This window comes from Eulemur rufifrons, chromosome 20 (assembly GCF_041146395.1).
Source record: "Eulemur rufifrons isolate Redbay chromosome 20, OSU_ERuf_1, whole genome shotgun sequence".
Taxonomy (NCBI): domain Eukaryota; kingdom Metazoa; phylum Chordata; class Mammalia; order Primates; family Lemuridae; genus Eulemur; species Eulemur rufifrons.
In genome coordinates, this window is record NC_091002.1 from 21219241 (window position 1) to 21361250 (window position 142010).

At 54.5% G+C, this 142010-nt stretch overlaps 2 protein-coding genes across 4 annotated transcripts; both read right to left on the bottom strand.

Annotated features, from left to right (window-relative positions):
* Positions 1 to 35246: 35246 nt before the first annotated feature.
* Positions 35247 to 88464, bottom strand: SRC (SRC proto-oncogene, non-receptor tyrosine kinase). 2 transcript variants are annotated; one of them, XM_069496348.1, is made up of 15 exons: positions 88326 to 88464; positions 68691 to 68763; positions 66122 to 66212; positions 55572 to 55738; positions 54374 to 54631; positions 52674 to 52773; positions 45771 to 45869; positions 45526 to 45629; positions 43488 to 43637; positions 42031 to 42186; positions 39898 to 40077; positions 38903 to 38979; positions 38055 to 38208; positions 37761 to 37892; positions 35247 to 37482 (listed from the first exon to the last, which is right to left on the bottom strand). In XM_069496348.1, exons 5-15 carry the CDS (start codon positions 54621 to 54623, stop codon positions 37274 to 37276), a joined length of 1611 nt encoding a protein of 536 aa, XP_069352449.1. In that variant the 5' UTR covers positions 54624 to 54631; positions 55572 to 55738; positions 66122 to 66212; positions 68691 to 68763; positions 88326 to 88464; the 3' UTR covers positions 35247 to 37273. The 2 variants fall into 2 exon arrangements, with proteins under 2 accessions (XP_069352449.1, XP_069352450.1); XM_069496349.1 differs by lacking the exon at positions 66122 to 66212.
* An 18764-nt stretch (positions 88465 to 107228) lies between these two features.
* MANBAL (mannosidase beta like) lies at positions 107229 to 130411 on the bottom strand. 2 transcript variants are annotated; one of them, XM_069495980.1, is made up of 3 exons: positions 130371 to 130411; positions 120103 to 120307; positions 107229 to 108163 (listed from the first exon to the last, which is right to left on the bottom strand). In XM_069495980.1, the coding sequence occupies exons 2-3, from the start codon at positions 120250 to 120252 to the stop codon at positions 108056 to 108058; spliced, it is 258 nt and encodes an 85-aa protein (XP_069352081.1). In that variant the 5' UTR covers positions 120253 to 120307; positions 130371 to 130411; the 3' UTR covers positions 107229 to 108055. The 2 variants fall into 2 exon arrangements, with proteins under 2 accessions (XP_069352081.1, XP_069352082.1); XM_069495981.1 differs by lacking the exon at positions 130371 to 130411 and adding an exon at positions 128948 to 129037.
* Between the last annotated feature and the right edge of the window lie 11599 nt (positions 130412 to 142010).

Consider the following 142010-nt stretch of genomic DNA (forward strand, 5'->3'; position numbering starts at 1 on the left):
CCAGAGGGCTCCGTGCCCAAAGCGAGTTTGTGTAGGGAGCAGGTGCAGTGGGAGAGGACGGGGATCAGGGATGGGAGAAGCGAGGACAAACAGACAGACGTGGGTCTGGAGCTCGCTGGGCACTCTGTTCAGATGTGGAGTCCATGTGCGTGTCAGAGAGGGTGGGACCCAGCCCTGACCGTTCCTGGGAGAGTCGTGACTCACACACACGCACACACAGAGAAAGAGCAAAACTCCACAAGCTCCAGGAAGAGAGAGGGAGCCGAGCGCACGCACACGCGCTCACACACACACAGCAGCAGTGACGCACGCACTCGGAGCAAAATTCAATAAAGCTCCTCTGGAGAGCGGGAGGGAGCGTAGCTGAGCGAGACGAAGGCGGAGGCAGAGTGGGAGCTACATCAATAATAAAGTTAAAAAATAAATTGAAGAGGGGGAGGTGGGACCCTCGGGGAGATGAGAGGCAGGCGGAGGCGGAGATGTGGGCACAGGCGTGCACACCCGGAAACGGGGGAGGGGGGAGGGAGGACAAAACCCGCTGAAGAGCCTAAAAAGAGAGGGGCACGGCTGCAACCCACGGATCCACATGGAAGCAGACCCAAACTATGACCCGCAGGGCAGGGGCCAAACCTGGAGAGGAGAAGAAATGAGAGAGAAATGAGGAAGAAAGAAGGAGGGAGGGAGAGCGGGAGTGTGTGCCTGCTCAGACAGGCGGACAGGAGAGAACCCACATACCGGGCATAAATTCTGGGGGCCACCTCCAAACCCAGAAGACAATGACATGGCAGAACGGAAGTCCTCAGCACGCCTGTTTGTGGCGACCCTATCTGCCATGGTGAAAAAGAGAAAACGACCTACAGGTCCACCCACAGGAGAGCTGAGCGCCCAAGACGCAGCTCCACCCTGAAACCAACCCGGGGCAGGTCTGTGAACCAGGGTGCCTGCTGGTGGCCGGCACACTGGCTCTCGGGGGGAAATTCCCAATGCGATCTCATGCCCATTCCTGTGGTGTAAATGCTACCCCTGTGCCAGCTGCAAGTTGCCAGCGTGCCACTGCTGAACAGAGCCGGGAAGAGATGCCCCAGGTCAGCTCCTGCCCTCGGCACAAGCCGGCTCCAGCGCTCCAGTGGCCGCGCAGCCTCGTGTTCAGGGAAAGGGCTGGGCCAAAACCCACTGGCAGACCCTGCACACAGCAAATACCATTTATATTTTAAATCCCCCCAAAAGCAGCTCTAGCAGGACGAGAAGCTAGATATGGACAGTGTGTCTGGGTCACACAGAACCAGCCATGGTGGCATTTCTTGGTGGGGGTGAGGCTGGCATCAGGAGGGGGCAAAGAGACCTCATTCTTCTCTGTCATGCTTTAATTTTGTGCAGAGAGAAGTTCTTTGTGTATACATGCACAATAAAAAACTAATATTTTAAAGCAGAAGAGGGAGAAAATGGAGAGGACAAAAGGGACCGTGAGAGGGAGGAAGAGGAGGAGGAGGAAGAGCTCTCCAGATCCCCAGGCTGTCCATCTACCCATCCTCCCCTCCAGCCACAGACGTTCCTGCTCCCCGCTCTGTGCTGATGCAGATCCTGCCCACAAGGAGCCCAAACGCACCTGTAGCTGGGTGCTCAGGGCATGGGAGCCCTCGCCCGATAGGATGGGCCCCGGGAAAAGGCTGCAGAGACTTCTTTAAGGATCACATGGGGCCTCCCCTGACCCTGCTCAGCAGAGCTGCAGGGGTGAGATCTGCAGAAGTGGGAGGGGGAGTACTAGGCATGGTTGGCATGAGGGTGGTCACCCAGGTCCAGAAGGAGACCACTTGGTGGGGGGACAGCGGGGAGAGGGAGGATGGGGACCTGGGAGCAGGGACACAGAGGGGCGGGTGGAAGCAGCAGAGGCTGCAAAGGAAACCGGAGGGGCTGACCCGAGAGATGGGAGTCCAGGAAGGAAGGGGGGTCTGGAAACCAGGATAGACCCCCAGCGTCAGATGCCCCCCATGGAGAGAAGAGGGGCCATGGGGTTTGGAAGCCTGTCCAAGCCCCTGGGGGGTGCAGAGCCACCCCTGTAGTGAGCAGGGAGGGAGGGACATGGCCAGATTGAAAGGGCTGTGATGGAGAGAAAGGACAGCAGGGTGATGAGAACCAAGGTCAAGGGAGATTGGACCCCTCAGGTGGGTGGGAGGTGAGCATGCTCACCTCTGAGGGAGCCCAGGGGAGGGAGGATGGATGGGCAGCCATTGCCGGGGCAACCGCACTGACTGGGAGCACAGAGGGAATCAAAGGAAATGGAGAGGGAGGTCGCAGGAAGAGCCAGCCCTGGGAGGAGGTGGGAGGCAGGCGGAGGGCAGGAGCCTTATCTGTGTTTCACCTAGTAGGTGTTCAGGGTAGGCTTGTTGGATAGATGGATGGATGGGTGGGTGGGTGGATCAGTGGATGGATGGATGGAGGATGGATGGACAGATGGATGGATCAATGGATGGACAGATAGATGGAGAAGGATGGGTGATTGATCATGGGTGGATGGATGAACAGACGGATGGATGGATGGATGGACAAATGGATGGAGGATGGATGGATGAAGGATGGATGGGTGGACAGGTAGATGGATGATGGCTGGCTGGAGGAATGGATGGATGAACTCAAGGAGTAAGAATAAAATCAGGTAAAGGAACCAGAAAGAGAAAGCTGCCTGTGCGATTACTGTGTGGTCATCGTGGTGATAACTGAGATTACCTCCGGGGAAGGGGGTGGGAACCTGGATCAGGGAAATCAATGAGACTTTCAGGGCTTTAGAGCAAAACTCCACAAGCCCCCAGAAAAGAGAGCGCTGCAGGGGAAAGGCAGCCAGCACACGTTCCACGCACTCTCACACACACACACTGCAGGAATGACGCACAGCCTCAGAGCAAAATTCAATAATTCTTCTCTGGAGAGAGGGAAGACGCAGGGATGAGCAAGGCCAAGTCAGACACAGGAAGAGAAGGGGGCGTAGCAATAAGAAAGCTGAAACAAGAGGGGGCAGCGGACGCGCAGGCAGGTGGGGGGCAGCGGACGCGCAGGCAGGTGGGGGGCGGCGGACGCGCAGGCAGGTGGGGGGCGGCGGACGCGCAGGCAGGTGGGGGGCGGCGGACGCGCAGGCAGGTGGGGGGCGGCGGACGCGCAGGCAGGTGGGGGGCGGCGGACGCGCAGGCAGGTGGGGGGCGGCGGACGCGCAGACAGGTGGGGGGCGGCGGAGACCCGGCACCGATGCCTCCAACAGGTGCCCCCCACCCAGGGTGCCGGTGCACATCGGTTGGCGGGATGGGTGTGTGGATGGGGTGCATGGATGGAGTAACCCAGAGACTGGAAATAAAACCTGATAACAGGCCCAGACAGAGAACATTCTAGATGTCTTCTGCCTGCTGCTCCTGCTGCCCTCTGCACCCCTCCCCTCTGCTGCAGGGAGCTGACCACACCAGCCACCCTCAGGGCCTCCCCTGCCCTCTGGCTTCCTCTTGGGTTTGGTCCATGGGACGCCCTGGCAGGAGGCGGGTGCGGGAGGAGAGTGAGATGAGGATGTTCATTCCCCTGGGTCACTGAAGGCCGGTGGCCCCTCCACTGAAGGCCCCAGCGCCTCTCACGGCAGCCCCTCTCTGTGGCTATCTGTCCCCAGGGCCTGCTCGTTCCTCCCACCCGCACCCCTTAGGGAGTGTAGTGGCCACAACCTCCCCACTGTTAGCTCCGGGTTTCTGCAAAATCTGTCAGCCTTTCTCTACTCCCACGACTTGCAATATAGCACCTTTGTAAATAAACTGCTCAGATTTTCCTAAATTTGAGTGTTCTCTCTCTTTCCTGTTGGGACCCTGACTAACACATACACCCACAGTGAGAAAAAAACAGACAACACACACACACACACACACACACACACACACACAGAATGACGGCACAGCCACATCTAGAAAGAACAGGGACAGATGACAAGCTGGGAGGGAGTGAGGAAGGCAGGAGGGACAGAGAGTGACCCGGAGCCCGGGAGGCGGAAGGGGGCACCCACAGACGAGGAAGAGGAAGCAGAGGCACAGATGTTTGTGGCCGCCTCGTGTTAGTGGCAAAAAAGCAGAAACCATCTAAATGCCCATCACTAGAAGAAAGACTAAATAAACCACGACGGTTCTGTGCTCTGCAATGCCACACAGCTGACAAAAGGCCAGTGCACATGTGTGTGCATCGAGAGGGGGAGAGCTCCCCAGATCCTGCAGGGCCCCCCGCTGCGGGGCCACACACGTAGCTGAGCGCAATTCCTGCAGGAAAAAACACCCTAAGCCAAAACCTACTAAAGAGCACTTTAGATTTCTATAGGGGAAAACATATATTTTGATGTTTAAAAATAAGTATATAATGTAGAGTGGGACCTGCTAAAGCAGCAGTCCCCAACCTTTTTGGCACCAGAAACAAGTTTCAAGGACGACAGTTTTTCCACAGGCGAGCGATGCGGAGCGGCTGTAAATACAGATGAAGCTCCACTCACTCACCGCCGCTCCCCTCCTGCGTGTGGCCCTGGTTCTAGCAGGCCACAGACTAGCGGGGCTGGGGACCACAGGGCTACAGTAAAAGCTGGTTCCCCCGAAGGAAGTGGCTGGAGAACAGGATGGGAGGAGGGTCAAAGCCGACCCTGCAGTCTTATCTGTAATACTTTACTTTTTAGGCAAAGATGATGTGCTCATGTGTCACTTAAGTGATTAAACATTAATTTTTAAAAGAGAGGAGGCAGCAAAGGGAGAAAGAGAACAAGAGGGTTGAAGGAAGAGAAGAGACCGCCCCAGACAGACACAACTTCTATCTGTCTGTCCATCCCCCCTCCAGCTGCAAATGTTGGCCACATCAGACACGCAGACAGACCCTGTCCCAAGAAGCGCAAAGAGAGACGTCCAAACCTAGCAGTGACTGAAGGCCCCAGGCACCCTGGGATCTTCTCTAGGGGAAGGGCCAGCAGAGCTGTGGGCGGGGAGGACACAGGAAAGGAGGCCCATGGATGGGGGGGTCCTGGCTCAGCAGGAAGGGTCCGGGCCACAGACACACGAGGTGGCCGAGAGGAATGGACTCCATGCCCCGGGAGGGGTGGGACTGGCCCGGAGAAAGCAGGCAGGGTGTGGTCGTGGCGCACTGAGACACTGCAGGGCATGGGGCCAGGGAACGCACCGAGGGACACAGAGAGACCAGACGGTCCAAGAGGTGGGGGCAAGACAGGACCCTCACTGTCCCCAGAGCCGAGGGAGAAGCAGGGGTCCAGATGCCATCCCCGGGGTCCCTAAGGAATGAGGGGTGGGGAAGGGAGAAGAGAGCTGATTCTGTTTGGCAAACAGGTCAGTAGAGGACCCGGGTGAGCCCCAGGTGGGCTCAGGGTCTGCAGCAGGGGGTCTCAGAGGGGTGGGGCGGGGGAAGGAGAAGCTCAGAGCCTAAAGTACCCCCAGGCCCTTCCATGGACTGAAGGAGGGAGATGGGGACACAAGGTCAGTGGAGGGAGTGAGTTCACCTCCGAAAACCCAGGAGAGGGGACACGGTGTTGCCAGGGCAGCTCACTGATGGGTGCTGGAGAGGAGTCGGGAGGGGGTGGGTGCGGTCTGGAGGAGGAATCAGCAAAACTGACAGGCGGGGGCGGGCGCAGGAAGGGCGCCTGGACTTCTGCGTGGAGATGGAGATGGGAGGGCAGAGTCGGGATGGGGAAGTCACAGGTTTCCTGCCAGACTTACAGAGTTTGCGACGCTGTGGGACGTCCTGGGGTGATGAGAAGACATACAGATACGTGGGCCCCAGGTGCCTAGGAGGGCCTGCTGGACACAGGTGAGTGAAGGGCATCCTAGAGGCCCACATGTGGGTGGCGTGGCCCAGGGAGAGTCTGTGGGTGCAGAGGAGCAGGGCAGGGGGACACTTCCCAGGACGGTTCATCCTGGAGGGATGAGGAGGGAGCAGGTGTGGAGGGGTGGGTGGCACAGGAAGACATCACACACACACACACACACACACACACACAGACACCCTGAGTGTGATGCTCAGAGACCACCCCCCTCTCCTCACGAGATGGTAACTGCTCTGTCTTCCGCTGGACTTGCTTCAGGACACAGCCCGGGTCTTTGGGCTCCCTCTTCAGCAGGATACACAGTAGGTGTTCGACTTGTGTTTGCCGAGTAGCTACTGGCTGGATGGGTGGATAGGTGGGTGGGCAGGCGGGTGGGTGAGTTGGTGGGTGGGTGGGTAGGTAGATGAGCTGGTAGGCAGATGGGTGGGTGGGTGGGTAGAAAGAAGGACAGATGGACAGACAGGCAGGCAGATGAAGCAGGACAGTAAAGGTGGGCACCGACCCTGATCATGTATGTACATACACACACAGACACGTGCACCCATACATACACACACACACACACGGCAAAACAGAGAGAAAGAGAAAAACTCCACAAGCCTCGGGAACGAGAGAGAAAGCTGGGGGGCGGCTGCAGCTACACACACGCACGCACACTCACACAAACAGCAGCAATGACGCACAAATGGAGCAAAATTCAATCAGGCTGCTCTGGAGAGCAGGAGGCACGTGGCTGGGGAGCGGAAGACAGGCAGCGAGGTGGGGGCGGTGGTCAAAGGAAAGTTTAGAAAGTCAAGGAAGGGGAGTGAAGCCCTGGGGGTGAGGACAGGGGTGTACAGACAGGTGGAGGCACAGCCCACAGCCCAGCCCCGGCTCAGGGGCCACTCACCGTGTTGGCGGATGGGCGGTGAGGGGGACAGTGGAGGGAGGACAGAGATTGAGAAAGGCCCAGAGAGATGAGACCCCAGGGTGACCCAGGGCTCGATGACTCCCCTCGGCCCTTCTGGCTCCACCGGACACCCCCCAACTCCCACCCAGAGGCTGAGCTGTGTGGTTGAAGCAATGGCCCCCCATGTTCCCTGCTCCCCGCTGGCCTTGGCCAGGGGTCCCCCTGGCAGGAGATGGGAGGGAGCAGGGAGGAGGCTCCCAGGAGATCAGACTGCTGTATCCCTCTGCTCTCAGCAGCCCTCTCTCCACGATTCTGGAAACTTCTCCACCCTCATTCCTGGGGACCACTGGTGAGGACAAGGTTGCTGCTCCCCTGGGTGCCTGCACCCACACCTCGTGCCTTTGTCAACAGACCCTCCCGGGCTTCCTGCGTCTGGGGGAGACATCTGTTTCCTGTTGGGACCTGACTGAGGCGCAGGCAGGAGCAGGGGTCAAAGGGGACCCGAGGCACAGACGGAAGGCCTCCGTGCTTTCACAAATGCAGTAGGTCCTTCCAGCACGGTGCTTCCAGAGAGGAAAGCGGCAGCGACAAGGGGAGACAGAGCAACAGAGCAAGATCCACAGGCACCTTCCGTCCGTCCCGCCTCCCGTCTCCCACCCTAGCAGCCCAGTGGGGACAAAGACAGCCACATCTTGGTGCTTGGTGCTCCCAGAGGAGTGCTCACTGGGTCTCGCAAGGCCCCAAGGGAGGGGTCAGTTGGGGATTCTCTGGGGAGGACAGGACGCCAGCAGAGAGGCCGGAGCCAGGGCCAGAGAGGAGGTGGCCCGGGGGGCCGTGAAGCGGAGGAAGGGGCCTGGGAGTGGGCAGGGCAGGGAGAGGCAGTCCTGGGAGCGCCCAGATCCCACGCAGGCTGGTGGCAGAAACCCCCCAAAGGAAACAGAGGAGGCCCAGCCTGAGAGGTGGAGGAGACTCAGAGCTGTAAGTATCTGGAGCGAGGGAGGAGCTGGTGTCCCCAGGCCACACGGCCCCAGCGTCCCAGGGGGCCAGAGGAGAGCAGGGCTGCAGGCTGTCCAAGGGCAGGTGGGGCAGCCTCGTGGGTGCTCAGGGGCTTGGGGCAGGGGCTCCGTTGCAGAAGGGAAGGGAGAGAGACAGCCAGTGCCCAGTGTTCCCTGGAGAGGACAGCGCCAGGGTGGGAAGAGCAAGGGGGAGGTGGGAGTGACACTGTGGGGATGGTGTGGGGACCTGGGGGGAGCCGAGGAGGGAACGGTGGTCCTGTGGGGTCTGGGGCTTGAGCCCAAGGGGGGAGGCGGAGGGGACACCGAGGCGAAGCCGCACCTTGTGGCAGACCTTTGGACTCCCGGGGGTGGACGAGGAGGCGGAAGGGGGAGGCACGGCTGCAGGAGGCGTCTGTGCTGGAGAGCAGGAGGGCGAAGGGGCCAGAGAAGTGGCTGGGAGTGGCCCCACACACAGGCACACGTGCACACGCACACCCATGCACACGAGCTCCGATGCAGAGTGACACCCGGCTCAGTGCCGGCTTGCGAATGGATGCGTGATGGTGATGGATGGAAGGACGGATGGTCCAGGCATCAGAAGGCTGGTGCCTGGCCGGGGGTGCAGTATGGGATGGGAGTGGGGAGGGGGGCTGCTCACAGCCCCTCAGGGGGGGACTTGACAGGAAAGGGGGACAGATGGGTGGTGGGCGGCAGGAATGAGTAGAGTCAGAGATGACTCGGGCTCCTGGCTGCAAAGCCCCAGGTGGCTGGCGGTGATGCTTAGCGCTAATGAGAACTGGGCGAGGAACACGTTTGGGGGATTGGGACAGAATGCGACAGGCTTGAGTCAGGAGCCAAGTCTACGTGAGCTACAGTCAGCGGACGGAGCAGGAGAGGAGGAGGAGGGTCCGGGCTGCAGGGATGCTGGGCATCAGAGTGAAGAAGGACTCCGTGAAATGGTCCAGGGAGCCAGCGAAAAGTGGGAGCGGGGAAGGTCCAGGACAGGGACCAGGGACCCCAAGGAGTGAGGGCAAGTGAAGCAGGAGGAGTCGGGCAGTGAGAGGGAGACAGGACAGACAGACAGACCCTGGGACCCAGCCCAGCAGGGTGGTGTTCTGGATGGACGGACAGGCAGATGGATGAGGGGTCACTGAGAACGACAGAGGGTGGAACCCAGTGGTGACGCGTGTGTACACGCGTGCACACACATGTACACAGCAGGAAGCACGCACAGTCTCAGAGCGAAAGTGAATAGTGCTTCTCGGGAGAGTGGGAAAGAGCACAGCCGCACAGAGACATCGAGGCAGGAGAGGAGCGAGATGACGTGTGAATGCAAAAGTTACAACATAAGAAAGAGAAGGACGTGGGGCCTTCGGGGAGTCCTCCGGGCCGGCAGGGGAGACCCCAGCAGGTGTGCGCACACACACACTCTGACACACACACGCCCCTCTTCAGCCCTGGCTCCTGGAACAGGCCCGGTGGGTTTCTGTGGGTGGCTGGGAGGGCGGGTGGATGCTGAGAGCAGGGGGGACCCCAAGAGGGGTGAGAACAAAACCTGAGGAAGGCCCCACAGAGAGGAAGTCTCCTGAAATCACCCGAGTTTGGTTGTGACATCGATTTCCTGATGGGACCCTGTCACACACACAGAGTGGGGACTAGGCAGCACACACACACACACACACACACACTCTCTCTCTCTCTCTCTCTCTCAAGAACTAGGGCCAAGTGCAGAGAGAACTGGGAAAGATGAGGGAAGAAAAAGAGAGAATGAGGCCAGGAAGGAGAGCGACAGAGCACTGAGAGACCCCAAGAGACAAATGAATGCACGAAGTCTGGGGAGCTCTAGAACCTACAAACGAGGAGGCCAACAGGAGACACACACGTGTTCACTGCAGCCCTGTCTGTAACGGTGAAAAAGTAGAAACAACCAGAACGTCCATCCCTGGGGAAAGGCCTACATAAACTCGGGTGCACCCCTTCTCTGGAATCCTACGCAGCACAGGAGAAGAACTGAGTACAAATGGATGTCCTAATAGGAGAGAGGGCCCCGAGGGAGCTATTATGGGTAAACGCCCCCTGGGGAATAATACACAGAGTACAAGGCAATTTCTCTTAAAAACAAGAGCAGCAGTATTCTGACGACAAGACTGCCAAACCTATTCTGCATTTTCTGGAGGAATATATAGGCTTCCATTTCCAATTGTTCATTGATCTTTTGACATTGACCTTTTCTTTTGCAACCTTGCTGAACTCACTTAATAGTTCTAGGAGCTTTTTTGTAGATTCTTTAGAAGTTTCTATGTAGACAATAATGTCTTCTCCTAAGAGAGACAGTTTTATTTCTTCCTTTCCAGGCTGTATGTTCTTTTATTTCTTTTTCTTGCCTTATTGCGCTGGCGAGGACCACCAATATGCTGTTGGACAGGGAAGGAGAAAGCAGATGCCCACGCCCTGTTCCTGATCTTAGCAGGAAAGTAGTCTTTCACCATCGGCTGTGATTTTAGCTGCTTTGTGAGAGTGTGTGTGTGTGATGAATTTTTTCCCCACTAACTTGGTAACTCTAGTTTCCTCTTGGGAAAGGGAGGATTGGGGACCAAGATATAGGTTGCAGGTGCAGTGGAAGAGACTTTAGTCTCATATGTAATATTTTAATCTTTTAAGGAGACAATGTATTTGTATAGCACTGGTGAGAGTGAAAAGTAATTTTTGTAAAAAAAAAAAAAAAAGAAAGAAAGAAAGAAAGAGAGACGGCAGCAAAGGGAGAAGGAGGAAACCCACAGGCAGACACACCGTCCCTCCTCCCCACCCCAGTCGCACACGTGTTCCCTGGCCTTCCTCTGTGCTGACACCAAGGGTCACCGTCTGGCAGGGGAGAAAGGCACCCAAACCAAGGATGCCTGGCCGTGCGTGGGGGGGCTTCAGGGAGATGAGGGGGTCCCCAAGGGGAGAGCAGCCAGTAGGGGCTTCGTCAAAGGGGACGTGGTGCCTTATTCTTGGATGATGGGAGGGGAGGAAAAGAGGTCACGGTGGCCGACAGTGAGGAGCCCGTGGGAGGTGCACAGGGGCCTCCACATCAGGCAGATGGGGGCGCACAGGAAAAGTGGCTGTGGATCTGGAGGCGGGCGAGGGCTCTGCCTGAGTACCACGGCAGGCACGGAGGGAACAAGTGGCCACGCCGAGGCCGAGGGGGTGGGAGGAGAGGACAGGAGTGGGGCAGGTCAAGATGCATGCTCTGGAGTGGGGCAGGTCAAGATGCACGCTCTCCACGGTAGAGAGGAGCCAGGAGAGAAGGGAGAACGGCCGTTGCCAGGGCAACGACACTGGCTATGAGGCCGGGGAGGAACTGGAAGATGGGAGAGAGATGCTGGAGGAGGAATTGCAAGAAGTTAGGGCCGCAGAGATGGGGATGGGAACACAGGGGGCACCAAAGAGTTCGATGCTGTCTTGGCAAGTCTGTGACGTTGCTGGGCATCCAAGTGGGGCTGAGGAAGGGAGAGGGGACGCACAGGAGGGTCCACTGCAGCAGCCCTGGGCGTGGACAGCACGGCACAGGTGTTCCTCGTGGAAAGGTGAGGGCCAAAGCAGGGGATGCAGCCCTTGGAGGGCTGGATGGAGGAAGAAGGTATGAAAACGTGGTCAAGTAACGCAGGTGCTACTCCTGCAAACACACACTGTGTCATGGCCAAAGGGAAAAAAAGTCTTGGAAAGCCCCTGTCACCGGTCTTGTAGTGCAGTGACAACTGGTCTGTCTTCCCCCTGGACTCTGGGCTTCTGCAGGACATGGCCTGGGGCCTGGGGCCTGGGGCCTCAGCAGAGACCCAGTGGGTGCTCGATCAATTCTGTCAATGGGTGGATGGATGGATGGATGGATGGGTGCAGTGGGCCAGGCTTCCATTGTCTGGGCCTGGGCTGAGGTGGGGGCTGATAAGATGGTGGGGGGTAGGGAGAGTGCTGAGCAGTTTTTGGAGGAAGATTCTATAGGAAGAAGAACAGATGGGCCGTGGGCAGCAGGAGAGTGAGGACTCAGAGATGACTCGGGCCTCCTGGCTGTGGACCCAGGCAGGCAATGACACTCAGCGCTAATGAGAACAGGGAGAGAGACACATGAGGGGTGTGGAAATGATGTGGCGAGTTTGTCATATGCTATGTTTTCAGTACCCAAGCCAGCGGGGGATGGGCTTTGGGTTCTCAACTTGTGCACGTGAAGGCAGTCTGGGCTGTGGGCTGGCGGCACCAAGAGTAGGGCGAGCAGGTACAGAGGAGGAGGGTGGAGCCCCAAGGTGTGAAGGCAGGTGGAGGAAGAGGAGGAGAAGGAGACAGAGGAAGGGACAGAAGACAGCATGCCCTCACACACGCACACACATCCACAACAGACCATCTCCGGCCCTGACATGAAGCAGGTGTTTAATCAACCTCTCGTGGAAGAATCAACAAATAGATGGACAAAGTGTGAATGACAGTGACCCAGAGACCGGGAACTGCACAGCCCAAGCCCCAGGGGGAAGGATGTGAGAGACTGACGGATGTGTACACAGGCACACGCACAGAGCCAAAGTCCAACAGGGCTCCTCTGTAGAGAGAAGGGGAATGTGGCTTTGGAATGAGATAGAAACACAGGCAGTGAAAGGGAATGGGACGTTCAGACAGACAGCAGGGACACGGATTCAGGCTCACTGTGCACTCTACACACACACACTCACCTTCTCTCTGACTCCCACAGAACCTGGTACTTGTTAAATGACGGGCAGATGGATAGATGGATGGATGAGTGGATAGATGGATATGAGGATGGGTGGATGGATAGCTAGGTGGGGGTAGAGGGATGGATGGATGGACGGGAGGATGGATGGGTGGATGGATTGATAGATTGATGTGAGGATAGATGGATGGATAGATAGGTGGGGGTGGAGGGATGGATGGATGGACGGGAGGATGGATGGATAGGTGGGGGGTGAAGGGAGGGGTGGATGGGAGGATGGGTGGATGGAAGGATGGATGGATGGATGGGAGGATGGGTGGATGGATGGATGGATGGGAGGATGGATGGATGGATGGATGGATGAAAGGATGGGAGGATGGGTGGATGGATGGATGGGAGGATGGGTGGATGGACGGATGGATGGATGGATAGATAGGTGGGGGGTGAAGGGAGGGATGGATGGACGGGAGGATGGATGGGTGGATGGATTGATAGCTTGATGTGAGGATAGATGGATGGATAGATAGGTGGGGGTGGAGGGAGGGATGGATGGGTGGATGGAGTCATCCAGAGAGGAGAACAAAACCTAATAAGGGTCCAGACTGTGAGAGATTCACAGATGTGCCCCCCCCACACACACACACGCCACACATCTGCATTGTCTAGCCTAGCATCTGCCACAAGATATTTAAAGATGAAAAAACTGAATAAACTGGTAAATTAACAAATGAATGAATCAATGAGGCAAATCAGAGTTATATCTGAGCCCAACAAGTGGAAGAAACAGAAATACGACCCACAGTGAGACAGACAGGCACAGACACCCATACTCAGGCATGGGTGTGTGTTCGCGCACACTCACACGCACTCACACACACACAGCAGCCCCACTCACAAACAGAGGCCCAGACCTGCAAGGGCTCCCGGGGAGAACCCAGGGACCAGGAGAGACTGCAGAAGGGAGCAGAGGAGGGCGGGGCAGGGAGTAAGGCGAGAGCTATGGACCAGATTTGACGGGACTCGTGCACCAGTCAGAGTCATGAGTGTTGCCCACAGGAATTTATGGAGCACCTACTGTGTGCCAGGCACTGTTGAAGAACCAAATTACAGCAGGAAGCAGAGCAGACCCAGCCCCTGCTCTCCCGGAACTGTCTCTTCCAGGACAGAGAAGAGAGAAAAAAGAACAAGTGAGTTAGTGTGGTCATTTTGGATACTGGTAAGAGCTAAAAAGAGGGTCAAGCAGGGTGAGGCAGAGCCCAGGGGACGGGAGGGCCACTTTGGAAGGGATGGTCAGGAAAGGGCTTCCTGGAGGAGGTGGCATCTGAGCTGGGCCCTGAGGGACAAGAAGGAAGAAGGTGGCCTTGTGAATTTCTGGGAGTAGAGTCTGAAGGAACAGCAAGGGCGAAAGCCCTAAGACAGGAGTCAACGTGACATTTGGGGGACACCAAGCAGGCCAGTGGGCTGGACCCAAGCACATGAGAGGGAGAAAATGCAGGAGATGAAGCTGGAGACAGCATCAGGGTCACATCATGTCGGATTTTGTAGGGTAGGGCAGAAAATTTGGATCTTATGATCAGGAGGTGGCACGATCTAATGTACAAGATCCCTCTGGCTCTGGATGGAGCATGAACTGGAAACAGGAGGAGAAGTGGGGAGCAGGCTGGGGGCTGGGCAGATGTCCCAGAGAAATGATGGCAGCTGGCGTTAGGATGGGGCAGCTGGGTGAGGAAAATGGGATGGATCCCGGAAACTTTGGAAGTGCAGTCAGTGGGACTTACTCGTGGACATGACCGGCGAAAGCACAAGGGCTCCAGGTGGAGTCACTTACGGACAAGGGGAAGACTGGAGAAGGCGCAGGTTTGCAGGGGACAGGGAGTGAGTTCAGCTTAGGACACAGCCTGAGACGCCTGCTGGACATCCAAGCAGAGACGCTGATGGGCTGTAGGGTCTGGAGTGCAGGGAGAGGTAGAGGGAGGGAGTCGTCAGCAAATAAACCCTGCGTCAGACCAAGGGACTGGCTGAGGTCACCTAAGGAGAGTGTGCAGATAAAAAAGAGAAGGGGAGGCTGTTTAGAGATAAGAGGAAGCAGCAGGATCCAGCAAGAGACTGAGAAAGAAAACCGGAAGGCCAAGAAAATCGAATGTTTTGGGACAAAAGAAGTAATCGACCACATCCAACACTGCTGATGGGACAAGGAAGACGAGGGCTCAAGGCTGACAGTCCACTGGACGAGACGGAAGTCACTGGGCATCTTGCCAAGAGCAGCGTCCGTCACAAAGCGGGGATGGAAGGCTAGTCAGAGGGGTAAAGACTTCCAAGGTCATGTTGAGATCAGAGCCGAGCTCAAGTAAAGGAGATGGGATGGCAGCCACGATCGTGGGGAGTGGGGTGGCTCGAGATTGAGCTTTCAGAGCTGGCGCTGTCCTTGTGCAGCAAGGTCAAAGACAGGGTCACGCCTGAGGTCAGCACAGGACAGGATTGTCGGCACCTGGGAGGTCCAGCCCTCGGTGTTGGCTCTGCCCTCTACGGGGGTGTCGAAGGCACCAAGGGTGGCCACGGGACTAGGACGGAGAAGACCAGAACCAGGAAATGCAAACCTCAGTGGGCACAGTGGGAGGTCAGCAGGTGGCCACCCAGTGAGAAGTACCACGAATCAAGAATCAAGCGTGCTGTGGACACCGCCCCCCAGGGTAGGGTGTGTGGCGTCTTTTCTAACACAAGGACCCCCGCAGGAGGAGCATGTGTGGGGGAGATGCTGAGTCCACTCTGGGACAAGCGGAGTAGCAGGTGCCAGAGGGACCTCCAGGCGGAAGCATCCAGGGAACGGCTGATCGTGCAGCTCAGGGGCTCAGGACGAAGATTAGGCAGGAGGTGGAGACCTCAGAGTCATCCGAAGCTGAGGGGCGACAGAAACAGGGAGAGAGGGTGGAGGGAGGGTGGCGTGTGCAGAGCGAGGCCCGTTTTAGGTGCGGGTGGTGGGTGTGCCGACGACAGAAGTGCAGGAGGCCAGGCAGGGGCGAGGCTGGGAGGATGGAAGTCAAGGGCGCATGTGGAGCATGTCAAGATTGAGTGACCCATAGACCTACACAGGGACACGGCCACGGGCAGCTGGACATCCAAGCCTGGGCTTCCGGCCCTGGCAGGGCGTCATCAATGTGAGGCTTGCTGGGTTTTCAAGTCATAGGACCGGATGAGTCAAGCTTCCCAAAGAAGCGAGGAGAGACAGAGACAGAGACAGAGACGGAGACAGAGACAGAGACGGAGAGGATGTGCAGGGGCTGAGCCACGGGCCGCCGACATTCCGACTGCAGCTAGCAGGGGTTCCCCAGCCCTTCCCCATCACCGAGGGACGCGGGGAGAGACGGGAGGGCTAACTGGAAACCGAGAACAGCATTGAAATGCTGCTCAGAGTCCAAGTGAGATGAAGACGACAATTTTAAATGTCCGTGGAATGTGGCAGCGTGGAGGCCGCTGCTGACCTTGAGGGGGCAGGGCGAGGGAGGAGGGGCTGGTGCAAGTGGGGGAGGAAATGGGGTGGCGGGGGCGGGAGAGGGGGGCACCTCTTGCCCAGAGCTTCCCTGGGCAGGCAGGGAAGACTCGGGGCTGTGGCCGGGAGAGAGACGGAATGGAGGGAGAGACCTTTTTCTAAGACGGGACAGGCTTGCACGCTGGCTGCAGAGATCCAAGGAATTTCAAAGGGTAGCCATCCTTCCAAAACGTTCAAACTTCCTGCCCTGGAGACAAGGAATGTGGGTGGGAATCTGGGAGGAGCACCAGGATGAAGAACACTGCCCCGGGGTCAGTCACTCATTCATTCAGAAAATCTTTAATAACGGCTCCCCGTTTAATCTTAAGAGCAGCTACGGATGGCGAGAGTCTGGCCCTGCCGTAACAGCTTCTCCAGATTTGTCTAATCCTCGAGGCACCCCATGAGGAACGAACGGGTCACCGGCTTCGTTTACAGACATGGGGACTTGGGAACGCAACAGGTGTCTGAGCCAGAAGTGTCGGGGTGCGGGTGGAGGTGGGGGCTGTGCTGCAGGAGGGGGGTCCCCAGAGCGAGAGGCAGCAGGAAGTGGGGACAGATGGGTTGTGGGCGGCGGGAGCCCGAGAAGTTAGAGATGCCTCCGGCTGCAGCCCCGGTGGGTGGTAATGCCCAGCGCTAATGAGAACAGGAGAAAAACATGTCTGGGGGCTGCGGAGACAGGTGCTGGGTTTGAGGCCTCTGCGGAGGGCCCGGCAGGTGCTGGCTTTGTGTCTTCATCCACGTGGCCCGCAGGGAGGGATGCTGGGGGGTCGGCACAGCGGGTAGGGAATGAGCTGCCCAGGGAGAAGGCACAGGATGAGGGGACAAGGATCCCAGGACGGGACAGGGGAGACAGACTCCAGGGACCTTTAACTGTGAGAGAGAAATGCTTAATACACACCATCTTACATCACCTTACATGGTGATTCTGGAGCCAGACAGCCTGGGTTCAAATCCCACCTCCACTACTGACTTGCTGTGTGACCTGGGATAAATCATTTAACCTCTCTGAGCCTTGGTTTCGCCATCTGTAAAATGGAGCTAATAATAGTTTCTACAATCGCATTGACTATGTGAATGAACATGATCATAGAAGATTAAGTGAGAAACGCACGTAAGGCTCTCAGAACGGTTTCTGGCAGGTAGTAAGCGCCACTGAGAATCGGCTGCCGTTGCTGCCGTTACGTTCTGTCTTGCTCTGCTCCCGAGCCCCCACAGCCTTTAGACAGCGGACGTATACAGAGAGGACAATGCTGTGACCTGAGATGTGCTGTAACAACCACACTAATGAGGGAGCCCAGGGAAGGAGCCGCTTACGAAAGGGGATCAGCAAAGGCGGTAGCAAGGAAGGGCCATTTGAGCTGGGCCTTGAAGGATGCATCCAGGCTAACCAGGTGGAGAAAGGAGGTTTATTCATTCTTCCAGCCACAGTCCGGGATCCCCGAGTGCCTCGTGTGTGCTCAGCCCTATACGGGACAGGTGCGGGCAGGTCTCCAGAGAGAACTTGTGCTCCAGGCCCGCCCTGGTGCCACTCCCAGTCTGGGGACCAGGCAGGCACAGAAGAGATAGATGGGTATTAGAATATGGCGACGGCAGTGATGGGAATGTGCCCAGGGGCCCATGAGAGCCCCGAGGCAGGATGCCCACTTGGGGGGGTGACAGGAAGGGGGTGAAGAGAAGGAGGGAGCTGGGTGAAGGGGTGGCCAGGGCCGAGGGCACAGCCAGAGCAAAGCCTTGGAGGTGGGGACCCCACCTGGGGGAGGCCACCCGTGTCCCCAGTGCTCCTGCAGCCTTCCCTCCCCCGTCCTCCCCGCCTGCAGGCTGCCATGCTTTCTCTCCCTGCCCCATTCTCTGAACATCCATTGAACGCCTTGGAAGAGCCACACCTGGGCGGACCAACCTCCTTCCTTCTCCCCAGCCCTGCCCCAGCCCCTCATAGCCTCGTCCTGTCCTCCTTCCCTTGCCTCCAAAGGGCAGGTTACAAAGCCCACCACTGTGACGGGATCCCTCCCTTGCTCCACAACCTTCACTAGCTACCTATGGCCCATGGGCTGAAGCCCAGAATTCCCCCTAACTGCTAAAACTTGCCCCGGGGGCAACAGCAGCTTTCCTGGCATTGGCCCAGCCTTTCCCAAGGCCAAGGCCTCCCCTCAGGGTACTACCTCTCCCCTCTGTCCCCACTGGGCACTCTCTTGTCTCACTCTCCCCCCATCTCCCTCTGTCACCCACGCTTTTGTTTTCTTCTGTATCCCCTGTCTCTCTGAGCATCTTTCTGTCTCTCCCTGGTCTCTCTGTTGTTCTGCTTGTCTCTGTCTCTCCCCTGCATCTCTTACCTCCCTCTGTCTCTCTCTGTCTCTCCAGGTGACTGTTACCCTCTGTCTCTCTCCCTCTCCCACCTGTCCTCCTGGGGTCTCTGGCTCCTCCCCGCTCACACTCTGCAGCTGGCCTGCCCCTCGGCGCAGACCCCAAGAGCTGCCTGCAGGACAGGCTCCACGCCAAGTCCCAGTCTCCGTGTGGGGCTCTGGGTCTGCCCGCCGAGGCTCCTTTTCCTGTCCCCACTCCCAACTTTTGTCTTCCCTTTCTCAATGCCCGTCTCTAGAGCTGAATTCAGTTTCCTTCCAACCCACTGGTCAGCCCTGCCGTGTCTGGTGTGTGCAAGCTCATGCGTGTTCACACGTCGGTCCACCCGTCTCCTGCCTCGGGCAGGCCTGCTCTGCAAGTCGCTCCGAGCCAGGAGCACCTGCTGCATGCCAGGAGAGGGGCTGGGGGCACCGCCATGGCCACACGAGCCCGGTCCAGAAGGAGAGGGAAGTGATGGGAACACCCACAGCACAGTGGGCCCAGGCTGCCCTCCCGGGGCTCTGCCTTCACCCTTCCCCTCCGCCACAGCCCATGAAAGGGGGACCATCGCCAGCTCCATTTCAGACATGAGGACACTGAGGCTGAAGGAGAGAGGCCCCAGCTAGAAGCAGTGACACCGGAGGAAGCCTCAGACCTGCCTGGCTCCAAGTCCGCACTCAGCCCCTCCCTGAAGCCCCCCCACCCCCTCTGTACGACAGCTGGGCTGGGGCCCTTGGGGGAAGCCTAAGGCAGAGATAGGGCAAAGCTGCTTTGGGGTCGGAGTTTAAGCTGGGACCCTCACGAGAGTGGGAAACTCTTACCGGTCATCCCCTCCCTCTGCTCACTGCCCCCACCCCCAGGCCCCTGGAGCCTCTCAGGCCCTGGCATGGCCCCCCCTGCTGACTGCAAACCTCACAGTCGACCCCCTACTGGTGGAGGGACCCCAGGCAAAGTCCAGACCAGGGCAAGAGAGACAGAGAAGAGAGGGGACTTTAGGGAGATGTTTGGGGACAGGACCCTATCCCCTGCCCTCTTGTCTCCCTGGCCACAGGAGGAAATCTCCCAGAAACACTGTCCTGTTTCCTGCTCCCACTTGTTGCTGGGAGCTGCGCCCCCCTCCTGCATTGCCCCTCCACTCCCCAAAGCTCACCACCCTTAAGGAGCCCAAAATCCAGAAGGATGGGACAGGAAAAGGATGGGGGCTCAGGCAGACGCCAGCACAGCCCTGCCCGAGGGAGGCAGGGGAGGAAAGAGAAGGAAGGGAGGGGAGAGGCTCATGGTGTTCGCTTGCTCGCTCTCTCTCTCTCTCTCTCTCTCACACAGACACACACATCACACACCCCCACACACACACGGAGGGAGAGAGGCAGGAGACCCTCAGACAGCGACATCCAGATGGACTGACAAAGACACACAGCGTGTCCCACGTGGGGACCCCCCAGTGTTTCTGGAGGAATGATGAAGTGAGACGAGAGTGGAACAGAGGCTGCAAAGGAAGACACACACACACAGAGAAAGGCTCACAGACACGTGGAAAAGGTCATGAAAAGCCCCCAAAACGTTAACCGTAGGTCCTCTCTGCTCAGGAGGTGGGACCACGGGGGATTTTATTTATATTCTTCTGCATGTTCCTCTGGGTATACTCTGTCTTTTCTACAGGGGATGCGTATTATATCTGAAGCCAAAGAAAAACAGTGAATGTCATTTCTGAAAGAAAGAAAATGTCCACGGAGGGGAACAAAGGCTGGCGGGGCTTCCGAGGGGCAGTGGGGGGGAAGCGAGAGCACACGCGGGCTCACACTCACCACACACACGCACACGCACACACGCACACACACACACGCGCACACACGCATGCATGCACACGGCCCCATTCTTTAGGCTCACAGCACGAGCAGTGAGAGTGAAATTCCAGAAATCTCCAAGGAAGGAAAAGTGGAGAATAAGAGAGAGGGGAGGCGGCCGGGAAGGCCGGAGGTGGAGGGACGGCGGACACGCTCTCAGGCCGCAGCCCGGGCGCACCGCACTGTGACCCCGCCACTCTCGTGGTCTTTCTCATTACAAAGTTAATAAAGCTTTCTGTGCTCACGGCAGACCACTTAGAAAAAATGCTGCTGTATTTTTTGAATGAGCAAAAGAGCTTATGAATGGGAGTGGCCCACAGAGGTGGAGACGGAGGGTCACCCAACTGTGAGGAAGCCACAGAGAGGCAGTGAGTGAACACACACGCACACACACACACACACACACGCACACACACGCACGCACACAGGGCAAGACGGCAGTTGTACGAGGCTGCAGAGAGAGGGAGATGGCAGAAAAAACAAGTGGACGCACAGGCAGGTGTCCAGGCGGCTAGAGACACACCCCAGGGGGCTCCGCAGGGTCGGGGCAGGATCCAGGGAGCCCTGAGTGCTGCGTGACGTACACGCTCCCGCAGATGCACACGTCCAGGGCCAGCATCTGCAGAATGGGTTTTATGAATGAATGAAAGTGGGCGTGGGTGGGAACCCCGAGGGTGGCAGACAGAGAGGAACCCGGAGACAGAGGCGCTCGGAGACAGACCAGAGCGACACCGACAGAGAACAAGCGAGGCGGAGAGGGTGCAAGACAGCGACGAGGTGGGGGGAGATGAGGGTGCGAGGCGCACACCACAGGCACAAGCGTCCGGGTGCACGGACTGGCTCGGGGTCCACCCCCCAGCACACTCCTGGGGCCTCTGCTCTTGGGAGATGGGACTCATGGGGACTTCTGTTGTTTTCCCTGCTTCTCTGTATTTTTTAAACGCACTATCACGAAGATAGATGCGTTACCTTTGCAATAAGGAAAAACACGTGCCTGGAAAGAAAATGAAGAGAGAAGAAAACTGGTGCAGAGGGAGTGAGTGGAGATGAAGCAACAGAGAGCAAGTGAGGGGAGGCTGAGACACACACATGCACACACGCACACACATGCACACACGCACACACATGCACACACTCACATGCGCGCAAGACTCAGGGAGGAGAGACGGGGAGGCAGTGGGCAGAGAAGAGGAGGCTGGCAGGGGGAGAGGCCTCCAAGGCACCGAGCCCCACACCCCCACACTGGGGCGCATTTGCTGATCGTCAGCTGTGTGCAGGCTCCTGGGGGTAGGTTGGGACTTCAGCCTGTTCCCCTGGAGCCCACCTCAGTCTGGAGGGACAAGCCCAGGCTGACGCAGAGGCCAGGGCAGGGGCAGGGTCTCCCAGAGGAGGGTCCCGAGACCAAGAGCACGGAGCAGGGCCCTGGGAAGAAGAGGAGTTTGCCAAACGGAGGGGCAGGGAGCGTGCCCGCCTGCCAGGCAGAGGACGAGGACTGCAGGAGCAGAAGTGCCCAGCGTGAGAGAGGCGGAAAGAGAGAGAGAGGAGGAGACAGAGGCCTGCGTGCCGGGGCCTGGGCAACCCAGGGAGGGGGCTCTGCTCTTTGCACGATGGCAAGTTCACGGGTTTGAGGTCTGGGAGTAGGAGCTGTTTCTGATCCCTGAGGGGACCACAGAAACAGAGTCCTTCCAGGGAGACACAGGGGTGGCCCAAGATCGGTGGCGCCGAGAGAGAGGGGTGGTGGATCGAGAGCTGCCTGGGGGACAGTCCAGGTACCTCGTTTGGTACCTCGAGGAAGAAGAGGGCGGCCCTGGTCCTGGCAACTAGGGGAGCGACAGGAATCTCCCACTCTGGATCTGGGGACCAGGTCGCAAAAGGAGAGGGTGAGTCTGGCTTTGTGGCCTCTGTGGGATTTGGGGGGTGGTGAGGACCCCTCAGCACAGAGCCCAGGACTGGGTGAGGCCACAGCTGGGGGTGTCGGTGGGAAGAAAAGACCCTGGGACAGAGCCCCAGGGAGATACACGCAGGCGCACGCGCGCACACACACACACACACACACACACACACACGCGGGAGGAAGGAGGCGAGGACAGAGCCCGAGAGGGGCGGAGGGAGCGAGGGAGACGTGGCATGAGGAGAGTCAGACATGGCACATCTGGAAAAACTGAGAAGGGAGGAGAGAGGGGCCGAGGGAAGGAGGAAGAAGGAGAGAGAAAGTTGGAGACGGAGCCGAGAGGCACAGAGAGACGTGAAGTCAGAGACAGGAGACCGGGAGAGGGAGAGCAGAGCAGCGCTGGGCGTGGGGGCTGCCCGCACACGGCCCCCTGGCCTCCCCGCCCTCCCAGAGCCGGGCAGACTCCAGTGAGCCTCAGAGACAGCGAGAGAATGGAGAGAAGGGGCTAGAGGGAGGGGAGAGGCAGACAGACACACACACACGCACACACACACACACACACACACACGCGGGAGAGACGCAGGCCTGTTGACTGAAGGAGGGAGGACAAGCGCCTGACTCACAGAATGAGCGCAAAAGCGAGGGGGCCTGCAGAGAGGGGGCCAGGCGGGGTGCGCTTGTCCTCTGAGTGTGCATGTGTGTGTGTGTGGTGTGGCTCACACGCTCAAAGAATGACAATGACCCCCAGGGTTAGAGCACAGAGAAAACAAGGAGTAAGGCATGGTGAGACAGAGGGACAGACAGACTGACCAAGAGACGGGGGATGGCGCGTGGCACCATGAGACACACACACGCGCAGCATCTGATGCCGAAAAGGACCACAAGGACACCCACACTGTAGGGAAGAAGGTGGGACAGACAGAGGGACAGACAGACAAACCAGAGTGAGAGGAAACCCGGCAGGGAGTGCTCCAAGGAGGAGGGGGAAGATAGAGGGGAGGGGGCCGGGCTCAGGCATGCGGCTCTCCCTGTCTGCCCTTCCTACCCCCAACAAGTCCCTCTCCTTAGCTGCCTGGACAGGGTCCCACTGACAAAGGACACTGCTAGCACACAGTAGGGCAGGAGCTACTCTGGAAGCCCCTTCCCTTGGGAGGCCGCAGATGGAGGATAATGACTCTACTTGGGGGTGGGAGGGACGGGGAAGTCAGGGAATAGTCTGTCAATCTGCAGGGACAGTGACGTGGAGCAGGAGACAGCCCCAGGGGGCGTCGGGAAAGGGCACTCCCGGCAGAGATGCGGCAGGTGCAAAGGCCCAGAGGGGTGTCTGGGATGGCAGAGGTGGTGGCCGGTGTGGGGTGACCAAGAGGGATGAGGCTTGCAAGACATGACAGGGTCTGACACCCTGGCGAAGGCCTGGACTGTGCCCAGGGACTGCAGGGGGCTCGGGGAGGGTTGACGCAGCAAAGGACAGGCTGGGCAGACATGGGTTCCAGAAGGAGCTGGTGTCTGGAGAGGGCGAGGGGGGCTCCAGGGACGGGCGGCCAGGGGGCAGCGGGAATTGCAGTGAGCTGTGGCAGGCGGCTCAGGCAGGAGGGTGAGAGTCACAGCTTTAGCAGTCAAGCGTCCAGAGCTGGGCCCAGGGTGACCAAGATCCTCCGGGACCAGGGGCCTGAGAAGGGAGAGCCCCTAGTTCTCCCCAAAAGCTGGGAGACTCAAAAGGCTGCACAGTGGATAAACAAAGTGTGGTCCAGCCATACAATGGAATATTTACTATTCAGCCATAAGAAGGAGTGAAGTCCTGGCACATGTTACGACATGCATGGACCTCGAACACATGCCAAGAGAGGGCAGCTAGACTCAAAAGGTTGCATGTTGTAAGATCCGTTTGCATGAAATGTCCAGAACAGGTAGCTTCATAGAGGCAGAAAGCAGATCAGTGGTTTCCGGGGACGGGAAGAGGGGAGAGGAAATGGGGTACGGGGGTTTATTTGGGGTGACGAAAATGTTTGGAAACTAGACAGAGGTAGTGTTTGCCCAACACTGTGAATGTACTAAACGCCACTGAATTGTTCACTTGAAAATGCTTAATTTTACCTCTAGTCCCAACTACTTAGGAGGCTGAGGCAGGAGGATTGCTTGAGCCTAGGAGTTCAAGGCTGTAGTGTGAGCCATGATAGCGTCTGTGAATAGCCATTGCACTCCAGCCTGGGCAACATAGTAAGACCCCGTTTCTAAAAAAAAAAAAGTCCATGTCATGTTATATGAATTTCACCTCAATAAAAGGATGGACTGAAATTCAACAAGCAGGCACGGGAGGACACGGATCTCCGGGCAGAGGGAGCTGGAGGACAGACGCAGTCCTGCCCTCATGGGGCTTATTGCACGGTGGCAGGAAGGGTGGCGTGAGAGACCAGAAGTAAGCCCCAAAGTCAGTGTGGAAGCTGATGGCAGGGGCAACAAAGCTGTAAGGACACAGAGGGCAGAGAGGGGTTAAGAGAGCAGCAGGGGTGCGTCTTAGGTGGTCAGGGAAGGCCTCTTGGGTCGGGGGCATCCGAGCAGAGATCCAAAGGAGGCAAATGAGGGAGTTTTCGGCGCTCCGGGGAAACAGCGGCGCAGGCAGGGGGGGAACAGCACGTGCAAAGGCCCTGAGGTGGGAACGGCAAGGGCAGGTGGCTGGTGCGGAGGGAGAGGTGGGGTGCTGGGGGCAAGAAGGGGGCTGCAGAATGCCAGAGCCAAGGGGCCTTCTTGTAGGCAGAGGTTTGTGCCTGGATTCACCAGTGGGGCACCCCTGGAGGGGAATGGGACCTTCGTGAGGACAGGGGGAGGGAAAAGGAGCCCATGGCCCAGCCCCGCCCTGCCCAGCTCTGCCCCCCGGGGGCCTGTGCATGGAGCACCCAAGTAAACCCTGAAAGTTCCCCCAAGAAACAGGTTTATTTCCCTGCACAAACCTGCCCAGCAGCAGAAGGGAGGGGGAGAGCGCGGAGCTCAAGGAGCACAGCCGCAGCCCGACGCAGGAAGCAGAGGAAAGCTCTCGAAAGGCTCAGAGGGAGGGGGGCCGGGAGAGAGCGGGAGCGGTGAGGCGAGACCCCCCCACTCCGCCAGAGGCTCCTGGATGACGCACACACACGCACTCGGCCCACGCGGGAAGAGGGGGTCTCGGCCAGGGCTTGCTTGACGCACGCCGCCTCTCAGGCTCGGGCAGTGACGTGCAGACCCCAACAAAGCCCCCAGGAGAGAGGAGGCAGGGAAGGGGGAGGAGGGGGAGGGAAGATGTGAGCCAGCCAGCGAGGGATGCTATGGCCAGACAGACAGACAGACAGCCCGTGGTGCCTCCATCGCCCCATAGAGGGGAGGAGGACACACGGACAGGATCACCCAGGCCACCCCTCGCTCAGGGAGACACCCTCCAGCTCAACCCTGTCCACAGACAGGACTGGCCAGCAGACACACAGACAGACACAGACAGACGGCAGCCGCACAGCAGGCAGGCCAGGTACACTAGGACACCCAGTCAAACACACACACAAACACGTCCACTGCCCAGAGAGGGACAGCCAGAGCAGACACACACCCCAACACTCAGAGACGGACAGACAGACACGGACACGGATGCACCCAGGAGAGACACTCACCCTGAGATGGACCAAAACACACCTGCGGCCACAGGGAGAGACAGGCAGGACACAGCAAGGGCAGGATGGAAGGAAAGGGAGGTCGGGGAAGTGAGAAGACGGAGCAGAGGAAGAGGACAGGAGGCCATGTGTGTGCCCACAGCCCGGCTGACCAGGGGCTGGGGCCGTGGATACTCCTCTGTCCCTAGGCTGGCCCAGCAGGGTGCTCGGTCAGGAAGCAGGGTGCTCGGTCAGGAAGCGTTTACTGAACACACAACCAAATTTGCCCAGTGTAGGCCAAGTGCAGGCTGGAGCACTGCACCAGCTGTGTCCCTGCAGCAGCTGACAGGTGACAGGGATGCCAGGGAGGGGACTGGAGCACGGCCCAAGGCAGGCGAGGTTCTGGGTGGAGAGGCAGGGATGGGCAAGGCCATCTTGGGGACCACATGAACGGACGTTGTCCTCGAGCCCAGTCTACACTGGGTGCCACTGGGCAGCAGGGCACTCAAGCCAGGACCCCTGGTGGCTTTGGAGGAGGTGGTGGGTTCTGTCTTGGGGCGCCCACAGGATGTCCGGGAGGCTGGTGTACAGGGAGAGCTGGAACTCTGGGGGTGGAGGCCAGGGATGGTCCCTACAGATGGCCAGGTCACCAGGCTTGGGCCGGAAAGGAAGAGGATGAGGAGCAAAGCCCAGAGAAGGGCAAGACTCGCAGAGGCACTGCAGGGAGCAGGAATGCTCGGGGGACACTGTGTGGCTCGGGGGATGCCATGTGCACAGAGGCAGGCAGCTGTGCCCGCAGGAAGGCCGTGAGGTCACAGTGAGAACCATCTGGGGCCCAGACATGGAGTCAGAATGGGGTGCAGCTGGGAGGGGCAGAGGAGCCTTGGGTGGGGCAGGGAGGGGGTGGGGTCGCTCTGCGGTGGGAGACACAGACGTGGTGAGCGGACAGACCTCGGCTCAGCTCGAGCTCCGAGCTCCAGGCTACAGCCCCCAGCGTGGGCGGCTTGTGTGTGCAGCACACAGAGTTGGCCAGGGGGCGGGAGGTGTGACAGGCAAGGGGCCGGGGCACGTACGTGGGCAGGGTGGGAACCAGCCCCCCGCGCCCCTCAGAGCCAGCAGGGCAGGAAGCAGGGGAGGGACAGCCAGAGAGAGACACAGGGCCAGGCTCACCTGGAAAACTCTAGACGGAGCCCCAAGAGTGGGAGAGGAAGGGAGGGCTGCAGAAGCGGGGGAAGCAGAGAGGGGAGGCGGTGGGCGGTGGGGACACACAGACACACACACGCTCCTGCAGCGAGCACAGAATAGAGCTGAATTCAATAAGGGCTTGGAGAGGGAGACGCAGAGAGTGGGAGGGAGGCGGTGGTGGGGGGCGTCAGACACACAGAGCCAGCTTTGGAGGGATTCGGTGATTGTTGATGGAATAAAGGAACAAAGACAGCGACTCCCAGGAGGGAAGCGACAGCTGAGAAAGTTTCAAGACAAACAGACAGACAGACTGTCACACACATGCACAGCGAGAAAAAAACCCACACCATGAGCAGGAGGCGCAAGAGGGAGCCTGCCGGGGGCTGGGACGGTGCGTTCTTGCTCCGGGTAGTGGAGCCACAGGTGTAGACGCATGAAATCTGTCAGGGTTTTTCACTTCAGATGTGTGTATTTTACAGTGTGTAAGTTATACGCCAATTTTTTCAATGAGAGAAAGAGGATAAAAGAGGGAAGGAAAGATGAATGCATCAGACAGGGAGACAGGGACGGGGACACACACACGCACACACACACATACAAATGATGCCCAGGTGAGAACAAACCTTGAGAAGGAAGAACAAGGAAATAAAAAGGTAATGTGACCAAAAGAGAGAAAAAGACCGACTCCTAGACCCTCACACGGAAGAGGCCCCTGGGAGACCTGCTGGGGGTGGTGGGTGGTGAGTGGGGGTGACGGGTCCAGAACCCCTAATGGCAGCGGGGGGCACTGAGATAGATGGCCCAGCAGGAACCAGCAGGGAGGACAGGAGGGCAGGCCTGGGAAAGTGGCAGGGACAGAGGAGGGAGAAAAGGGGCCCAGAAATAGCAGTTGGACAGAGAGGTGGACGGACAGGCAGATGGCCTCAGAGGTGGATGTGGAAAGAGACAAGGAGAGACGTCAGGGACATGGGGACACTGACACGGCCAGGTCTGCAAAATCGAGCTGGAGCCCGAGAGAGGGCTCTCTCCTACACACACACACCGCGCACACCACACACGCCTCAAGGGAGCTGCTCAGCATGTGTTGACCAAAAGAAAATATAAAAGAAATCACCCCAGAGTGTAAGAAGAGATTAGGTACAGGGCAGAGATGACACACAGACAGCTTGTCACACACTCTGCTTCACGCACGCAGGCCTCTATGAATGCCGCACACATAGCGCCAGGGCAGACTTCAGTGGCGCCTTAGAGACAGGGCGAGAACAGGCGGGAAGGAGGAGAGGCGAAGACACACACACACACACACACACACACACACACACAGCCCAGCACACAGGAGAGACCAAGGGGTGTTGATTGAATGAAGGGACAAATGCAAGTCACTCATAGAATGAGCACAAAAGCCAAGCCCAGCAGAGAGGGGGCCAGGAAGGGGCTGCTCTGACCCTGTCTCTCTTTGTCACACACACAGGGAAACACACACACACGCGCACACACACAGCCAGGCAGGAGCAGCTGCTCCACGATGGGTATTATAGGAAGAGCAGAGGGGGTGAAAGAAAACAACCCCCCAGCCCATGGCAGCGACCCCCAGCACTGGAGCGAGGGGAGGCGGGCGCCCCACACCCTGCCCATCCCACAGGCCTGCACAGACTGGGAGGGCAGGAGCCTCGGGGACAGGTGAGGAGCGGGGCTGGCTTGGACACGCAGACACACACACACACACACACACACACACGCCTGGGGGGACCGTACAAATGCTGCCAGCGGCGGGGGCAGTGGCGGGGTCGGGGGGAGTAAATGAATGGGAAGTGGAATAATGGCCAACCGTGTTGGAAAGAGCGAGAACACACAGACACACACACACACACACTTTGCAGTCACGTCCTAACGGGAAAATCTAATTAGTGCCTGAGCTGGTAACACACAGAGTTAAATAAACCCAAACTGAGAGGCAAAGACAGAGAGAAACAGAAAGAGACAAAGAGAGGCTCAGCGACAGAGACAGACAGAGACAGAGAGACACAAAGAGAGAACAAAAATAAAAGACAGAACGAGAAAAGCAGATACGAAACGGAGACAAAGACAGGAAAACAAAGCCAGAGAGAAAAGGAGAAAGACAGTGAGAACGGCTGGATGGGGACCGCATGAGAGAGAACGAGGGAACGAGGGAAAGGACGATGTCTCGGGGCGGGAGGGCCCCCCGGCACAGCCCGTGCTAGATTCAGGCAGAAGCAAGGGACCACACGCCACATTCAAGCCACACACGCACAGCGCTATACACACGCTACACTGCACGCACCCGCCCGGTGCGGCCGTGCAGTACACGCACTGCACACAGACACGCACGCCTGGACTGTGGCGGAGAGAGCGTGGGGCCTCGGGGGGCACGGGGAGGTGAGGAAGGGGGAGCCAGACCCAAGGAATCCCACATGGACAAATGCGGGAAGGCCAGAGAAAAGACAAATGCCAGTAAAGCCCCAGAGAGGACAGGGAGGGAGAGAGAGGAGAGAAAGAGGAAAACCAGGAGCCCTCTGCGGACCTCCCTTGCCCTCTCCTGGCGTCTGTCTATATGCCTGTCTGTGTGTGTGTGTCTCTCTCACACACGCTCACGCACACACACTGTCACAAACTCCAGGAAAGTGTACACACGCGCAGGCAGAGGAGAGAGAGGCCTCCACGATGCGCTGCCTGCCCCGGCCTGGCCTCCCGGGCTCTGTGCGTGTGGGGCTGCTGCCCAGAGTGCCCCCTGCCCCCCACTTCACCTCGTCACCCCCTCATCCTCCTGCCTCAGCTCAGCCTGTCCTCTCTGCCCCTCGGACAGGCTCCGAGCCCTGTTTCCATTCTCCCGAGACCCGGGTCCCTGCAGCCGCTGTTCTGCCCGCGTGCCCTTCTAGGCAGCGAGTGGCCCCCAGCTGATTTCCTCCCCACCGGTCCCCGAGCGCCCAAGCCCCCGAGCCTGGCTGGACCCACAGCAGGGGCCGAATAGAACTTGTTAGAGGAACGAGAATGAATGAGCCAGAGAGTGAGTGCGTGCAGGAACGCCCACGCAGCTGCGTGACAGCAAAGTTGCAGAGATTCAGGGGTTAATGGGGACCGAAACGGCAGAGGGTGAGCGAGGAGGGAAGGGGGCGAGAGAGACGGGAGCGGTGGGGAGACGGGGGCTGGCACATCTGGAACAGTGGAGATGGAGGCATAGCGGGGGCGGCAGCAGGCAAGTGAAGCACTTGCTGCATGTGCGCGCACACGCACACGTGCACACACGGGACAAAAATGCCACACACATGGAGCCAGGCCATCGCCTTAGAGACAGGGAGAGAACAGGTGGGCAGGAGGGAGGGGGCCTCTCTGTCTCTGTCTCTCGCTGCTGGGCAGGAGCAGCTGCTCCACAATGAGTGTTTTGGGAAGAGCCGAGAGTGAAAGAAAACAAACCCCGCAGCCCACAGCAGCGGCAGCGACCCCCAATGCTGGAGCGAGGGGAGGCGGGGGGTGGGGTGGGGGAAGAGCAGGGAGCACAGCCCACACTGGGAATCAAGCGTGCAGGACTGGGACGGCAGGAGGCCCAGGGGAAGACAAGGGGCCGGACCCCACTCCCGGGCCGACACAAAGACACACAGACACAGAAGCCACATGTGTCTGTTGTGGGGAAGAAAGAAATGAATAGGGGGACCTCAGAGGAAGGAGCAAACCTGCTGGGGTGAAAGAGGTGGACACAGAGAGACGGAGAGACAAAGAGGGGGTGTCTCTCCCACACACGCACGCGCGCGTCTCACTGTGATGACTCGCACGAGGGCAAACTGCAGCAGCAACACGAGGAAGAAGACAGATGCGGCCGGGTGCCGCGACACACGAGCGCAGTCCCAGCTACTCCGGAGGCCCAGGCGGGAGGATCTCTCGCAAGCCAGGAGTTCGAGGCTGCAGTGAGAGGGTAGAAGGTGTAGAGGACACACAGCCTGCCAGGATCAGCATTTGCCCCGGGCGTGGCAAGACGAGGCACTCAGCAAATATACAGCCCATGATACTTTTAGGGGCCCGAGAGAATGTTTAAATTTCTTTTAAAATCAGAAGAACCATGAACCTTTAGCTCGAAGAAAATGTTTTAATAAGTAATGTTAATAGATTCATCTTTCTGGAGGAAGGGCAAAGGCACCCAGGGCCACGGAAGTCACCACGGGGCTCTGGCAGGGTGCCCGGCCTGGGACTGGGTTACTGAGGCCGAGGTCAGGACAGATCGCTCTGCAGGGAGTACCAGAGACAGGAACCCAGGCAGGGGGCATCAGGAGGCCTTCCCAGAGAAGGTGGGGGAAGAAAAGGAAAGACACGGCAGCGGGCGCAGCACGGTGAAGCCTGCAGCCAGGGAATCCGATGGCACGGGTCAGTTGGAGCCTGGAGGGCGAGGGAGACACGGTGGGAAGAGGAAAGGGACGGCCACGGCAGAGCACAGGCAAGAGATGGCTGGGCCACCCAGGGCATGTGGCCGCCTGCCTGGGGTCCCTCTGCCGAGGGGGTGGGAGTGGACACATGCATTAAGTTTTGGGGGGTTGTGGGTGAGATGTCCAGGGATGGTAGCCAGGGAAACTGTCCAGGAGGCAAGCCTCGAGGCTGCGGCTGGAACAGAATGGGCAGTGAGGAGAAAATACCCTAGAGGCCAAGCCCCTGAGAGCCCCAGGGACGGGTGGAAAAGAGATTCCTGCAGACACACGTGTACACAGATGCACACACACGGAGAGGGAAGAAGAAAGGGAGGTCAGGTGGTAGGTAGAAGCAGACAGACCCGCTGGCATGGAGATCCAGCCACATGTGCATGGACACACACACACACACACCCCCCCCAGCGCGTGGGTCAATCAAAGAAAGAGACAGGCATTTAATGAGACCACAGCAAGAGGGAGGAGAGACACAGACGCTGACACATGGACACAGACAGACGGACACAGGCCCAGGATCCCAGGAGACATGCTCTAAAGGAAGCACAAGTCTGGAGCTGGGTGAGAAGAGCCCCAGAGAGGGGAGGGCTGGGGAGCGACAGTCAGGAAGGACCCAGACAGACAGACAGACAGAGAGCCCATCTCCCTGCCCCTGGCCCTCCTCCCCCCCACTCCAGCCCACCCATCTCCCTCTGGTTCCCTCCTCGTCCGTCCTGTCTCTCTCTCTCTCTCTCTCTCTGCAAGGCACAGCTTTTTGGAGCCCCCAAGAGAAAAATGGGAAAAGAAGACAGAGAAGAGAGAAAATGCAGACAAGGAACTGTGTGTGTGTGTGTGTGTGTGCACACACACGTGTGCCCTGCACAAAATCTGGTCTGGAGAACTTTACGAGAGAGAAGGGAAGAGATGCAAGGAGCAGAGGATGAACGAAGACGTCGCAGCGCCCAGCACAGCCTGGGAGGCAGCGGGAGCAGGGACACGAGCATGCCGTGCACACCACACCACGTGCCGTACACACATCACACCACACACCCGACACGCACTACACACACTCTGCACATACCACACAGCCTCCATATTACCACCCACGTGCACACAGCACACATCCTACACACAATACACAAATTACACACACCATACACTGCACACTGCATACACCACAACCCCCCCTGCATTCAACACACACAGCACACACACATGACACCATGCATACACCCCACGCTGCACACGCTGCACACACTGGAAGTGCATCACTGGAAGGGAGGTCACGAACACATGCAGAAAGGGAGGCAGAGAGGGGCTGCGGGAGGATACACGGCCCAGGCGTAGAGGGCCTGACACACACACGTGCAGGCAAGCGCCGTACTCACACACGTGCACAGGCCATGGCAGGACCGCCCCTCGGGGAACCTCCAACCCAAGTTTTACGTAGGAATGACGAGGCCAGCAGTCCAGAGAGAGCGCGACAGGTGCGGCCCGGAGGCTGGAAAGATGTAGAGATAGAGAGAGACAGAGACCTTGAGGCAGAGCGGTGTGACAGGCCCGGAGGGTCACACACACCCTGGAGACGTGCCCCAGCCTCCAGGCAGGAGGGACGGAGTAGGGGGTGCAAACTATGATTTAGTCTTTTCTTATTTGTGCTTTTCTGTATCTTTCCTACCCTGCCAAAACGAATATATACTATATTTGTCATGGGGGAAAACATTTTATGTTTCTCAAAAAGAAGAAATGCAGGCAGAATAAGTGAAACCAACTGAAACCAGAAAGGGACTGCTGGGCACCCGGTCCCAGGGCCTCTCCTCTCCTGAAGGGGGCAGGAAACTGGACAGGGTTGAGGAAGGAGGGGACAGAGGGGCTGGAGGAGGGGCGGCCTTGCGCCTCTGCAGTGTCTCCGTGTGTCACAGGCAGAGCCGAGCACGACTGAACTGGAGCCAGGCCCAGAGTGAGGAGCTGCAACCAGAGAAGTCACCAGGGACAGGAGGAGGCAGAGACGGAGTGGCTTTCCTGCCTCCCCTGCCTGATCAGACATAGCCAGTGTGTCCTGCCCTGGGCTCGCAGCAGGAACCTCACCCAGGCCCTCAGGCGCTGTTCTAGCGGGCAAGCTGCGGGACCATGGTGACTGCGGGCAGGGAGAGCTCCCAGGGGTAGCCTGTGGCCTCCGAGATGTGTTTTGAAGGCTGCATAGGAGTCTGCCAGGTTGCGGAGAGGGAGAAAAAGCATTCCCAGCAGTGGCCAGGGGCCTGGCGAAGGCCTAGGGCGTGGGGTGGCCCGGGAAGAGTCAGAGAGGACAGAGATGGACTGGGAGGAGGGAGGACCGAGGGACAGACATGGGCGGGCGCGGGAGACCACAGAAACAGAGACACAGCACCGAGGCCCAGAGGGAGAGAGACAGGAATGAGCAGCAGGGAGACCCAGGGAGACCCAGAGAGACAAACACAAACAAGAAGATCAGAAGCTCAGAGACAGAAAGACCAAGGGGAGGGGGTGGCCGGAGGGAGGAAGAAATAGAAAACTGTCAAGACAGAGCCCAGAGAGAGCTGGAGAGGCACTGACAGACGGGGGAGGACGGGGGAGAAAGCGGGGGGCGGGGGGCGGGCTGCTGTCCCGCCACCAGCCCCCCCACCCCCCGGCCGCGCGCCTTGGGGACTGCGCCCGGCCCCCTCGCCCCCTCCGCCAGCGCCGCGCAAGCGCACTCCCGACCCGCCGCGGCAGCGCGGGCGAGCGCTTTGTCCCCGCCGGGGCTGGCGCGCGTCCCGGCGTGCTCACACGTGGCCCTGCGCCCCCGAGCACACGTGGGCCCTCTCAGAGTGGCCAGCGCCGGGCGCGCGCCTGAGCTCACACGGGTCCGCGCGGGCACACGCTGCCCCCACCCACGTCCTGGTGAACCCAGGTACACCCGGGGGTTCCCGCACACCCCAGGAGGCCGCAGGCTCAGGAACGCCCCCTGGATCTGTGTCCACGTCATACACACACATCGTACACACAGCCAGAGCTCACAGACCCGCAGGCCGCATCCCTCATTAATGCCCAAGTACACACATCGGGGACACACCCCAGGAGCCCAGGCTCACAGACCACCTGGACACGTGCGCACACACAAACATCCAAACAGCACATCTGCACAGACACCCGTGAGCAAACGGGCCAACACACGTGCCCACGTGAACACAAAGGCACACCCAGCCGGGAACCCACTCCTACCAGCAAGGTAAGGACAAACTCACATGCAGACCCCCACCTCTGCTCCCATGACACATGCACACCCCGTGGAGTCTCCGTTCTGACCTGGACACTACGGTATATTTGGCTTGTGAAAATAACGCTGAACAGAGAAATGTCCAGTTTTTGCAACTTGTTTTTAATTAAGCAATGTTATTACGGCCAGAGGTGACTCACATGCGTAGGTGTGTGATCTGATATGTATTTATGTAAAATAAATCTCTTCCTGTGGAGACTGTTTGCTAATCAACTTTCCAGGTTGCATCCTTTGGTGGTGGAGCGGGCGAGGCGGGGAAGGGTCTTTGGATTTTGCTTCAGAATGCCCAGGACTTCTGTTGATCTACCCCCACCTCCAGCCCTGCCCAGCATGCCTCGGAACACGCAAGTAGCACACACAGCAGCATCTTCCCAGGGTGTTTGTGGTCTCCCTGTGAACACACCAGCAACTCCACACAGGCCTGACAGCCCTCCCACCCAGTGCCCGGTGTCAGCTGCCACCATCCACCACGGGCATCTGAGTCCTGTCCTTGTCACACTTGGGAAGTCCTGGGCTTCGCCTGGTGCTTCTCCCAGGTGCTCACCCCAAACACAGGTGCAGATGTGCACACACAGCCCCGCTCCACCGTGGCTGCCTCCAATCTGATCATGTCACCTCCTGCCTGGCCCAAAGCCCTCCAGCTACTGGAGCTGCTGGACCAAGGCCCTTCCAATGGCAGTTTGTTCTCACAACCCACCCCTGTCACTCTCCAGCACACAGCAGATGTTCAATAAACTGTTGGCCAAACTCTGAGGTCTGTTTGTGTTTAATCAGACAGTATGCAAAGTATTTACAACCAATTATGGACCCCTCCCCTTCCTCCCCCCCAAGCCTGGGCCACAGAATTTGGGACCACCAGGCCCTGCCCAGAGCCAGGGGTCCCCCAGGCCTCTGCATAGTCATCTGAAATCTACAAAACACTGTTTTTGTTTTTTTTTTAAAAAAGGACAGTATTAGGACACCTTATACAAAGGGCCTCGGGCAACCGGAGGGGATTTGAGAGCACGCTGGGGTGAGCGAGCCCAGATGTGACCGCGATGGACGGGTGGGTAATAAACATGGATGAGAGGAAAAGTTGAAATTTCATAGGCAGGCACTGCTTGGCCTCCTCCCCCGCTGGCAGGGCCTGGCTGGCTCGAGAACCCCTGGCAGTGGGAATGTTATTGCTATGATGGGGTGCCATGGGTGAAATGTACAATGTGTCTGGGGGATGGAGCAGGGGGCGTTTTTACATGTTAAATATGGACACACATGGAGACACACACACACATGCACACACATACACACACACGGGGACCCTTGGCAAGATGCCACAAATTCATCGGCTGCCCTTTTACAGATGGGCACACTGAGGCCCAGGGAGAAGCCACCACACACCCTAAGGCTGAACAGCAGAGCCAGGGCCAAAACAGTCTCCTGATGTCCCAGGGCTGGGCTCCCCATGGATGTCCTGCCACAGAGTCTGGACAGGACAGGAGCTGAGCAGCGGGAGAGGCCATGGCCACACGAGGGGCAGACACTACAGCCCAGAGAAAAAGCAGGGGCCTCCCAAGGTCACGCAGCCAGTCCTGGTGCATGGCAGTGGGCACCTCGTCCTCTTGCACCCCAGCCCAGGCGCTCCTTTCCCTTCTCATGAGCCAAGGCGTGCCAGCTTGGGAGAGCAGAGGCCAGGCGTTGAAATGCCACAGGACAAACTGGGGGAGGAGGACCCGGGGTTCCCTCTTGAGGTCAGGGTCAGGGCCTCCCAGCCTCTTGGCTCTTCCATTTCTGCTTGATTGCCTCCAACGCCTGGGAGCTCACTCTTTCATAGCTGGCTGGCTCTGAAGAGCTAAAGCCAGCCGCATCCTGATTGAAGCCTGCCTCTCCACACCTGCCCCTCCCCGCATTCCCAGCTCAGCCTCACACCTGCCTCCGTTCTCTTCCCCCTCCACAGCCCAGCCGAGTGGGCGGCAGCTGCAGAGCTCTGCTGTGTCTAACCCGTCCTCAGTCCCCTGTGCCCTGGCTGCCCCAGTCTGTCCGTGATGCCTCAGAGGATGATTCTCACTGGTTCCTGAGGAAGACGGAAGGAGCACCAGGTTCCGATCCCACCTCAACCCTGAACATTTTTGTGGCCTTGGCAAGTCACATCCCCTCTGGACTCAGTTTCCCCATGGGTAAAATGGGAGCAAGCAATGGATGGTCTCTAAGGGTCCCTCACATCTAAGAGGGGGGTCTGAGGGGTACTCATCCCACCCGCCAGCATCACGTCGAGCTGGGCAGAGGGGTCTGGCCCTGGTGGCCTCCACCTGCACGTTTCCGCAGTGGATGGCAAGGGGCAGGGTGGCAGGCAGGCTGAGGGCCGGGGGCCCATCGCTCCTCTTTGGAAAGGCTCTTTGGGCCAGCTCTCGAGACAGACGTGGGGCATGGGAAGTGGGGAAGGAGCCCGATGCGTGGAGTAGGCTGGGGCGGGAAACAGGGAGCCCCAGCCCGGCCCAGTCCAGCCCAGCTCTTCCCAGTTCCTCCTCCAGAGACCGGCCAGCTCAGGGAGGGAGCGCAGGGAGGGGGCGTGTGGCTACAGCAGGAGCAGGGACAGAGTCACTGTGCCGGCCTCGGGTCCTGCCCTCACAGGCTCCCGCAGGTCCCAAAGCCCTTCCATGCCACAAAAGAGGGAGGGGCCTGGCCCCTGGCAATTCAGCGCCCCCGGAGAGAGGGCCAACGTGGGCAGGCAGTGGGAGGCGAGACCCACATAAGGGGCACCCCAGACCAGGATCCAAGCGGAGAAGCCAGTCTGGCCCTGCCTGCTCCTAGAGGTTCTCTCCGGGCTGGTACTGGGGCTCGGTGGACGTGAAGTAGTCCTCCAGGAAGGCCTGCAGGTACTCAAAGGTGGGCCGCTCCTCCGGCTCCTTCCGCCAGCACTGGCACATGAGGTCGTGCAGGGACTCGGGACACTCGGGTGGGCAGGGCATCCGGTAGCCCCGCTCCACCTGGTCCAGCACCTCCCGGTTCACCATCCCTGTGGGCAGAGCGAGGCATGGGCAGGAGAGTGGGGCGGGGGAAGCTGAAGGGGACAACGGAAGGGCTTCTTGCCTAGGACAGGCTAGGCGTGACCATGGGTCGGTCCTGTCCCCGAGGCTGAGAGCCCTGACCACGGCGAGAGCCTAAGATCAGATGCTCAGAACCTCTCTGTTATTCAGATGGGGAAACTGAGGTCCAGGAGGGGTTGTGGCTTGCCCAAGGCCACCAGGGCAGAGGGGTTCAGGGACGAGAGATGACCATGGGGACCCTGCTTACCAGGGTAGGGCACCCGTCCCTTCGTCGTGAGCTCCGTCAGCAGGATCCCAAAGGACCACACGTCCGACTTGATGGTGAACCGGCCGTAGAGGGCGGCTTCTGGAGCCGTCCACTTGATGGGGAATTTGGCACCTACCGGAGCGAAAAAGGTCAGGGAGGCTCATCAGTGTGGCACGACCACTCCGCCAGGTAGGCATCACTCTCATCTCCATTTGGCAGATGAGGAAACTGAGGCTCAGAGCGGGGTGTGACTGCCCAGGGCCACACGGCACCCCCCACGCAGACCCCGCCCACCTTGCCGGGCTGTGTACTCGTTGTCCTCGATGAGCCGGGCCAGCCCAAAGTCGGCGACTTTGCACACCAGGTTCTCCCCAACCAGGATGTTGGCAGCTCGGAGGTCCCGGTGGACGTAGTTCATCCGCTCCACGTATGCCATGCCCGAGGCGATCTGCAGGCACAACCGCGGGAGCCCGGCTCAGGGGCCACCCCACGCCCTTCCCAGGGGCACGGCGCATGTGCCCAGGGTTGGGGGCCCCACACTACAGGCAAGTGAAGTCAGTTTACATTAAACATAAAAATCAGGAGCAGCGCTCAGCGGGAGGAGGGGGCGCAGGGCAGAGGGCAAAGGGGACACACAAGATAAGATGCAGCCAGGAAAATGTGGTGGCCGTGAAAAGAGGCCCCCGCTGATCCAGAGACACAGATGGGTGCCAGGTCCTCCTGACCACTGCCCCAAGTCCCCTCTCTGGGCCTCAGTTTTCTCATCTGTTAAATGGTAATAACAGCTAATCCCTATTACTCCTGGTTGTGATAAGGATTAAATGAAAAAATGATTGTAGAGCGCACCTACAGCAAGCACTAATACACGTTTGCTGAGTGACTAAATAACCTTTACAGAGAAGAAAACTGAGGCCTGAGGTCCCACAGCAAGTCATGATTTCTGATGCCCAGGTAAGGGCTTTCCTTTGCCCAGAACCACCACTCATGGCAGCAATGACACGGGGGGCAAGATCAATGAGTGTGTGGGGGCAATCAAGGCAGGCTTCCTGGAGGAGGCACTCAAGAGGCCAGATCTGGCTAAGCCGGATAGGTCCGGGTGCTCGAGGGCCCAGGGTGTGAGGAGGCAGGAGGGGCTGACTCACCTGAGCAGCCATGTCCACCAGCTGAGGCAGCCGCAGGTACTTGCCCGTCTCGCCCTTGAGAAAGTCCAGCAAACTCCCTGGGCAGAGAGAGAGCCAGCTCTAGTCCCTGCCCTGTCCTCCCTGAGCCAGGAAGCAGAGATTCCCAAATCCTGTCCCCCCAGCCAGGCTGGCCTTGCTGTAACCAGCACAGCAGATTTTACGGAAACCCAACTCCAAATAAAGTCCTACTCAGCGTTTGTCACTCAAAGGCAAGCAGGAAGGGGAACAGCCGAATGTCCCCCTCCAGGTGGACACATGGGCTGCAGTACCTGCGTACAATGGGACCCTACTCAGCAGCAAAACGGAACAGACTACTGAGATATGCAACAAGGATGAATCTCAGGTGTAAAACGTTCCCTATAGGAAGTTCTAGAACAAACAAAATGGATCTGTAATGACAGACGGCAAATCGGTGGTTGCCTGGGTTTGGGGCTGGGGGGTCCCATCTGCAAAGGGGTACACGGGACTTTCTGGGTGATGGTGATGTTGTATATCTTGATAGTGGTCAGGGATGCACAGAGAAACCATTTGTTAAAACTCATTGAACCGGACACTTAGAATGGGTGTATCTTACCACATGTAAATTGCACCTCCAAAAAGTGGAACTTTGAAAAATAACTAATTAATTTAAAAATTAAGTCAAGGTCAAGCCAGCACCTTGACCTAGATGTGGCTCAGCGTGGAGGGTTGAGGGAGTTCTCTTTTAGCCCCAATACGGCAAACAGCTTTAGAAAACCAGCAAAGTGGGGGGGACAAGATGGACCACGGGAGATCATTTAAAAAATGAAATGAGAAAGCCAATCTTTGGTTTAACTTTCCATTGACATGAGCATTTGATTCTATTCCATTGATCCGGGGGGATGTGCGGCTTCTCCCCCAGTAGTGAATGGCCCCATCCGTGGCGGCTGCCTGGAGGGGGCAGCCCCGTACCCCTGTGCCAGCCGTGCCGGCCTCACCCTTGCTCATGTACTCCGTGACGATGTAGATGGGCTCCTCAGACACCACCGCGTACAGCTGCACCAGCTTCTCGTGCCTCAGTTTCTTCATGACCTGGGCCTCCTGCAGGAAGGCCTCCGGAGACATCGTGCCCGGCTTCAGGGTTTTGATAGCCACCCTGGTGGTGCCGTTCCAGGTCCCTGTGGTGGGAGGGGCACAGGCTGCCTCAGTGGAGGCCCCTCTGTTCCCATGGCACAGGGACCCAGGATCTGCCTGCCTGGGTGCCAGCTCCAGCTCTGGCCTCCCTAGCCACGTGCCAAGGCCGGCCACGGCCGGTGCCCTTCCTGTGCCTCAACATCCCCATCTGTAAAAATGGGCACAACGACAGGGTGCTCCTCACAGGGCTGTCCCGAGGATCAAATGAGTCTCTGGTAACACGCTCAAACAACAGTGCTGTCGTCAGGACTACGGTTACTAGGAATGTCCCCCAAAGCAGCATATCAGCCTGACAAATGGGAGCCCGGGGTTCCAACTCGGTGCTCCCATTCCTGGCTGATCACGTTCCTTCTGGGCATCGGCAGATGGAGAGGGCCCTGGCTGGGGCCGGGGGCGAGGAGGAGCTGGGCCGGGGGCCACGGAGGCCCCACCAGAGCAAGAGGCCGCCTCTGGAGCCTCTGGAGCCCGCGCTCCCCCAAAGCACAGCACTGCAGTGAGCACAGAGGCCTGGCGGTCAGACTGGCCGGAGCCTGCCTCCCACCTCTGCCTCCGGCCAGAGCCAGCCCGTCTGGAAAGTGGCAACGCCATCGTCATCGCGCCTGCCTGTGGGAGCCGACTGAGGATTACATGAGATTTTAGCGACTGGGCCAGGCCCACTGTGAGGCTCTGGAAAGAATGTGGTTATCATTTCACTATTATCTGGTTTTTAAATTGGGGGCCTCGGGGGACGCTGTGTGCTAAACCAGCGTGTTTAATCCGGGTTCTCGTCCCGGCTGGGCGGGAGCCTTCTTTAATGAGTGGCCTTGGGCCCATTCTCCCCATCAGCAGGCCTCCCTCTGTGGGCTGGGGCTCAGGCCCACCTCTGTGGCCCCCCCTGGCCTAGGCCATCTGGGGATCCGCATGTGGCACTTCAGGAGTCCACCTGGAGCACCCAGGGAGGAGCAGAGACCCTTCCTCCAGATGTCACCACACACCCCAGCCCGGTGGTTTTGCAGCCACCAGAACGGCTAATGCTGTGGGTTTATCCGAGGTTTGCTTCAGTCCCCATTATCGTCTCACCCCCTCCGCTCTCATCAGCTCAACCTGGCGCCTTCCCTGCCCTGCCCTGGCCTGCCCCAGCCTCCAGGCCTCTGTCCCTGCACGCTCCCCCAAGGGAAGCCTGTCTGCTCTCCTCCGTCAGCCCGGAGAGGAGAGAGGAGACAGTGACACCGCGTGCACATTGTGGCGCAGATGAAACAACCTTGCAAACGGCGCCCCGTGCTCCCGCTAAAGCTGCAGACTTATAATCTGCCACCTCCACCCCGCCCGCAGGATTCCTCTGCGTCGGCAGGAAGCAGCCGGCAGGAGGGGGGCCTGGGTTTTGTCACGGCCGCATGGTGCTCATTGTCAAGGACGCTTTCGCTATTTCTCCAAGGTTAGACAGGAAATCACTAACAGGCAGGCCCAGAACATGCCAGACCCTAGGCTTCTCAGCACCCCCCTCTGCGAGCGGGGGCTGCTCTTCCCATGAGCAGCAGCTAACATGTGGACACGCATGGGCCACTGTTCTCTCACAACCCCCTGACGGTCCTATTAGCACCAGCCCCATTTTACAGTTGGGAAGACTGAGGCTCAGAGTGCGGCTGCCTGGCCCAGACCACCCCGCAGGTCTGTGGGCAGCCAGGGTGCCTGGCCCTGAGCAGCTCTCGATAAATAGGTGCAACAGTCTGCAAGGCTGCCGAGCACAGCACTTGGGGGGCTACACCCCAACTCGGTGCCCGTCAGCACCGGGAAGCTCTACATTTAAAATAGGTCCTGCTGTTCAACAGAGGTGACTAAAGGGAAAGGGAACCAAGGGAGGCTTTGCCGCCACACAGGACGGACATCTGCCTGGTTCTCAGTGGAGACACTGAGAGGGGCCTGTGGTCTCTCCCGAGGGGGCAGGGGCCCGGCCTTACCCATCCACACCTCTCCAAAGCAGCCCTGGCCCAGCTTGACCTCGAGCCGCAGCGACTCCCGGGGGATCTCCCAGGCGTCCTTGGCCAGGCCCTGAGTCTGCGGCTTGGACGTGGGGCACACGGTGGTGAGGCGGTGGCACAGGCCATCGGCGTGTTCTGAGGACACAGGCGGGGAGGTGCAGGTCAGTTCTGCCCTGGGCCTCCCTCTCCACTGCGCATGCAGCCCCGCACACGCACGCACACGGGCTGCCCTCGAGGCCAGGCGTGCATAGCTGTGTGTACACGGCCCCACCCCCTAATGGGCCCACGGTGCTTTATGCATCTGCTCACTGGGTCACTCACTCATTCATCCATCAGACTCTACGGGGACCCAGGGACCCGGTGGGGAATAGGTCCAGAGGAACCTGCCCTCAGAGCTCCCAGTCCAGGGAGGAGCCCAGTCACCCCCACCCAGGACCACGAATGTGTCCGACTGTGTCCAGGAGAGGAGAGCTGCGTGCGCAACAGCAGGAGGGCCGGAGTCCTGGGCGGCTCCCAGAGGAAGTGGCAGCTGGGCTGGGATTTGCAGGAGGGCAGGGGCTGGGGAGGGAGGGGCACCCCAAGCAAGGGCTCCGAGAGAACAGCTGCGGGCTGGAGAAGCCAGGAGGCCGAGGGGCTGCAGGGAGTGGTCGGGAAGGGTGGCACCAGGTGGAGGCAGGAGGCGGCTGAGATTAGACCACCCAAGGCCTCAGGGCCGACAGGGTCTTTATCCTAAGTTCCCAAGATAGCCCCTGGAGCACTCCGATCTGCAGGAACGGGACCCTACAGTGGTGGCCAGGGGGACAGAGAGTGGTGGCAATGGTAGGGGAAGGTGGGAGGCACCGCTGAGAGGAGGAGGGGACGCAAGGTGGGGAGTAGACCACAGCTACACACAGAGGCCACGGCCACAGGCACACGGTGGCCTCTGACACTGCGGTCCACACGTGGGTGGGCCACACCACTGCACTGCGCCCCATCCCTCACCCTCCACATGGTGGGCTCCGCGAGCCCCCTCAGCCGCTCGCTGCGCTCTCCCTCTTTGCTGCAATCAGTCTAGCCACCTCCTCCTCCTCTCCCAGTAACCGGTTCAGACCGGTCCTAGGGCTATGCAGACAAACGACACACCAGCCTCTGTCCCCTCCCTCCCGCCAGCTCACTCTGCTGTTCCTCAGGCACCCCCTCCTCACCAGACAGCTGCAGAGAAAGAGGAGTGGGGAAGGCCAGCGGGGAAGGGCAGGGGCCAGGGAGGAGGGAGTCAGGGAGGAGGGGGATGGGGGGAAAGGGGGAGGGAGGGGAAGTGGGGGGAGCAGCAGACCCAGCCTCCTCAGGGTAACAGAGGCCCCAGCCCTTGAAGGCTCCAAAGCCCTCTCCTCAGGGTCTGCGGCTGAGGCCCCAGGTAGCCAGCCCCACAGCCCAGGGGCGAGGGGGGGGGCACCCACTGGAGTAGTAGGCCACCAGCTGCTGCAGGCTGTTGAACTGGGTGCGGGACGTGATGTAGAAGCCCCCGCTGTCCAGCTTGCGGATCTTGTAGTGCTTCACGTTGAGGCCCTTGGCGTTGTCGAAGTCGGACACGGAGAGGCAGTAGGCACCTGCAGGGCAGGCCCAGAGGGGCGTGTGACTGGCACGCCGGTGGCCCCGCAGGCCATGGCACTAAGCACTGTTCTGTGCCTGCCCCACACGGGAGGGAAGGGAGGGAAGGGAGGCTGGGCCTGAGAGCCCCTGGGCCACCCTGTCGCTCAGCAACCAGCTCTGGGCCAGCCACCGAGGCAGGGCCAAGTGAGCAAAGCAACACCTGACCTAGGGTCCTGCCATGCACCCTCGGCCCTGGCAAGACCTCCGAATCCCAGGTGTGCGTCCCAGCTGTGTGACCTTGACAAGTCACTTGCGCTCTCTGAGCCTCCATTTCCTCCTCTGCACAAGGGGGGCACTCCCAGGACTGCTGGGCAGATTCGATGAGACGACATATAAGAGGGCCTGGCACATACTAGGAACTCAATAAATGCTTGCCAGGAGCCTGGGAAGGGCCCCATGTGGCTGTGTGTCCCTGGCCTAACTGCTTTCCCTCTCTGGGCACTGTCTGTGGCCCACCCCTTCCTGAAGACAGGCCCAGGCTCCGGCAGAAGGGGGTGGCTGGCAGAGGGGGTGGCTGGCAGAGGGGGTGGCTGGCAGAGGCGATGGCAGTCACGGGCAGGAGATACGTGCTAGGTGCGGCCTGAAGGCTGCCAAGGCCAAGCTGGGCCAGCCCTGGTGGTCCCTTCCCTTTTCCTTTGAGCCTAGACAAGCTTTTGGCTGGAAAGGTTTCCTCCTGCCTAGCAGGCCAGGGTAGGAACCTCTTTTAACCTGAGCCCAAGAGACACCTGGCTGGCATCAGGGACGGAGGCTGAGCCCCAGAGGCAGAAGCCTCTCAGGAGCCCGGCCCAGCAGCGTGCAGACATCCCGGGACGCCCAGCCCTGCAGCCCACGGACCTTCCCCGGGGCAGTCCTCGGGCAGAGGTTACAACCCCGGTGTGCAGAAGGGGGAATGAGGCCCAGAGAGGGAAGTGGCCAGCCTGTGGTCACAGAGCTGGCACTCAAGCCCACACCCGAACATCTAAAGCCTGCACTGGGCAGCCATGATTTTCTCCAGAGGGTCCAGGCCGTGTGCATGTAGAATCCACAGGCCTGAGGCTGAAGCCAACCCTGACCACGTGCGCACACACGCACAGGCATGCTGCGCCCAGCGGCCACATGCTTACACAGGTACACGCTCCCCAGGCCCCCGGGCACAAGGACAAACCACAGTTCACTCCCACGCAGCGACACACAGTTCCACCCCCACGTGCACACACACGCATGCCCAGACCTATGCGAGGCATGCACACGCGTACACGGCCACACAACTGCTCATAAACGCACACGCACGACATGGATGCTCTGCTTCCCCATCTCCCGCTGAGCCCCAGGCCCACAGGAAGCGGCCCAGCTTGGTTGCCATGGTGACGAGGCGCCTGCAACCCACTTTCAGAGGGGCTGGAGAGAAAGGGGACGATCTTCATTCTCTGGCCGGGGGGGGAGGGTCAGGAGAGGAGCAGGGGCCAGGACTGCCCGGCACAGGGGGCGCAAAGCCAGGCCCGGCACCCAGTGCAGCCCCAGGGCCCCTGGGAAGGGGAAGAAGAGGGGCCTATTACATCAGCACCCACCCTGGGAACAAGCCTTTTGCCGTGTGACACTCAGACCTCCTGACAACCTGTGCCCATTCCTCATCTGAGGAAACTGAGGCCAGAGAGGCTAAACCTCATCTTTCACTGGGCCTCTGGCCACCCCAGATTACTCAGAGTTCCTCAGATGTACCTCCCTGACTTAGATCCTGCCATTTCCACCACCTGGAGGGCTCTTCCCTCCCCACTCCATATACCAAACTCCTATTCACTCTGCAACACCCAGCTTAAACCACCCGCCAAAGACTCAGTTTTCATTGGCCAGCAGGAACGTTCGTACCTTTTGTGGTCTCGCTTTCTCGTACTAAGAAGGTCCCTCTCGGGTTCTCGGTGTTGAGCAGTAACCGCTCTGACTCTCGTCTGGTGATCTTGCCAAAGTACCACCTGGGGTGGGAGGGAGGTGGGTGTCATTGGTGGTCCAAGCTTCTGCCCAGTCACAGCGCCTCTCCCTGGATGTGGCTGGGGCCCTGGGCAGCCAGACCTCCCACCCCCGCCCACTGCGTCGGCAGTGACGGATATACTCACTCCTCGGCCTGGATGGAGTCAGAGGGCGCCACATAGTTGCTGGGGATGTAGCCTGTCTGTCCCGTGCTGAGCGAGTGGGCCAGCCACCAGTCTCCCTCTCTGAGCAGGGGCAGAAGGAGGAGCAAAGGAGAAGGGAGCCATCAGCGGTGAGCCCGGTGCCCGGATCTTCCTAGGTGCTGTGCTGGGGCCCTTGAGGTCCAGTGAGGCCCGGGGAGGCAGCGGGGCTGGCTTGAGCTCTTGCACAGTACCAGGTCAAGCTGGCCTGGGACTCTGCCCCTCCCTGGCCCACATGCCTCTTTGCCAAAGCTGGCTCAGATGGGCTTTGTCCAGGACAGTGGCAGGACTGACCTTGATCAGCCCGAGCCCCAAATCCACAGGGGCAAAGTCCTGGGACCGGCAGTAAGCTGCTTCCTTTCAGATGTATCAAGACATCTCAAGATGCCACAAGCTGCCATGGGAGTGAGGGAGGGAGCTCCCTGTCCTGGGGGTAAGCAAAGTTGTAACAAGAGAGAAGATTCCTGCCCGCAATGGAGTCAAATTAGACCTACAGACTTTCCTGAGCCCTGAGATTCAGAAGCCCAATCCTGGGAGCTGCTGAGATGTGGGTGGAGGCAAGGAGTGGTTCTTTCGGGGACCGGTGACAATCTAGGCCCCAACCCTGCAAACTAGAGCAATGCTTGTCCCTGTCACAAATCATGGGTCACACCCTCAGGGCTCCTTGGCTGAAAACTACAGGGCTCCTCCTGCAGCCTACCATCTGTAGGGGGAAACTGAGGCCAGAGTGGGCTGGGACTTGCCCAAAGTCACACAGCAAGCCATGTCAGAGGGGGCTGAGGTGGCAGAGCCCCAATCCCCAGGGCACTTCTATGCTAACTGCCCCGTGAGGAGGAGGAAGCGGGGAGGAGGTGCTGGGGGCACGGGCAGGAGGAGCTCTTGGCGTGGTGGCTGGGCCCCCGACCAGGGTGGGCGTTGGGAGGGGTGGAAGTACCTTTGCAGCCATCTGAATGTGAACCAGGTCTGGCTGGAGCGGGGGTCCAGAGACACAGAGGAGGGAGGAGAAAGCGAGAGCCCAAGAGGAGAGAAGAGGCAGAGATGGGGGTGGTGAGAGGCAAAGAGTGACAGGAAGAGCGAGGGAGAGAGCAGGAGAGCCAGGCGGTGCTGGGCACGGGGGCGGGGGCAGCCACAGAGGCCTCACATCCACAGCAACCAAAGGGGACAGGGAGAGGGTCCACAGGGACGGGGGGGGTGTCACTGGGAAGGTGACCTGGGAACTAGGGCCCCCTCTCCACCCCACTGTACAGATGGGAAGACTGAGGCCAGAGAAGTGAAGCCCTCTGCTCAAGGTCACACAGCCAGGCCTGGGCTCCCGGAAGAGGAGGATCCCTCCTGTACATGGTGTGGTGGGGCTGATGGCTTGCTGAGCTCTTCTCAACCCAAGGCCACCTCTGGACCTCACCATGACCCTGAGAAGATCTATATAAGAAGTCCCCCCAGCCCCTGCTAGGGTCCAGTCAGAGAAAGGACCTTGCCTACAGTCACACAATCGAACTTGAAACTGGCTCCCTGGCTCCCTGGCTCCCAGTTCTTCTGAGCTGCCCTGGCCAGATTCTTCAGCCCATTTTAAAGATGGAGAAGTTGAGGCCAGGAGAGAGTGGGGCTGAGGGAGCTCTATGAGGACCTGTCAAAGGACAGGTGAGCACCCCAGACCCTGGGGCTCAGCTCGGTGGGCTGAGGTGAACCAGAGGGTGGGGGTCCCTTCTGGGTGGAGTGAGCCAAAGGGGGTACGACCGGGGCTGTGTGGGCCTGACTCAGTTGTGTGACAGCCGCACGCATGCTCAGGGAGGGGGCAAGCTCACATGGGATCTCTAAGGAATGGGGGGCCCTGGAGGGAGGGGGCAAGTCCCATGCCAAGGAAAGAAGCCTTTGGATGCACAAAATCTCCAGCCACCTCCGTGTTGCAAACCCACCCGAGGTGTCCACACTTGTCTGTCTCGTTTGACCCTCACGACCACCCTGCAAGGAAGGAACGCAAGGTCCCAGCCCCCAGATGAGGAAACTGTGGCTCAGAGATGTTGACGGATCAACCCAGGGACACACAGCACCCAGGCTAGAGTAGCCCAGCACTTTCTTTACAGAGTTGGGGAAACTGAGGAACGGATGGGGCAGGGACTTGCCCAAAGCTATAAAGCAAGGACTCAAGTCACAGGGAACAGCTCTCTGAGATCTTCCAATCCAAAGCCTCCATCTCACCAGTGGGGAAACTGAGGCACAAAAGGGCAGTGATTTGCCCAAAGCCACACAGCGAATCAATAGCAGAGCAGGGGTGGGAACCAGGGCCTCTGGGTGCCCACAGCTGGCCCCTCCAGGCCTCACAGAGGCTGAGACCCTCGGGAAAGCCAGGGGAAGACAGAACCCGAGGCAGCAGGGCGGGGGCAGGGGACAGGCCACACCAGGACTGGGCCAAGGTCTAAGGTCAAGAGGCTACAAAAAGAGGCCACTTGGGCGGCTGCAGTGACTCGCACCTGTAATCCCAGCACTTTGGGAGGCCGAGCGAGAGGATAGCTTGAGGCCAGGAGTTTGACACCAGCCTGGGCAACAAAATGAGACCCCGTCTCTACAAACAAATTTACAAAAAAGAGGCAGCTTGACAAAGCCAGAGTCTGCAAGCTGGCCTCTGGGGAGCCCCTGGCCCCCAACTCAGAGGGAGGCTGGCAGAAGCAAGTGCCCGGTGGCCGCCGAGCCAGGCCCCAGCAGCAAGACGAGTTCAGCTGACGTTACCCAGACTACGGCAAGCAGAGCTCCTGGCTTCCCACTATCAGCCCACATGCGAGTCTGGGGGTTCACAGTCCAGTGTGGGGGTTTTATTTCACCAGGGACAGGGAGAAAGGGGACTGCAATATCACTAAAGAACCGAGAGGTCTAACTTCAGCCTGTCCCTCGACTTTGGAGGTGTTTGAGAGCTCAAGCTCCAGAATTGGCCTGCTCTGGGTGCCATCCCAGCTCACCCCTTGCTGGCTGTGTGACCTTGACCCCTCCCCACCGCACCCTCCAGTCTCAGTTTCCTCAGTTTCCTGTAGGAGGGGATAGTCATGCCTGCCTCGGAGGATATGCATGAGCTGCTAATATCCTGATTTGGCTAAACAAATACATAAAAACAACTAAATCTGTACCTCTGTGGTGCCCCTCCCTACTCTCCAAAATGTTTTTAAAAACCAAAGCAGCACAGTCCCAGTCTCCAACAAGGATTTGCTGTGTGCCCTTGGGCAAGTATCATACCCTCTCTGGGTTTTAGGTATAAAGGAGATCATATGGATGGAATCTCCCTTGCAGGCAAAGTGTGCAAATAGTCAGCATCCAGCTGGGCTCAGGGGAAGCTGAGAAAATTACTGCGATTATCATCAAGGCCTCAGTCTGCCCACCTGTGAAATGGAAGCATCCATCCCCATCTTCCCGTGTCTAGGGTTTGGGAGGCTCAAACCTGCCTCAGGTGGCGGTGGTGGGAAGTAACAGCGACATCGATCTGTCAGGTGGAGGAGTTTTACTGCATCCAGCGCCTTCCCTGGGGCCTGACCCTCATGAGGTGTGCGGGAAGAAGGGAAGGACTGAATCGCAGGTCCCCTGCTCAAACCCTCACCTTCCCACATGTGGCCGGAGGAGGAAGCGCTGGGCCAGGAACCCCCGAGCTGAGATTTTACATCCCAGCTGCTGTTCACTAGCTGTGTGACCTCAGGCGACTGACTTCACCTCTCTGAGTCTCGGGATCCTCTTTATGGACTTAATCCCCGTGTTCAGCCAGGCTGGCATGTGGACCAGGGCTGTGGCAGCTTTGGAACCTGGGACATGATGCCAGTTTGGGTTTTGACATTTTAACTCACTTGGGCTGTTGGGACTGGTCAGAGAAGCTCTTTGGGGACTGCAGAGAAGCAGGGGCAGCTGGGCGTGGCCATTCAGAGCCCGACAGCCCCAGGCCTGAGGCTGGCCAGGGCCCAGTTAGGGCCAGGCAGTCGGGTTTCCAAGCCCCAAGGCCTGGGGTGCACGGTCTGTGGGGCGAGGTGGGGGGGATGGGTGAGGGAAGGGTGAGGCCAGGGCAGGTCTCGGGAAGAGGACACGAAGGCAGGGTCCTTGGAGGCTCTGAAGTCCTGAGGTGCCCCCCGCCCTGGAATGCCCAGGGAAGGAGGCAGAGGTCGGCCGCAGTGTTGCTGCCCGGCAGTACCTGCTGGAAAGCTCCCCGAAAGAAGATGCTGGAATGTGGATGGGAGGAGGGGGCAGTTCGTGGAGCAACCCAGAGGGGCCCTGGAAACTCAGACGCCAGGCCAGCGGGCTCGGGTCAGCCAGACCTCAGACCCCAGTAGGCTTCTTCTGACCCACACAGTACGCAGGACACTAGGACCCGGGGCCATTTGGCACCAGGGTCCATGAAGCGGGGTCTCCCGGCCTGCTATTGTGAGGACCCCAACCTGGCCAAACCCCGACAGATGGGCTCCACCTCCCCTGACAGCCACATGGGGTGGGGACCCATGCTAGATGCAGAGTCCCCCACGCACACAGGGTGGGGCAGGTGCTAAGCAACAATGGCCCCTAAGCAATCGTGATGGTCCCTGAACACCTCAAATGTGGGTGGCCCGTCTCCATGAAGCACCTCTCTCTCCTCTTCCTCTAACGCCAGCCCCAGCTCTACCCGCCTCCCCGACTTCTAGGCAAGGAGCAGCGGAGCGTAGTGGCTCCCAATCCACCCACCGCCACCCCCACCAGGGCCCCTCACTGCCGCCCGGGGCCTCCCGTGGGTGAGACTCCACCACTCCCAGCCCCCCAGCAGCCGCAGCCCACCCTGGAAGGCAGGAAGAAGGGGAGAAGGGGCAGGACAAAGGAAGGAGTCGGGGCTGCCCTCTGACCCCGGGTGGAAGAGGCAGAATCAAAGTTCCCGGAGCCTTTGCTGCCCCCACACCTCTGCTCACGCTGTGACCCAGTCTGAGATGCCCCCAGCACTTGACAGCCACCAGCCTGAGGCGGCCTCCCCTTAACGGGCCTTTCCCTCCTCTGGGCTCGCTGCACCTCCACTGAGCCCTCCCGCAAGGGCCATGGGTCCGAGGGCCGGCCCACCCCTCCAGCTCTGCCACTACTACTGTGTGACCTTGGGCAAGTCATTTCCCCTCTCCGGGCCTCAGTTTCCTCATCTGTAAAATGGAGCAAATGAGAGTTCCCACTTCTCAGGGCTGCGGTGACACATGAATAAAATAATGTAACTTAAAGCACTCAGCACAGGACCCGGCTCGCACCCGGAGCACGAGAAACGCTCAGAGCACCATGTTATTACTGTTCATTCATCCCGTTCCCCAGCACCAGATGGCCACCCCAGTGTGCTGAACAACAGGTGACGTGGGGACCAGAATGGAGGTAGACCAGAGAGCGGCCCAAGGAGCTCCCAGTTTGGCGGGAAGCAGGTGCAAAGAGCTGGTGACAATAAAGGGACTGGAGCCAGGACTCTGACATGCCAAGGGGGGAGCTGGGACAGCTCCTTCCCCTCCCCCAGAGAGCAGCTTGAGGAGGGGAGAGAGCCACAGCCCAAGTTCCAATCCTGGCTTTGCTACTTGGTAGCCATGTGACCTTGGACAAGGGCCTTCGACACCTCTGAGCCTCAGTTTCCTCATCTGCAAAATGGAGTCAGCCCCCTCCCCCATCACTACAGCCCTGGCTGGATTGCAAGGAGGAGCTGATACAAGGGGGACATAGGCAACGATGACTGGCGCAGCACCTGGCACCTGTGTTCCCTTCTGCCTCACAGAGAAGGCAGTCCTATGCTGGATCTTGAGGGATGAATAGGAGTTCACCAGGCAGAGGCTGGAGAAAGGGCATTTCAGGCAGAGGGAACAGCATGCACAAGGGAAGGGAGGCATGAACAAGCAAGACACGCTTGGGGACGGTGGACATGTCCCACTTCCTGAGCCAGGCCTTTGAGGACACTCGGGGATCGATTCTCCTCCCCCTCTCGAAACCCCCTGCCTGCCACAGCCCTGAAGGCATCAGCCCCCTCCAGCCCTGCACCCTCCTGCAAGCCGCCCTCCTCGAGGGGTGGCGTCCACCACCTCTACCTGCCACATGACTTCACTGTCTTTCCTTCAAGGCCTTTGACCCTCCCAGGCCCTGTGGACACCACCAGAGCGGGGCACACTGCAGGGGTTACAGGAGCTGACCCCAGTTTCTGCCTGACACTTGGCCTTGACTGGAGCAGAGGGCTGGCTCCCCGGCCGCACTCTGGCTCCAGAAGGGTGTGGACAAGGCCACAGTGGGCTCAGCACCAGACCCTGCATGCAGCTAGTGCTCAAGGTGGGCTGATGGTCTGCGTGGGGAGGGGCGGGGGAGGAGGTGTGAGGAAGGTGCAATGGATGGCCCCAATCTCAGCCTGGGGTTCAGGTCCAGGACCAGGTCAAATCGGTGGGGGGTGGAGGAGAAGCTGGGGAAGCTGGTGGGGGGCAGCCGAGGGAGCCAGAAACCACAGGCAGGGACACGGGCAATGGAAGCACATGCAGACGGCACCGGAACCCCGACCCCCAGCAAAGCGCCCCCACCCAGCCCACCGTCCACGCAGTGTGTACACACCTGACATCCACCTTCCTCCTAAGGGCCAGCGAGAGAGAAGCAGAGAGAGGGAGAAGCTGAGAGAGAGAGGGCTGGAGGGAGCAAGCAGAGCCAGAGATGGGGAGGGGGCCCCTGTGGCCAGGGAGGGGTGCCCCGTGGCTGGGGAAGGACAGCAGGTGCTGCCAAGGGCGGAGGTGCAGTAGGTGCTGGGCGCCACACTGCCCTCTGTCCCCCTGCCCTCTGTCGGCAGCTCCCGTGTGGCAGGAGCCCCCACTGTGAAATCCCCCCCGCGGCATCCCGAGGGGCAACAGGGAAAGGGGCACTCACGTGTTGTTGACAATCTGGAGCCGTTCCCCTTTCTTGAAGGACAGGTCAGTCTCTGTCCGTGACTCATAGTCATAGAGAGCCACAAAGGTGGTCACTCCACCTGCAGAGAGGGGCAGGTGCGTCAGAAGGGCGGGGCCGAGAGCAGTTGGGGGGCCTCCTACACACCGTCAGTGCCCAGCCCAGAGACGAGGTCACAGTGGGGGAGCCTGTATGCGTGTCCACACTGCCCGTGTGTCCGTGCATCCCTGCAAGGGTGTGCGGGGGTGTGAGTGTCCCTTCACATCTGAGTGCGCCCCTGGGCTTTAGGTGACACTGGGTATCGTCTTATCTGTTTGGTGTCTGTCTTGCTCAAGGAACCAGAAGTCCCCGATAACAGGCATCTTTGTTTTGCCCCCAGAGCCCGGGACGCAGTAAGTGTTCAGGTAAGAACTGGGGGCTGAATGAGCAGTGACCACAGAAAGCCCCACGGGGAGGCACACTCTGTTTCTCCGTGAGTGACTCTGGGTGCTTCCAGGCGTCTGGGAAGGCTTGGCTCCAGGGAACTGTCCCTTCAAAGAGGCCCCTCTGTCCCCCCATTTTAAGTTACAAGGTCCACCTCCATGCATCTCCCAGTCTCCCTCCCACCGTTTCATTCCTTCACAGCCTTCTCCACCTTCCTTACACAGGTGTACACACCTGTCCTCTGTTTCTCCCTGCCCGGGGGCGGGGGGGGGGGGGGTGTCAGAATAGTCCTAGCGCATAGTAGGAATTCCGCAAATATTTCTTGAACAAATGAATGGGGGTGTGTCTGTGGGTCCATTTGTCTCACCTGCCTGTGTGTCTGAGGGGTCCACACCCGTCCGTGTGTGTGTCCGTGTGTTCTCACTGTACATGCGTGCATTTCCGCACCTATGAGTCTGAGTGTCCCTGCGTGTGTCTCTGAATGGGTTTCAGACTGCATCGCGTGTGTCTTCATCGGAGACACACTATCTGTGCATGTGTGTTTGTATCTGCATGCGGAGTGTGTCTGTGCGTCCACGTGTCCCTGGTTGTACCTCTGTGCGCGCTGTGTCGGCCAGTGTCCGTGACGTGTTCCCGCGAGTGTCCCCGCTCAGCGTGTGTGCGTGTGCTGCGTGGATGTGCCCGTGTGCGTGGCCCCAGCCGAGTATGCGGCGCAGCGCACGTGTGTGCGAGCACCCGTCTGTGTCTGAGCGAGCACCTGTGTCTGACTGTCCCGATCCCAGACATCTGCGTCTCCCCGAGCGGCGCGGGCCGGGGCTGCCGTGCCCGCAGGCGCCAGCAGAGGGCGCAGGGGCGCACCTGGGCGCGGGCCCCGCCTGGAAGCCACCCGCGCCCTCCGGCTCCCCGGCCCCTGCGCCACGCCCGGCCGCGCGCCCTGCCCAACTCCCGGCCCACCGGGGCAGAGAACAGTCCTGGGCCGGGGGGCAGCTGCCTCGGGCCTGGCCCCTGTGCCGCCCTTCTTTCGGCAGCGCCCCCTGCGTGCCCATCTCCAGGCCCCGTAGACTGCGTCGGATCCCCCTAGAAGGCACCGCGGGGCGCACGACGGCCACGCTCTGTAAAGCCCTTGCCCGCCCCGGCCTCCAGGCCGAGCAACCCACGGACCCTTCCCCTTCCTGACGTCACACAGCTCCCCTGGCGGAGCAGCCCGGGCCTGGCCAGCAGGGGCGAAGCCGTCCCGCACCGCCACCGCAGCCACTGACCAGCCAGCGGCCCCGCCCTCTGCGGGGAGGTGACGGTGTCCGAGGAGTTGAAGCCTCCGAAGAGCTTGGGCTCCGCGGCGGCGGGCGCGAAGGCTGCGCTGGGGCCGCGGTGGCCGTCCGCCGAGGCTGGCTTGCTGGGGGTCTGCGAGGTGGGGAAAGCGCCCCCGCCGACAGCGTGGGCGTTCTCGGCGGGCTCCAGGCTGCGGCGCCGCTGGCTGGCATCCTTGGGCTTGCTCTTGTTGCTGCCCATGATCCTGGCTGGAAGGAGAGAGGACCCTGGGGTGGAGGAGAGCCTCTGGGAGCAGGAAGGGCTGCCTGGAGAAACTGAGGCCCAATGAGGGGTGAGTTAGTCTCCCAGAGCCTCAGTGTCTTCATCTGTAAAATGGGCATAATGATGACACCCATAAAAAGGGTTTTGTTGGTACAGGGCCAGGCACACAAGCAGCCCTCATCATTAGAAGCCCTGACCTTTCTCACCTCTCCTTGAGTCACTGTTTCTCTCCCTCATGGGCAGCAGGGACAGTATCTGAGTCATGCCTATGTACTCAGCACCTAGCTCAGAAGAGGGGACTCACTGAGAGTTTGTTGAATGAATGTATGACTGACTGGAATTGTCTAACACTGGGAGAAAGGTGCTAAAAATGGCAACCAATGCAGCAACATAGGGGGAGGTTTAAAGGAGAGATGGCTGGGAGCTGACTCCAGCCACAAGGCCTTTGCACATGCTGTTCCCACTGCCCTGAGTACTTCACCAGGGTAACCAGTGCCTCCTTCAATTCTCAGCTCAAAAGTCACCTCCTTGGGAAGTGTTCCCCAAATCCTTTCACTGGGTTAAGTTCCCCTGACTTTTGTGCCTCTCCTTGATAAGTGGCCCTGTTTTTAATTTTTTTTAATTCATGTGCTTATATGATTATTGTCATGGCCTTTTATCTGTCTTCCTCACTGCTGTGCTGCTAGTGCCTAGCACAGGGAGTGGCACACAGTAGGTGCTCAATAAGGAGTTCAATGAATGAGTGACTATTCAAAAGTTAAGATACTTCTGTGCCAGAAAGCTAGGAGGTCCAGAGATCAGAAAACACAGAGGGAACCAAGCTGAAAACTCCCAGTGCCCACAGCCCTGCCACCCGCCTGCCTCCCACTTCCTCATCCACAAGCCCTGGGTGGCCACGGCTCCCACCAAGCCTGGCCATCATCTCACCTGGTGAAGGCAGGGGCTGTCCCAGAGGATCTGGGAAGCAGCCTGGGGTCTTGGCACAAACACCAGGTGTGGAGTCAGGGGTTTCAGACTAGAGGCCCAGCTCCACCTCTCCCTGCTGTGTGTCCCTAGGAGAGTCACTTCCCCTCTCTGGGCCTCGGCGTCCTCATCTGCAAAGCAGGGACAAAGCAGATTTGTCAGGGCTGCTGTGAGGATATGATTAGAAAGAGCAATCGTAGTGGCTGTCACTCTTGGATCACCGTTCATCGGGCTCTGACGCCGGCAGGCCCAGTGCTAAGACCCTCCCAGGCCTGAAACCGTCCCAAAGTGTTCTATGAGCCAGAGCGAGGGAGGGAATGGTGGTGAAGGTGGATCTGGAGCCAGACTCCCCAGGTTCAGATCCTGGCTCTGTCCCTCTCAACCGTGTGCCCTCAGGCACATGACTTAACGTCTCTCTGTGCCCCGTTTCTTCATCTGTCGATGACGGGGTTATTGTAGTGAGTGAATGAGGCGTACAGAGTGCCAGGAATATCACATGTCACCATGCCACGCCAGCTGTTACTGATATCGGTGATCCTGGACACAACAGCAAGGTGGGTTCCTATTATTCTCCAGGGGACGCTGAAGACCCCAGAACCAACCCAGCATTTCCTCTGAGAACCCAAGAATGGGGAGAAGTCCCCTTGACTAGCGGGGGCCTCGGGCAAGGCTGTTTGTCCTGAGCACCCAGCCCCCTGCAACCCCCTCCCCATGTGAACCCTCTGGGCCTCAGGCTGCCCGGCTGCACAATGGCGGTGTGGCCTGAATGCTCCCCGGGGACCGTCCAGCTCAGACTCTGTGGGGCTGGGAAGGCCCTGGGGAGACCTGCTCAACAGCCCACGGGATCACCAGGGCCTCCCGAGGGATAGTCAGTGGGCCTGGGAACAAGGAAGGCCGGTCTCTATGGCAACCCATTCCATGGCACTCACACAGCTGGTGTCCCACCGTGTCCCACGGGACCAGCTGACCTGACGACCTACAGCCCCAGGCCTGATGGGGGCGGAGCCCCAACCCGCCACCCGCACCTGCTCCCTGGCGCACCATCTACAACACACTAGCAGGCCCTCCGCTAGTCACTACACGGGACACAGAGATGAGTTAGCCAGGTCCTCTCAGGGGACTTGTTTGTAGGATTTGGAGAGGAAATAAAAATTGTAAAAAGAAAAAAAAAAAAATATATATATATATATGTTTTGTTTTGTTTTTTGAGACAGTCTCACGCTGTTGCCCAGGCTAGAGTGCCGTGGCGTCATCACGGCTCACAGCAACCTCAAACTCCTGAGCTCAAAGGATCTTCCTGCCTCGGCCTCCCGAGTAGCTGGGACTACAGGTGCGCACCACCACACCCGGCTAATTTTTTTCTATTTTTAGTAGAGACGGGGTCTCACTCTTGCTCAGGCTGGTCTCAAACTCCTGAGTTCAAGCGATCCTCCTGCCTTGGCTTCCCAGAGTGCTGGGATTACAGGTGTGAGCCACCACACCTGGCCATAAAAATATATTTTAAAGTAACAAATTTTTTAAATATATAAATAACTATCTAAAAGCCCTCACTTTCTTTAGAATGAACTAAATGATGAAGAGTGAGCTCCCTGTCACTGGGGGTAATCAAAGACAGGAAAATGGGTACTTGGCTGATGTGCTGTGTATGGATAGGGCAAGCCAGGGCTGGACCTTGAGGGCCCTTCCAGCATCAAGAGAATGCACATGCCCTCTTGGGAGGGAACAAGAAAAAAAGACACAGCCCCTGGCCACTAAGCTCCTAAACTAATCAAGATGGCCACTGCCCACTGGGGCACTCAGAAAAAGCATAACAGGACCCGTAAGACCAAGATAAGGGGACCTGAGCCACCAACTGCAATGTTTGTTGGTTTGTGGCCTTGTGTGTTTTGGGGGTTTTTTTGGTTGTTTTTTTTTTTTTTGGTCAGTGGTTGATTCTGATCATACAAATGACACGTGTGTGTGAGAGGCAGGCAGCGTGCTGGAGCACACACACCCCTGTGCCTGAATCCCAGCCTTGCCACCCCATCGTGGGGCCCTGCGCCTCAGCTGCGTCCTCTGTCAGTCGGGGATGACAGTACCCCATCACAGGGCTGCCGGGAGAATCAGTGAGAAAAGTACACGGAACATGCTTAGGACAGTGCAGCGCGAGGCCAGTCCTCAACAAAACGGTCATGTTTATCACTCAGCGTGGACTCTTCGGGAACTCCAGGAAGAAAAGAACATGCCCCCTAATCCTGCCCCTAGCAGCCAACCACCCAGGCATGGCGGTGTGTTTCCTTCCAGCGTCACGGGAACGAGAGACTGTACACAAAACCGGGATCTGTCTGGCACCCTTGACTGTGAGTTCCCTGTGGGCAAGGCCCGAATGGACCCATCTCCTCATCCCCAGAGACCAGGATGGGTCTGGAAATATGTGCAGAACAGACAAAAGACTAAATGAGCACAGATGTATAATTTGCACCCTGTCGTGTTCCCGAAATGCCCCATTGTAGATACCAAATACCAGTCCATGATATGCAAATACTTCCAGAGCCCTGACCTTGGCCTGGGCCCTGCTCTGAGCACTTTGTAAATATTGACTTATCGAATCCTCATGACAATCTAGGAGACAACTGAGGCACAGAGAGGTTGAAGAACTTGCCTGAGGTCACACAGCATGGGCGAGAGTGGAAAGAAAGGGGAACAGGGAACCACACTGGGCAGGCAGGAATCAGGGCCTGCTCACGGGGTCCAGTGGGGAAACTCTGGGCCCCACCTCCTGCCCTCGGGGCCTCCCTCTCACGTGGAGCAGCCACATGTCCTTGGCAGAAGTGAGTGAGCGGAGAAGGCGGCCCAGCCCGGCTCCTGGAGAAAGTACCAGATTTCAGGCTTCAGCCAAGCAGACTGTGCCTGAGGAAGGATGGCCTGTTTAGGGTGGGGTTAGTCTCAGCAGGGCCGCTGCCCTGTGGTGTGTGACCTGGGGAGGGACGGCCGTCCTCCCAGGGGCAGGACGCTATCTGCCCACTTCCTGGTCCTGGGGCCCAAACGCCCAGTCACCATGAGTCTCCCCCTGGAGAAGGGCCAAGCCCGACATCTCTTCCTCCACTTGCAGCCTCCGAGGTAGAGATAGATCCTTGGGGGGGGCGAGAGGAAGAGTGGAGACCCCGCCCTGGGGGTGCCTGGGTTCCCAGGGGAAGGTGGCCCCTTTCCTCTGGGGAGCCACTCCTGACCACAGGCTCTGGACTCCCCCCAGGCAGCAGGCCTGCGCTGTCGCTCCCAGGAGAGGTGCCAGGACACGGCTCCCCGCACTGCCCCCTCGACGTCCCCAGTGCTGCACGCTCCCTGGGGCTGCAGCTGCCTTGGCGTCTCCCCAGGCCGACACCCCACCCCTGCCTCTGCACGTGCCCCCAAGTCATTCACCAGATACCTGCAGAGCACCTACTATGTGCCAGGCCCTGTGCTGGGTTCTGCCCATGTGGAGTCCTGGGGTAGCCCCTCCCCGCACCTGTCTCCCGTCCCTCAGGCTGGGCAGGGCCCTGTTGTCCTGGGCCTGGACACAGCAGTGGCGGCCCCCTCCAGCCCGCCCTCCTCCTGTGGCCAGAGTCATCTCTAAACCACACAGACAACTGGGGCCTCCACAGAAAACCTGTAACAGCCTATGCGTTCACCAGAGGGGGACTCCGAAACAGGCCACGCTCCGGTCACCGAGTGGACAGCGGAGCAGCTGTTAAAAAGAAGAAGGCCGGGCGTGGTGGCGCAGCCTGGAATCCCAGCACTGTGGGAGGCTGAGGCAGTAGGATCTGGTTCTGGGGCCAGATCCTGGTTTAAGCCCAGGAGTTTGAAACCAGACTGGGCAACAGAGCAAGACCTCATCTCTACAAAAAATTTTTTTAAATTAGCCAGGCATGGTTGTGTGCTCCTGCCTGCAGTCCCAGCTACTCAGGAGGTTGGGGAAGGAGGATCACTGGAGCCTAGAAGTTTGAGGTTACAGTGAGCTACACACCACTGCACTCCAGCCTGAGCAACAGAGCGAGATGCGAGACCCTGTGTCTAAAAAAGGTGAAATAAAGGAGAGGAAAAAAGGAACGGAGAGCTCAGCACACACTGCTAAGCGAGAAGAGGAAGACGGCAGCGTAAAATCTCCTCTGGGTATCTCAGGGCCTCAGTTTCCTCATGTGAAAAGTGGGGACAACGCCACCTACATCACAGGGTGCTGGGAAGGTTAAGTGTGACAATGTGTGCAATGGACTTAGCGTGGTGCCTGGCCTGTAGCCAATATGAACAACTATTATTTCAGGAAAGAAAATGGGCTTGTGCATGCATGTGGACGTGAACACCTGCACGCACACAGGCACTCTGGAGGCTTAGAGAAAGTTCTGGAAGGATTCTAAACTCTTCGCAGTGTTTCATCCAAAAAGTGTGGGATGCGGAGAGGCAAATCCCTTTTTTACTTTATATCCTGTGTCAACTGACATTTAGAAATTACTTTGTTGTGATTATTTTTTAAATGAGACGTTAAAAAAATATGCAACAGCTTCCTATCACTCCCCTGTGGATGAGGCCTGACTCCCTCACCTGGGTCCGCCCGGCCCTACGGCTGGGCTGGCGCTGACACCCTCCCCCAGGCCCCTCCCGGCCTCCCCCCACGACCTGCCCGGCCAGAGGGCACCACACTGTCCCTCGCCCCCTGGTCCCAGATGCCCACGACACACGACACACGGTTGTTCAGACACGACACCCCAGCCCCTTCCTCCCCAGCTCTGAGGAACATCACCTCCGCCTCTCAGTGGGGAGGGCAGGAGCTCCGGAGGTGACAGTGAGCACTCCAGAGGTCACGCCGGCTCCACTCACTAGCTAAATCGCCTTGAGCAAGTCATTTTGCCTCTCCCTTTCCTCCCTTCGAAACGGGAATCATCATAAGCCCAACATCTGGAAACTGGAGCGCAAATCCATGCTCCAGGAAAACAATCGGTGCTCAGTAAACAGCACCCATGTTGTTTGCTGTTGTGCCGTCATGAGGAGGCAGGAGCGGGCAGCAGGACCTTGGGTGCCGAGCACAAAGCCGGCCGCTTTACACACGGTTGCTTCTCAACTGTCCCGACAGCGCCGTGAAGCAGGGACTGTAACTGCACCCACTTCACAGATGGGACCGAGGTTCAGAGCAGCTGGAACCTCGCCCGAGGCCACACAGCAAGCGAGTGTGGCGGAGCTGGGACACTCCCACTGCAGGAGAGTGCTGTCAGGACGCACCTCTGCACCCCTGCTCCCCTGCCCACCGTGCCCAGGACGCGCCCCTGCACCCCTGCCCACCGTGCCCAGGACGCGCCCCTGCTCCCCTGCCCACCGTGCCCAGGAGGCGCCCCTGCTCCCCTGCCCACCGTGCCCAGGACGCGCCCCTGCTCCCCTGCCCACCGTGCCCAGGACGCGCCCCTGCTCCCCTGCCCACCGTGCCCAGGACGCGCCCCTGCTCCCCTGCCCACCGTGCCCAAGGCAACACAGGGGTCAGAGGGCAACCTCTAACATCAACACCCTTATCTCTGGACCCTCCAGGGAAGCAGAAGCACCATGGAGGGGGTCCAAAAAAAAAAAAAAAATTAAACAATTCAGGCTGGAACGAGAAAGCCAGGTTCAGAGGCCAGCTCAGCACTGCCCAGCCATGCGGCCGCAGAGGCCCCCATGGGCCCCAGCTCACCCCTCTAACTGGGAACTGGTGGGACTGCTCCTACGTAATTGGGCTTATTGTGAGGAAAACATGAGGTGATATTGGTAAAGTGCCTGGGTGCATAGGAAGTGCTCGAAAAATATTAGCTATTATTATCATTTCTCCCATCCAAGCACTAACCAGGCCCAGCCCTGCTCAGCTTCCGAGATCAGACGAGACCGGGCACGTTTAGGGTGGTGTGGCCGTAGGCGATCATTATCATTTCTATGGAAGACCTTTTTCAGACCCTGGCCCTCGTTTCTAATCACTCTCACAATTAGGCAAAAGCCTCCAAAAATCCTACTATGTGCCCTACCCTGTGCATGGCCCTGGAGGGACTGTCTGGCAGTACTGACTGGGAGCTGAGGCCTAGGAAAGCCACTTCACAGGGAAAGGGTCCAGAAAAGACCAGCATGTTGCTATGGACTGAATGTGTGCCCTCTCCAAATTCATATGTCGAAGCTCTGGTCCCCAGTGTGATAGTATTTGTTTGGAGGTGAGCCGTTAGGAGGTAATTAGGTTTACGTGCAGTCATGAGGGTGGCGTCCCCATGATAGGATCAGTGCCTCGAAGAGAAGACCAGAGCCCTCTCTTTCTTCCTGCCATGTGAGGACGCAGCAAGAAGGCGGCCATCTGCAAACCAGGAGGAGAGCCCTCACCAGACGCTGAATCTGCCGGCACCTTGATCTTAGACTTTCCAGCCTCCAGAACTGTGAGAGATAAATGTTGTTGAAGCCACCCAGTCTGTGGTATTTCATTACAGAAGCTTGAATGGACTAGGACACATGTCACTAGTTAACCTCACTCTACAATGCCTGCCAATGCAATTAGCTTAGAAAATGAAATGGAGGAAATAAAATGGAATTAGAAAAGAGAAGAGAAGAGTCTCATCGTGGCTGGATGAGGTGGCTCATGCCTGTAATCCTAGCACTCTGGGAGGCCGAGGAGGGAGGATGGCTCGAGATCAGGAGTTCGAGACCAGCCTGAGCAAGAGCATGACCCCCATCTTTACTAAAAATAGAAAAAATTAGCTGGGCGTGGTGGTGCGTGCCTGTAATCCCAGCTACTGGGGAGGCTGGGGCAGTAGGATCGCTTGAGCCCAGGAGTTTGAGGTTGCTGTGAGCTAGGCTGACGCCACGGCACTCTAGCCCGGGCAACAGAGTGAGACTCTGTCTCAAAAAAAAAAAAAAAAAAGAGTCTCATCATTTGCAGATGGTATGGATGTAAATCGGGGGAAATCCAAGAGAATTTACTGCAAAACTATTAAACAAAAAGCAAATTAAATAAAGTGGCAGCGAATTAAGTTAATATTCAAAACTCCATAATATATCTATATACCAATAGCAATTAGAAAATAAAATGAAAGAAAGCTTAACATTATAAAAATATCAATTATTCTAAAATCAATCTAAAAGTTGAATGTGATCCCAATAAAAACCCCAGGATTTTTTTTTTTAACTAGGTAAGCCAATTTTTAAATTTATAAGTTAAGGCCAGGCATGGTGGCTCACGCCTGTAATCCTACCACTCTGGGAGGCCGAGGCGGGAGGATCGCTTAAGCTCAGGAGTTTGAAACCAGCCTCAGCAACAGCTAGACCCCGTCTCTACTAAAAATAGAAAACTTAGCCGGGCATGGTGGCACATGCCTGTAGTCCCAGCTACTCGGGAGCCTGAGGCAGGAGGATCGCTTAAGCCCAGGAGTTTGAGGTTGCAGTGAGCTAGGCGGATGCCACAGCTCTCTAGCCCAGGCAACAGAGCGAGACTCTGTCTCAAAAAAAGAAAAAAGAAAATAAAATAAATTCGTAAGTTAAAGTATATAGATAAGAGCAAAATCCTAAAAAGAAGAGTCATGAGGGAGAAATAGCACAACCAGATAGTAAAACTTAAGGTCACTGTAATTAATACTGTGTGGTATCGGCACATAAATAGATCAATGGAACAGAATAGAGGGTCCAAAAACTGTCCCCAAACATACATAAATTTAATACACAGTGAAGGTGTCATTTCACACTAGTGAGAGAAAAGGTGGGCTATTTTTACGATGGAGCTGGGCCCGACAATCTGCCAGCAGGAAACAAATGAAGCTGGATCTCAGTCTCACTCCTTATGCCAGCAAATTCCCAATCAATCAGATTTAAACCACAAAAAAAGTGGAACTATAAAGCTCTAAAAGGGGGAGGAGAGAAAACATAATATTGTCTGATCTCAGAATGGGGAAAGCATTCCTAAACATAACACAAAACCTAGAAATCATTTTTAAAATGATAAATCAATGCCCAATAAAAATCCACAATATCTGTGTGGCTCAATAAATACCATACGCAAATTCAAGAGATAAAGATCAAATTAAGAAAAATATTTGCAACTCATATGATAGGCAAGGCTTTTTTTTTCCTTTAATATATAATGAGCTCCCACAAAATAAGAAAAATGACCAGACAGTTTACAGACAAAGCAAGCCAAACAGCTCTTAAACATATGATGCTCAACCTCACTCGTATGACAAATGCAAATTAAAACTACGCAAGCTACCCAACAACAGCAGAACACACATTCTTCTCAAGTACACATGGAACATTCTCCAGGATAGACCATATGCTACACCATAAAACAAGCCTCAATAAATTTAAAAGGAGTGAAATCATACAAAGTATGTTTCCAACCATGAGAGAAGGAAATAAGAAATCAATAACAGAGAAATTTGGGAAATTACAAAGATATCAAAATTAAATAACACACTCCTCGATAACCAATAAATCAAAGAATAAATCACCAAAACATTAGAAAATACTTTGAGATGAATGAAAATGAGAACACAACACACCAAAATGTACAGATGTAGTAAAAGAGAACTTAAAGGGAAATTTATAGCTGTGAATGCCTAGATTAAAACAGAAGATCTCAAATCAATATTAAGACACTGGCAAAAGAATCCAAAGCAAAGAAACAATAAAGATTAGAACAGAAATTAATGAAATAGAAGATGCCTTAAAATAGAGGGAAAAAAGCCTAAAAGTTGCTTCTTTGAAAAGATAAACAAAATCGACAAACCTTTACCTACACTGAACACGGAAAAAAGAGAGAAGACAAATTTCTAAAATCAAGAATGAAAGAGAAGGCATTACTACTATTCTTAAAGAAATGAAGATTATATGAGAATACTAGGGACAACTCCACGCCAACAAATTAAATAACTTAGATAAAATGGGTGAATTCCTAGAAAACACAAACTATCAAACCTAAGAATAGAAAATCTTAATAAATCTAAAACAAGTAAAGAGATTGAATTAGTAATTTTAAAACTTTTCACACACACACACACAAAAAAACCCAGGCCCGGATAGCTTCACTGGTGAATTTTACCAAACATTTAAAGCGTTAATACCAATTCTTCACTAGAGAACACTTCCCAACTCATTCTATGAAGCCAGTATTACCCTGATACGATAACCAAAGACATCATCAGAAAACTACAAACCAATATCTCATATGAATATGGATGCAAAAAATCTTCTACAAAATAGTAGAGAACTGGCTCCAACAACATAGGAACAGGATTATATACCATGACCAAGTGAGATTTATCTCAGGAATACAATGTTGGTTTAACTTCTAAAAATCAATTAGTGTAATGTACCATACCAGTAGAATAAATGACAAAAACTATATAATAATCTCAATACATTCATTAAAAGCATTTGACAAAATCCAACACGCTTCATGATAGAAACACTCAATAGAAGGGAATTTCCTCAACGTGAGAAAGGGCAGCCGTGAAAAACCCACAGCTACATCATACTCAACAGTAAAAGACTGAACGCTGTCCCCCTAAAATCAGGAATGCAACAAGGATGTCCATTCTCACAACTTCCATGCAAGATTGTGCTAGGCCAGGTGTGGTGGCTCACGCCTGTAATCCTAGCACTCCGGGAGGCCAAGGCAGGAGGATTGCTTGAGGCCAGGAGTTTGAGGCCAGCCTCAGCAAGACCAAGACCCCGTCTCTACTAAAAATAGAAAAAAAAAAATTAGTCAGGTGTGGTGGAGCATCCCTGTGGTCCCAGCTACTCGGGAGGCTGAGGCAGAAGGATCACTTGAGCCCAGGAGTTTGAGGTTGCTGTGAGCTAAGCTGACACCATAGCACTCCAGCCCAGGCAACAGAGTGAGACTCTGTCTCAAAAAAAAAAAAAAAAAAGATTGTGCTGGAGGTTCTAGCCAGAGCAATTAGGGAAGAAAGTGAAATATAAGGTCCAAATTAGAAAGGAAGAAGTAAAACTATCTCTATTTGCAGATAACATGATCTCATGTATAAAAAATCCTAAGAATTCTACTAAAAAATTATTAAAACTAATAAACAAGTTCAACAAGGTTGCAAGGTACAAGATCAATATATAAAAATAACTTGTATTGCTATACACTAGCAATGAATGATCCAAAAATAAAATTAAGGCCGGGCGCGGTGGCTCACGCCTGTAATCCTAGCACTCTGGGAGGCCGAGGCGGGTGGATTGCTCAAGGTCAGGAGTTCGAGACCAGCCTGAGCGAGACCCCGTCTCTACTAAAAATAGAAAGACATTATATGGACACCTAAAAATCTATATAGAAAAAATTAGCCGGGCATAGTGGCGCATGCCTGTAGTCCCAGCTACTCAGGAGGCTGAGGCAGTAGGATCGCTTAAGCCCAGGAGTTTGAGGTTGCTGTGAGCTAAGCTGACGCCACGGCACTCATTCTAGCCTGGGCAACAAAGTGAGACTCTGTCTCAACAAAAAAAAAATAAAATAAAATAAAATAAAATCAAGAAAACAATTTACAATAGCCAGGCACAGTGGCTCATACCTGTAATCCCAGCACTTTGGGAGGCCAAGGCAGGAGGATTGGTTGAGGCCAGGAGTTCAACACCAGCCTGGGCAACATAGAAAGACCCCACCTGTGCAAAAAATAGAAAAATTAGCTGGACGTGATGGACTATAACTGTAGTCCCAGCTACTCTGGAGGTTGAGGCAGGAGAATCATTTGAGCCCAGGAATTGGAGGTTGCAGTGAGTTATGATCACACCACTGCACTCCAGCCTGGGCAACAGAGCAAGACCCTGGCTCTTAAAAAAAAAAAAAAAAAGTAAGTGTGCGTGTGTGTATACATACATAGATATAGGCATAAATTTCATGACCTTGGATTACAATGATTTCTTAGATATGACACCTAGAGCACAAGCAACAAAAGGAAAAATAGATAAACTGGACTTCATCAAAATTACAACCTTTTATGTTCCAAAGGACACCAACAAGAAATTAAAAAGAAAACCCACAGAATGCGAGAAAATGTTTGCAAATCATATATATGATACGAGACTTATTTTTAGACTCTATAAAAATCTCTTACAACACAACAACAAAAAGACAAACAACCCAATTTTTACATGGGCAACAGACCTGAATAGACATTTTTCCAAAGAAGATATACGAATGGCCAACGAGCACCTGAAAAGATGCTCAGCATCGTTAGTCATTAGGGAAATGCAAATCAAAACCACAATGAGATAATGAGATACTATTTACACTCCCTGGGATGGCTCGAATGAAAAAGACAAGCGTTGGCAAGGACATGGAGAAATGGGAGCCTCCATACATTGCTTGTAGGAATGTAAAACGATGCAGCTGCTTTGGAAAACAGTCTGGCAGTTCCTCAAAAGGTTAAACATGGAGCTACCATATGAGCCAGCAATTCCACTCCTAGGTATTTACCCAAGAGAAGTGAAAACATATGTCCACACAAAAACTTGCACGTGAATGTCCACGGCAGCATTACTCGTAATAGCCAAAAAGTGGAGACAACCCAAACATCCATCAGCTGAAGAACAGATAAATAAAATACGGTATATGCATATAATAAAATATTATTTGGCAAGAAAAAGGAATGAAGTATTGATACATGTGACAACACAAGTGCATCTTGAAAACATTATGCTAAGTGAAAGAAGCCAGTCATAAAACAACCACATACTGTGTGATTCCATTTATATGAGATGTCTAGAACATGCAAATCTATAGAAACAGAAACTAGATTCATTGTTGCCTAGGCCTGGGGGAGGGAAGTTTTGGGGGAAGTGGGGAAGGACTGTAATTCGTACCCAGTTTCCTTTTGGGGTAATGAAAATGTTCTTTTTTTTTTTTTTTTTTTTGAGAACTCTCGAACTAGAAAATGTTCTAAAATAGACTGTGGTGGTTGCACAACTCGGTGAATATACTAAAAACCACTGAATTGTACACTTTAAATGGATGAATTATATGGGATGTGAATTTTGTCTCAATAAAGCTGTGATGTATTTTTTTTAAAAACTACATTGGAAGCCACCATTCTCCTATCAGATTGGCAAATTGGTACCTATCAGATTTACCACAAAATTCAATAATATCCTGTGTTGGTGAGAGTGGGGAAAACCAGGGGGCGTGGTGTACAGCAGCACAACCTCTCTAAAAGACAATCTGACAATAGCTATCAAAGTTACAAATGCATACACCTACTGACCCTGCAATCTGGGATTAACCCTAGAGGAATCCTCACACACAAACACTAAGCATATGATTGGGGATGTGCACTGCAGAATTGTCTGCAACAAGCAAAAACCTGAAAACAACTCAAGTGTCTTTCACTAATTAAATAAAACCTCACCTCCGTGCGCTCAATGGAATACTATGCAACCATGAAAAAAAAAGGCACAAACTGATCCCCAAGGTACACTCTCAAGAGAAGCGTCAGCTGTAGATGCTGTGCTGTCATTTGTTTTAAAAAATATTTTACTCTCTGGCCGGGAACAGTGGCTCATGCCTGTAATCCTAGCACTCTGGGAGGCAGAGGTGGGCGGATTGTTTGAGCTCAGGCATTCGAGACCAGCCTGAGCAAAAGCGAGACCCCATCTCTACTAAAAATAGAAAAATTAGCCGGGCATGGTGGTGCACGCCTGCAGTCCCAGCTACTCAGGAGGTTGAGGCAGGAGGATCGCTTGAGCCCAGGAGTTTGAGGTTGCAGTGAGCTGTGATGATGCCACTCCACTCTACCCGGGGCAACAGAGAAAGAACTTGTCTAAAAATATATATATATATTTTTCTTTGCAAATGTTTCATATTAAGTAAAATGCAGAAGTTAAAAATATCAGTACTCAGCACATCATTATTGAAATTCACATTATTTGTTTAGATATACATGCTTATCCATGCCTGGATCTCCCTGGAAGGATGACTCCAGAAATTCTTTGAAGTGGTTGCCTCTGGCAAGGAGACCTGGGTAGGTAGGAAAGACTTACTTCTCCCTGTCTCCTTTTAGATTGTTTGAATTGTTTTGTACTCTGTGTGTAGGTGTGTGTTTTAATGTTTTTTCTTTCCTTTCTAAGAAAAAAACGCAGGCTTACCTGGTTTCAAGTTCTGGCTCTGGCTCTCATAGCTGGGCAAGTTACTTCACTTCTCTGCGCCTTGTGTTCTGCTCTATAAGGGAAGGATAACGTGAATAGCTACCCCGCAGGGTTGTTGTAGAGGGCCAAATAAGCCAATGCAAGCACAGGTCCTTGTTGGTTATTAATCTGTTACCAGGGCACCAGGGCGGACTGTATCAGGTACCCCCAGAGAGCCTCAGACCAGGCGTTCAGAGATCCCCTCCAGCTGGGAGAAACTGGGAAAGGCTTCCTGGGAGAGGCAGCGTTTGAGAAGGGCTTCAAGGACAAGCAGGATTTCCACCAGTAGAGATGAATGGGGGTGACGTTCCTGGCAGGGAGCCACGCAAGCAAATGGCGGGAAGTAGCAAAGCCCTGGATATTCATCCAATCGCCGCGCAGTCAGTGGCTCCTTCCACAAAGCTTAGCTGAGCACCTACTATGCACCAGACACTGCAGTGGGAAAGATACCAAAAGCCAACTGGCTAGGCTAGCCTAGGGACAGATTACAGAAAGTACAGTGACAGTGACAACGAGGGGCTGGGACAGAGCTTTGCCCAGGTCCCAGTGCTCACAGAGCAGACCAGGAAAAGGAGGCTCAGAGAAGGAGAGGGACTGCCCGAGATCACACAGCATGTTCTCAACTTCTGAAAATAACCTCTCTCAGCTCCGCCCTCTCCTCAGCCCATAGACCTGCAGAAGAAAAACAGGGGCCCTCTGACATGCATTCATCACAGGGTAGACGGGTGCCGAATACACTGGGGGCCCCAGAGAGGAGGGACAGCTGGGTCTCGGACGGAAACCACAGCTACTGTGTGTGGCAGGAACCACGCTAAGAAGTGCGCTGTAGATGCGTGAGCCACAGGCTGACCCGCCTCTGTGGTCAGCCCCATTTTGCAATGAGGAAACTGAGGCGCAGACGTCTAGCTGCTTGTCTAATGTCACATAGCTCGTAAAAGACAGTGTCAGGAGGCAACCTGGATTGTCTGGGCTCCCAGTCCCTCCCCCAGGGCCTGGGCCCTGAAGGAGACACCCGCAGGGCCTCCAGCAGCACTTAGCAATCGCGCCCTCTCAGAAGGGCCCTAGGTGGAAGCTGTTCTCCGCTGGTCCAGGAATGTCCCTCAATAACAGTGGCCCAAGGGGTGGGGGGTGGGGAATGTGCGGGGCATGGAGAAAGGAGGCGGCGGGAGGGCGGGGACCCATTGGCCATCCATCTGCCGGAAGAGGGCAGAAGGCTGCATCAGGCACCTGCTCCAGCCAGGTGGGGGCATCGTGGTTAAGGGGGGCCCTGGGCAAGGCGACCAAAACCTCCTTTGGAACCGCAGAGATGCCCACATCGTCCTCGGGCCGTTGCGAAGGCGAACGAGCCAGTGCGTGCAAAGCCTGGGCACACACGCCGCGCTGGGTAACGGGGGGCCCTTACTGTCACTGCCATCATTACCATTCTCATTGTCACAGTCAGCTCTCCAGTTCTCACCAGGACCCCGCTACACAGTGACAATCAGCCCCCTCTTCCAGACGAGGGGACAGAGAGAGGCTCAGAGAAGCCGTGTCAGGTGCCTGGGCCACCATCCAAGACGGCAGAGGGCCGGCTGTGGCCCCTGACTCTCCTGGCCCCGGGCCACGGTTGGCACCTCTCCCTGAGCCCACTGGGCCCAGCTGGGCTCAGGCAGGAAGTCCTTACACCAGGGACTAAGCAAAGTCCCTCAATGAGCCCATATTCCAAAGGGGAAATGGAGGCCCAGAGAGGGAGAGTGGCTGGCCCAAGGCTACACAGCACGGAGCAGTCCCAAGCCTCCAGGCTCAATAGACCTCTCCCTCCCACCCTGTGGGCCTCGGGGCTGAGCCTGGCCAGTGTCGGCGCTGGGCCAAGGAGCCTCAGAAGGACCACTCTGGAGTGAGTGTGACCCCGCGGAGCTCCCAGGGCTGGTGCCGCATACTCCTCTAAACAGCCCTCTGGGGCAGGCCCCAGCAGCAGTGGCCCTGTCCACAGAGGGGAAAACTGAGGCTGGGAAGGGCACGAGAGGGCACCAGCCCAACCTGCCCATCTTGCAGATGGGAACTGTGTCCCCTCTGGGCCCAACACGCTCTTCTGTGTGGCCTGCCATGCCCCAGTGGAAGCTGCCCACGGGCCAGGATGGTCCCCTGGTTCTCTGTGTGTCCTTCACACATCAGAAGAATTACCTGCTCAACTGGGTGTTTTTCTGCAAGTGTAGAAATGTAGAAAGGACAGCGACTTCAGGGAGAATCTGAGTAACAGTAGTAGTAATAGCTAGCATCTATTTAGCACCTACTGTGTGCCATTATTGCTGTACTGTACAGCTGAGACTGAAACACAGACAGATTAAATGATATGCCTAAGATCCCACTTCTTAGCAGGTGTGTGATAAGTCCCTGCGCCTCTGAATGTCTCCCTGGTGGGGGCTGCCACCCAGAGCTGCTGGGAAAGGCCAGCAGCTGGGACCGGGGTCTTCATGGCAGGGTCCAGGGCCAACTCAGCCCCTCCCCAGAATCCTGCCTGGTGCAGACTGGGGTGAAATGGGGTGTGCTGACCATGGCATGGAGGCCCACGTTTCCCCCTGGGCTTCTCCCCCGGAGCCCTCCCGCCTGGAGTCCACGCCACCCCTCCAATGCTCCCAACAGCCCTGGCGCAAGCTGTGGCCACACTCAGGACACAGGGGCTCCAGGAGGCTGCCCCAGCCAGAGGGGGGACAGCCGGGGTGCAACCAGATCTGAGTGACACCAAAGCCAGTCCCCCGCCCCCCACTGCACCTGCGAGGAGAGCAGGATGGGCAGCCCGGAGGGGGCACGGAAGCCGGAGGCAGGAGTGCAGAATGCAGGGGCCTACCGAGTCCTGGCTTAACCGGTGGCTGCTGGCCCTTGGCCCAGGCACGAGGAGGCTCAGGGGAGACCCCAAAAGGGGTCTGTTCAGCAATTCACATAGGGAAGGCTTAAAAAACTGAGGGGTCCATGAAGGTTTTCTCAGGCCTCTGGGGCTGGGGGCGGTCACAGCGCGGAGGCCCCATTCCACAGCGATCCCATCAGAGCACAGCCATCTCCAGCTCTGCGGGGGCAAGAGGAGACACCTAAACCACGGAGGGCTTCCCGGAGGAGAGGACATCTCGGCTGAGGCCCAAAGGCAAGGTGGTTGTGAAGAGAAGGCGGGAGCGTGGTCCAGGCAGATGAGACCACTTGCCAAAGGCCTACAGGTGGGCCCCTGGACAAAGGCAGGGGGCCGGTCGCTTTGAGTCAGGCAGCCCCAGTTTCCTTGGCAGCAAAATGGAGGAAAGACAGGCACACTGTGTGGCTCCCTTTTCCCCATACCACCCCTCCCTCCTCCAAGGCATGGCCAAGAGTGTGGTCACCGAGAAGGGGGCTGCTGGGTCCTCTTGGGGCCAGTGAGGTTGGTAGGTTGGGGGGAGCTTCACTGACCCCCGACCCCGGCTTCTAGCCCAGAGTCCATCACCAGGCAGCCCCAAAGGGAGGTGGGCAGGGCAGGGCACGAGGCCAGGAGGTCACAGCCCCAACCGCAGGGAGCCGTTGGCAGATACCCCCTTTCACAGACGGGGCTGGGGCTCAGAGAGGGGCTGCCCAGCCCTGGGCCACACAGCAAGGCGGAGGCCTGCCCTGAGGAAGGGTGTGGGCAGGGGACACTGGCACCAAAGGTAAGATTCTTGGGGCACCAGGCCCCAGAGTGCTGTACTAAGGAGAAGCTAGAAGGGGAGACACCGGTCCCAAGGGGCCCACAGAGCATCACGGCCAGTCCTGCTGAGGGCTAACCACCTGCAGCTGAGCGGAAGGTCCCCATCGGATCTCGTGTGACAAGTCACGACCCCAACCTGGGCCTCAGCATCTGTGCCTGCACCCAGAGGGCCAGGCATGTCAAGGATCCCTTAGCAGACGCCCCCAGTATCAGGAGGTGACAAGTTTCGCTTTCTCCCAGCCTAAGGCCATCAATTCCGGGGCCCCCAGCTGCCCCACCCCCGCTGGCTGATGGCTGACGGGCCCTGGGGGTGCAGGCACCAGCCGGCCCCTGCCCACGGCACCCGCTGTTTCCTGCCAGCCACTCTGGCTGCTTCTCCGCTCGGGGAACACACAGTGCCACTCCTCCCCGCCCACGCCCGTGCAGGCATGTCCCTCCAGGGACGCTGGTGGGCAGGAGCACAGAGCGGCCAGGCCCCTCCACGCGGTCCTCTCTGGCTGTGTGACTGCAGGAGGGTCCGGCCTCCCTTTCTCATCCACGAAACGGGGTCTCTGGCAGATCTCTGCGCCGGAGCTGGGGGGACGGTGGCCAGCAAGATGGTCCAAACCCTCATCACTCCTGCCTGCTGCACACAGGGCCAAGGCCAGACCCGGCTGGAGGAGCCTGCTGCAAGCTCCTGCCTCCCTCTCCCCTCCCCTCCCTGAACTTCAACTATCCTCCAGCCTCCAAGCCTTTGCACGTCACCCACCCCACCTCCATGTCCCCCCATGAACCCCAGGGTACCCTCTGGGCCTGATCACAGGCAGTACCTGACCTTGCTTGCTCCCTAGGCTGAGAGAGGTGAGAGAGGTACCCCCTTTTCTGGGCTCACACAACCCCCATCACATGGGGATTAAGAGCTGGACTCAAAACCCTGCTCTGGATGTTCCTTGCTGTGTGACTTTGGGAAAGTTACTCCACCTCTCTGTGCCTCTGTTTCCTCCCCTATAAAACAGGGATAAACATAATAACCTATTTCAAAGTGTTCTTGTGAGGATTAAATGAATTCATATAGGTGAAGTCCTCAGGACAAGGCCCTGACCCTAGCAAGGGTGCCCCAAGTGTTTGCTATCAATCAAAGTCATAGTAGCAGCTATGACACGTTGAGCACCTACTATGTGCCGGGCCCTGTGCTCAGCTGAATTACTGCACAACAGCATGGGAGGCAGGGCTGTTATGAACCTCACTTTATGGCACGAAGAGGGAGGCCCAGAGGCATCAGCTTCACCATCAAAATATATCTGGGAGGAGGGGATTTTACCAATATAATGAAATTACTGTTGGCCGGATACAGTGGCTCACACCTGTAACCCCAATACTTTGGGAGGCCGAGGCAGGAGGATTGCTTGCGGCCAGGAGTTTGAGATCAGCCTGGGCAACATACAGAGACCTTGTCTCTACAAAAATAATCAATGAATTAATTAAATTTTAAAGAAATTAGTATTAATTTCTTTTAGATGGATTATGGTTCAATGGCTACTTTTCTAAACACAGAGTCCTTGTCTTTTAGAGATGCACACTGAAGTATTTACACACGAAAGGGGACGCCTGGAATTTGCTTTAAAGTGACACGGGACAGGGGGTGGGACAGAATGGGTACGGGGAGGGTGGCGCTGGGGTCAGCGATGGGTCCAGGAGGGTTCGTTGCAGTAATACGCCTCCAGCGTAGAGAGTGGGAAAGGAGGGATTAAATTAAATAATGCAAAAAAAAAAAAAAAAATGCTTGCCCCTTTCTCCCTCCAACAATGAGCCCCCATCGGGGCACACCGTGACCACCCACCCCCCGTGGGGCTAACGCGCAGCCAGCTCCCTGGTGCCCCTGCCCCCACCTCACTCCCCAGTCTGCCCGCCACACAGCAGCCAGGTGCATCCAGAACCCTCCTCTGTGACCCCCATCTCACTCCAAGTCCAAAGCCAACGTTTTTAGAATGGTCCAGAGGCCCCACCTGATCCGGCCCCTCGGTCCTTCTGCCCTCACCTCCCTGCATTCTCCCCCTAACTCGCTCTGTTCCCCTGGCCTTCTTGCTGTTCCAGCACTGCAGGCCTGCCCTGCCTCAGGGCCTTTGCACTGGCTGTTCCCTCCCCAGAGAGCTGCATTCCGTCCCCCCCCCCCCCCCCCCCGCTTTGATGTGAGCTCCTTGGAGGTGTTTGTTCCCTGGCCACCGTCTAGTTGCAACCCTTCCTCCGCAACCCCCTTCCTGCTCGAGGCTGGATTCAGGGCACTTTCCACCTTCTTACAGCCCGTGTGTGCGGCTTCCTTGTTTGTTGTGTTTTCCCGTCTCCCCTCTAGAACGTGAGCTCTGCCAGTGCAGGGACTTTCGTCTGGTCGGTTACGTGCTGTACCTGCATCCTCTAGAACGCCGGCCGGCACACAGCAGGGCTCAGAAAGTATTTGCGGATGGATGGATGGATGGATGGATGGACCCCGCCCAGGGCCCCGCAGGAGGAGGAGGAGGCGGCAGGCCTCAGCCCCACAGCCTATGCCCCAACCACTGCGCTCTCCTGCCACCTGCCCGGCAAGTCTCTGTGGCGGAGCCTCTGACCACCGCTTACTCAGGGCAGTGTGCGAGGCTGCCACCACCCCAGGCCCCAAGCCCCGCCCGGCCGGAACTCTGGTCCCAGGGGATGTTTGCTGAGTGAGCAAGGAATGCGTGAGGAGTGAGCAGGGCCGTCCGCAGGCCAGGGCAGCCAGACACGTCTGGTCCCGTGTTCACGGTGTGAACATGCTCAGGGCTGACGGGCCTCAAACCGGCTCTGCCAGTGGGGCCGGGTGCAGGACTGTGGACTCGGGCTGGCACCGGCAGAGACGGAGGGTGACACTGCAGCCAGGGGACCGCAGCGCTCCCACTAACTCACGCTGTCCCAGCCCCAACTGTTCTCGAGCTTCCTTGTGGGCAGCAAGGGGGACCCTTCTGGACCCCAGCCCAGACCCGCACTGTAGGGGACAGAACCTCGTCCCACTAGGACCTGTGCAGGAAGCCCTGGGGGACAGGGCAAGGCCCGGAAGTGGGTGGCGCCTGAGCAGGGCAAGGTGAGTTGAGCCCCAGGGCTGGGCAGCGGGCGACCTGGTATAGAAACCCCCGCTCTGTCCCAAGTTGCTGTGTAGCCCTGAGCGCATCCAGGTGCCCTTCTGGTCTCAGTTTCCCCATGTGGAAAGTGCTGTTGGCCATGGATCCCGGGCCCTTCAATGCCAAGGTGCTGAGTTATCTGGAAGAGGCCCCTCAGCACCTCCAGCCCTGCCCAAAGCCCAGCTCTGGGGTGGACACAGCCAGGGCCCGGGGTCACACGTACTCCCCACGAAAACAATGATCAAAACTCCTGCCGACTACTGAACCCGGACTGGGTGCCTGGCACTGGGCGAGGCACTTTGCACTGTCCCATGTGGTCCTCCCAAGAGCGCTGTGAGGTGGGGACCATTGCTGTGGCCATCTCACAGGACGGGAAACTGAGGGCCAATTCAAATGGCGAGTTGCAGTCCAGGCCTCCCGACCCCACCCCCGGGTCACACTGGGCAGCTTCCATCTCCCCGAGAGAGCCCAGCTCCGACACCAGGCACACTCTGAAGTTGTTAGCTGGGATTCAGGGGGAAGGGCTCGTATTTCCCAAACCCACAGGCTCCCTGGGCCCTGAGAGGCCAAGGTCCAGCCCTATGGCGTAACCCAGGCCATGGCATACCACTCTTGGACTCAGTTTTCCCATCTGTAGAATGGGTATGATCCAGCTGGCTTCACCTAGTGTTTGAAGCTGCAGGAACTAGAGGACTCTGTCTAGCCCTCGGGGCAAGGCCGGGAAGCCACTGGGCCTGTGTGTCTCCACGTGGATGTGGGAGGCGGCAAACACGGACCAGAAGCCCACAGTTGTCTGTGAAGTGACGCTGCCCCTCACCACCAGCTGCCCGACAGAGGCAGGATGATTCTGATTGCCCCCAACACCCCCATGTAACCCAGTCCCAAGCCCGGTCAGTCCCACCTCCACACACAGCCCGAGCCCACTTCCCTCCCTCCCTCCACCGCCACCTCCTAAGCCAGTTAGGATTAGGGCTGTCCAGTTCAAGGCAGAGAGCCTTTCTGAATGCCCGTCTGAAGCCTCCGACCCTGCTCACACACCTCACAGTCCCACACTCCTAAGACAAAGGACAAAGTCCTCACGGGGCCCTCCAGCGACTGTGCCAGCCCCACCCCCTTCACTCATCCTGCTCCATCCACACAGGCTACTTCCCCTTCCCCAAGAACCCAGCACACGCCTGCCTCAGGGCCTTTGCACCCCTGTTCCCTCTGCCCAGAGCACACTTCCCCAACATCCACGCGCCTCCCTCCCTCACTTCCTTCCAGTCTTCAGGATTCGTGTCACCTGCTCAGACAGGCCTTTCTTGACCGGCTGTTTAAACGGCAACACGCCCAGCCGACTCTGCTCTCTCTGAGTCTCAGTTCAAAAGCCACCTTCTCCTGGAAGGCCTCCCTCATGCCCCAGCCCAAGTGAGGACCTTCAACTTCTTCCCAGCATGAACCACAGCTCTGGTGACGTAACACACAGTGTAAGTCCATGTCTCATGAAGACAGGGGCCACTTCTGTCTTTGCCACAGCTGAACACTCTGCGGTGGGTGCCATATTCAAAACAGTTGGGATGCTTGGGTACCACCGGGCCGGGACAGACGCTGGCTGAAAGTGCACAGCCCAGCACGGGGAGGGGACTTGCAGATGGACGGATGGACGGATGGATGGATGGATGGATGAATGGAGGGGTGGGTGGACGGATGGATGGATGAATGGATGGGTGGGTGGACGGATGGATGGATGGATGGACGGATGGGTGGACAGGTGAGCAGGGCACCCCCAGTGCACCTGCTGCCCAGAGAAGAGAAGGGTCCACCTGAGCGCACCAGCCAGGCCTTGGCAAGAGCAGCTGCCGCCAGCCTGGCCTCTCCCCCTGCACGACCCAACTTTCGTTTCCCATCCTCTCCATCTGAGGAAGCGCCTTTCCCCTGGGGGAACTGAGTGAGGAGGAGGGGGGCTCCCAGGCTCCGTCCGTCCCACCACAAAGGGGCTTTGTCCTCCGTGCTGAGAACCCAGGGCAGACCGGAAGCCGCCTTCCACAGCCCGACAGGTCCCCGCACCCCGGCCAGCTGGGGCGACCGCTCAGAAGCCGGATCCCAGAGGCTGGCACCGTGCTGGGCACACTCCTCCAAAATCTCATTTAATCCTCTCAGAAGCCCTAGGATGGAGGCCCTAGGGTGACCCCCATTTTTGGAGATGGGGAGACTGAGGCTCAAAAGGGCAAAGTCATTTGGCCAAGGTCTCGCAGCCAGCAGGTAACAAAACTCGGATTCAAACCCAGGCCCCTCTGGCACCGGGGTCAGCAGCCGCAGCTCCCAACTCACCCTGTCCAGAGTTTGGACTCTCTGGGTTCGAGCCGGTAGAGGGGTCTTTATAGAGGCAGGGGTGGGCAAGCCTGCCTGGCCCTTCACCCGAGCGGGCCAGCTTTGCCTGGTGAGGCTTCCCCTTGCCCCACGCCCACGCACCCTTGGAATCTGCCAGTCAGGCCGCAACACGTCTCCATCTCTTCCTGCCAGGCGGGCATCCGCGAGGAAAGGATGGGCAGGCAGGCAGACCGGGAACAGAGGCTCCCTGGTCCATCCACACCTGGCCGTCTGCCTGGCCAGCACCCACCTTTGCCCCAGGCCCACCAGTTCTCAGTACAGCCACCAGGGGCGCCTCCCCAAACCCACGCTGCCCGTGGGCCGGGCACTGCCCAGTGCTGGATGAATCCGTCTCACCCAGGGGCCCTTCCTCACTGCCCAAGGGCCAGGCACCCCAAGTCTTCCACCGATTGGTGCCAGCCACCCTCCCAAGTCAAGACTCCACGGCTCCTCGGGGCTCCAACATGAGGAGCTGCTTACAGGGCACCTTCCAGCCCCTGTTTGAGCTCTGCCTCCCCGCAGAGACCCCTCCCATCCTTCTGCTACATCAGAATACCTCTTCCTCCAGGAAGTCTTCCCTGACCCACCCCCTCCAAGGCCCAGACCAGCCCCTACCTTCTGCCCCAGGTAGGGAGTTTTGATCCCTGTCTCCAGCCCCAGCCTCTGTGGGCTGCCTCTACTTGGCAACAGTAATTGAGCAGCTGTGCTGGGTCTCACCCTTCTTTTTGTCCTCCCTCCACACCCGCAGCAAAAGGCCAACCACAACCACCCTGCTCCCATCGGCCCCAGGCCAGAGCCTGAGCACCCTGGTGAGGGTTAGAGGCCCTGCCTGATCAACCAAGTCACCTTCCAACCACCTTGTACACGACCTGCTGCTCCCCACCTCCCCGAGCTACACACACACGTGCCAAGCTATTTGCTACCTCCAGCCTTTGCACACGGGGTCCCTTCTTCCTGGCACGCCCTCACCCTTTTTTTTTCTCATGAGCTCCTGTCTACCCTTTAAAACCCAGGCCAGGTAGCACCTCCTCTGGGAAGCTCTCCTGGCACCGTGCTGGGCTGCCACCATTCCCATGGCTCCCACCCTGTGGCAGGGAAAGGATCAGGGCCTTTGCCTGGCTTCCTCAGAGTACAAGCCGCCCCCAGAGTCCATTCTTGGGGTCCTCAGCACGCATCACAAGGCCCAGATATCACCAGTGGGTAACTGAGAGGCCAGCTGCCAACTCCCTGCCCGGGGAACTCAGGTGCGGAGCCCAGGGGCAACTCCCAGTGGCAACACTGGATCCCACTTTGCCACGACGGCCACAGATCTAAGGTGTGGGCAGAGTGGGCGGAGGGGGGAGCTCTCCGCAAGTGGCCAACTGGTAACCAAACCCACGTTGTTTCTAAAACTAGGGCACAGGAGAGAAACGGGAACAGCAGAATTGTCCCCAAATAGAACTATGGCTCATCTGGTTCCGGGGCCTTCGGGAACACCTGGCAGGGGTGGGGGTGGGGAGGGCAGGCGGCTGCTCCCAAGGCTTCAAAAGGAAATCTGAAGTTTGGAGGGCAGGGCGGCAGTGTCCCCGCATGTCGCTGCAGTCAGCGTGCTGACACCTGCCACTTCCCTCAGGGCCTGTGCAAACCCTGGGGTCGGGGGCCTCTCCCACTTCACCCACCTGGATATGGGGTGCTCCCTAAACTGTCCCACCTCTAAACCTCTGCTCACGTGGGTCCCCTGCCTGAGATGCCGCTCCCCTTCCTGCCAGTCAGCACCCTGCCCATCCTGACAGCCGTGACCGTTGACAGTTAACCGTGACACTAGCTTTTTTTTTTTTGCTTTCTTTCTTTCTTTTTTTTTTTTTTTTTTTTTTTTTTTAACAGATCTCATGGAGAACTAGACGCTTTCTATAAACCAGGCATGCGCGGGCATTTGGGCAGAATAAGCTTGTCAACAGCCCTAGAAGGAAAAGTCTCCTGCCCACAGGTGAGGGAACCAAGGCTCGGGGAGAGAAACCAGGGCACACAGCAGCGGAGGCAGGTGGACCGGGTGATGTGGTAGCACCCACATGCTGGCAGCCACAGGGCACCCACAAGGCTTGGTGGAGCCTGGTTCAGCCTCCTAACCAGGCCCAACCTTGGGGACTTGGCACAGCTCAGGGACAAAGTCCACAGGGTATAGCCGTACACACCCAGGCCAAACAGCAACCCCTACCTGCCCTCCCTGGCCCTCCCTCCTGCCTAGAGTGGCTGCTAAGAGATTGAAGAGCCACACTGGTGGGATGTGATAGAACTATCTCCCCCACAATATGCACAGACCCATTGCACAGATGAGAAAACCGAGTCTTGGAAAGGGGCAGGAACTTTTTCCTTGCAGCTGTTTGTGGGGTGCTGCCTCCAGGCCAGGCCTCAGACTAACTGCTGATGTAGGCGATCGTATGCACGACCCCACCGAGGTGGACACATTTATTTATTACCCTCATTTCCCAGATAAGGACACCGAGCCTCGGCAAGGGGAAGCAACATGCCCACAGTCCCAGAGCAAGAAAGTGGACAAGCAGGCTTCAACCCAATCTGAAAGCAAGAAATTGGGATCTTGGTCGAGTCCCTTCTCAGGTTTTAGGCCTCAGTTTCCCCACTGGACAGTGGGATGTACCCCGAGAGCCTTCGGGGCTGTGATCCCCCGTTGTGGCCTGGTGGATGCTGTTTCCTTCCTCTCAGTTTTCCCATCTGGATATTGGGGTTGCCTTTCCCTTCCTCCCCAGGTTAATACAAATTATAATCAAATAACAACTAACACGTATTGGGTGCGTACTATGTGCTGGCATTGCTGGCAGCATTGTGCACAATACCTCACTCGATGCTTGGAACAAGCCCATGGTGTGGGTACTGCCATTAGGCCCATTTTTCAGATTAGGAAACTGAGGTACAGAGGTTAAACCAACTCACCAAAGTCACACAGCTAATGGGTGACATTTGGGGGTAGTCTCCTGGTTTTCATGCTCCCCAGGGAGGAACTGTGGGGAGGGCTGGCGGAGCGGCCCTGGGTGGAGGAGGGGGCAGAGAAAGCTCGGCCCAGATGAGGCAGGGCAGGCCCGCAGTGCTCAGGAGGCCGGGGTTCAGATCCATGCACTGGATGACCCTGGGAAGGTCCCCTTGTTTCTCCGAGTTTCCTCCTTGGTGAAATGGGGCCAGGACCACCACCGCACAGGGATGCTGCGAAGATGCCTGGCACAGAGCAAGGGCTCAACTCTGAGCTGGAGGAACCAGTGACTGCCAAAGGATCCCAAGGGCCGGCCCACGGTGGCTCGTTGTTCCTGCACGATCTTGAGTGTGTCTGATGCTCCTTCCAGAAAGGGAGGGAGAGTGGGTACGATCTGCCTCTGCTCTGATTCTTAGACGGCCCCAAGCTCCAGGGCTTCAGGGCTGTGTGACCCCAGGCAAGTCACTTCACCCCTCTGAAATTCCAAATCCTCCTTCTGACAATAAGTCAAGGCTTTCATGGGGCCCTGGGAGAGGGGTTCCTGCCTGGGGCAACTGGGGGTCGGTGCGGGGAAGAGCCCAAGCAGAGAGAGTACTAGCACGAGCCTGACTTGAGGCCACAGTTTCCTCATCTGCCCGGTGAAGATTATTATGGCCGTTCTGTCTCTCTGAGCCCTGCTGCAGATGCTCAGAGGTGATTGTGGAAAGTTCTTGGTAAACTGTAAAGTTCTGTACCCTTGGGAGTGATGATTATATTCCCTTAGAGGCAAAAAGAATCCTATGACTGCAGAATGTGCCGGAGCCATGAGGAAGGGCAAAGAAGGGACAGCGGGGTGCAGAGGAGGGCAGTGTGGGCTTGGGGAGGGGAAGTGGGGTGGCTGATAAAAGCTTTCTGGAGCCAGCGGCATCCCGGCCACCGGCAGGGCACTGAGAGGGAGGGCGTGCTGGGCAGTGGGGACTGCAGCGCCAAAGGCATGGAGGCCCGACGACCCAGGGCAAGCAGGAAGATCGCCAATGGCTCAGAAAGGCTACAGTGTCACCTGAGTGACAGGGAATGTGGGAGGTGATCAGGGCAGGGCAGAGGGAAGAGCTCTGGCCCAGACCAACAGAACCTCTGGGAGCCCTTGCTGTGGAGCCTGGGCCCATGGCTGCCTCTCCCGCAGCCGCAGCGCCTCCCGAAAAGACAAAGGCAGGAACAGCCCCTGCCTCTTAGGCCAAGCAAGCAAGGACGCAAAGAACTTTCATTCCTATTACGTAGAAGAAGAGACTGAGGCTCAGAGAGGCTCACAGTGCTCAAATGGTAACCATCTTTGAAGAGATGAGAGCACCTCGAATGCCAAGTGGAGGCTCAGGGCACCGGGAAGCTTTGGTGGGTCACATGTGGACAAGGGCTGAGGCAGCAGCTGGGCTCGGGGAGGCTGGATGGAGCTGGCCACTTCCAATAGCTCCAGCCACCAAGCTTCTGTCTCCAGGTAACCTTCCCCCGACCCCTGCCCCGTAGGACAAGCCAACCACAGACAAAGGTGCCAGTCACAGCCCTGGGGATCCCCAGAGCAACCGCCCCGCAGAGGCCCAGAATTCCTGCCGCATCAGGGAATTACCTTCCTCATCACAGGCTCTCGTAAATACCAAGCACTTCCTGAGTGCGGGCCCTGCGCCCCAGCACTTCAAACACATTGGCTCGTCTGAGCCTCGTGCCACCTTGTCAAAGCTGGCACTGTTATCCGCATTTCACAGATGGGGAAACTGAGGCTCTGAGCAGTCATTTTCACACAATCGTACACAGCAAACAAGGGGCCAACCCAGGATTTGAACCCCGAAACAACTGGCTTCAAAGGCCTTGCTACTTCCACTACTCTTCATGCCACGAGCATCCACGAGCATCCAAGATCTCAGCACTCCGGGTCTGAGTGGAAATCCATCAGCCAGAGCTGGAAGCCCAGAGGGTCAGGGTCGCCTGCCCCCAGCACCGCACCCACCCTACACCTGGGAAAGAGTCCAGCCTGGGTGCGTACTGGGTACACACGCAGCAGGAATCAGATGCCCACAAATCATTCAGAAGCCAGAGGTTTGAGCTCACACTTCTTTTTTTGGGGTGACTGTGGCCTCAGCCCTTAACCTCTATGAGCCGCAGTCTCCTCTTCTGTATACCAGGAATAAAAGTTCTGCAAGGATAGAATGGGTCACCTTACCATGACCCAGCTCGGGAGGGCACAACATCAGATGTGAAGATATTGACATCAGACGAAGTAAAAGTTAAGACCACAGATTTGGACCAGGCATCCTCGGAGAAGCTAATCAGACCTTGCCAGGGAGGCCACGCTTCCCAATGCCACCCCAGCCCGATTTCCACCCCCGGCACCCCGATTCTGCCAGTGCTGGTCTCACAGCCCAATTCCTGGAGTCTCTCAACAGCCCCACGGCCACCTCCACCCACCTGGCCCGGACAGGCCCCCACATGGGCACCACAGAGGACTCAGCCAGGCCTGCCCCTGGGAACCTCAGGAAGGGGAGCACCCTCACTGTACAGATGAGGAAACTGAAAACCAGGAGGGGATTTAGCCAAGATCATTCAACTTCTCCTCCCTTCCAGCTTCTCCTTTTATTCTGGAACTTATTTGGGTAGTTCTAGGGGGAGGGAGGATGGAAGGGACCAAGGTTGGGGGGAAGTCACTTGCCCAAGGACCCACAGCAAGGAGTAGGGAGATGGAGGTCCCGAAGGCTTCCAGCTCTGGGGTCCTCCCCAGTCATCTGTCCCTCGACTCAGCCCCACCCGGGTATACTGGGGGAAGGGGCAGGCTGGCTGGCTGGGGAGAGTTTTGGAACAAAAGACAAGAGATCTGCATTTTCCCCCAGCTTGGATGATTTGCCCTGGGTCTCTCTGACCTCAATTCCCTCATCTGTGAAAAGAGAAGGTCAGAATAGATCAGGAATGACACACTCATGGAATACGTACAATACTCTCCTATCCGCCACCCAAGGCAGACATTACTAATCTATCACAGCACTCTTTCCCATGAAGCCAAGATTGGACCTCAGAATGCTTCTCAACACAGCACTCCAGGTCTGGGGGACTTAAGCCTTGGGCCATTTCTAGACTGGATAATATCTAAACTCCCACAAGGGAAGAGAAGGGAGAAATAAAAATGTATAATATACTGAGCATCTAGTAGATTCAAACCACTGGAATATGTTAGCTGGTTTAATCCTCACAAGGAAGGTGTGCAGAGGCTGAAGTTCGGAGAGGCTAAGTGACTTGTCTTTGGACACACAGCTCAGAATGAGGCCTTGAACACAGGTGAGGGCCTTGGGCACAGCCTCTCACCATCCTCCCTTAGCCCTACTAGGTGCAAGCCCTATGCCCATTTACAGCTTCAGAAACGGAATCACAGGAAGGGGGCATCTGTTGCCAAAAGAGGCAGAACTTGAGCAGGTCTGGCTCTTCTCTGCCCTATTTATTGAGCACCTAATGTGTGCAAAGCACTTTATCTCTGTCCTCTTGGGACATCTCAGGAACCATGACTCACTATCCCACTTCATGGATGAGGAAACTAAGGCTCCCCAGAGGAAGTCCCCCCCCACCCCCCGCAGGAGCTATTCAGGGGGAAACCAGAGAGGTTTCCCATGAGATAAAGGGGTGAGCGGGGGAGGAGAAGTAAAGGCCTGTGGGAACCTCAAGGGAGATAGAGGTGCAGGGGCCACAAGCCCGGGCAGGAAGTGAGGCTCTGGTCAAAAGGCCCAGAGCAGGGGCGCGGAGGCCCTCTGTAGTGGCTCTACAGCCTGCAGAGGCCTGGGAGGCTCCTGGTGGTGCCGAGCACTAGACTAGGAGCCCAGAACCCTATAGCCTAGTCCCAGCCCTGTCACTTGACAATTGGGAGACCCTAAGCAAGTGGCTTTTCTTCTCTGGGTCTTAGTATTTACAGCTGGAAAATGGGGCCAACCTCACCCAAGGCAGACTTTCAAGAAGCGGGGCTGGGCTAGACCTATGGCCTTCTCCCCAGTTCAGCCTCCTCGCACAGAGAAGACACAGAGAGAGAGCAGGGCAGAGCTCAAGGTCACCCAGCACATTGGTGGCCTTGGCTGCCAACATCCTCCCCTAGGCCAGCCCTGCCTGGACCGGCACCTTCAGACTCAATGAGATCATCACTCAGCTGGCACACAGCTGGCAAGGCCAGACCCAGAGATGCCAACTGATCTGCCCAATGTAACACAGCACAAAGCAGGTCCCGTTTTCTGAGCATCTACTGGTGCCAGGCATTGGGCATACAGTCCTCCTTTAACCCTGACCTGACAGGGAAATATTTATTGTCCCCATTTTCAAGACAAAGAAACTAGTCTCAGAAAGATACAACGAATGACCCAAAGACACACAGCAAGTGGGGACAGTCAGAACTGGAACTGACTCCCGAGCCCTTACCGCGTCTTTGGTCTCCATCTCTCCAGCTGACCCCTCCCCGTTCCCCACCTCACTCAGGCTTCCAGCCAGTCTGCATTGTGCGTCCCTAACCCCTGGCTCTCACCCTCTCTGGCCTTCCTGCTAGCAAACTCCTATCCCACTTCCAAAGCCCAACTTCAAATGCCTCCTCCTCTTAAGATCTGATCTAGGCCCCCATAGGATATCAGAGTCCAGCCCACAGATATGTTTCCATCAGGTGCCTTGGTCTGCTCTGTACCTCTGGCCTCCAGCATGGGGCTGTTCACACAGGGGACACAAATCAGCCCCCATGTGTGATGATGAAGGCCAAACTCCTCCCCAAGGACCACACCGCTCCCTGCATGGTCCAGCCCTGCACTCCCTTTCATTCTCCATGCTCCAGCCCAACAGGTTTTCCCATTGTTTCTCCACAACAGCACACACTTCCCTACCTCAGGGCCTTCGCACATGTTCTTCCCTCTGCCTGGCAAGCCCTTTCTCTAACTCCATGCCTGGCCCACTCCTACGCACCTCCTTCAAGATTCCTCAGTACCCCTGGCCTCTCTCTCTGAGCCCTTATCATATCTGTGCTTATATATTAATTTATCTGGCAACTTGTTTGCTACTTGGCTCACCCTCCAGATTCAAATTTCTGGGAGGCCAAGGACCTGTGCACAATTCCCCAGCAAGTACCCAGCCAGGCTGGCCACTCCCCCCAACCCCAGGGGCCCTGAGAAGTGTCTGAACAAGAGGGGAAACAAGAGCTCCCTCCCTCCTTCTTTGTTGGGTGAACTCCTGCTCCTCCTCAGCTCAGACACCACCTCCTAGAAGCCTCGAATGCCCCCCACAATTCCCACTCACAGCTAACCCCATTACAATACTGCTCAGCCTGAGTTCAAAGCTTCTAGCACATAGTAGGTGCTCAATCTAGGGTCATGGATGCTTGTATCTGGGCAGGTTTGGGAAAATGGGGTCAGCTGAGGATCAGAGGGGTGGAGGGGTCCATCAGCAGCTCACTGAGCCATCTCTTCTCTGGTTCCTGGGGCTTTGGGGGGCCAGATATCTCCCACCCCCAGCCCCCAGGTCACAATCAGAGAGGCAAAAGCAAGAGCTAGGCTGTGTGCTGGGGATAATTCATGCTCCAAGAAGAGGCTAGGGGACAGGAGAGAGGGGGGCCCTCTCTTCCTGGGAGAGGGGGGCCTACATTAAGTCTTGCAGAGCAAGAGCAGGTAACCAGCTCACAGAGGAGATGGCATCATGGTGGGACACATTCAGGAGCGAAGGCCCAGGGGCACACAGGAGGGCCTAGGCAGACAGTCAGCTGAGAGAGGTGACACACTATAAATCATTTCCCTGGGTGGAAAGACCACATCACCACATCACCAAAGGGGCCTCGTGGCTTCCATGCCATCACTCATCACATAGTCTTTTCCGATGCTGTCGCCGGCCTGGTCCTGTACTGGGCAAGCCCTGCTCCCCCATCACCGCAGGGGTGCGAGGGCAGCCAGACTGAGGTCTCTGAGGTCTAGGCCCTAATTCCAGCTTCAAACGGTATGGCCTTGGTCAAGTCACTTCCCCTCTCTAGGCCTCAGTTTCCTCATCAGCAAAATGAGGATAAACAAGAGTCCCTACCTTCTAAGAAGTGTCCAATAGATGTCAGCAGCTATCATTATTATTGGCCCATTTTACACTTGGCAAAACTGAGGCCAGAGGACACAGTGAGTTGCCTATGGTCACACAGCGGCTGGTGGCAGGACTGTGCTGGGTGGTTTCTTTCTCAAGGCGTCATGAGGCACCTTTTTGGGCACCAATCCATCCTCCTCTGGGGCTGAACCCCACTCCAGCCAGCAACCTCATATTCCGCCCACCTTTCTTAGGCACTTCATCCAGGGAAGGACTCATTTATTGAGCACCTACTACATGCCAAGCCCCTCCATGCAGAAGCGCACAGAATCGTCACCTGAGGATTCTCAATTCACATCTGGGGACTCAGAGAGGCAGTCCCTGGGCTCGCGTCACCCAGTGCACCCAGAAGACTAGGTGTCTTGACTCCCAGCCTGGCCCACTCTTGAAACCAAGTCTGATCTCAGCAGCTCGGAGGCTGGGCCTGGACTCACCCAGGTGGCCCAGTGACCACTGCCCCAGTTGTACAGAGTCCATGAGGTTCAGGGAGCCTTGTCAGGGCTACACACATGTGCTCTTTCCGCACTTGAGTCCACCTAAAGCACCAGGTGCTGAGCAGATACCCCACAGGCGAGCCCCTTCTGTTCACCCCCATCCTTCCACCAGCCCCAGGATCCCAGCGGGGCCCACCTGCTACTAATGAGGACCCCAGCTCAGAGACGGCAGGTAATTGCCTAAGGACACACAGCAAGGCAAGGTATCCCTGGTGGGCACTCAAAACCACCCTCAGCCCCAGCCCAAGCAGACAGGTGGACCTGGCCCAGTGGCGAACAACCAAAACTTTTGCCAACTTCAAGGGGGCCAGTGGCTGGGCCTGCTCAGGGACAAGGCTGGGGGCTGGGGGCAGCAGGAACCGAAGGCAGTCTGGCCCAGTCCCTTCTGGGCCAGCAGCACCAGGCCCTACCAGAGGCCCCACGAAGGCAGGGAGGTCCTGGTGGCCCAACCCAGCGCCTCAACCCAGGGGCCCCTCAGCCCGTCCCGCCGGACCTCCACCTCCCACCGGGGCGGGGGGCGCAGGGCCCAGCAGCCACGACCAGAGGCGGCGCCGACCGGCTCAGATTTCAGATTTGGCCTAGACCTAGCCCGGGGGCTAGGGCCCGGCTCGCCGGCTCTTGTGGGGGCTCTCAGGGGGAGCGCAAGCTGCAGGGGGTCCCCGCGCGGCCAGGACCCCGGCGCCCCCCGCCCAGCCCCCTCCCCCCGCGGCATCACAACAAAAGGCCGCGCCGGGCGCGTCCCGGTGCGCCCGCCCTGCGCTCCGGGATCCCCGTTCGGCCGGGGGTGGGCAGTGGGGGGTGGACAGGAGCCGCCGCGGGCCGGCGATCCGACGCCAGGGTGGTCCCGGGCGGGAGGCCCCGCGCAGGCCGGGACTGGGGGCCCGCGGAGGGGCGGGGGCCGCTCACCTGGGCCGGCGGGCGGCCGGGCGCACCGGCAGACAGACGCTCCGGAGGGCGGACCGCCGGACGGCCAGCGGGTCGGCAGACGGCGGCCTGGCCGCTCCGGCTCCCAGGCCGGAATGGATTCCGGGCCGGGAGAGACAGACCGAGAGAGAAAGGGAGGAGGAGGAGGAGGCGGCGGCGGCCGGGGTGGGGAAGAGGAGGGAGGGAGCGCGCGAGCAGGGAGGAGGGGCCCGGCAGGCAGCCGGGAGGAGGAGGAAGGAGGAAGCGCGGGGACGGATTCTCAGCCGGTGACCTGGGACAGACCCAGGCGTGGCCGAGCCGGGGGTCCGGGCGGGGCGGGGTCGGGCGCAGGAGCCCCGCCCCCCACTCGCGCCTGAGCACCCCCCTCCACAGCAGGTCCCCATCTGTCCCCGGCCACAGCGCCCTCCCTAACTCCCCAACCCACCCACCCGGTATGCCCCAAATCCACCTCTCCCGCAATTATTATTAGTAATAATAACATCAGCACCAATGGAGCGCTCGCTCCTTGCCAGGCGCCATGCCAAGCGCTCAGGTCGACAGGAGGATTTAATCCTGACAAACGCCGGGCTGGGCTGCTGGGCATCACCTGTACGGATGAGGAAACTGAGGCACTAACAAGAACCCGCCTTGGACCTTGGACCTTGGACCTTGTCCTTGACCTGAGTTTCTCAAAGTGGGGAATGGGGCAGGAGGGACAGGGCAAGGAGGAGCAACATTTACTTTAATAGACATGTGTTCATTTTGAGCACGTAAGAAAAAAACTGGCAGCCCGTCAGAAGTCAGCAAGTTCTGGATATTATTGCTTAGGGGGGACTCGCACTCGCAGTTCAGCGGCAGTCACACTTCCAAGTAAATAAAGAGACCAAGTACCTCTGGACCCAGGGGACAGGAAGTATCACAGAAAAATGAGACATTGAGGAAATGCTGCTTTAGGCCACAAGGGCTCCCCCCAGACCCCTTGGCCCAGGCTCCGGGGCTGCCCTGTTGGGGGTGAGCATCCCACCCTCAGCTCCTCACCTGTCCTCCCCGAACCTTGGCACAGGGAAAGGTGGGCTTGAATCCAGCTTTAAACACCTCCACCTGCCTCCATGTTCCTTCTTTGAAAGTCCTCCTGTTTCACAGATGGGAAACCAAGGCCCACCCAGTCAAAGTGGCACCGGGTCTGGGATTCTCCTACCTGGACAAAGGGCCCTGCAGAGAGGAGCTGGGAGGAGCACCTAGAACGTGGGAGGCAAAGGCCTCAGGGTAGGACATACCTTCCAGGAAACCAGGAGTGAGCAAGGCCCTAAGCCAGACTCATCGGGTTCACATCTCGGTGAGTCGCACCTGTGCTATGCTGTGTAGAAGTCCATCCACGCCCCCAGCCCTGTCCCCTCACCTAGAAAACCAGCGTGAACAGGGCCAGAGGAGATTCCTGGGAAGGTTAGAACTGACGAGCCAGGGTTGCGCTCAGTGAATAGCAGGGCTTGTGGTTATACGCTCAGGCCAGAGGGGCAAGGGGGAAGGGACTGCTTGAGGTCCCATAGCAAGCCAGCAGCAGAGCTGGCAGCAGCAGCCAGCCTGGGCTGGTGAAACGGCTGCACTTGTTTGCAAGGCTGGCTTAAAGATTAACGCAGCTTCCCAGGACCAGGGCGGGGCCCTGGCTGGAGGAGCAGGTTTCTCAGCCCTCACTCACTCCTTAGACACGTCTGAAGGCCTTTCCTGGCCATACCGGGCTGGAGCGGGGAGGGATATTCATCCAGTGACGCGCTGGAGCCGGCTCTTACCGCTTGCAAGAACTTACTGCGCTCGTCTCTTCCCAACTCCATATTAATGACGTCACATCGTCACCTCGGTAGCTTCATATCAGCCACACTGGGGCATTTACACCTTGGAAATCAGCAAGCGCTACAATCAAATCTTTTTTTTTTTTTTTTCTTTCAGAGAGCTGGTTGTTAAATATTTACCAGCACATCATTAAATTCATCCCCAGGGGTTCAACAGAAAGTTCTGGGCTTTGCTAGAGCTGAGATGAAAGCTTAAAAGCACAGACTTTGGCCCCACAGACCTAGGTTCAAGTCTCAATTCTGCCACTTCTCAGATACATGACCCTGCGTGCGCCATTTCTCCGAGCCTCAGTATGCCAACCTGCAAAATGGGCTAAAGATAGCACTTCGCTCAGCGGGCGCACATGAGGATGAAAGGAGGTCCTGTGCGCTCAGCATGTGTGAGCTGTCATTCTTAGTCACACCCCTCCCCGCTCTCTCGCTGGAGAGGGGGCAACTCAGGCAGGAATCGGCTCTGTGAGCACAGATGGGGCCTCCTTCCACCTGAAGCCGCCGCTGGCTTCAAGGGTCTGGCTCAGCGGCCGAAGACCTCAGGAGGAAGTGGCCAGCACAATGGTTCATTATTGAACTTTTGAAGTGCTCTTTATTTTTAACCACCCCTCTGGGCCTTTGCTCAGGCTGGAACCCCTGCCAGCAGTGCTCACCCCCTGTCCCAAGCTTCCCAATCTTCCCTGTCCTTTAAACGCCACCTCCTCCACGGCGTGCTTCCTGACACACCCCCATGGAGGCACATCCCAAGTCCACTCTGTGTGTCTGTCCCCACCCTGAGGGCAGCGACCATGGCCCATGGCCAGCACAGAGTAGGCACCACTTAGTTGCCCGGGAGAACACACTGACTTGGGAGCCACAGACAAGAGTTCAAGTTCCAACTCCTCCCATCGCTATGTGACCCTGCCTTCTCTGTGCCTCAGTTTACCCACCAGCAAGATGCGGGTTACAACCCCACCAGCTTCCAGGATTATGCAGGTGGGAGTCGCTGGTCTGGCCTGGTGGATAATAACTCTGTGCATTATTTTGCTTAAAATATTCTGTTTATTAGTAAAACAGCAACTCATTGCTTAATACCTTCATCATTGTTAAGGAACAGCAGACATTTATTGACCACTGACTATATACATAGTCTTGGGCCAGGCCTGGAACCCCAACAGGGACAACCTCCCAGCCCGATGCACCAGCAGATGATAGATACCATTGATGTCAACATCGTTGGGATGGTGAGCACTGGTTGTACACAGTCCTCTGTCTCCAGAAACTTCCTCTTCCCTCCTTCCCTCCATCTGGGTCAAAGTCACAGCTGAGGGCAGGAGGGAGAATGTGGGGGAGACCTGGCCTCACACGACTGGCCAGGGACCTACAGATCAGAGCTGTGACATGCGATCAGGGGTGCTGCCCTTACCTCACCCACAGCCTTGGTGGCTCTGGCTCAATGGTGGCCAATCGGCCATGCCCAGCCCCAGCCCAGCTCACCCTTGGAGCTGGACCCATCACAGACACTCAGTGGGGAATTCCAGACCAGCTCTGCCGTTGCCCACGTGGTTGGCTGTGAGTCGTCTACATGAAGCCACCAGGCTCAGGGCTACAGAATGGGGTGGAGGGGTGGGCAGGCTCTAGCCTGAGGCTGTGGAGTGGGCTTGGCACCTCCTCTGGCACTGCACTTCACAGTTTACATAGAGATGTCCCAGTTTGCAGGCCCTGGTCCCCCTCCCTCCTCTGCCAAGCCTGCCACCTGCTATCCCTCCACATAGCAGCTCCTTCCTGTCCTGAGGCCTTTGCACATGCTGGTCCCTCTGCCTGGACTGTTCACTATCCGCTAGCCCTGGCTAGGCCACACTCATCCCTCCTCCTTCAGCAGATATTTACTGAGCATCTACTATGTGCTGGGGTCTGTGCTAGGTGCTAGGAACACAGCAGTGAGCAAACCAGGGCTGGCATCTGGCCAGGAGGAGCTCTCAGTCAGAGACAGGCAAGCACAGGGCTGGAGGGGCCCAAAGGGGCTCCCACCCCAGCATGTGTTGGGGGGGCTGTCTATGGAGAGTGTAGAAGCCTGAGATGGTGGCCAGGGGGCAATGGGACAGGACAGGTGTGCAGGCAATGGGACAGCATAAGCAAGACAGAGGCTGGGAAACCCACTGTGCCTGGAACTCCAGCCAGGTGCTCATGGGGCACAACATGGTGGATGGGCTGGGAGTGGCGAAGTGGGCATCCCCGAGCATCCCTGAATGCCAGGCTTGGCTTCTCTCTGGAGGCACAGGGGAGCCACTGAGGATGGTGAGAGAACCTGGCCTGGGGAGATGTGGAGGCGAGGACGGACTGGGGGCAGGGAGGGAGCAGTCAGGAGGCCCCAGTGCTGATGGCAGCCACAGCTGAGGACCAGCCAGGATCCAGCTGAGGCAGAGGCCTCGGCTTACATGGGTGTGTGCGCGTGGGCACATATCTATGTTCCAGGGAGTGAGGCCAAGCTGGCTTGGAGGCCTAAAACCCAAGACACTATAGACGCGTCCCCAGCCGCATGAGAGTCAGAGGAGCTGGGAGCAGGGGGACGTGTCCTCCCTGGAGGCTGCCCGCAGGTCCCTCCAGCATCCGCCCACCCGCCAGGGAAGGGATGGAGGGAGACCGCAGCGCCTAAGCAGGTGGAGCCAAGTGATGACATACAGATGGCGCTAACCACCGAGCTCGGCCCCGCACAACCAAAACCCTCACAGCTTCGTCTTCCGCGCTGTGTGGCCAGTCCCCAGGTGCGAAACCTGGGCTCAAGCGCATCTCTGTCCAGCCTGCAGTCCGGAGACAAAAAGTGGAGGTCAAAGACCAAAAAGATCAACCCGTGTGAAAATGGGGGAGACACCCGGCCCCACAAGGCTCGTGTGAAGGCCAAGTGCCAAGAAACGCAGCCGCTGATCACGTCACTGCCTTCAGCCACAGGAGAGGCCTGGAGAGGGACAGACACTCGCCCAAGGTCACACAGAGAGTCACTGGCAGGCAGAGCTGCCCTCCCCCTCCAACACAGTCCTCCTTCGGCCACATCGCGGCATGTCTGTGTGAAAAGATGAAAGGATCCAGGGCCCTTGATCCTCCTGGCACAACAGGAGGGCAGAGGGCAGCCCGGAAACCTGCAGCCAGAGCTGTGACCCCGCAGACCAGTGGGGGTCAGAAACCTGCTGCGCAGGAAGGAGACAGTCTGCGACAGCAGGGCTTGAAAGAATAACTAAAAATAGCAATCACAGTAACAGCTCACAGTCATCGTGCATGGAGCTTCCCAAGCTGGGCCCTGTTCCGGGGGCTCTGGATGTAGCATCTCGCTACTAGGTACGAGCTACTGTTATCCCCATTGTACAGATGAGAAAACTGAGGCTCAGTGAGGTGACATGACATGGTGGGGAAGTGCAGGACCTCAAATTCAAACCCTGGCAGAATTCACCCTTCCTGACTCTGGACCTCAGGCACTGTGGTCTGTGCCCCTCAGACCTCTGTATGTCACAGCCCAGAGGGACAGGAGGCTGGACCCACAGGGGCCCGACAGGGAATCATAGATCCTCCTCTGAGTCTTGCCTTTCACCTGTGCAGAATGTCTCCATCTTCCCCATTTCCCGGGCTGCTGGGAAGAGGGAATGTAGCAATGTTTTGTGGGAGTACTTTGAAAAGTAGATACTAAAGAAGAAAAAATGTTAATACTAGACTCTGCCCTCACGGAGGAGGCTCGTAGCTCCCGACTCCGTGGGTGTGGGCTGCACGTACTGACCCCCTTCCGGAGAGTGTATCGGGGGAGAGGGGCAGGGGAGAAAGCTGCCAAACACGACCTCTGCCAGGTGATCACGGTCAACGCCAACAGCGATCAGTCCCGTGGATAACATGGACCCTTGATGTGATGAGAATGGCATTTTATCTCTGCGGTCGTTCCCCCGCAGAACCCAGAACCCCGGCCAAACCGCAAGAAAAACATCAGAAAAATTCCAAGCGAGTGCGTCCTATAGAATACCTGACTAGTGCTCTGCAAAACTGTCGAGGTCATCAAAGACGAGGATAGGCTGAGAAACTATCACAGCCAAGATATGTTGCTGGAACAGAAAAAGAACATTAGAGAAAAACTAAGGAAGTTTCAATAAAGTGTGGACTTTAGTTAATAATAATGTATCCGTGTCGGTTCATTAATTGTAACAAATGTACCAGACTAACGTAGATGTTCGTAATAGGGGAAACTGGACGTGGCGCGTGTGCCATGCTATGTTCTAGAGCAAAGGACAGAATTTTACGGAGGAAGCTAAGAGAGCTGTCTCTAAACACTTCCTTCCAAGGCTCAGGGAACTGAGGACCAGAGAGAGTAGAAGTGACTTGCTCAAGGTCAAGTTTATGACAGAGCCTGGACTATCATCAAGATTTCTCAACGTCACAGAATTTATTAACAACCTACTGTACACCAGGCACCAGCATAGGTCCTCCTCATGGTGGAGGCAGGTGGGGAGGGTCAAAGGTTCGTCCATGGTCAGCAGCTCCGCAGGCCAGGTCTCCAGGGACAAAGACCTTGCCGTACGAGGATCCCCAGCCAAAAGAGGAAACAGACCCTGAGACACTCAGAGCAGGACAGTCAGGGTGCCCAGGAGACCCAGGCCCACTATCTGCAGCCCGTGTCACCTCCCTGAGCCTCACTGTGCTGCCCAGCAGAATGGAGCTAGTGATGGTACCAACTCCCGGCGACACTTGGAGGAGCCAGCAAGGTGCTAAAGCAGTGAGGTCTTGCCCATTGTGAGCGCTCAATAAACAGTGATTCTTTTTATTTTTAAATGTGTTCTGAGTGCTGCAGGAGCTCAGAGGGGGAGCATTTGTGAGTTTGCCTTGCTCAGGGCTTCTCGGAGAGCTTCCCAGATGAGGGCCATTTAGATTGGGTCTTGAAGGACGGGGAGGAGTTCACCAGGAAGGAGGATGTGGAAGCTGCAGCCCCGGCCTCCAGATGCCACAGTCTGGTCCCAGAGAAAAGCGACACGTCAGATCACTCTCCCAGGGGACTCCCACAGGACGGGACTTCCCTTTTTCCTGGCCTTGATGGCTCCTTTCTGGCCTCCGTGGGCTCTGGGGTTCACCATGGCCTGAGCCCAGGGCAGAGACAGCAGGGGCTATGCAGGGGTGGGGGCGGCTGCCAGGGCTGAACAAACTCCAGGGCTTGTCTGGAAAGGAAACCAAGCCCTGCCTCCCACTCACCAGCTGAGTGTCACTTGTACAACTTCCCCCTTCTGTTCCTGTTCAGGAATGACCCAGGCAGGGCTGTGTGGTGGCGGGGGGACGGGGGGTGCCCCAAAGGCTGGGCCTAGAGCCTCCTGGGGTCGACTCTGGCCACTCCCAGACTCACGGACTCTCTGTCTGTGTGAGTCCTCAGCCTATCCTGCCCCACAACGTGACGCTGTCCTTCCTGCCCCCACACGTCTGCCCGAGCAGCTTCACTGTCACCTCTCTGCTGGTCCAAACCCCACCCCAGCCCCTTGGCCTACCCCAGGCCCCTCCTGGGAGCCTTCCCCAGGAAGACAGGTCCCTGCCTTGACCATTCACACCTCCTGCATGTCAGCGCCTGTGCCGGGGGTGGGAACAGATGCAGCAGTGGTTGACCAAGACTGATATGGCCTCTGCCCTTGGAGCTCCGGCTTCTACTCCCTCTGTCCTAGGTGTCCTGCATGCTTTTTCCACACCGTGGGTGGGGAATCAGAAGCCAGGACCTCAGTCCTGTACAGCCTCTGCCCAGTGTGGCCGTGGGCAAGTCCCTTCCCCTCTCTGGCCAGCATCGTTTCCATAGCTACTGAGGGCAGAGGTGCAATGTCCAGGGGGCCTTACCGGGATGGCCAGGAGGGATGGTGAGGACTGCCCATCCCACCCTGCCTACCCCAATATCATTCACCCCGATAAAGTCTCCCTCCAAGTGGAACTGGTAACGTGTGCACACAGTGCTGTGAGTTATCAGAAAGTTCTTTGCAGAAGCAAATATGAGGGCCCTGGAGGGCGAACCCACCAGGTGGCTGGACGTCATGGTTGAGAGCAGCTCTGGAGACAGAGACAGGTTCGAATCCTGCCTCAGTAGCTATGCGGCCCTGAGCAAGTCATTAACCCCCTCCCCCACTTCTCCCCTTCATAACCTGAGGGTAACTGTACACGTCTCACACGGCTATTCAATGATCAGCAGGACATGCACGTGCTAGGTGTGCAGTAAATGGACCTCATTATTATTATTTTTGGTGCAGCTGACCTAAGATCCCATTAATAAAGTAGACAACTATGACAGCCTTAAAATTAATGATGTAAACCTATATATTTTGTCATGGAAAGAGTTCATGTTGCATTATATTAGTAAATTGAAATGTTATGTTAATGATATAACCCCATTTCTATTTTTAAAAAGAGTGGGCACAGGAAAACTAGGGGGATGAACACTTCCTTGTTACTAACAGCTGTCCTGGGGTTGGGGGGTGTCACAGATGAGCTCAATAATTTTTGTCCTTTGTGCTTGTCTTTATTTTTTAAGTTTTTTACAGTGAGCTCATGTCACTTGGGCAATAGAAAATTGTGTAAGTTTTTAAAAGTGCCATCTAGCACCCTCTAATCACAGTGAGTCTCTGCCCCGCAGCTGGTCCGTGTGCCCAAGGGCAAGGCCTGGTCACAGAGCTCCACAGCCCAGCGCTCCCGGGAGCCAAGGTCCTCCAGGGCGGCTGGTCATGCACTTGGCCTTCCCCTCCTCTCTGGGCTGCCCCCTCACGGTGCACCTGCTGCAGATGCTCATTTTGCTCCTGTCCTCCCACCCGATGAGGAAGAGAGAGACTCTCAGGGGGAAGCGCCCAGTTATCGTCCATGATGTTCTGGGACCCAGCTCTTCCCCTTCCCCTTGGCCTTGGCTCACCCTGTCTACGTCCACGAACCCTCTCAGGGTGGGGCAGGGGCAGGTACTGAGGAAGGAGGGACTCCTCTGCCCTGGGCCTGGCTTTGAGGCTGAGAACACAGCCAGCGTTCGCCCAGGAGGAGCCCGTCTGGTGGCTTCCACTAGACTTTATCTTAGTTGGGGTTCTCCTGAAACAGAGCCAGAGACAAGTTCTCCATTGGGAAGTGACCCCAGGAAGCTGGAGTGCGGGAGCAGGAAGAGAAGGACAGGGAAGGAGAGATGCCAACATCAGCAGCTTATGGAGGCCGCTGCTGTAGGCCGTGGGGAGCAAATCTGGAAGGGAACTTCCCACCCAGCTTCACGCCACAGCGCCCTCCCCAGCCCTGGGTCCCCCCAGAACTCCGGCCCCACAGTGCAGCCATCCTGCAGGCCTTCCCTCAGGACATCCCCCCTGCCCCCCACCCCAGTATCCCAGAGAGTCCACCCATCCCCAGCAGAACACATCCTCTGCTCCCTGAAACTGGCCTCCTCCTGGGTCCCCGGCTTAGGAATAGCTGACCCCGCTTTCAGGAATTTCAGCCAGAAACGCAGCACCCCGACCACCCCCTCCCCCACACTCAACCCCACCCCTCCCCCACACTCGTCCCATACCATCTGTCCCCTGCCACAGTTCACCCTGTGACATCCCTCCTGGCCCTCTTTCCAACACATAACTCTGGTCCTTCTGTGGCTCCCCTGTGGCCTCGGGCCAAAGCCCACACTTAGGAGGCCAAGCAGGGCCCTGCCCTTTCCCCCCAGGGCTGAACCCCCGCACTCCCACCCATGCCTCTGCGTGGGGTGTCCTTCTTGCCTCTACTCCCCAGCCACCTCCTGCTCATTCTTTGGCCCCGCCCCCTGCTCCCCAGCCTGGGCGAAGCCTCATGGGCCCCGCCTGCACTCCTCACAGTGAATGTTCCTGGGGGCTGGGGGTGGAGGAGCTGGGCCTGGTCATCCTCGTGTCCCAGCATTGCTCAGAACAAGGCTTGACACTGACCAGGCCCACGCTTGTTGGGACAGGAATCTCGGGCCTGGATTCCCCAGGTCTGTGGAGCAGTGCCAGGCATGTCCGGCCCTTGCCGGAGGCTCGCACATTAGCTCTGGCTTCCACTGCAGGAACTGAGCCAGCCACCCCGCCCCAGGTCACACCCTCAGTCTGGCCTCACCTTCTCCCTGTGCCTCTGCCAGCCCAGGGAGGGACCTCAGGGGCGGGATCCCCAGAGGGACCCGGAAGGAGCCCAGGCCTCGGCCACATGGGGCCACAGGCCCTGGCTGTGACCTCTCCCATCCAGATGGTTGGATCTGGTGGAGGCTCCTCCCCACAACCCGCATTTGAACCAAGCCTGCTGCCGCCTGTGGTCTGTGCTCAACTTTCCACCACAGGCACCTCCCAATAATTAAACATATTTAATCATCCAATAGTCAAATTGGCTCCCTAGGCCTTGAACTACTAGCTCCCCTGCGGCCTTCTCATTCCTAGAGGTATTGGCGTTTGTGTTTCCAGGTCCTTTTCTCAAAAAAGCCAGCTCTATTTTTTTTTTTTTTTTTTTTTTTGAGACAAAGTCTTGTTCTGTTGCCTGGCTAGAGTGCCGTGGCGTCAGCCTAGCTCACAGCAACCTCAAACTCCTGGGCTCAGGCGATCCCCCTGCCTCAGCCTCCCGAGTAGCTGGGACTACAGGCGGATGCCACCACACCCGGCTAATTTTTACTATTTTTAGTAAAGACGGGGCCTCGCTCTTGCTCAGGCTGGCCTCAAACTCCTGAGCTCACGTGATCCTCCTGCGTCAGCCTTCCAGAGTGCTGGGATTACAGGCGTGAGCCACGCGCCCGGCCTTCAGGTCCTTCATTCAGTTCAGCAGACACTTGTGGAGCTCTCTCTGTGGAAACTTGCCCCAGGAAGCACACAACAGGTGAACGACCAGCCTGGGCAGCTTGCCCTCCCTGCTGCAACTTGGGCCAGGGCCAGGAGGAGGCATCCATCACCAGAAACTCAAGGCTCAGAGAGAGTGAGTAACTTCTCCAAGGTCACAGAGCCCGGGGCTGGAGATCTGGTTGAGGCCTTGGGTATGGATGAAGCATTTACGGAGTGTCGGGTGGGGCACCCTGGTTGATAAACTGCACACGGCTCCCACCTTCGTGGAGGTCCCAGGCTGGTGGGAGAGGTGGCCGACAAAGCAGAGAACAAACGTACGGATGCAGAAATGCAGATCGTGCCGCTGCTAGGAAGGGAGTAACTGGGGGGCAGGCTGGGGAGGCAGTGAGGGCAGGTCCGGGAGGGCTTCCCAGAGGAAAGGGATTTGAGCTAAAGCTTGAAGGATGGAAAAGAGTGGCTGCAGGAAGATTTGGGGGGAAGAGCATTCAGGCAAGAGGTGAGGACTAGCTCAAATTCATCTGAGCAGGGCGGCGGGTGGAGGAAGAGTAGTGGGAGGTGAAGCTGGAGCCTCCCGGGCTATGCGGAGGCGTCTGAGCCTGACTTACACGCAGGGGGGGCCACTGTGCATGTTGAGGGAGGAGGCAGGTGGTGGTGACAAGACCCAGGGTATGTTTTTGAAACATCCCGTTGGCAGCTGCATGGGAGGAACTGGGGAGGGGGGTGGAGGCAGGGAGGCCAGCAAGGAGGCTGGGAAGGCAGCCAGGAGGGGGTGAAAGTGGCTCAGCCCTGGCAGGGGAGGTGGCGAGAGTGGATGATTCGAGAACTTTCGGAGGAAGCACCCACAGTCCTTGCTGACGGATCGGGAGTGTGTGCGCACGGAGAGGGTGGACTTGAGGTGCCCCAGCCTTTGTGTGAGCGGGTGGAGGTGCATTTGCCGAGATGGCGAAGCCTGGGTAGGAACCCGCTGAGGGGAAATGTCAGGAGCTTGGTTTTGGCCAAATGATATAGGACACACCTCCTAGATATCCAAGGAGATGTTGCAAAAATTAATAATTTAACCATCACTCATTGAACCCACTGCATCGGGCGCTAAGTGCCTTACACGTATTAACTCGTTGAATCCCTTCGTCACCCCCTTAGGAAAGGCATTACAGATCGAGTCTCCCTTATCCGAAATGCTTGGGACCAGAGGTGTTTCAACTTCAGAATTTTTCACATCTTGGAATATTCCCATCATGCTTACTGCACCCCCAATCCAAAAAACCCCAAATCCGAAATGCTCCAGCGAGCCTTTCCTTTAAGCATGATGTTAGCGCTCAAAAGGTTTTGGCAGGACTTGGTGGCACGTGCCTATAGTCCCAGCTATTCGAGTCTAGCCTGGGCAATATAGCAAAAAAAAGCGCATCTCTTAAAAAAATTTTTCACGTTTTGGAGCATTTTGGATTTCAGATTTGGGATCCTCAACCTTTATTATTATCCCCATTTCATGATGAGGAAACTGAGGCTCAGAGTAAGGTGCTGTATAATGATGAGAATGCCAGGCAGAGCCCGCAGGAGCCCTCCTAACAGGCTTTCCAGAAGGGTGTTCTCCTGGGTTGGATGTTGCTGGGAGGCCATGTGAGACAAGACAGGGCTGACAAAGTGTCCAGGGGACTGGGCCACAAAGCAGCTCTAGCTGACCTCAGGGAGTGAGGCTGCAGGGGAGTGGAGGGCGGAGCTGGGCTGCAGGAGGTCCTGGAGGGAGTGGGAGGAGAGGAGGGGGAGAGAGCCGGGGCCTCAGGAGCTAAGCCTAGCAGGAGAGAGACAGGGGCCTAACAGGGACTAAGGCTCCCAGGACACACCCCTGCCCATCCGGGGCCAGGGAGTCCAGCGACTGTCAGAGTGAGGGACACTTCAGAATGAGAACCTCCTTTGTGACACGCCCAGCAGCTGTGCACCTAAGTCCTTTGTTGGCCCGACGGCTGCCTCCTGCCTGCAGCAGCTTCTCCGATGGACCAAGTTCAGGGTCAGGGGCGGGGAGAGTGACTCCCGCTCACCTCTGTCAGCAGGTGTTCCCACACACATCAGGACTCGGGCAGAGCTGACAGGTCTGTAGGGCAGCGCCCTGATGCTCCTGGAGGACTCTGGGCCTATGGGAGATGAAGGAGGCCACGGCCTCGAATGCCAGAACAGCAGAGTCTCTCCTGGCCCCTGGACGGGTACCCTTGAAGCTCACAAACTCACATCAACACTTTCTCCACCTCCGAAGCTCAGAGGGGAGAGACACTCAGCCATCAGCTGAGGCAGCCACCGACGACTGTATTCTGGGGACACATAGGCCCAGCTTGGGGAAGGGCCTTGCCCAAGGTCTCATTCCATTGGAGCATCACCTCCTTTCACCCAGTGCCACACGACACTCCCCCTCCAGCGTTGCCACCTGCCCCTAGATGCCTTCCCTGACCGTCCTCCAGGCTGGGTTAGGGCTATCTCCTGTGTTCCCAAAGCCCCTCAGGAATAGTGTCCCCAGGCTTGCCACAGTCTATTGGCATTGTCTGTTTGTGTGTCTGCCTGGCCTCACAGATCGAAGGCAGGGACTGCGTCTGATCCACCTCGCTGTCCCCGGGACCCAGCACAGTCTGGACAGAGCAAGGGCTTGGGTATGTTTGTTGAATCCACCTGAACTGAACTGAAACTCCTGGTCTCTTGTTAAGGGCTACAGACTTTGATCTTTCTCTGGCTTGGGAAGCAGAGAACCACGTTTCAGGGGACGAATTGTACTCCCATGGCCTCGGCCCTGCTCCCCGGCTCCCTTTCCATAAAAGCTAAAGCCTAGGTCTCCTCATCTGCAGGACTGGGCTGGACCCAGCAGTCTCGAAAGCACAGCCCAGTGCCATGAACTCACAGGCTTCGGGCCCGGGGTGGGGGAGGAGGGGCCTTTCGAGAGGCTGTTTATCATCTTGTTGTACCCCCTTGAGCTCTTGGAGCAAAACATTCCCAAGAAGCCAGGGTGATTCATTCACAGCACCATTTGCCAGTTCCAGAGAAAAGGCAGACCGCGAAACACATTCTGCGACTTTTAAAGAGAAGGGAAAGGAACTTCAAGATGAAGTTTCTCTTTAGTGGATGAAGGCCGAAGAAGCTGGGACATTTATATATTTTTCCTCCCAGAAAGCCAAGCGTTTTTGGAAGGAAACTATCACGGTTCGAGCCCAATTCTCTCAAAACACAAGATGGTGCCCTCCAAGAACACCAGAGAACGTTGCTTTCTAAACAACTTGATGGGCTGAACCTGACAACAGTCACTCTTATTGTTGACTGATTGGATGTGGATTAAGACCAAATTAGACTGGCTGTTTTAGTTGCTCTTGACACTCATCCATGTCAGAACTCTTGCTGTCAAGGAGAGGATGAGAAACTCAGCTTGCTCTTCTTGAATTAAGCAGACGGAAGCTTCTGGCTGTGTTGGAATTGGCCATCTTACGACCCAAGAAGGCATGGAAGGGAGGTAACAGGCGAGTCTGGGAGGGGGTGTCGGGGGGGACATGAGACAATCACAGGGAGGGTGGATGGCACGGTGCCACAATTCACAGAAAACCAACCTGGAACGGCTCCAGCAACACAAAGACAGATGGAAAGCTCCGTCTCTCATTTTGAAGTCACAAGATATCCATGCCCCGAGTTTGGGCCTCCCACGATATGAATGTTACATGAATTCTTTAAAAATCATACTTTTAGCTCCAACCCCAGCTGAGCAGAAGTGGGAGTGAGTTTGACCTCTTTGCCCAAGTGTGATGCAGTAGGAAAGCTCTGGAGATCTGGGTTCTAATCTGATTCCAAAGAGCTAAGTGGCATTGAGCATGTCTCCTGCCCTCTCTAGGACTCAGTTTCCCATTTGTAAAATCTTAGGGAAAAGAATGGGTTGAGGGAGAAGAGGTGACCCTTGAGGCATGGGCGTTGGAGTTATACTGCTGGGTTTTAATCTCATTTTTCTAGCTGTGTGTCTGCAGGTAAGTTGCTTAACTTTTCTGAGCCTCAGTTTTCTCATCTATAAAGCAGATAATACTACCTCAAAGGATTTGCTGACAAGTTAAATGACATAATGTGTATAAAACACATGACTTAGTTCCTGGCCCACAGGAAGATTTTTTTATGAAAGTAGAATTTACTTTTATGAAAGTAGAATTTCATATAGTAAAATGCTCAGATCTTAAGCATTCGGTCAATGTTGATGACTGCATATCAAGATACAGAACATTTTGATCACCCCAGAAAGTCTTCTCAAGCCCTTTCCTAATCAATCCTCTTCCCAAAAGCAAGCACGGATCTGATTTCTATCACCACAGGTTAGTGTGGTCTATCTTGGAATTCCATTTGAAAAGAACCAGACGGTGTACAGATGCTCCTTGACGCAGAATGGGGTTACATCCCGATAAACTCATCATGAGTTGAAAATATCTCAAGTCAAAAATGCATTCAATACATCTAACCTAGCTGGGTGTGGTGGCGAGCGCCTGTAGTCCCAGCTACCCGGGAGGCTGAGGCAGGAGGATTGCTTGAGCCCAGGAGTTCAAGGTTACAGTGAATTGTGATCGCACTACTGTACTCCAGCCTGGGCAACAGTGTGAGACCCTGTCTCTAAAAAAAGAAAAATAAACATATATATATACCTAACCAAACACCATACCTTAGCCTAGCCTACCTTTGTTTTTTTTCACTACCCTCAATCTCAGTGGGATAGCCTAGCTTACCTAAAACACACCCAGAACACTTACGATAACCTACAGTTGGGCAAAATCATCTAACACAAAGCCTATTTTATAATGAAGCGTTGAATAGCTCATGTACTTTATTGAATACTGTACTGAAAGTGGAAAACTCCAAGTACAGTTTCTACTGAACGCATATCACTTTCACATGATTATATAAAGTCGAAAAATCGAAGTGGAAAATCATTCGTATTAATGCATATCGGTAGATCATTTCTTTATTGTGTGTACAGTTTCATTGTATAAATATACTACATTTTACCCATTCTATTGTTGATGAGCATTGGGGCTATTTCTAGTTTTTTTACTATTATGATTGAAGCTGCTATGAACATTCTAGCTTGAATTTAGCACAAAACTTTTGTGGACAAATATTTTCATTTCTCTTGGGTAACATCTAGGAGTGGAATGCTGACTCATAGAGTAGATGTATGTCGAATTTTTTAAAAGAAACTCCCAAACGGTTTTCTAAAATGGCTGTACTGTTCACATTCCCACCAGCCGTGTCTGAGAGTCTAGTAACTCCACATCCTCTACGGCATTCGGTGTGGTCAGCCTTTTCGATTTTAGCCATTCTGGTGGGTGCTTCGTGGTATCCGTATCACCTTGTGGTTTTAATTTGCATTTCCCTGATGACTAATGATGAACTCCTTACATAGGCCTATTTAGAATTTTTTTTTAAGGTAGTTCCTTTTCCCTTCACTGCCATGTATTCGCAAGACTGGTGAATAAAAGAGGAAGGGAAAAACTGATGGCAAAGTCTACTAGAAATATAAAAATGCAAAAACAAGCATGAGCTCAGCCTCAGAACCGCTCCCTGAGCTTTGGTTTCCCAGGACTCGGGGCGCTAAGGACGTGAGCGCCTTCCGAGGGAGCCAAGATCGTGGCGGACTCGAGGTCAGAGCGTTTTCGTGATACATTTGTCCCTGATTAGATAGATAATCATTACCACTGCCACCATTTATAAACGACCTACTACGCTCTAGGCACCTTATGTATGCCTCATTTCTACAATAGCCCCGTAAGGTTGCTGTATGATCTCCACGGGTGGACTGGAAAATCAGAGATGCGAACTCCCTTGCTTAACGCCACACAGCTATGTCTCTGCAAGACCCAGATTCAAAGTGTGGCTGTCTGGCTCCAAAATCCCATTTGCCAAGTTGCCTCCTTGAAAAACTCCACCTTATATACAATAGACTATTATTCAGATAAAAAAAAAAAAAAAGGAATGAAGTCCTGATACATGCTACAAAGTGGATGAACCTCAGGAACGTTATTCTAAGTGGAAGGAGACAGCCACGAACGATCACGTTATATGATCCCATTGACATGAAATATCCAGAATAGGTAAATATATAGGCAGAAAGCAGACTGGTGGTTGCCAGGGGCTGGGGGGAGAAGGCAGTGGGGAACAACTGCTTAATGGATGTGGGGCTTTCATTTGGGGCGAGGTGACAAAAATGTGTTGGAACTCGATAGAGATGGTGGTTGCAGAACACCGTGAATGCACGAAAATGCTACTGAATTACTTGAAATATTTTAAAATGGTTGATTACCTGTTATGTGAATTTCACCCCAATAAAATTAAAACATAAAAAACAAAACTCTACTCTAGAGTCTCTCCCTCATTGACAAGCATAATTTTACCATGAGTGATTCAGTCCTTTGGGTATTGAAGCCTCCTGCACCCAGGCCTGATCTTTTCTCCCCTAGAGACGCCCCCACCCCCCATTGAGAATTCCGGGGCAGAAAGGGAGGAAACGGCAGCGTGACTCAGAGAGTGGGCACTGGAGTAAGGCTGCCTGAGTTCAAGTCCAGGCACTTCCACAGCCTCATCTGTAAAACGGGATGATGACGTTACCAACCTCGTCGGGTTGCCGTGAGGACGGAAGGAAATGCTGTACGTCTGGACACGCGGGATATTTATTCGCTAAGCTGTAGTGTCAGGGCCGGCCACCCTCTCCTGCTGTCATTCATGCCACCAATACATCAGGCACCAACTGTATGCCAGGCACTGTTTTAGGCTCTGGGGGTTTATCTGGAAGCACGAACAACAAAATTCCCTTCTTCTTGGAGCTCACATTCTATTTGGTGAAGAAGACAACAGATAAAATAAGTAAAATACATAGTATGTTAGATGGCACTGTATGTTAAAGCAAAAAAATAAATAGATGAAGGATGAGAGAGAGGAAGTTTGGGGGAAAGTGTAAAATTTTGTGTTGGGTGGCTACAGAAAGCTGCCCTGAGTGATGCCCTGGGGGAGTGAGGGGGATTAGGTTCCTATTGCTACGGCAACAAGTTACCATAAACAACACAAATTCAGTATCTTATATTTCTTGAGGTCAGGAGTCCAAAATGGGTTTTATGGGGCTCGAGTCAAGGCGTTGGCAGAGCCGTGGTCGTTCTGGAGCCCCCAGGAGAGCATTCCGTCTCCTGGCCTCTCCCAGCCTCCGCAGGCCGCCCACCTTTGTGGGCTCATGGCCCCGCATTACTCCGACTTCTGCTTCCCATCATCACATCTTCTCTGACCTTGACTCTCCTGCCTCCCTCTTCTCCTTGCGAGGACCCTTGCGGTTACATGGGGCCCACCTGGATGACCCAGGATACTCCCCCATCTCAAGATCCTTACTTGGCCCCATCAGGGAAGGTCACATATTCCCAGGTTCCAGGGATTAGGACATGGACATCTTTGGGGGCCGTTATTCTGCCTACCAGGCACAGTACCTGGAGGAAACGGGGAAAGCAAGTTCAAAGACCTTGAGACGGGGGTTGCCTGGCATGTGGGAGGAAGACGGAGACAGTGAGGATGGAGCAGAGCGGGCAAGGGGGAGGTGAGGTCAGAGAGATGAAGGAGATGGAGTGGCTTTCACAGGCCTTGCCAAGGCCCTCTGCAGCATGGTGGGGACCCCCGCAGCTCTGTGCCTGTCGATGCTTACGATGTATTTGTTATTCACCAAAGAAAGCACCAGGGACTTGGGTCCAAAGCCCCATTCAGGCACTCTCAGTCTGGACTTCAGGCTCCCATCTCAAAAATGGAGATGGTGGATGCTGATCCCTTAAGATCCTTGTCAGCCCTGCAAATGTCTGGGAAAGTGTCTGGCAGGCCATACGTGAGCTGGACAAATCTGAGTTACCAAAGGCCGGGGCTCTTCCTCGGCACGTGAACAGACCCGCCGCAGCCACAGGAGGCCTTCTGCTGTATGGCACTCGGTTTTTCTCAGGCCGCTCTGAGGGCAACCGGCATCTTCCTCAGGCAACAGGAACCTGGGGGATGAGCGGGGCCTGGACCCAGTGGAAACTCTCACGCACCCACAGATGTACCCAAGTGTTTCCAGTGACTAAGGGCCACACGAAGCAGGTGGCTGGACCCTTCCTGAAAACTTGTTCCAGCATGGACCGGCCTGCAGAGCCACTCCGACCAAAGCTGCCCCCTGCTCTGGCCATCCTCGCCCCGACCCCCCCACCTCTCTGGAGGTGAGCCTTTCCCTCACTCCCAAGGCAGCGGCCCAGGCACCCCCCTTCCCCGACAGCAGACGACACACAGGCAGGTTCAGCATGCAGGACAGTTTATTGACCCTTTCTCCCCCAGTAACGTCTCCTCACTGGGCAGGGAATAAAAGAATTGGGGGGGGGGATGCAGAGGTGGAAGTCAAAAGGCACACCTTGAACATGCTGGGATGGCTTGGAAAGCGGTTGGTCTGAAATCGACAAGCCTCTCATGGCAGAGGCTGGGAAGTTTGTGCCAAGAGATGTGCACTCATCCAGCCAAATCCCTTCCGCCTGCTGGAGGAGGAACAGGCATCACCCTGGCCCAGGCCTGCCCCAGGCGCTCACGCCAGCCTTTTCCAGACCTGGCTGTCACAGCTGGCGGGATCACTAGCACTGCGTGGCCATGGCATCCTGACCTAGACCAACAGGTGAGGCCTGGCTCCGTCCGCACAAGCAGAGACAAAGGTGACTGGCGGGAGATCTGTGGCACACACATAATGGGAGAGGGCGTGCTTGTCGGGATTAGACAATGATTCCAAAACGTAGTGTAAACCCACAAGGAGGGTGACCAAAGGCTGGACACCATGATTAAGTGAGAAAATGTGACTCTGTGAGCTGACCTGACTTCTGAACAAACCTAACACAGTTTTGCTCACAGCATGTGTCGGTCCCCTTGACTCTACTAAACCGTCATGGCAGCAGGAGGAAGAGGAAGTAGTGGTCTGCCCCGAGGGAGCCTGGGGACTGTCATGACTGTCCGGATCTCTGTGGTCAGAGGGTGTCGCAGCCATCTCTGGCCCTGAGCCTGGGACGGAGAGGAGGAGCGGGAGGCTGACTGCTGGAGGGCTGGCCCACGCGCTTGCCTGCCCGCCTGGCTCCTCAGGCCTCCTCTTCTATCGCTTCTTCTTGGTCTCCTTCTTGGGCCTCTTGTTTGTGGAAGGAACAGTCGCCTTGGGCTTCCTAGTCACCTCAGCACTTTTGGGCTCAGACGGTTCTGCCTCCTGCACGGTGAGAAAAAGGAGAATCCTGCTTAAATGAATCAAGCCTGACCCCAGCGAAATGAGATCACGTCTGAAGGGACTTTGCAAACTCAAGCATGCCACAGAAACGCAAGGGATGGAAACCGTCATTATGGGGACCCGGGAGCCACTCGCTCATGGGATGGCCCTGGTGAAGCCGAGAGCAGCGCGGCTCTCGGTGAAGAATAAGGGAGGGGGCAGCCTGGGAGGTTTCACGGGCCTGAGTGGAATCTGGGCTCCTTCACTTTGCAGCCCGAGTGACCTTGTGGGAAACTCATTTCCCCTTTCTGTGTCTTTCACCTGTGAAATGGGAAAAGCGATGCACACCGTAGGGGGCTGACGTGAGGAGGCAGAAATACACGGAAAGCCCCAGGAAACGGCAGTCGCACCCAGGGGCTGGCCGGTCGCCCTGCGGCAGTGAGGCAGACCCGCTATGGCTTGCTCCCCTCCCGGCTGCCATTCTCTTCCCACTCAACCCACAGAATGCCAGGGCCGGGGGAGCCAGCCGGCAGGGGGGCAGTCACGCCCCCGTGCTCCGTGCTCCGTGGGGCTGGCAGGGATGCCCCTGTCGGGGAGGGCAGAACTGCAGACTCTCCCTGCAACTGGAGCGGCTCTGTTTCTTAACCCATTTCCTACATTGTGGTTTGTTCCTTGTAAGATTTAGTTGAAACAAAGTTCTGCTGCTAAGAAAAAAAAGGTTGAAAACCACAGATCCAGCCCAGGCCTTTACCGCACTGATAAAGAAGGGGGACTCCAGGGAAGAGACACGGCCAGCCCCAGGCCACTCAGGCTCGTGGCACAGAAGAATCTGAACAGGCTCAGTCTGCTCCTGCCTAGTATCCTCTCCCCCTCTGGGTGGTAACTCGCAGTGTGCTGGAGCCAGGAAGGACTAGAGAGGCCGGGCTAGCCCCAGAACACTCACCACAGCCCGGGGGCCTCGCCGGCCCACAGCAGACTTCACTTGGCCTGCAGTGTTTATTTTTAAAAATTTAAGCCAACTGGGAAACTTTCCATTAAATCTGGATTCCTAGCTTTTCTTGAAAACTAAACATCTGGTGACACTGGCCCTATATTCCCTCATGGCAGCAGTGGTCGGAGCATGGCGGTCCCTTTATTCAGGTACCCACCCAGGAGCCCCCACCACCTTCCTGCCCCCAGCACTGTGACAGGGAAATGTTTCTTGGTACCTGTGCTCTTTATTGAAAGTGGGAAGATAAAAGGCAGACCAAGACACTGGGAAGGAGCACACTTCTGGATGAGAGAAGTACCGTCTGCATCTAATCTGCCAGCTCACTTCCAGCTCGCTTTACTCTGGCCTTCCCTGCTCACCCCTGGCCCAAGTCCCCGCCCTACAGAACAGGAGGGACCTCTCTGGGGAGGGGAGGTCCCTGCCTATGGTCCAGTCCAGAGGAATGTCAGGTCCCTTATCAGCCACCATTGTCTCCAGCCAACCAGGCAGATACCAGACCTACAGGGCCAGCCTGGTCCCAGGCCCCCAAGGAGTGATGGTCCCAAGATAACTAGAGGGCTGCCTCCTCCCCTGGCCAGGTCTGCGACTGCAGCTCTGGACTCCCCCAGCCTGCTGAGCCTCCTCCAGCCAAGAGTCAAAATGACTTGAAGGTCCCCCTCTTGCTGATACTGTTTATGTAACTTGCTACCCTTCCCCTACCAAGAAAAAACAAACCAAACTTGCAGAGGCCTGACCATGTCGCCATGTTGGAGCCCACTTTCTGAACTCCAGGCTAGGGGCCTCCTCCGGTTCAGAGACCACAGAGACAGTGACACTCAGGTTTCCTGGGCTCATGGGGCTGGGGATAGTGTGAATCTAAGTTAACTGTAAAATCTACTTTCTCTGGTTTAGCAGCCCCTGCAACTACGAGGGGACTCTGGAATGACAAGAACAGTTTGTTCTAGATCCTGTCGATGGGTCACTCAAACTCCCCTTGCTTGTGATTAAAGTTCCTAGAGGCATCAGAAAGGTGGGCTAGTGCCGCAGAGTCACGCAGTCCCCCGTGGGCGGGCACACACATGGCAGATATCGAGTCATCCAAATGCTCCTCTCCCCAGACCTCCTCTTCTCTTCCCCATCTCAGCTTTTGGCATCGTCACCTACCCAGTTACCCAAGCTGGAAACCTCCAAGTCAGTCATTCCTGAGCTCTCGCCATTCCCTCGTACCCCCACATCCAGTCTGTCCCCACAGCCTGTCCACTGTACTTTCCGGGGGCCTCTAGACTCAGCCAGTCCCCCCGACACACTCTACTGCCCCTGTCCAGCCCGAGGCCTCCCGCTGGCCCTGCGCAGCGCGTCACCCACTCACAGGTCTCCCTGCTCTGCCCTCACCTCTCTCCAGCCGCATCCCCCTCTGCAGGGCTTTCGGAGTCCATCTTCCTGAACAATGACAACAGTCCTAATCACGACTGCTTCCTGCCTTCAAAATGTTGCTGGTTCCCGCTTCGTAGGAGATGAGTTCTGAGAGACCCAGCAAGGCCTCTAGGCCTCTCCGCTTCAGCCTTGGTCCCGTCTCCATGCTTGCCCCCTCGTGCAGCCCACTCTCTGTCACTCTGGGCTGCCGGCCAGCCAGTCCCTTCCGTTGTGTTCCCTTCCATCCTCTACACAGATGCTCAGCATTCGTCACCTAGCTACCTGCACCCAGCCGGGCACACGCAGGTACTATGGCAGGCACCAGGGGACGGAGGAAGCGCACACGCTCAGCGGCTGTGCACCACGTGGGTGCTTCCCCACCATCACCTCACAGAGCCTCTCAATTCCCCCAAAGCACCAGCCACCGTGAGCCACGTCCCGCACGCGAGAACACTGAGGCTCCCTGAGTCTGGGTGACCGGCCCAATGCAGCACAGCCTCCCTGCCCCCAAGCTGCAGGCAAGCAAAGGTGGCCCTTGCCCGCGGGGTTTGGGTCCTAGGGTCCTAACCAATGGACCCTTAGTCCCCAGTTGTCAGCTGACAGGAATGACTCCAAATGAAGGGCTGACTTAACTTCTCCTCAGTGTACCTGGCCAGCACCAGCCGGGCAGATGACAGACCGCAGACCCCACAGCCCCACCCTTCAATCTGGGAACACTGCACCCCTCTGTAGCAAGTTTTAAGTTTCCTCAGCAATCACAATGTCACGTATAAAGAAAACCTCCGCGGCCAGGTGGCTCCTGGGCCTGCGGCGGCGCCCACTGCGGACAGAGGCCCCGTCGATAGTGAAGCAGCTCCCCAGCGCTCACCAGGCCAGAAAATTGCTGCCATTCGTCAGATTCAAATAATCGAATCTGTGCCGCAGTGTGTCAAACCCCTTTCAGGGTAAACTTTATGATTTCCACTATGCAGTTCAGTGTGGGTGTAGTCCCGCAAATCAGAACCAAATGTCATTCGACACAGACGAAACTGTTCTTTCCTTGCAATGGTCCGGGGAGAGAAAACCACTATGCTACGCTCGGGCACCTCACGCACTGTCTCACGTGGCCGTCCAGGAACTCTGCTGGTTGGGTGGGAAGGTCCTCTTTTGATGGCGCAGGACTCCGAGGCTCGGGCAGGTTAAGGGCAGGTCAGCACTCAGACCAGTCTGCCTAGTGCTGAAGCTCCCCCCGTCGCCTTGTGCCACTCGTGCCGAGGCCCTGGGCAGGGTGGGGCTGCGAAGACCTTGCAGAGACGGAGCTAGACTGGCCTTGAGAAGAGGACAGAACCAGCTGAAACACGGAGCGGGGGAGGCCGTCCGTGTGGGCTCAACAGGGTGAACCGAGACACAGAGTCCGGGATGCACTTGGCAGGCGAGGAGAACTGTGATTAGAAAGAACAGCCTTGGGAGCTCCTTCCAGACACGACTCAGCACGAGTCTGCAGGCCCTTCCCACTGGCTGGCCTGTGGCTGTGTGTGTGTCCAGCCGTCTCTCCCACAAGCCAGCACCCATCTCCTGACCAGTGGCTGGCGGGAAAATGCTCGCACCCTCACCCTGCCCACCACACAGCAATCTCTCAGGAACGGGTCATTAAGTAAAAACCACCCTGCCTCCCAATCCAATAGCAACCTCCTCCCAAAATCTTACCAAAAAAAAATACAGAGCATAATTGCAAAGTTGGTTCTATGAGGCTGTCTCCTGAGGCGTTGAGAATGGGGTGTACGCTGGCCTGAGCTGACTGTTTAGTTATGGCAGCCCTCACTGACAACCAGGGGCCTGGTTTAAAATCAACACCCTCGTGCAAAATTTTCCAAAAGGGTCCTGACCTTCCAGGCCACTGTCCCACTGCAGCACGGGAAGGCTCCATCCTTTTCAGGGCTCCAAACGCTGCAGGGCTTTCTGGTTGATGGCGAAGTCTATACAGGAATCACACTGAAAGCCACCACCCTCGCCATCAGTTCTGGTGACTTCTCTCCTAGGTTGCAATGCTGGGCATCTGTTGTCTTTGCCCAGCACCCTCTTTCCACTGGGGCCTGCCCTTTCCCTGGACCATGGAGTTCGGGGGGACTCTCAGTCACTGCAGCCATAGGAATAGGCAGCTGAATGTGGCTGGGCCAGAAACAGTACCCACTTCCTGGACCCACCTATGGGGCGAGGTGTCAGTGTGTGACCAAGCAGAGGACTTCCATGAGATCTGGAAAGTGAGCACGGGCAGAGAAATGGTTTCTCTCACTTGTAAATCGCCAATGATAAGGATGCAGACCGTGCATTCCTGACGCGTGGGAAGGGCCTAAGGAGGAGGCCAACGCTCCCAGGAAAGTCAGGAGTTAGACAGACAGGCAGAGCCCTGAAGACTCCTTGAGCCCCTAAATCCAACTGTGTCTTGCAATTCCCAGGTCCAAGGGCCCATACTATTTCCTTCTGGGGGAAGCTGCTGGAGCTGAGTTTCTGAACTTTCAACAGGAAGCATCCCAAGAATAGAAGAGACCAACACAGCAGAGTGGAGGTGAAAGTACCCGCCTGCTAGGAGCTGGCTGCTGGGTGACAGCATGTGACATAAACATGTGAAGAGATGAGAACAGTCAACATTGAAGCTACTAGGAGTTTATGATTCACTGCCAGTTGAACTATTACTGCCTATCTGCTACATGAGTCGCTGAACTAAAAGTCAACACCCACTTGCTTAGGGTTGAGTGGATCAACATTCTGTGTAGAAACTGATCCACGGGGCCTGGGAGGTAAGCTCGGGAAGGCTATGGGAGGGAGGGGAGACCGGCTCCCCACCTTTATTTCCTCACTGCCCACTCCTTAAGCTCCTGGAATGTGGCTCCCACCTCCTCAGAGAAACTCTACTCAGAGAAAAGCTATAGACTCTCTCCCCAGAAAACAGGCCTGAGCACGTACACGTCAGTTACAGGGGCTCACAGACTCCTGAAGCCTATGCAGGACCTCCCTACTAAGAGCGTTGTTCTACCGAAGTCCAGCCCCGAAGGAGAGCAGCCAGACCATGGCATACTCGCCACCCTGAGCCGGCTCTCCTCCACTGTCTCTGTGGGGCTGGTTTTACACGTGTTCTCCTTGGGCCGCTTGGTGGTTTTCGGGAAGGCCACACTCTCCCACTGCTCTGCCTGTCTCTTGAGAGTGAGCGGAAAGGACATCCCAGCTTTGTCTGCCCAGCTTTCCTGCTCCTGTGGAAACAGACCCTCCCAACCCTCCCACCTAGCAGTCACCCCACAGGACCCACCCTCCCCCCACACCTAGCAGTCACCCCACAGGACCCACCCTCCCCCCACACTGGCCATAGCTGTCCCAAGCTGGGTTAGCCACAGTTCCTTCACTAGGGGGTTTGGAACTGGGACTAAGCAGGAAGGCAGCCTCTCTCTGGGATGCTGCAGCTGAAAGATGTCAACTTTGGGAGCTGTCAGTGGCCGTGTTTCACCTCGCCACGGGGACAGCAAGCAGAGCAGCGGGCCCTGGTGGGAGAAGTGAAAGACAGGAGGGTCGGGGAGGGGGGCAGAGGGCATGCAGATGGTGAGCGGGAAGTCCCCAGTCTCCACCCCAGCAGCTGCATCCCTGCTCTTGGGTTCTAGGACACCCCCACACCTTTTCAGTATGTCTACATTGTGTGGACGCTACTTCATGCAGGTTGGGCATGCCTGACATTCAGCCTTTTCCTGAATCTTAATTTCCCTTGAAAAGCTCAGCAATTCATTCTTAGGTTTCAAGTAATAAGGCGATGTTGATAAAATAATTCCCAGGTCTCTATCTCCAACTTCTCACTGGCTCTTCCTTTCCCACTCGGAATGTCTTGCTATTATTTCAAACTTAACACATCTCAAATTGAACATCTCCTGTCTTCCTAAAATTGGTTTGTGCTTCAGGGAAATCATCTAAGGACTAGAAGAGTGGCTGTGCATTAGAATCACCTGGGCTCTTGGAGAAAATACTGATCTGACAGCTGGCGCAGTGGTGTGTGCCTGTAATCCCAGCTGCTCAGCAGGCTGAGGCTGGAGGATCACTTGGGCCCAGAAGATTGAGACCAGCCTGAGCAACACTGCAAGACACGGTCTCAAAAAAAAAAAAAAAGAAAGAAAGAAAGAAAAGAAAAGAAAAATACTGATCCAAGACTTCAGAGAACAACCAAATCAGAATCTCTATGGGTGAAGTCCAGGCCTTTGAAAGCTCCCCAGATGGTTCTAACCTGCGGCCAGGCAGAGAAGCATGGGCAGCTCAAGAATGGGCAATTCATGCTACCTCTCCCTAGTCCCCTGCTCCTGATAAACATCGCTGATTAATTTCTTTCTCTGAAGTCTAGAAGTATCCCCAGAACCCTGTTCACCATCACTACCACACACCATCTATCAGACGTGGCATGAGAGAGAAGATGTATCTGCCATCCTGGACTAGATGGAAATGGTATAAGGATCTATCTTAAATTTTAGACTCCAGCATACAAGCAAATGTGTGGATTGAATGTGGCTCAGGCCTCAGTCAGGCTCAAACAAATGTTTGTTTTCTCAGGTCTTAGTTTAATGAGGTGTCAATGAGAAAACCTTCTCATTTGGCTTGTGATTCTAGGGACTTAGGTTTTGATTTTACAAATTGGTTCTTGCTCCTACTTTGAAAAGGAAGGGGGTGGGGTGGGAAGCATTTGTATGTGTTCCTTTTTTTCTTCCCTGATTACCCACAAAAGAGCTTTCAAATAATCTGCTAAGGAGTGAAGTACTGAAGTCATAAACTAGTTGCAAAAAATCGGCTTAGTAGAACAACAGGAAAGACATTCTTTTGCTTTTCAAAGACTTTCCCATCATCTGGAGCCAAAAATGTTATCTTCTGACCCAAAAAGCTACCAATAAACCTTGTTTCTATAGGCTAAGCAAGAGATGGTTTTGCCCTAAGCAAAATGGCAAAGAGAGCAAGACTGTCCAACAAGCCCCACTTGTGCCCCCCTCTCCTGCCACCCTTCACTTCCAGGTACCTCCCAACCACCCTCAGGCTGCCTGGAGTCCCCACAAGCTGCCCCACTCCCATGGGCTCCCTTCCTCCCTGAGAGCTCCCTGTCCCCAGGTTAAAGCCCCCGTCTTTCCCCTCCCCATCCAAATTCCAACCCCCAGCTAGCTGTCAGGTAGAACCTCCTAGCAGCAGTCCAGGCACTCACCTTCTCTTTGTAATCCTGTATAGGCACAGAATACTGCGTTTCCTTTCCCTTTAGTTAGGGGTTTGGGGAGTTGAGAGAAGGCTGCCTTAGGGGACACACGGACAAAAGCTAGCAGCAGAATACCTGTGTAACTGGGGCCATTTTCTGTCCTGCTGCACCAGTAAAAAGTTAGACTGACAATACTGTATTTTTTGCTACTGATCCATTGAAAAGGTAAAACAAAAAGTTAAAACGGCAAGCTTCAGTTATGAAGACAATTCACTTGTGTGAGCCTTGTTCCCCTAAACTGCAAGATAAATAAAAATGAGATGGGATGTACTATATTTGTATTTAAAAAGATGAGGTTGCTGTCCCAAATTAACCTTCAAATGGTGGTGGTGGGGGGACCCGGGAGGCGGGGTATGAAGCCATATTTTTGAGCCTTTTGTCAAACTCCCTGCCTCAAAAGACCTTAACCCATGATGCCACTAAAAACCTCAAAGACAGCAGTAAAAGGACCCCTTTTCTGAAAGTTTGCTGAACTGAGCCGGGCCTCTGAGGTTTACCTCCAAGAGTTGAGAACACAACAGGAGGTGAGCAGCTTCCCAGCTCTCCAAATGGTCACACACCTCTGACTCTACATCTCTGCCTATAAAACAAGAACAGTCATCACCTCCCTCCCTCGGGACTCTTAGCAGGCTTCATCAGTAGCCAACGACAATAAAAAATGTTTGTTATTTATAATACCCAATAGCATGCCATGTCTGTGAGGAGAGCCGAAGAGCACGGGCCTTGTGTTTTTAAAGTGTGATACAACTGTGGGTAGAAAAACTCTAACCCGGAGCTCCTTCTGAAAACACCAGAATAACAGAGGGACAGAACAACCCAGAGGCCACGAGCCTGGCCACATTCACTAAGATTTCCCCCTCCCTCACTGGCTGCTCCTTTTCTCCTCCCTGTCCCCCTAAATGCTGGAGCACCTCCAAGCTCTCCCTCCATATTCTCTCCTTGGGAGACCTCGTCCCCTCCCATGGCTTCAGTGACATCTCATCAAATCCCAAATGCTGGTCAACAGTCAGCCCAGACCCTCCTCCTGCTATAAACCGGTAAATCCGCCAGCTTACTTTGACAGAACCACCTAGACATGTTAAAAGCATCTGTTTAAAACTGAACTCAGCATGTTCCTTCCCTGTCCCTTCACCACAGTTCCTCGTTACATCAGTAAATCCCCATTATCCTCCCGGATATATGCACACACACATATATGTATTTGTTCATGTATTTAAAAAGAAACAAAGGAAAAATAAATCTAAATAATAAAAATGGTTACCCATGGGGGGAGGAGGGAATAGGATAGAGGATAACAAGATTAAAGGAAACTTCAGTGAATGAACCTTGATTATATAGTTTTGACTTTGGGAAATATTGTATATAATGTTTTATATAATTAAAAAAATTAAGTCAAAAAGGAAAAGAATCCCTAAAAATTAAAAACATATTGAAGCGGCCGGGCACGGTGGCTCACGCCCGTAATCCCAGCACTCTGAGAGGCCGAGGCGGGAGGATTGCTTGAGCTCAGGAGTTCAAGACCAGCCTGAGCAAGAGCGAGACCCCGTCTCTACTAAAAATAGAAAGAAATTAGGCAAACAACTAAAAATAGAAAAAATTAGCCAGGTATGGTGGCGCATGCCTGTAGTCCCAGCTACCCGGGAGGCTGAGGCAGAAAGATTGCTTGAGCCCAGGAGTTTGAGGTTGCTGTGAGCTAGGCTGACACCACAGCACTCTAGCCCAGGCAACAGAGTGAGACTCTGTCTCAAAAAAAAAAAAAAAAGAAACACACTGAAGCAAATTAACCTAACTGTATGTTATGGTGGGAAACCTACATGGAGAAAAAAATTAACTGTTTAGTACTTTGACTGCATAGCCCTACAGGGACATATTCAAAAGCCAAAAAAGAACCACCAAGAAATCTTTAATTTCATTCTGAGTCTTACTGTTAGTAGTAAAAACCAATATAGTTATTTTAAAACTATAATTAGTATATCATAGGTGTGCAGAATAGAATTAACACAAACAAACTGCTATCTGAGAAAAGCCTGCTTGCAAAGTCCGCCTGTGGCTGGCATCTGGGAACTTAAACTTGGGTGGTTCCCACAATTCCCAGAAATGATAAGAGTGGCTCACTGTGCCTAAACTGTTCGTGCAAACATTGTGGTCTATGCTCAACACCTGCTTTCTTTCTGGAAGTGTGGAATTTTGGTGTGTGCTTATGTGACGAGTCCCCAATACAAACCCTGGGCACTGAGTCTCTAATGAGCTTCCCTGCTACACAACACTTCACACATATTGTCACAACTCCTTGCTGGGAGAAATAAGCACATCCTGTGTGACTCGACTGGGACAGAACTCTTGGAAGCTAGTACCTGATTTCCTCCAGTCTTTGCCCCATGGACCTTTTCCCTTTGCAAGGCTGCCTGGTGTCCTCTCACTGTGATAAATCATAGCTCCTAGTGAACTACTGGGGTCCTCTGACACAGTAGGATATAGCAAATAAGTCATTGTGTTATTGCTACTGGGAAACAAGATTTCCAGCATAGGATAAAGAGATACAAGACACAAGATACCAGTATAAAACCAAGTAAATAAAAACATTACACCCTTAAATTTGAATTGGAAATACCAATATGGACTCACAACTCTTTCTTTTCTTAAAAAAATGTTCATTTTCTAACTCTGTTCATTGAAAGGCCCAGAAGCAATCATAGCTCAGTAGCACCCATCACACTTTCTAGTGTTCCAACTGAGGTCACTAAATACTATTTTCCAGCTAAAAAGAACCAGAGCTTGTTGGTGAAATGACTGATTCCAAGATTGGGGCAGGAAATGTACAAAATAAGCCTGAGACATCTTATTGAGCAAGGAAGCTATTAAAGACTAATGAAGTGTGACAAAGAACAAAGATACCAACTTAAAGGGGGCCCTACTGAGCCAACTTGAGCAAAAAAAAAAAGAATTAATTAAAACATATTAAATGTATAAAAATATATATTCAAAATGATATGAAAACCAAAGATTCACAGGTCAACACTGGAGGCTGATAGGGCCTGAACTCACTACTCTGAAAACCGATAAAGGGAAAGAACCGAGTATTTATCCTGTTTTTCAGTGTGAAGAGCAGTTCAGAGTAACCATACAGGTGAGGAAAAGGTCTTCATTAAACACCTTCATTAAATTCCAGCTAACAGATGCAGAAAGAAAGAACAGACCTAAGCAATAATCATCAATGGATGCTAAAACTGTTTAGCTGACGGAGTGACAGGGATTTTATAATGGAGGGATCAGCAGACACCACCTGAACCCACCGATCTTTCCCAGAATTTCTAAATGTGTGGCAGCCAGACACCATGTGCCTGTGGATGACATGCAGTAGGAAGTACAGCACCAGCTATGAGGTGACCTGAGCCTGATCTGAATGGAATCAGGCCCCCAGATGGAACTTGCAGTTGACAGGAGATATGCGGAATGGAGAAATACGTTAAATGACACCACAGAGAAGCAATCAGCCAAGTCCTGGGAGATGTATATCATAGATGACAAAGGACCTGTTTTCTCCAACAAATCAATGTCATGAGAAAATGGGGGGGAGCACCACGAAAGTGGGTGGAAAGAGGGTGTATACTTATAGAATAAAGACACTTATATTATAGAACAAGAGTCAAAACAACAAAAAAGCCAATCTGATCATGTCATTCTCTTAAAACCCTCTGGGTCCTGTCCACACCTTTGGCTACAGCTCTCACCATGTCCCCTCTGTGCTCTGGCACATTCAACTGCATTCAGCTCCTTGAACTAGCCTGCTCCTTTATCCTCAGGCCCCCTGCACACGCAGTGCCCTCTCCCTGGAATGTTATCCTTACTCCTTGCCCACTTCACCTGGCAGAAGCCTGCCCATTCCTTCAGTCTCAGCTCACACACTGTCTCCTTGGCAGGGGGGACAGTCCAGCCCCTGCCCCAGGGTAAGATCAGGTCCCCCCTTGTTATGTGCCCTCACCATATCCTGTACTTCTTATGGGAGCACATATGGGTATTTTTGGATATCTGCCTTCCCTCCCAAGGACCTGGAGCCCCTTGAGGGCAGATACTACATCCTTCAGCAGAGTCTGACATGTAGTGAGCATTAAATAAAAATCTGCTTAACAGATACATGAACAAATAAAGTATTAGCTATGTGGTTCAATCTCGCAGGTGGGAACTTGGGGGCACACACTAAATCAAGAAGCCCAGCATGGCCCCTGCTGATCTTGGTTGTGGTGTTATCTATTGTTAGTACCCAGAACCCAACCTGGCACTCAGAGGAGCTGAGGCTCCTAGAGGAGGACTCACCGCCTCGTGGGACTTGGGGATGGGCACGATGATGGCCAGCACACAGATGAGCTGGAAGATGGCCCCCAGGAAGAGTCCATACCGTAGCAGGTTCTCCAGGAAAGTGGGCTCGGGCACCTCGGGAGGTGAGAAGTCCAGGTCGGAGGCCATGGCCCAAGCCGCCGCTGCCTGAGGTCACTTCTGATTCACCACTCTCTAGAGCCGACTTGTAAATGCAAAGGGTTAAGTGTCACGTTTCTACAACCGACTTTTAACTTGCACAAATGCACACACACACGTAAGAATATATAAAGCAATTGTGGTGAAATGGTAACAAATCTTCACTCTAATAGATGATATATGGAGAGTCATTGAACCATACTTTCAACTTTTTTGTATGTTTGACGTTTTCCAAATATAAAGTTAAGGAAAATAAATAAGCAAATGCAAAGGGAAACGCTTCAACAAAAATCTCCAATCAACATACATTTACTGAAGGTTGGCTCTGTTTCAGGCTTTGTTTATTCATTTATTTTTCATCCAGTCACTCGTTTGACAAATATTTATGGAACACCAAGCACGGAGGAGTGAGCAGAACAGACAAAACCCTGAGTCTCCTGGGCCCACGTGCTCAGGACAGGGGCAGACAACGAACACTTCGAGACGTGATATGCTAGGCAGCGATGACTGTTTTGGAAAAACTTAAGAAGGGCATCATTTTATCGTGTATAGGGTGACAGGAAGGGCCTCTCTGAAATACAGAGATGGAAATGAAATGGTGGAGACACGAAGTCAGAGTGAGACATGTGTGTATCTGAGGGAAGCACGTTCCAGGAAGAGAGAAAAGAAAGTGTAGAGGCCCCGGGTGGGGAAATGAGGCCAATACAGCCACAGAGGAGAGAGCAGGAGGGAGGGCGGAAGGAGGCGCGATCAGAGGAGTGGGGCAGACCTCGTAGGTTCCTGACACTTGCAATTTGAAAGAGTAAACTGTGAAGCTGCCGAAGGGTTTTCAGCAGACAAGTGATATGATCCAACTCACATTTTTAAATGGGGGAGGGACAATGCAGGGAGGGGGCAAAGTGGCCACAGGGAGACCAGTGACAAGGCTACAGCCAATAAGCCAGATAAGAAATGCTGGCGGCTTAAACGATGGGGCCAGTGGTGGAAGCTCCGGCCTCAGCCCACCTCTCCTCTCAGCAGGACCCCCACTCCTAACACCCTGGGCTGGAAGAACTTGCTGTGGTTCTCTAAAAGCACTGGGCTCTTTCAAAATCCCGGGCCTCTGTCCAAGCTGCACACTCTGCCAAGAATGTCCTTCACCACTCTGACTACTTGGTGAAGCCCCCACGCTACCTCCAAGCCTGAGCTCAAGTGTCACCTCCCCAACATGCCTTTCTTGTCACCCTCCCCCTCTACCATGGCACCACCAGTGGCTTTCTTCTGCCCACCCCAATGATAAAGAGGCAAATATCCTTTGGAGCCAGGCCTAGTTGGATCCAAAGTCCTTTGTGTTTTCAGAGATTTGTGCCACAATGCAATTTTCTGCTAAATCTGAGCTATCCAATAAGGTGGCCATGAGCCACAGGTGAATATTAAGACTTGAAATGCAACAAGTCTGAATTGAGATGCTAAGTCAAATACGTACCCAATTTCAAAGACTTAGTATGAAAATCAGACTGTAATATATCTCAATACTATTTTTATATTGATTACATATTGAAATGATAGGTTAAATAAATTATATTATTAAAATTAATGTCAACAAATTTTAAAAAAGAACAAAGTTGGAGGACTCACTTTATGATTTCAAAACTTACTGCAAAGCTACGGTAATCAAAATAGTATGGTACTGGTATAAGAACAGACATATAGCCCAACGGAATAGAAAAGAGAGTCCAGAAATAAACATATAGGTGGTCAATTGACTTTGAAACATGGGTGCCAAGACCATTCATGGGAAAAGGACAGTCTTTTCAACAAATGGTGCTGGGAAAACTGGATAGTCCCATGCAAAAGAATGAAGATGGACCCTTAGAAAAAAACACAGGGGAAATGTTCATGACACTGGAGTTGGGCAATGATTTCTTGCATATGATATCAAAGCACAAGCAACAAAAGAAAATATAAATACACTTCACATCAAAATTAAAAACTTCTGTGCATAACAGGACATCACCAAGAGGGTAAAAAGACAACCCAGGAAACGTGAGAAGATAGTTGTAAATCATATATCTGATACGGGTCTAGTACACAGAATATGTAAATAACTACAACAGGCTATGTGCAGTGGCTTACACCTACAATCCCAGCCTCCCACTTTGGGAGGCCAAGGTGGGAGGACAGCTTGAGGCCAGGAGTTCAAGACCAGCCTGGGCAATGGCAAGATCCCATCTATACAAAAAATAAAAAATTAAAAAATTAGCAGGGTGTGGTGGCATGTGCCTGTAGTCCTAGGTACTCAAGACGCTGAAGTGGGACAATTGCTTGAGCCCAGGAGTCTGAGGGTGCAGTGAGCTGTGATTGTGCCACTGAACTCCAGCCCGGGCAACAAAGCAAGACCTTGTCTCTTAAAAAAAATAAGAATAAAAAATTATAATACAACAACAAAAACCAGAACAAGCCAATTAAAAATGGACAAAGGTCTTGAATAGACATTCAACTATATCTTGAATATACTTGAATATATGTATATCCCCAAAAAAGATATACAAATGACCAACAAGCACATGAAAAGATGTTCAACATCATGAGTTGTTAGGGAATTGCAAATCAAAACCACAATGAGATACTACTTCATACCCATTAGGATGGTCATTATTTAAAAAAAAAAAAAAAGGAAAATAAGTGTTATAAGCGTTAGTAAGGATGTGAAGAAATTAGAATCCTCACGCATTGCTGGTGGAAATGTAAAATGGTGCAGCCCCTGTAGAAAATATTTTGGTGGTTTCTCAAAAAGTTAAGCATAGAATTATCATATGACCTAGAAAATCCACTGCTAGGTATACACCCAAAAGAACTGTAAGCAAGGACTCAGACACCAATGATCACAGCAGCACTATTCACAACAGCCAAAAGATGGAAACAACTAAGAGTCCATCAACGGATGAATGGACAAATGAATGTAGTGTATACATATGACGGAATATTAGCCTTAAAAAAGGAATGAAATTCTAATACATGATACAACATGGATGAACCTTGAAAACATTATGAACTGTGAATAAACATATGTGAAATAAGCCAGACACAAAAGGACATTGTATGATTCCACTGATACAAGGTACCTCGAATAGGCAAGTTCATAGAGACAGAAAGTAGAATAGAGGTTACCAGGGGCAAGGGGCAGGGGGACTGGGGAGTTACTGTTTAATGGGAATAGAGTTTCAGTCTGGGAAGATGAAAAAGCTCTGAAAATAGCAGTGACGGTTATATAACATTGCAAAGGCCACTGAATTTTATACTTAAAATGGTTAAAATGGTAAATTGTTATGTATATTTTACTACAATTAAAAAAAATTCACCTGTTTCTTGTTACATGTGGCTACTGGAAAATGTAAAATTACACAGGTGACCTGTATTATATTTCTGCGGGATGGCCCTGGGCTAAAGGGATTGTGCTAAAGACCTTCCTCCACCTTGGTGCTGAGGTGTCACTGCTTTGTACCATGTTTCCAACATGAAATCACTGAAGATAATAAAAATAACCTTCCAAGTAAACCAAGTGGGACTTACACAAATGAGCACTGCTTCCCTTTCAACCTGCTCAACGTCGGGAGATCACGTGCCTGGGCCAACAGGGTGGCCACTTCTCACACTGGCTCTGTCTACTTGGGGAATGGCCCTCCAAGCCGGAGGCCCTTTATTTTTATTATTTTTTTTCCCCCAGAATCCTCAGAACTGGCAGATCTTCATATTCCCAGGAAGGATTTGACTTCTGGAAAGAACCCAACATCACCTGATTCCCAGTCTGGTGAGTCAGGTGGAGCCCTGAGCTCAGGAATACCATTTTTGGTCAAATACAAGATGACGCTCAGACTCTAGGCGGATTATTTGAGGAGGCTCATAAACTGGCCCTGAAGCAAATGCCAAGGGGGTTGCAAGAACAGCTTCACTGGAAGAAACATACAGCCTCTACAGGGCACCATCGCGGGAACACCAAGGTTTAAAACAGCGTTCTCATTTTTTCACAGTTACACCTCATAAAGTGTACATTTTTAAAAATGCTCTTGGCTCCAAGCCTTACGCTTAAGGCTGTAACAAGCCTACAGGGGGTACAAATACACAGATTTATTAGTTTAACAGCAACATTGTTATAAATATTTGCAGTGACACAACAGAAAGATGGGGCAGGGGTAAGGAAGGGACAGGCACAAACTCTACTATCAGCAGGTAGCTGGCTACGCTTGGGGCAAATCTCTTGACCCCCCCCCCCCCCACCAGACTTGAAGTTCTCACGAGCTGAGCAGTATCAATGATACCTATTCAAACTTATAACACATCTAGGCTTTTTAAAATGGCAATTAGGCAATATATATCAAGAGCCATAAGAGTGATTATATCCTTTGATGGAATTACTTACTTCCTAGAATTTACAGTAAGGAAACAATTCAAAAGAAGAAAACGTCTCCAGGTACAAAAAAGTTCATGGCAGTGCTATTCATAATAATAAAACAGGAAGCAACTAAAGTGTCCAACAATAAGAAAGCAATTAACTCAATTATGATACATCACAGCATAATCCCCCTTCACTAAAATGGCGAATGTAAACATTTTGTATCAGGTCAGTGGAAAGTCATTCCAAAATAATATTAATTTAAAAAGTAAGCAATTGTATAAACACTGTGAATGGAACCATCTATAAGCCGATTTCACTGGCTAAAGATCAAAAGAGGGCACAGGAAAATGTAAATAGTTGCCATTAAGGTGAAGGAGTCCCGAGCTGTAATTTTTTGGAACGTTATTGAAACAATTTAAAAGAAATACAATTTAAAAGAAATTTAAAAGATACAATTAAAAGAAATCTATGCCCTATCTACTTTCTTCACAAGACTTTTGTTAGGGTAGAATGAAGCACTGTCCATCATTTTCTGCAATGATGGAAATTCTGTATTTGTGATCTCCAAGCGGTAGCCACCAGCCACATGTGGCTATTGAGTACTTAAACGTGGTTACAGAGGAACTGAATTTTTAATTTAAATTTTATTTAACTTTAATTAATGATAAATGGCCACATGTGGCCAAAGGCTCCCTCTTGGACAGCACAGGTGTAATAGGAGGGTGGTTGTAAAAAGGTTCTGGAAAACATGAAATGCTCTACACATACTGTGTATGCTTTAAAACTCTCATCTAGTTTTCTCTGCACCTCTGTGCTTTACTTCCCAGCCTGCCTGCCAGGACTTCTGGGTTTTCCTTTACTGATTACAGAAGTCACAGAGTCCCACTCATCCTTTAGAACCCTTAAACTCCCTGTGACAGGCTTTGTTGTCCCCTGCCATTGCCACCGCAACACTAGCAGCGAGCAGATTGTATGCTAGGTGTTGTGCATCACACTTCACAGTCAGCATCTCACTTCATGACCACTCTGGGAGGTACTACTAACGAGAATGAGGAAACCAAGGCTTGGAGAGATTGCATGACCCACCCAGGGATAACTTGGCTGGTACGTGGCAAACTCAGGATTCAAATGGGCTGGCTCCTCCAGAGCCCGCACTCTTAACCAAACTGCGGACTGTGACCCGTTGGTGAACCATGAAAACCATTTAGGGGGCTGCACCCAGCACTTTTTATTAGCCAGCACTTTATTCAATTAAATAAATGGCAATAGAAAGTATCAGAGTGCATCACATTAGTAAGGGCCAAGTATTCTGTTCTGAAACTTTTTAAATATGTATCTATATCCAAATATGTATGTCCTGGATCGAGGTTTTTTTTTTTTTTTTTTTTTTTGGAGACAGAGTCTCACTCTGTTGCCCGGGCTGGAGTACCGTGGCATCAGCCTAGCTCACAGCAACCTCAAACTCCTGGGCTCAAGCAATCCTCCTGCCTCAGCCTCCCGGGTAGCTGGGACTACCAGGCATGCGCCACCATGCCCGGCTAATTTTTTTTTACATATTTTTAGTTGTCCAGCTAATTTCTTTCTATTTTTTTAGTAGAGACGGGGTCTTGCTCTTGCTCAGGCTGGTTTTGAACTCCTGAGCTCAAATGATCCACCCACCTCGGCCTCCCAGAGTGCTAGGATTACAGGCGTGAGCCACCGCGCCTGGCCCTGGATCGAGTTTTAAAATGTATTTATTGTTTGAGAAATATTACACTGAAATTGTGCTTTTTACTTGATCCACTGTAATCTCTTGGACAGCAGGGACTCTGGGTCCATCTTGAGTTTATCCCAGGGCCTGACTCATACATTTTTGGTAAATGACGAAGCCTGTGCCTCTGTTTCCACCTTTAAAGCAAGAGCAACCAACTGCGTCACTTAACAATGAGGAGGAGGAGCTGAGAGGGCAGAGCAGACTATCCTGGTCTCTAGCCCTGTGATGCTCCAGATTTGCTTTAAGGGCAGAGATTTTTTTTTACATATATATTGGGGGACTCTCATACCCCTACTAGAATTTAATAAAAAGTGCATACTCATTTATTACCAAACATGGCAAATACTTTCATGAAGTTACTGGACACTTTGAGGCTCATACCTGAATACCAGACACTGGTGGACTGAGACAGTCATTCACTGGACACATATTTATTATCCACTATGCGGCAGGCACTATTCCAGTCCCTGCCATGGAGTTTCTAATTGGAAGCCCTCAAAGCACGCACATACACATATAATGTAATGTCGGGGGTATTACAAGAAAATATAAAGGAAGGAGCAAGAGGGTGCTATTTTACATGAGGTAGTCAAGGAAGGGTCTCTCTGAAAATGTGACAGAGGCCAAAAGCAAGCAAAGGAATAAGTCATTTAAATATCTGCTAGAGTATCCCAGGATAAAGGAACAGCAAGGGCAAAGGTCCTGAGGTAGGAATGAACTTCACAATCAAGGAGAACAGGACAGAGCAAGCTGCAGGCCATTATAAGGACTTTGGCTTTCTCCCTGAGTGAAAGAGGGACTACTGGAAGGTTCTTACATGATCTGACTCATTTCAATATGGTCCCTCCGACTGCTTTGTGGACAACAGACTATAGGGGGACAAGAGTGGAAGCAGGGAAACCAGTTAAGAACCTACTTTAACAGTTAAAAGAAATGCCTGCACCTCAGTGGTAGCAGTGGACGTGGCAGATTCTCAAGTTATAGATATATTTTGAAGAGAGAGCCAACAGGATTGCTAAAGTGAGATCTAAAAGAAGTTAAAAATAATCCCGGGAGGAGGGGAAACTATTCTGTAAGACACTGTAATGATGCATATAAGACATTAAGCATTTGTCAAAACCCATAAAACTTTACAGCAAAAAGAGTAAACTTTAATGTATGCAAATATTTTAAAAATCACATAGATCAGGGTATCCCAGGACGGAATGCAGAATGTGACATTCTGAATCTAAACATATTAATAACTTCATTGAAGAGATGGGGGAATAAGATGCTGACCTAAGTAACTGAAAATCAGTGGACTCTGTACAACTAAAGGCAAAAGGAACCGTACATATGCGTTGTACTCTAGTTGATAAAGTTGTTTCCCACAGGGGACACAGGTGAACAATTCTAAAAACCAGTATACATGTATACTGGAATTGAATGAACAATTAATTAAATGTCTGGTGCATGGTGGGAGTCAGGTTTGTCACAGTGGAGTGGGAGGTTACAGGTAAGCAAGAGAAGGATACTACAATAATCCATGTGGTAATGGATGAGAGTTGGAGACATCAGTTATATTTACCTTAATATAGATACAGGTGGTTACATATAATAGGAATATTTATACATATATATCTCTTGCTCTGTCCACTAAGAGGGCCTAGAAGAAAGCACACTCAGTAGCAATAAGCAGACCTCACGCCCAGATTTTGGTTTCTAGGCCATTCTCCAACAAAAAGAACCAGGGCTCTTTGGGAAATGGCTAATTCTAGGACTGGGGCAGAAATATACAAGATGAGCCTGGAGTAGAAAGAGCTCAACAAAACAAAAAACACATGGGCAGGGGAGCACGTCAAAGGGATACAGGAGCCAACTGAAAGAGCCCCCAATGGCCAAAGCTGAACAATCTGAGCAATGAAATTAAGTAGTACTGGATTATAATCCAAAATATAAAACAAACATTAATAAGTTCACACTGATATAAATAAATGACTGAATAAGTAAATAAACAAATGAAGAATAGACAAATTTCCCATGGAGAAGAATTCCAAATAATTTATATAGATACCCTGCCTTTAAGTGTGAGGTATAACTCCACACTACTCCAGTGTGGGCTGTACATAATGACTGTCTTCCAAAAGTTCAGTATGGAAGCGGGCAGGGAGGAACAGGAAAAGTAACTTTACGGTGGAAAAGCTTGACTACTACCTCAAGTCAGGTGATCCAAGTTAACATCAACAGTGATAACTCATACTGATAGCATGGACCCTTGTTATGATGTGATGAGCATTTTACCTCTGTGGTCTTCCTCTCCAAAACCCATGACCCTAGACAACTGCCAAATGAGGGTCATTCTGCAAATATCCTCAAAACTGTCAAGTTCATCTAAAATAAGGAAAGTCTGGCCAGGAACAGAGGATCATGCCTGTAACCTCAGCACTTTGGGAGGCCAAGGTGGGAGGATCTTTTGAGGCTGGGAGTTCAAGACCAGCCTCGGCAACATAGCAAGACCCCTATGTCTACAAAAAGAAAAATAATTAGCCGGGTGTGGTGGCACATGCCTGTAGTCCTACCTAATCAGGAGACTGAGGCAGGAGGACTGCTTGAGCCCAGTAGTTCAAGGCTGCAGTGAGCTATGACCACACCACTGCACTCCAATCTGGGTGACAGAGATCCTGTCTCTAAAAAAAAAAATAAAGAAAAGAAAACAAGGAAAAGTCTGAGAAATACCATAGGAAGAGGGCCAAAGAAGACATGACTGCTAAATGTAATGTGGTACCCTAGATAGGATATTGGAACAGAAAAAGGACATTAGGGGAAAACTGATGAAATATGAATAAAGTATGTACATTATTTAATAATAATGTATCTATATTGGTTAATTGTGGCAAATGTACCATACTAATGTAAGATGTTAATAATAGGGGAAACTGGGTGTGAGGTATATGGGAACTCACTGAAGTATCTTTGCAATAACTCTGTACATCTAAAATTGTTCTGAAATAAAGATTGAGGGAAAAAAGAATGGGTCAACATTTCAAAATACATAATAATCACTGAAACACGTGGTTGCCAGAGGCTTCACCATCTTCCAATGTTGTATAGTGTGTTGGTAGGGGATTCCTGACTTCTAATGAAGGGATTTTAAATTCTGTTCTGCGAATTCAACTGAAACAGGCTGGGGAATAGAAAACCATTATCAGGAGTTACTGCCTTACAGCAATGGCTGTACACCCAAACCCATCCCAATATAGCAAATTCCCAAGAACTGCTCAAAACTGGGTTAGAATTTTGTCCTATGGAAAGCTAAGCCATTTCTCAGAGCGGAGTCACAACTGGTAGCCAATAGGCTGAAACTGATATGCAGATGTCCTGCAAAATATATTTATTAATCCAAATTTGTTGCCATCATTTTAAAAGTATGAAATTTCTCACATTCATTTCCCGCTTCTCTTAAAAAGAATTCTTAAAACAAACACGCACTGTGCACCTACTATGCTCTTTACATTCACCATCTCATCTTGAGCCAGCATGCCCATTTTACAGAGGAGAAAACTGAGAACCAGAGAGGAAAAGTGACTTGCCCACGGTAACACAGCAATATGGAGCACACTCAGGGTTCGAACCCCGGCCAGACTGACTCCGGAGCTCTGGCTCCTCCTAATGCTCCACCGTGGGAGGAAAGGCCCTGGTACGGCCTTGAGGAGCTCTAGGCTCTGGCCCAGGCTCTGCACTAAAGCTCTAAGCGGCACCTGGCGAGGCCCTCCACCTCCCACCCTAGGACTCAAATTCCCCTCTGCAAGTAACTTTCTAACGAGCACCATGGGAAGTTATTCACGCCCGCGGAGCGACGCCCGGGCCCCCCGAGTAGCGCCGCCGGGGACAGACGGGCCAAGCCACCGGGCCGGAACCCGCCCCTTCCCTCGGTTCCCGCCGCACCGCGGACTCCGCCCCGACGCCAAGCCGCGGCCCAGCTGCCGGCGCCGCGAATCTCACCTCCCGCGCCGCCGCGCCGCTCCCCCGGAAGTGGATCCCCGCAACCCCGGGTCCCGGAAGTGACGCGCCCTGAGCAACCGGCGGACTCAGCTCCGCCCGCGTTGCTAGGGTTGTGGCGCGAGTGCTGGGTTATGGCGCGAATGCTGGATTTTTGTCCGAGTTTTGTCTTTGCTCTGTGGATTTGAGCTGGAGGGAGAGGTCTGAGGAAGCGAAATCCAGTCCCTGTTGATTCTCCAAGCTTCTTCATCACTCAGCCTAACTCACCAAACATTTATAGAAGCCTTAATTCTAATGCCAGGCCCTGAGCTAGGAGCCTAGTATGCAAAGGGGAGACAAAGACATCTTATAATTCAAACTGAAGCAAATCATTATCATTCATTCAAAAAGCATTCACCAAGCACCTACTCTGTGACTTGTGCTGGTCTCTGGGGGTACAGTGCAGAACCAGACAGATGCAGTCTCTGCCTTCGCGGAGCTTACCGTCTGTTGGAGGGAGACAGACTAAAATAATTAAACGAACATGTAATCATACAATGTGATTAGTGTTTGGAAGGCAAAGAACGGGGTTCCATGGGGTGGGATGGAATGGATGAGGCAAGTAATAGACGGAAAGGAGACCTAGTTTAGCTGGTGGTATCAACCTCTTTAGACCCAGGTGATTCTTGGCTCCTGGTATCCAAGGCCCTTGTGTAGTCCCCTCCCACAGTGAATGGGGCTGACATGTGTAATCCATAGGCTGTTGTGGAATTCATGGAGCATGAGTTCCAAGATAAAGTCATAGAAGACATTGCAACTGCTTTGCTCTTTCTTGATCACTCACAGGGAATCCATGTTGTGAGGACACTCAAGCAGTCCTATGGAGGGGTTCACATGGGTGGTGACTAAGCCTCCTGCCTAAAACCAACTCCAGTTTGCCAGCCATGTGTGTGAGCCACCTTCAGAGTGGATCCTCCAGTCCTAGTTGTAAGATTTTTGGATAGGCGGCCAGAGAAAGAAAGACGAGCAGAGTTGAAAGGGTTAAGCAATGAGGCTTTATTGGAGCGCTCCCAGCCAAGGTTCACGGATCCCAGGAGAGAGAGGGGCCTGAGAAGTTGCGCTGCCCAGAAGTTTTGTGTGGGCTTATATATGTTTTAAAGCTGGGAGATAGGGGGTTTTCGGTGAAGAGAGTTAGAAATTTTCCATTACAGTTTTAGGGTGGGTATTGAGAACTAGGAGGGGCTGGTGGTATGTATAGATTCCAGGAACCGAGACCCTTATCGGGGTAACCATCCAGGTGTGGCTATTCTTTAACTTAGCTGGGCCTAGCAGGCATTGTTTTCAGCAAGTCTCGTGGGCTTCTTCTTTTTTTTTCATTAGGGAGGGGAGGGGTGCCCGCCACCAGCCTTACACTAATCAAGCCTTCAAATGACTATGGCCCTGGCCAAAATCTTTAATATAACCTCATGAGAGACCTTGAGCCAGAAACACCCAGCAAAGTCACTTGAATTCCTGACCCACAGAAATTGTGAAACAATAAATATTATTGTCTTAAGCTCCTAAGTGTCAAGCTAGTGCGTCATACAGCAGAGATAACTAATATCATACATAGAGGGTCAAGGAGCAGAGGTTGGATGCTTGAGATTCAAAAAAGAATGAGACTTATTTTACCCTCAAGGCATGTACTCTTTCTTAGAAAACACAAGCAGAAATAATTTGCTCAACATTCACTAATCCCATGACATATGAGATGGTATGGGGGATCCAAAATACATAATTCATTCCTTCATTTATTCATTCAACAAATGTTTATGGAATCTCTACTCTGGAACATGCACTATGAAACTGGGAAGCCGATGGTGGGTAGGTAGGTCCCTACCCTAACTGTGCTTATAGACTAGGGGTTAAAGTCTGTCACACCCACTAATCGTTCACACAGATAAATGTATACTTACAAACCATGGGATGTGTTGGGAAGAAAGAGGAGGGAACCACAAGAGAACAGATAACACGGGAGATACAGTCGAGAAAGGGTGATCAGAGAAGGCCTTCATGAGGAGGTAACATTTAAGGTAAGAAATGAAGAATGACTAGGAATTGGCCCAGCAAAGAGAAGGCGGAAAAAGCACAGTAGGAGTTGGAAAGGCCGGATTGTAGGAAAGGGCACAAGAGCACAAGACTAGCTGAGGGGGTGAAGCTGAGGCCTGAAGGGTACAGACATTTAGGACAGGACCGTGGTACTTGCCCTGGAGGACCTCACTGTGTGATGTGGATGAGGAGAGTGTTTTATGGGTTGAACTGTGTCCCCTAAGAAAGGTATGTTTGAGTCCTAACCTCCAGTACCTCAGAATATGATCTTATTTGGAGATAGGACCTTAACAAAGGTAATCAAGTTAAAATGAGGTTGTTAAGGTGGGCCCTAATCCTGCATGACTGGTGTCCTTATAAAAAGGGGAAATTTGGACACAGATGCACACAAAGGGAGAATGTCATGTGAAGATGAAGGCAGATACCAGGGTGATGTTTCTATAGCCCAGGAGCACCAAAGAATGCCAGCAAACCACCAGAGCCTAGGAGAGAGGCATGGGACAGATTTCTCATGGCCCTCAGAAGGTTCCGGCAGACATCTTGATTTCAGATTCCCAGCCTCCCGAGCTGTGAGAAAATAAATATCTGCTGTTTAAGCCACTCAGTTTGTGGTACTTTGTTACAGCAGCCATAGCATACTAATTAATACCTGTGTGCAGGTGCTTTGAAACTTGTTATTCTCTGTATCCAAAGGTAAAAGATCCCCAGTGTGACTGCTGCAGGCACAGCTACTTGCTCACTCTCTGGAAGCTATGGAGGCCTGCAGCCCAGTTTTGCTCATCTCTGTGTCCTGCATGGCTCCATTAGTGCCACAGCATAGTGGAGAGCTGTGTGGAATGCTTGTTCCTATCCATAATATCTATGTGAGGCACAGTGTCTGCACTAGGAAGGAGAAAAAGTTGAAAAATCCATGGTCTGTGCTCTGAAAAAATTTTTCTAAACTAGATTAACACTTGACTGGGTGAGCCAGTTTTGTAAGTATTAATTGTAGTGGCCATTTATTGTGTATTCACTAGGTGCCAAGAACTTTACAAATATCAGTGTTTCCCCCAGCATCCTTATAAAGTAGGTATTACTATTTGCATTTATGGGTGAAAAAACCTAGGGCTGGAAATGGTAAGCAACTTCCCTAGGAGACCGTGTGCTTAACCATTGCACTACCCAGCCAATCTGTGCAAGCCAGATGAGTGCTGCAGCCTCGAGAGCTCCAGGAAGACAGGAAAGATCCACAGGTATCTGGGAAGCTTTCATGAGGGAAGCAGCTTGGTGTGGATCCCAAATGATGGGCTGGATTGGATATAGGGAAAGGAAAATAGAAGTGCAGATTTGCTTTTCCGAGTCTTTGCCTTTGTTGGTCTCTCTGTCTCGAATATTCTCTGCTCCTGGCGCTTCATAAGACAGGCTCCTTCTCATCTCTCAGCCCAAGTATCACCTTCACAAGGCTTCCCTGATATCCTTTGTAACTAATTGCTTTCCTTTTTTTGTATACATTTTTTGTAGAGACAGAGTCTTGCTATGTTGCTCAGGCTGGTCTCAAACTCCTGGCTTCAAGCTATCCTCCCACCTTGGCCTCCCAAGGTTCTGGGATTACAGGCGTGAGCCACTGCTCCTGGATGAAGCCTGATTGCTTTTCCTAAAGATGGCTGCAGCGGTATTTGTCATTCTGCATGCTCTTGACTGCTCTGCGCAATAGACTACCGTGGAAGAGATGCTGTGTCAGTTTCGAGCGTGGCACTTACCTGGCCTGGCAGTTAGCCACCATGCCAGAAGTACGACTGCCCTGAGACCACCGAGCTGTGAAAAGCCCAGACCATGTGGCGAGAAAGTCCAGGGAGCATCAGGCATCAGACTCGAGAGTGAAGAAGCCGTCTTGGAGACGTGGAGACGTGGATATGTATGTGACAAAGTAAATGTGGTAGAATGTTAAGCGTAGAATCTAGGTGGTGGATATCATGTTTGTTGTACAAGTCTTTTGACTTTTTTGTAGATTTGAAATTTTTCATTATAAAATTTTGGACAGTAAAGAAACCATTTTGGAAGTGCATTCTCCAGCCTCTGCCATCCCAGCAGACACCACATGGAACAGAGATGGCCCCCAGCCCAGCCTTACCCAGATCCCTGACCCGCAACTCATAAGCACCGTAAGTGAGTATATTAAGCCTCTAAGTTGTGGGGTGTGAATAACAGAAACTCCCTTTCTAAGCAAACCTCCCTTGCTCTCTTTCACAGCTCCCTGCCTGTTTCTTTTATTGCAGTTACCACAATCTGTAATTCTCTTGTCTGTTGACCTATTTATTAACAGTCTCTCCCCCACTAGGATGTAATCTCCGCTTCCTCTGTTCGCTCCTGTCTCCCAGCACCTAGCACACTGCCTGGTTCTTGTAGGTACATATGAATGTTTGTTGAGTGACTGAGTAGGACCAGGAGATGTAGCCCCTCTGAAGAGTAGTGTGAGAGAATATTGAGTTCATAGAGCGGGGGCCAAGCTGGTATTCGTTACTTGGGCTGCTCAACCTCTGGGCTGCCCTTTGTGGGAACCCCAGGAAGTAGGGAGATATGGCAGATGAATGGGGCGGACACCCCCTCTCTCCAGTACCTGCTGGAGCGTGGACACTAGACCTGACCGTGACCAGTCAGAAGCTTCCACCCCCAACTCTAACTTCAGAGGCAGAGATGCCAGCTGCAAGGGCCAGTCAGAGGCAGTGGTGAGTCCAGGGCCTTGTTCAGAGCAGGTGGCTCTCCCAAGCAGGATCTTGGCCACACCTGACCTTGGGTGGTTCCTACCTGAGCCTGGTGCCACAGTGTCCCCAACAACTCCTTCTCGCCTTAGGTTCAGCCCTAACGTGAAACCAAGAATGCTGATCGTGGTGGATCCTGCCGAGTCTAGAATGCAGGACCACAACAAGGAACCGTTCTTCTCCAGGCAGTGGGGCGATGTTCCATGTTCCAAAAAGGCCGAGGACATGTTCATCTTGGAGCCAGCGGGGTCCAGACAGCAGTGGGGACTCGCCACATTGCAGGCTCTTTCTTTGGGACTCCAGAAGCCTCATAGCAGATCACCAACTTTGATCGTGCGTGGCCTGCTGGCCTCTTGCTTCCTGCAAGGTATGGACTCAGGGCTGGATTCCATGCTGGTGTGCCTGTAAATCCATGGTGCCCAGGTCCTATTCCTGTGCTCCAGAATCTTCCAGCAGTTCTGCTGCCAGAGGACAGGTTCACCTGGCAATGCTGGGCTCCTTAGAGAGGGCATCAAACAGCATTTCCGTCAGACGATAGATCACATGTCAACACTTCAGAGGGTCTGCCCTTCCCAAGACAATCCAAACACCCTGATCTGTTCTTGAGACCCAAGATTTCCCACTGTTCTGAAATCTGACAAGCTTCATTCAGCAGACATCTGTTGAGCACCAACTGTTTGTAGGATAAACCCTGGGGACAAAACCTTGGGCTTTGGTGGGGTGAGAGAGGCATAGAAACAAACTAATATGATAGGAACTTTGGAGTTCTACAAGGGAAGTGTGTAGAGTGACAGGGGAACCCGGGAGAAGCATCAGACTCTGCCTTTGGCAATCACAGAGGACTGCCCAGAGTAGGTGGCATTCAATCTCCATGACAAGGGGACAGCAGAAGCAAAGATTCAGGCCAGGACTCACTCTCCCAGGTCCCCTGAGGAGAGGCTCCAGAACTTCATCTCTCTGAAGTGCTTTTAGTCGTGAAAGCAGCACAAACTTCCCGGGCATCCAGCATCTGGCCGGGATTAATGACCTCCACATTTATTAAGTGCCCCATTAAACTTGGTTCTGACTGACAGCGCAGTTGTCTCCCTGGGTTAAATCCACGCTAAATATTCAATTATACACAGCACAAGCTGAATCATTTTTGGTTCTGGGGATTAGTCCGCTTGTCCTGTGAAGGCATTTTCCAGTTGAATAATGATGGTACTTTTAATTGTGTGGTGTTTTCCTCTTGAGGGATTTTAAGCCGGACCGTCTCCCAGAGGGAGAGAGAAACTGGGTGTCATCACCTCCATTTTGTGGTTGGATGAACTCAGTAAAGAGATCTGGCCCCCGTCACATAAGCTGGAATTTTACTCCTCCTTCAGGGCTCAGCTCAAATTACCTCCGCCTTGAAGATTTTTCAGTTCCCTCATCAGAATTTCCAGGCAGCAAGCATATGGCACCGAAAGCAGCTCTGGCTTAAGAAAAAAATGGCCGAGACCTCACTGCACGCAGGGCCCTGCAATGGACACTCGTCCTGCGTTCACTCACTTGATCAGCAATCCCAAGGAAGTGTGTTCATGTTACAGCTGGGGAAACTTAGGCATGGAGAAGTTGAGTGATGGGTTTAGGATTATACGACAAATAAGTGTTAGAGTCAGAAGTCAAAGCCAGGTCACCAAGTCCATTGTCTTAACCACACAATCCTGGTCCATTCATTTGTTCATTTATCCAGCAGGCATTTATTGAGCACCTACTATTTGCCCAGAGCTTGCTATGAGTATAGTACTTGCTAGGGATGCAAGTGTGAGGAAAACATGGTCCTTGCCCTAACAAAGCTGACTGTCTAGCAAGGAAGACAGATTTAAAACACTTCTACAAACGATTATTTTATTACATATCAGGCATCAGGCAATGTTAACAAAATTTAACTGAACTAGTTAAGACATTAGTAAGACAGGAAAAGAAATCAGGTCTCTGATGGCTCTTTCTTTTCTATAATTCAGGGGTCAGTCAATTCTTCCTTTTTTCTTACATTCTATAGCTAAGCAATGTCTGAGGATGCCAACGTTGGCTTTGGGAACTTCCACAGGTCACCTCCCTGTATGAATCACAGCTTTTCCAGCTGTAAAACGAGGATGAACATAGCAAAAAGCTAGAAGCAACCCAAATGTCCATCAACAGGGGGCTGCTTAACTAAATGGTCGTACATCTGCACTGTGGGATAGGGAACTGTTAAAAAGCAGCAGGCGACTCTAAATGCTGGAGAAGGATCCCTAAGACATACTGAGTGAAGGAAGCAAGGTACAGGGCAGCGGGTATGCAACGCTGCCATTTGTGCAAACAAAAAATGGAGAAGGAGGTAAGGGAACATCCTGACCCATGAACAGGCTGTCTCAGTACGGAGGTACAAAAAAAATGTAATGGGCCAGGCACGGTGGCTCACGCCTGTAATCCTAGCACTCTGGGAGGCCAAGGTGGGAGGATTGCTTGAGCTCAGAAGTTTGAGACCAGCCTGAGCGAGAGCGAGACACCGTCTCTACTAAAAATAGAAAAAATTAGCTGAGCATGGTGGTGTGCACCTATAGCCCCAGCTACTCAGGAGGCTGAGGCAGGAGGATCACTTGAGCCCAGGGGTTTGAGGTTGCTGTAAGCTAGGCTGATCCTACGGCACTCTAGCCCAGGCAACAGAGCCAGACTCTGTCTCAAAATAAAAATAATAATAATAAATTAAAAAAAAAGAAAAACAGGTAATGGGACCCCCCAGGAAGGGAGTTGGACACCAGAGTTGTGAGGGGACTTAATCTCAATGTGTCCCGATTTGTACCTTTTGAATTTTGCACTCGGTGCATGTGCCTTCTTGGAACATGAATTAATCAATTCAAGAAATTTTTAATACATTTTGATGAGGATAAAAAATGCAGTCCAATAGCGCTGCTCACATCAGCTACCTCCTGATATTATCATTAGTTTCAAAGGAGAGGTCAGATGTGGCTGCCTCTTGGAAAATCTAAAACGATTAGAACGTGTCTTGCTCCTAATGAGATGAGAGAGTAATGAGGGGCCAAACGGAGACGAGGAGAAAAGAGGGGGAAAAGACAAAAGAAACAAAGAGGCCGTGCGTAGGAGGAATGACCTGCAGAGTGAAAATCCACAATTACTCTGGTACCACTGAGACCCCAAAGCAGTTGTGCTACCTGCCTCTTTCAGCCAGCTGCCAGGTTGCCATGGTAATGTAATAGCCTGTGATAAGCTTATTTTTGATTCTGAATACGTTAAAAAAAAATAAAAGCCAGTAGGCTGCAGATGGGCAAAAATGAGCAGAGAAGGTGTCATTTGAATGAAGGCATCAGGGCGATCCCCGCTAGAAAACTGGCAGGGTTGGCCTTAGCCTGCATCTGTACCTCCTGCAGGGCTGGTTAAAACACAGATTGCTGTGCTTTTCCCCCAGTTCCTGATTCAAGAGGTCTGGGCTGGGGCATTTCTACCAAGTTCCCAGGAGGCATGGAGGCTACAGATTGGGGACCACATCTGGAAAACCACTGTCCTATGTGATCTCCAACTCAGGATCCTGCAGGCTTTGGGCCCCCTTGGACCTGCCCTGGGCACATCCATCCTCTCCATTTGCCTCCTTTGTTAACTAAGTAGCTACATCAGCCTAACTCGAGGAGGGCACAGCACTGGCTGTGACGGAGGCCAAAGCACCTGGTGGGCCCGGGGCACAGAGGCCAGTTTCCAAGGCAGAGGCCAGTGCCCCATACAAGCAATTGTATGGGAAGTTTGGCCAGCATTCCCGCTGCCTTTGCCAGAACTCTCTTGTGGGGCCAATTAACTGGGTGTGATGGCCAACAGGTGCCACCGAGCGGAGGAAAGGCGGCTGCCAGTCAAGAATGTAGCTGAGCAAGGGCCAGAGCTGGCTGGAGAGAACTTGAAAATGACAGAAGCCAAATCTTTAGGCACTGTAATGTACCTCCATGGGATCCTGATTCCCCGTAGATGTAGGGTTGGGCAGACAAGTCTGAACACCCAGCCCCATCCAGCACACACGTGTGCTGAGTGAGAAAGCTGCTAGGAAGAAAAGAATGCAATATTAATGACAGGCCCCTCAGAATTCGGGATATCTTGTACCTTTAGCAGATATTTATAGAGTCCCACCTATGTGCCAGGCACTATGCTCGGTGCTACCCACATAGGCAATAAGCCAGACGTGGCCCCACCCTCGCGGAGCCTGCCTTTAAGTGAAAGAAACAGATGTTGTTCAAAGACTCACACAATTGAGTTGTGCTGTGGTTGCACAAGTGAAAGATCTTTGTTTTGAGAAATAATGCTGAAATAGTTAGGAGCGAGGAGGCAAAGGATCTGCAAGTTATTCTTAAGTGGTTCAGAAAAAAATAACAAGCATATACAATATTCTCTCCATATGCATGATTGTATGTATAATCTATGCAGAGATAGAGACAAGAAGAACGGCAAAGCCATTGTGACAAAACGTTACCAATTGTTGAATCTGGGCAAAGAGTATGTGAGAGTTCTTTGTATTATTCTTGCAATTTTGCTAAAAGCTTGAAGTTATCTCAAAGGTAGAATTTTAAAAGAACCATGAAAAATACATGAAAAATTATCATAGCAATGAGTGCAATTTTCGAAAAGTGCATAATGGTGTAAAATGGAGAGGTTCGTCTTAGATGGGGAAGCCACGGAGTGTGTCCTGGAGGCAGCGGGTCTGAGTGGAGGTCTGAGCAGGAGTCGGCGAGGGGAAAAGAGGTGCTTTACAGGCAGAGGACACAGCCCCGGCAGAGGCTATGCAGTGGGAAAGAGCAGAGCACGTCGGAGGAACTGAAAACAGAAATCAGAGCAGCTGGAGCCGAGAGCCGCGGCAGCCCCCTTCCCCGCGTGTCTGCAGGGGCCGGTCGGAGGGCAGGCTGTCAGGACGGGGCTCCCTTCTGGCCCAGGACGGGGTCTGTTTTGTTTCGCCCCTACCCTTTCTGCTTCACGTTCTTGTGCATCTTCCTCTGGCTCCCATCCAGCCTCAGTTCTCAAAACTGTCCTCAAATGCAGTTCTCCAGGCCAAGGTCCCAGAATCCCAGCAACATATGGCAATTTGACCCAACAGCCTCTCCCAGCCTCCTCCCCTTTAGCTCCATCTCAGCCCCAAATCCCTGGTCACTGTCCATCAAGCCCTGTACCTGCCATTAGAACAAAGCAAACACGTCGGGCTGTCATTTCAACTTAGTTCTACAGTTTGCTTCCTGGGCCTCAGGCAACAGACTCCATGTGCAGATGGCTCCGTGCAGTTTCCATGTGCTCCCCGTCCCCTGCCGATTTCCGGAGCGCTCACATAGAGCTGCCTTTCGGATTTTCTCTGGGGTAGGGGGGTCAGCCAAGAGCTACCCTGGGTGATTTTGAAGCACAAACCTGCATAATAAACGCATGGCGTCTCCGTGGCATCCTTCATCTAGGTTATCCAAGCATTTTGCAGATGCAGTGTCATGTTGAACCCAATCCTAGTAATACTTTTGAAATCCCAGGAAATGAGCACCATTTTACTAGCTATTCATTGCATCAGGGGACTCAGAGCTTAAAGGAAACTATAAGGTCTTATGATTTAACACCCTCATTTTATGGATCAGCCCAGGGAAGTGTAATAACTTGCCCAAGGTCACAGAGCAAGTTCATAGAGGAGCTGGACCTAGAAATCAGGTTTTCTGATGCCCAGCAGAAGGTCAGTGTCCACGATAACCAGTCAATAAACAACATCCAGGACCTCTGGGAAGCTAAGATTCTGAACAGCGGCAGCCTAACAGCCCTTAGCTCTGAAGCGAACAGTGTGTACGGCCTCAGTGGGAAGTGAGCCCCACGGATGTGTCTTGTTGCATTTAGCATTGCTGTACTCCTGTTAATTTTATCCGTTTGGTTTCACTTTAGCCCGGGTTCCTATTTCACATTTATGACTAACGATCCTTGCATGAGGATAAAGGGAAGTCAGAAATAAGAGTATTTCTTTTGTACTCTGCAAATCTTTCCGGACTTTTTTTTCCCCTTTATAACATTTCCTTTCCAGAGCCAGACAAGCTTCTCAAATCTCCTGCATTTCCAATCGCCTGTTCTCCTTGGCTGTAATTATCTTGGGGAAATTTAAATTCCTTATCACGGCTTTGTGACAATGCTGGCTCGAGATAAACAAGCCCCACTTCCATTCTGAGGTCTTGTCAAATTGTCCTCAATAGGTTCCCTTAATAGGAACTATTGTTACATTTTTATTAAAGGGGCGATAATGGGATTGTGATTGTGTTAAAGAAAGAGCCCTTATCTTTTTGAGATACATATGAAATATTTATAGATGAAATGAGAGGAAGTCTGGGCTTTGCTTCAAAATATTCTAGTGACAGTAGATAATGAAACCTACTCCCCATGCACTAGTCTCTGCCGCCTTGTCCTTCCTGCAAGTTCTTTTTGCTACGTCTTCCTCACCTCCACCCTCTCACCCCAATCTTCGAATCTGTTTATTTTGTACCTGGGGATAGGATTTGCCTCCTGGAGACTCGGCAGAGGTGAGAGTATGCGCACCGGAGCCAAAGAGGCTTAGGTTTAAAATCCCAGCTTTACCCGGATGAGCACAGTGACCGTGGAGGAGTCGTTTCATTGTCTGAGCCCCAGTTTCCCACCGGCGAAGCGGAGGTGATACACTGACGGCAGTCCGGCAGCCTACTTTCCTAACGGGCTCTGCTCACCCTCTTTTTCCAGTTCTGCCGCCACCTGCCCTGAGATCTGTGAGCTCTCTTAAGTCCCCCTGTATCCCTTTGCTCTTCAGAGGTTCTCTCCACGGCTTCAACCACCTTCTCCAAGCTCCGGACCAGAT

Coding starts and splice junctions, on each gene's coding strand:
- SRC (XM_069496349.1), bottom strand. CDS start 54,623: ATGGGCAGCAACAAGAGCAAGCCCAAGGATGCCAGCCAGCGGCGCCGC. Junction 38,980..39,897: donor CACGGAGTACATGAGCAAGG/GTGAGGCCGGCA, acceptor CTCTCTGCCCAG/GGAGTTTGCTGGACTTTCTC. Junction 38,209..38,902: donor TGGTGGACATGGCTGCTCAG/GTGAGTCAGCCC, acceptor TTGTGCCTGCAG/ATCGCCTCGGGCATGGCATA.
- MANBAL (XM_069495980.1), bottom strand. CDS start 120,252: ATGGCCTCCGACCTGGACTTCTCACCTCCCGAGGTGCCCGAGCCCACT. Junction 108,164..120,102: donor TCCCCAAGTCCCACGAGGCG/GTGAGTCCTCCT, acceptor CTCACCGTGCAG/GAGGCAGAACCGTCTGAGCC.